The 110,764-nt window shown below is 37.1% G+C and overlaps 2 protein-coding genes across 2 annotated transcripts; both read right to left on the bottom strand.

The window, feature by feature from the left end:
- Nucleotides 1–50,168: 50,168 nt before the first annotated feature.
- Nucleotides 50,169–98,828, bottom strand: agmo (alkylglycerol monooxygenase). The gene is made up of 14 exons (XM_026934556.3): nucleotides 98,482–98,828; nucleotides 91,809–91,939; nucleotides 90,432–90,583; nucleotides 76,578–76,681; nucleotides 75,445–75,540; nucleotides 73,955–74,021; nucleotides 73,744–73,809; nucleotides 73,064–73,143; nucleotides 71,308–71,442; nucleotides 64,471–64,587; nucleotides 61,830–61,912; nucleotides 60,730–60,835; nucleotides 51,849–51,928; nucleotides 50,169–50,386 (listed from the first exon to the last, which is right to left on the bottom strand). The coding sequence occupies exons 1-13, from the start codon at nucleotides 98,611–98,613 to the stop codon at nucleotides 51,851–51,853; spliced, it is 1,347 nt and encodes a 448-aa protein (XP_026790357.3). The 5' UTR covers nucleotides 98,614–98,828; the 3' UTR covers nucleotides 50,169–50,386; nucleotides 51,849–51,850.
- Nucleotides 98,829–100,789: 1,961 nt separating this feature from the next.
- Nucleotides 100,790–109,619, bottom strand: meox2a (mesenchyme homeobox 2a). Its single transcript, XM_026934717.3, has 3 exons — nucleotides 108,726–109,619; nucleotides 103,786–103,958; nucleotides 100,790–101,751 (listed from the first exon to the last, which is right to left on the bottom strand). The coding sequence occupies exons 1-3, from the start codon at nucleotides 109,231–109,233 to the stop codon at nucleotides 101,533–101,535; spliced, it is 900 nt and encodes a 299-aa protein (XP_026790518.3). The 5' UTR covers nucleotides 109,234–109,619; the 3' UTR covers nucleotides 100,790–101,532.
- Nucleotides 109,620–110,764: the final 1,145 nt, after the last annotated feature.

The raw sequence follows: 110,764 nt of genomic DNA, 5'->3' as shown, positions 1-110,764 counted from the left end.
TGGAAGCTTGTAACCTGCTGTTTAGCATCATGCAAACAGCGTAACTAAAACATCACACATTCGACCCTTGACTGCTTCATAATCAGTTTCATAAAATACCAAACTAATCTTGTAATCCACATCTAATGAAAAAATACATTTTTAAACTCTTATATGAGACTGATGCTCAGGTAGAATCATAAATTATTTGCTGAGGAAGATGGGTTCTGCAACATCCTTTTGTCAATTTTAACCAATAACAGATAGTGTGATACCAAATAACTTAGCACAATTTAAGGCAAGTGTGTGATTATTCGGACACAGTTGATGTGTACAGTTGTACTTGGGTCTACACTATTTACACGGTTGATGGACAGCATGTGTATATTAACACTATCACTACATAGTATCCATAATGTTAAGCTATAAAATTTACAGACAATTTTGCAGCTGAAGCACTTTCAGTCTGTGGGACTCGAGAACCACCACCAAAGACTGTGAGGACTCCATTACAGTAACATGATGGAAATACAGAGTGACACATTAGGTTATTCAAGCTACCCCTAGAGTTTTAAAAAGCACAGGTCAGTTAGGGATGTACAATTTACATAAGGCTGAAAGGTAAAATCAAAGTTCTATTTAATATGAACTCAAAAAGTGAGTGTTGTTGTTCAGAAGGTCTAAGGTTCAAGAGCATTTGTCAAGGTTACACTGGTTTGGGTAAATGCATTAAGCACCAAGTGTCCATGTGATGGAATGTGAAAAGGTAAAATTAATGTTCCAAGAGTACCGAAGCATGCCTTTCACCACTTCATGACATTTTGTGAATCCTCAACCTCTAACTAACCAAAGTACCAACACTGACAACTGCCATCTGAGATACAGAATAAAAAAAGCTTTTGAGAGTGAAAGGACACATTGGTTTTGTAATACAGTGAATAATTCCATGGTTTGGACAAAAAAGGCAAAAAATAGGATATTTTGATACAATGTACCATTAAATAAATCTTTACTCTTTGTCTTTTGGTGTATCCAGGGATAATCCCGCTAACATTAGGCACAAAGCAGGAAAATACACCCTGGATTGGTTGCCAGTCATCGCAGGGCACCATGCACACGTACATTCACACACTTATTCACACCTAGGGGTAATTTATCATAGCCAATCCACCTACCTGCAGTTTATTTTGGACAGTGAAAGAAAACCAGAGAACCCGGAGGAAACCCATATGGGAAAACATGTAAAACTGTCCTAGTCGCCTAAGGACAGTCAAGAGATCATTTTGTAGTGTTCAATGGATTTTTTTTGTACTTTACGCTTTTGGATTTTTCCCATTTTCTCCCTAATTTAGTCTTGACCAAATCCCACCCACATGTCAGGTCTCCCCTATCATACAACAACTACCAACCAGGGAGGGTGAAGGCTAAGATGTTTGAAGCCAGGGTGGCTAAGATGCTGCATCACAGAGTGGCATAGTGCATTCTGTGGAAAGCGATATCTTCCCTCTTCCGCATACATGAACTTATAGGTGCCCATGCTTAGCTAGTGTCACTGTGCCTGACAGGGGAGAGAGATTATTCCACCCCTCCCATCCAGAGAGCATGGCTAGTTTTGCTTTCTTGAACTCCTGGCCATGGAAGGCTGTGGCATATTTGGAATTCGAACTCGCCATCAATGGATGATAAGGTGAATGCTATTGTGTTGCTCCACTGATCATGTTCATTTTTTAATGGACATCATTGAACAAAAACCATGGACCAATAAAATCATAGTACATGCATGCTTGAGCCTTTTATGAATTGGTACATAAAAGGCTCAAGCATGCAAAAATGTCAAATAAAAGATGCAGGTACGTTCAAGACATCTGGTAAAAGCCATCTATAATTCATTATGATATATGATTGCTTTTTGCATTTATCCTACTGTATTAGGTACAATCTAGAATTTGCATACGAATACAACTTGAATATGCACATAAATGTTCTTTGGTCATATGAAATTTAATCCACAGTAGACTATAGGTTGTGAATCTTTTTATGTGATACATGTGCTCTATTTCTTAATCTGCTCATAACGGAAAAGGTATGCATTAATAATAAGGGCTTTAGCCTACATAAAGTTTGAATACTGTCTGAACACCCTATGAAGTTCAGCCACACATAAGGAAGTGTTCCATTAAAAGTAATAAACTGCCAACTGAAGCTGTAAATTAGTTGTTTTACATTTCTTATTTTTTTTTCACTCCACAACACTTGTTAACATTATAGTGCAAATTTAATTGGGAGCTATGCTGAGCATCAATTATAATTCAACATCAACATCAAGAGAGCTGTAAATATCAGCCATACTTTCAACTAACCCTCAAGCTTTGCTGATAAAAGCTCACAGACATTTACAAAGATAATAAGAAGGTAAATGGTAGTAAATGCCTCAAACAGAAGCCTTCTTAGATCTTCACTTCAGAGGAAAAGCCAACATGACATTTGTAATCTTAGGTAAAAAAAAAAAAAGATACAATATGACAACCATCAAGATTAACAGTAAGTGTTAGGCCAAAAGGTTTCTGGGTGCCATGTAGAAACTAAACACTTAATCTCATTAGCCATTTTATCAAGTACACCAACATTTAGCTGATTATAGCCTGTAGAATGTAGACTGATGCTATGGATGATTTGTCAGCCCTCCTCCAGCCAATCTATTAATGAAACCATGTCAATGTTAATCTCCGAGAATGATCCACCAGCTAAATAATATTTTGTCAGTGTTGGACCTATAGTCTTTTCCTTTTAACGAAGTCAGGGTACATGTGTACATCAGACAGACTCCACTTAATTGTATACAGGTTCTAAAACATCTGCAATAATGTTTTACTTGACAATATGACAACACTTTACAACAACAGCACATGAAAAATCATGCACTACTACCTGAATTAATACTTACTTAAATATGAACTAATGATGAGTTAAGGCATGTACTAATCACAAGCTAATAACTAATAACCTGGGAACTGACAGGCACAAACCCAGGCACAAACAAGCTGTTAGAAACCTGCTGAATGTACTCCAGGTTCTTATGGTCGGTGAATGCTTGAAATAGATGCTGAGCTCCCTCGAGCCAATACCTCCACTCCTCAAGTGCCAGTTTGACAGCCAGCAATTCTCAGTCCCCCATATTATAATTTCTCTCTACTGGTGTAAGGCAATAGGAAAGGAAGGCACAAGGGTGTAGTTTGTTATCCTCCCCCCTCTGGGAGAGAACTGTGCCAGTTCCCACATCTGAGGTATCCGCCTCCACAACGAAAGGCCTATCGGGATCAGGGAGAATCAGGATGGGAGCTGAGGTGAAACGCCGTTTAAGTTCACTGAAAGCAGTCTTGGCTTCAGGGCTCCAACGAAAGCTGAAGTTCCCCTTAGTGAGAGCAGAGAGTGGGGCAGCCACAGAGCTGAAGTTGCAAATAAACAGGCTATAAAAATTTGCAAAGCCAAGGAACTGCTGCATCTCCTTGACTGAAGTGGGAGTGGGCCAATCAGTGACTGCTTGGACCTTTCTGGGGTCTATCTGGATGTTGCCAAGGTTAATAATGAATCCAAGGAACTGCACTTGGGACATGTGGAACTCACACTTCTTGGGTTTGACAAAGAGATGGTTATTGAGGAGGCATCTAAGGACCTTCCTGACATTCTCAATGTACTTGGGGAGGGAACTTGAGAAGATGGTACAGGTACACAAACATGAATTTGTTGAGCATGTCTCTGAGCACGTCATTGATCAATGCCTGGAACACAGCTGGGGCATTGTTGAGACCGAAGGGCATGACTTGGTAATCTTAGTGACCAGTGGGGGTGTTAAATGTAGTCTTTGCCACTTGTTCCCTTGCCTGATGCACACGAGGTGGTATGCATTGCGCAAGTGGAGTTTTACAAAGATGGATGCACCCAGTAACAACTTAAAGGTGGTGGCCATGAGTGGCAAGGGGTAGCTGTTCCAGACCGTGATTCTGTTAATCTATGCATGGGCGAAGGCTGCCATCTTTCTTGCCCACAAAGAAAAATAAAACCCTATCCCTGAGTCGATTGTCCAAACGAACCACCAGTTCTATGAGGGCCTCAAGATTGTTTGTGGGTTCTCGTGTGGCAGGTTTATCTTTGAGGGCCTCCGAGAGTCCATACCGGAAGCCTACTATGAGCCCACTACATTCCAGCTGCTCAGCGCCGCAGTGGTGCCAAACTGGATGTCATACTCCCACACACTGTGGCTGCCTTGCTGGAGGGTTAGAAGTTATTTAGACACCACATGACCACTGATGGGGTGATTGAAGATTTCTTTGCAAAGGCAGAGTAACTGGAACAGAAGTGGCTCTGAGCTTCCAAAGAGAGGGCTCTTCCTGTGAGAAGGGTGATGTATGCAATTTTAGCTCTGTGTGAGGGCAAGACAATGGCACACAAATGTAAGGGAACACTGGGCAAGGAATCCACAACAGGCATTGGGGTCTCCCAAGAAGCATTGTGGCAGAGGCAGAGCTGGTGTCTGAGAAACTGGAAGTGGAGGCGATGCTGAAACTGGAGCTGGCACTGAGGGCAACTGTCTGGAGGGGAAGTTTACAACTGTGAGTGTTTAGCCATCAAGGTCTCCTGTTGGGCAAGTAAAGCCTCATGGTGCCTAACCTAGAACTCGTGCTGAGCTACAGTGGTGAAGAGCCCTTGAGTGCTTGGCATCTCTACTGGGTCCATGTTTGGCTTGGTGTTTCTGTCAAGGCTGGGACCCAAACTTGCGTCAGCAGCAGGAGCATTGGATGCGCTATTCGTGAGCCACAGGGAAGGTGGTGGATGCAAGTGCAGAGATGAACTGAAACATGGTTAAAAGTTACAAGTAGTTTAATGAAAAGTACAATTCAAAAAGGGTAAACACAAAAAAGCAAAAACAAGATGCCTTTTATCTGCAGAATTTAGTCTGTGAATTCAAAAATAATCCAATATTTAAGTCCACAATGCAAAAAATTCTCTTCCAAAAAGAAAACCAGCAGAAATAGATCCTCAAGATAAAAGGGAAAAATATAACTAAATGGTTTTAAAAAATGAAAGGCATGAAAGGCTGGCCTTAGCAACACTAAACAGCGAGCAAAGAAACTGAGGAACAGGGCAACTTATATACACACAAGGAAATGAGAAACAAGTGGCAGCCATAACACTAATGACAGAGGGAATATAACACATATATATATATATATATATATATTTAAAAAAAAAAAAAAAAAAAGGGGGACCAGAGGGTGTGTTCCAATTATAAGAGAATCACACTTGTCAGCCTCCCATGAAAAGTCTTTACCAAGGTTCCTTAAAGGATATTCACCATGAAAGAGGGAACCAGCTTTTTATTCTTGCACAGCATTATAAGAGGTCATAGGAGTATGTTACTCCAGTCTTTGTGTATTGTAGATTTGGAGAAAGCCTAGAATTGTGTGCCTCTTCACACCATCTGAAGTTGACCTCTGTGTTTCACTGACGAGTGTGAGGCAGGTGGGATGAATATCAGCTTCTCCATGTCTGAAGTCATGTTTCTATCTCCCAGGAAAAAGTTGGATGCTCCCTTCAGGTGATGGGAGAGACATTGCCCTTGATGGAGGAGTTTAAGTACGTTAGGATCTTACTCACAAGTGATTTCAAAAGAGAGCATGAGATTGACAAAACAGATCAGGTCAGTGGCAACAGTATTACAGTATCTGTACTGGCTTGTGGTAGTGAACGGTGATCTCTAAGTAAGAGTTAGAAACTGTGGCTGGGGATAGAGAAGTCTGGGTTGACATTCTCAGCTTGTTGCCATCGCAACCCCCACCAGGACAAGCAAAGGAAAAATAAATTAATGAATAACTGAAATGTATGAACATTATATTTCTTAGCTTAGCAATGTTTCTAAGTTTAAAAAAAGGCTATCCTAGTACTTTTATCCACTGGAGTCAATAGTCACTCTAAGGTCTTTCACCGTTGCACTTGATTTTGGCCCATAGTTTGACAGCCAACAAGTGTCAAGATCAGGCTTTTTTTTTAATGAATGGTTTAATACATGCTAGTTTAAAAGATTTAGGCACATAGACAATGCTGAAGAGTTTATTATTTTTAGCAGAGATTACTTCTGGTAGTATTTTTAAGAAAATGCATCAGTATCATATCTAGTAAAAAAGCTGATCATTTTGAGGAGGAAATTGGTGAAATTAATTCATTCAGGATTGAAGTAAAGGATTCCATTCACTCCACTGATGTGGTTATATTGGTCTCAACATGCTAACTAGGTATTATGTTGTCTGACTTTAAATCAGTGCTCTGTATAGTCTGTCTAATGATTTTGTCCAATTTCTGTCTACCATTAATGTTAGTAAAAAGAAAAGTCAACATTTTTTGGACCTTACTTTCCTCCATTAAAAATATATTAACAGTTGATATTCCAAGGTTTCAATCTGTGTACACATTTCATGCAATTTTGAGGATAGATAAAAATATTTGTATTTTCAGCATCCTCAGAGGCTTACACAATGTTCCCTGTCAGACACATGCACATCTAACTCAGTTTCACTGAAATGTTTTTTTTTTATTTACTTCGTTTTTTTTTTGGTCTTGGATGTTTTTGCCTGCTGAATGCTTTCCTACTCATTGTTGCAATACCTTGCAACAATGCATTGTTAAATTGCATTGTTAAATTAGGGTGTGTTAAATGTAAATTTGTTGTATACAAAGCTGTTAAATATGAACAAATATGTCAATTTGATGTATATGACGCTTATATAAATTGGGGAGTGCTCTACTGTACATGACATGTAAATAAAGGACCAGTGGGCTGGAGCTTGTTCCCATGAAACTGAAGCAGATTCATCATGCACTTAATTTACTGCTTGGTGGAAGGACAGTTTCATGAATCAGACACAGATTCATTCGTACATCATTCCTGGAACTCTAAACCATGCTTGTTTCTATGCATCTTTGATGATGAAGAGCCAGTAATCCATGAACTAAATGCGATGCATCAATGCTGTAGGACCATTTAGAAATGTTATGTAAAAGATTCTCAGAAAACCTGACAGATTCTTAGAACCAAAAGAACTGTAAAATTCAGTAAAATGTTGCCTAACCTGAAAATCTAGATGTCTTTAATTAATGGTGTAAATGAGTGTAAACTGGAACATATTGAGTGGGTGCTAACGTATTTTGTTCATATACAATAGGACTGGTCTTATGCATTGCAAATAATGAAGCAATATTGATTTAGAAGTTCAGAAATTATGCACTCAAGTTTTAAATTGTGCTTCTTGATGGGGTGGTTTTGGCCACAGCCACTTAAACATAAAACTCCTTTCTGATTCCTGAATGGGTCATCAGCAGGCTTTATCCACCTAAAGATCAATGCCAACAGACACAGAAGGAAAGAGTTCTGGATGCTGTGATCTGATCTGTGGCTCAAGTGCAATGGGAAATCATCTCCTATTCATCAGTCAGTTAATAAAAGTCAAGCTGTGCAAGCTTCCTGATCCTCTACTGTACTGTGAACCTGCATTGTGGTGGAACTGCAATGCAAATTCTCACTTGAATTTAACTATAAAGCTATTTGTGCTCACAGAGACAAACTAAAAAAACTCCAAAATGGATTTCCTTGGATAGTTTCATAATTATGTCACCAAAAACTTGTTTTGGAGACTATATTTTGTGGGTCATTAAATAATCCACCAGACGAACCAATGTAAATAATCATATACATTTACCCTAATCAAGAAATCTTTCTATTGATATATACTGTAAATTGGAATTGCGCAATCCTTTTCCCTGGTAATCTAGTGTAGTCCAGTGTTTGCATACTGGAATATTTCGAACCCTTAAGGGCTATCTGAGTTATCCCCTTTGGGGAATTATTAAAGGTTTAATGTAGAGCGCCACAACATAGTGTTTGCCTATAAGAAAGGTTTCTAAGTAAACCCTTTTTTGGATAAGACCTCTTAGTTGTCAAATAAACCATTAAAAGAACCCATGAGAATCATTTTTATTTCTAAAAGTGAACCTGATTGGCACTTGTAACTTTTGTTGCCATAATAATTTTTCAATGAGATTTTCAGTTGCTCTTGTTTCCTAAAAATGCACCGCAGGAATGATTAAGGTGACTTAGATGATAAAAGTGAACATATTTTCAACAAATATGAGTAAATAGAAAGTTGTTGATGTTGTCTGGAAAGTCAGGCTGTAAGTGTTCACTTCTGTGCTCCTCTCCTCTGAACCCTGTGGTTTATGATTTAAATACAGTGCAAATTCCCATTTAGGTCAAACTTAGGTCAAACTTTTTAAAGCTTACACAAACAAAAATCTCAAAATTCTGACTGGGTTTTTAAATTCCAAACATATTGTTCAGTTATTCATTATTAAATCATATCATTATTATTTCAGATTTATTAAATATGGACACACTGACAGATCCTGCTAGTTAAATGTTGCCTGAAAGATGATTCACAACCTTGCAACAAATGTCAATAAAAATAATAAAGGCAATGCATTATCATAAGTACAACAAACACAGAAATAAGCGCAATGTCTGCAGACTAATCAGCATAATCAGTTCAGCAAAGCAAATGTTGGAAACATTTCTGATTTTGACAGCAGCGCCTCCTGAGCATTATATAGGTTTGACTGCTACAAATGAAGTGTTGACGGGGTTGTCATGGAGATCAGTAACACCAACGTCAGTGAGGTCGGTGCCAAACTTTAGCGAGAGTTTTCATCAACAGGTATGAGTGCTTCTCCAATTACTTGTGCTGTTATGCTTTTCAGCCCCCACCCCCAATCGCAGACGGAGTGAAGCACATGTAAATGAACACCGCACTTCAGCCAAGATGCTTTCAGAGAAACAAAACTTTAATTAAAATCAAACACAACTCCAATTCTTGCAAATTAGGTGATGTGATTTGAGAAAAAAAAAAGTTAGTAAACAAGCAGTATGCCACATCTAAGAAGTTGTTAAGTGAGTTCTATGGATTTGACACAAGCTGTAAGGAGTGACTAACTCATTCATGGAGAAAGTACAGACATTTTCTCAGAGAAATTGTGTGTGAACCGAATTACTCAGGTGTAAATGAAGATTATATATGAGGCTGAACATTGTATACAGCCAGTGTGCATTAAGATGCAGTGTTGTACTTCTCCCGTGATCAAACCAGGCATAGCACACCTGAATGATGAAGACAAAGAAAAAGTACTAATAAATAAAATCACTGCTCATCGTTTTTTTTAAATCTCCATCTTATACACACAAAGATAAAACACACATATAGACACAAAATTTGCAGTGGAGTTTGCATTATTTAAAATATCCCCATATTATTATTATTATTATTATTATTATTATTATTATTATTATTTGAAGACTATTTATATTATCATAAATCTTTGAACATTTAAATATTGGAATACTGTTTACATTTTCCTTGTTCTAATCTGTACTGATATTTTGTTATCAGAGTCAGGGTCATGCTCTTTGTGTCCAAAATAAAAACCAGCTGTATGAAGTAATTAAAATAAAGACTAAAATAACTGACGCACCACTGGAGAGTATGTTATAATTGACTAAAGTACATGTTTAACCTTACTCATAGAGTTTTAGGGGCTCTTTCACATCATACTTCAATTATACAGTGGATATAAAAAGTCTACACCCCCCTGTTAAAATGGCAGGTTTTTGTGATGTAAAAAAATGAAACCAAGATAAATCATGTCAGAAAATGTGGAATTATACTGTATAAAAATCAAATGTTAAAACAATCAGAAACAATTTAGGGGAAAATAGGAAAAATAAAAAAAAAGCTTACAACAACCTGGTTGCATAAGTGTGCACACCCTTTTATAATTGGGGATGTGGCTGTGTTCAGATTGAACCAATCACGTTCAGTCTCATTTTCAAAAGTAAGTATCACACAGCTGTGATCACGAAATTATACTGATTAACCCAAATAAAGACCAGCTGTTTCTGTAGGATTTTCTTCACATCTTCTTGGTTTCATCTGACTTCTGAAGCCATGGTCTGCAAAGAGCTGACAAAGCCTGTACAGGGTCCCACTGTTGAAAGGTATCGATCAGGAGAGAGCTACAAAAAATTTCCAAAACATTAGATGTACCATGGAATACCCAGAAAAGGCCATCATCATCAAGTGGAGAAAATGGAGCACCACAGTCACATCACCAAGAACAGGACATCCCTCCAAAATTTTAAAAGAACAAGACAAAAATGTAATAGAAAGACTGCCAAGAGACCTACGGCAACATTAAAGGAGCTGCAGGAATATCTGACAAGTACTGATTACACTCTGCATGTGACAACAATCTCTCATATTCTTCACATGTCTGGGCTATGGGGTAGGGTGACTAGACAGAAGCCCTTTCTCACAAAAAAAAAAAAACATCCAAGCTTAACTAAATCACCCCAAACAATGTGGCAAAATGTGTTATGGTCTGATAAGACCAATTCCAAAAGGTTTAATAATTCCATAATTCCAAAAGGTATGTATGGTGCAAAAAAAAAAGGGCACATCACCAAAAGAACGTCATACCCATGGTGAAGCATGGTGGTGGCAGCATCATGCTTTAGGGCTGCTTTTCTTCAGCCAGAACTGGGGCTCTTATCAAGGTGGAGGGAATCATTTTAGTGCAAAACCTTCAGGTGTCTAGTAGTAAGCTAGAGACGAAAAGGAAGTTCACCATTCAGTACAACAGTGACCCAAATCACAAAGGAATGGCTTATCCAAAAGAAGATCAATGTTTTTGCATGATCTAGACAGAGCCCAGACCTGAATCCAGCTAAAAATCTGTGGGGTGACCTGAAGTGGGCTGTGCACATTCCATACAATTTGATGGATCTAGAATGTTTTTGCAAGAAAGAGTGAGAAAATATGGCCAAGTCGAGATGTGCTGCGCTGAAAGAATTTTAGCTGAAAAGATTGAGTGGTGTAATATAATGAAAAGGTCCTTCAACAATGTGTTAGTTTAGGGCTGTGCACACTTATGCAACCAGGTTAAGTTTTTTTTTTTAAATATTTTCTATTTTTAAAATGTTTCTGATTGTTTTTCCACTTAATTTGTATATGTTGTTATTTTACATTGAGGGTGGAAAAAGAAAACATGATTTATCTTGGTTTCATTTTTTTACATCACAAAAACCTGCCATTTTAACACGGGTATGTAGACGTTTCATATCCACTGTAAATCTAAAGAGCTTTGTAACAATGATTTAAAGTGCAGTTACATCTCAACAGGTATAACCTATGTGCATGGTTGAACATAGGACCAATGCTGATATATGCATTTCAGTATGGATGTCATTTAGTATTATTTATAATACTAATATTATACTAATTTATAATCTACTCTTTAGCATTCTTATGTGCTGTCTATTACATTTTATTTTTTATTTTACTTGTGTTCATTCTGCATAAAACTAATTGCCATCAAGGTAATAATAAATTTCCCCAAAACATTGTATGAAAGATACAGCACATAATGTCCTTGTAGTTTTAACCCGTCTTGTTCTACTTGCATTGTTATATAAGCACTGTTCTCTATACAAATATTACACACACCTCTGAGGATGATTGAAGTGTACTGAATAATGCTGAGTCACCTTTACCTCCAGCAGCTGAATAAAAAAATTCTAAAACACAGAAAAAGAGAGAACTGCTGTCTAGAAAATTCAACAGTTGAAGTCTCAAAATAAGTATTATAGGTACTGTAATATTCTTATATTGTGACAACAGACTATTCCATATTTCATCCTGCTACCAGAATGCTGTTAAAATCCCAAATTTGATCAGAAGGTGATTAATTTTCTATAACATAGAATAGCTCAGCTCTGACAATAGTGTCAGCTGAAAGGTTTATATTAATACGCTCATAATACATTATAATGATCATTCACAAGGACCTGTATGACAGATGCTTCACAAAATCTAAGACTAATAATTAATGAATTAAAAACATGCTAGTATTAAACAAAGGATCTTATCCTTTTATGTTGAAGTATTCTGTGAGGAGACATTCATTTAGCATTGTTAGAAGGAGTCTGCAGTGTCAGCACTTTGTAACTGTTAGCAGTAAAGATGTAATTTTAAGTTTGTGACATTGGAAGGTCTTCAGGATGGAGGGCTTTGCATTTTGTGGTTTCTCGGTAATATGACAAGCTGCATTTTTGTCTTATTAACTTATTTATAGCTGCTATAATGTAAGTGATAACATGAATTTGTTTGGCAGCCATTCCATAACATACAATATAACTATAAACAGCTAAAAGTTCCACTTGTCATTTATTAATAAATTTCAGAATTTGTAATTGTTGTGATATAAGAGGAATAAAACATTTTGGGACATGCTGTTATAGAAAATTAATCAAGTTTGCTTTTGTAACACTAACTCTACTTCCTGCTGGGCCATATCACAATACCCCATCATTGATTATTTTCCTATAGGTCCCTTTTGCGTTTCATTCTTATTTAAGACAGAATGTCACACAGCCATATAAAGTTCAATAAAATCAAACTTTAGCATTGAAGCAGGCATGATGGTAAACTCCCATTAGAAGGACGAGAGAGAGTAGAGGTGTAGAGGCAGAGAAGTGTGGAAGAAGGAGGAAAAAATGCAGACAGCCCTGATTTGGAACATTCACAGTCTGCCTTCCGCTCTTAAAAACCATAAATTGTCACCGTTGGAGAAAAGGAGGGGAGGGGGAAAAAACACCAACAAGCCACAAACAAAACACCTATTAATTAGATTGCGACACTGCTGCAAAGCAATCTTGTGTTCCCATATAATTATTAATTTCTTTTTTGTTTTGAAGTTATGAGCATTGATTTTTCCCCTGTCGGAGGTCCAGTGTCGCACTGGGACCATCTGTTCCATACAGCTCCTCTGAGTCTTCCACTCCTCCTTACACACACACATACACACACACACACACAGACACAGACACACACACACACACACACACACACACACACAACACACCTCATCCACTATCCACAGCCAAGCAACAGTCACAAACAAGACAAACAAACACAAATAAACACCAGAAATAGTCATAGAGTTTTCACTATTGCTATACGTGTGATTATTTTACCTGTGCTGTTCTGTTATCTATAGGACTTGCTCAGAAATAATTAGCGCCAACTGATCCAATAACAAGGTATCTGTTATTAGTACTCAACATCTGTTATTGGTGTGAAATTGGTGTATATACCCATCAGCCATGACACTAAAACCACTGACAGGTAAAATGAATAACATTGCTTATCTCGTTACAATGGCACCTGTCAAGGGCTGGGATATATTAGGCAGCAAGTGAACAGTCAGTTCTTGAAGTTGATGTGTTGGCAGCAGGAAAAATGGCAAGCGTAAGAATCGTTCAGCAAGACAGTGTGCCTGCCACACTGCAAAAATTGTTCAGGAATGGTTTGAAGAACATGACGAAGAGTTCATGGTGTTGACTTGGCCTCCAAATTCCCCAGATCTCAATCCGATCAAGCATCTGTGGGATGTGCTATATAAACAAGTCTGATCCATGGAGGCTCGCCCTCGCAACTTACAGGACTTAAAGGATCTGCTGCTAACATCTTGGTGCCAGATACCACACCACATGTTCAGAGGTCTTGTGGAGTCCATGCCTCAACAGGTCAGAGCTGTTTTGGTGGCACAAGGGGGACCGACAATATTAGGCAGGTAGTTTTAAGTTATGGCTGATCGGTGTACGTAGACTGACTACATGATTTATTATCTACAGTATAGCCTTGCTGTTACCTTAATTCACATGTTCATATCTCTCAGATATTACCTGATTACTAATAATGCAGTTAGAACCATATCTAGTTTACATAACAAACAATTATCAACTTCAACTTCCCAATTATCTATATAATTGTCTTATACCACAGTGCCGTTGAATTCTCGAATCTGATTGGGCAGAAGGTTTATATTAATACACTTGTTCAAATACGTTATCGTTTCAGTCACTTTATGTATAAATTTATGTAGTCCCTTGTAGTTCTGTGTTGCTCTGTGTTTGTCTTGTGTAGCACCTTGGTCCTGGAGAAACGTTGTTTCGTTTCACTATGTACTAACTGGCTGTATATGGTTGAAATGACAATAAACTCCACTTGACTTGACTTGGCTTGACTTATAATCTTTGAAATGGTGAAGCTTTATGGTCAGCCAGTCTCCAGTGTCAGCACTTTGTAAGAGTCAGTCATCTTTCCAGCACGGTCTTTGAGACTTTGACTGAGACTTTGTGGTTTCTCAGTAACATGACAAGCTTTTTTTTTGTCTTTTGTTTTGATCACCAGAACTAACATGTGTCGTGGACATTCCACAACATTAAATGTAACTGTAATGACTAAAAGTATGAATAATATGAATAATTAGAAATTGTAATCATTGGCAAATTGCTGTGGTATAAGAGAAACAAAACATTTCAGGACATGCTGTTATAGGGGAAAAAAAAACCTTTGGGCTGGTACACACCACCCTGTTCCTATAACAGCACATGCTTCATTCCTTATTTATACAACTAAAAGATAATTTTGTGTTTATCAATAAATAAAGGCTTGCAAATAAATAAAAAATATTTGCCAATGCAGTAAGATCATTTTATTTCATGACATGATTTCATATTACTGTCAAAAGCATGCCAGACTCCAGGAACTGCATTTCCCAGAATCCCTTGCTTACCACCAAGACCAACTCTCTGATCTCAGCCAGTTACAACCGACCATCTGATTAGACTCAAGTTCACCAACTGTCTGATTAAACTCACCTGGTTCTCATTATCTCTGAACCTGAGGTGTATTTTCACAGTCATTCATGGCTCAGCCTTTTTTGTGCTCATAGCCTAGTTTGTTTATTTGATTTTATTTTTCTTTTTTGCCCTTTGGCTTGACCTGTTGTATCTTTTTAACCCTGCTTCTTGGATTTTTTGACATTGTCATTGCATGCCAATTTAGCATTGTATTCACTATTAAACAAGTGTGTTTATCTTTGGAACATTTTATTTGGCATTTTCCCCTTATTTACATGCCATTCAGTAGCATTTTGTTTCCCATGGTCTACAATAAATTTATTCATAGCTCTTAGATATCACCTGAATTCCCAGCTAGAACTTTATCTGGTTTACATAACGCAATTCAAATGGCCGTTTGTTACTGTTGCCTAGAAACTCCAGGCAACAACAACATAACACCTATGAAATTACTATGGCCTGTTGTCATAGAGACAGGTTGTGAATGGACGCCTTGCTCGCTTTTGAGAGAGTGTGTATGTGTGTATACAGATGTATCATTTCTGAACTCAAGTTCTTCCAAGGGTCAGGCTTGAAGACCTTGTCACACAAGTGCTAAGAGCTCCTGAATTTAGTGCTGACAGTGATGTGCAACGTCAAGAAAAAGCTAAGGGCATTCCAGACTTTTCTACACCACATACCAGGGATTTATCCTCATACACAGCCAGGCAAAATCTGCAGTTAAATTTTGGTTAAACATCAAGCAATGGGCTCATTGCAAATTCATAACTATTCATATGATTCAATTATACAATGGTAAAGGTTACAGTTTTTTTTTTTTATGACTTTGTTCATATTAAAAATTCAACATCATCCTTAAAATGTTGATGAGATTTAGAATCTGATTAAGATGTAAGAACTTGTCATTTAATAAAATCTTAAATACAAATATTATACTGCAAAACATTACATCAACCAGCAACATTTTAAACATAGCAATTTAAATGCAAATATTTCTCTGACTCCAAATTATGATGAGCTCATTTAACCTAATTTTAGACTGTTTTACTAATGTAAAGTAGCCTTATCAACTGTCTTATACAACTGGCAGATCTTTTTGCTTCTAATAAGAAATAAAGCCACGGGAAAAAGCAAAATAATCTGCCAATGCAGTGAGAGATTTCATTTGATAAGATTAGTTCAATTTAGTAAAATATGAAGTAATAGGAATAATTATTTCATGGTAATTATTTCATTTGTTTCATATTCTTCCTATTTACTTGCCATTCTGCACATTTTGTTTGGTAAGTTGCACTAACAATAATTAAACTGTATTAAAAACTGTAAAGGTGTTAAATAATTTCATTACTTTTTAAATTTTTAATTTTTTTTTTTTTTTTGCAAATCAGAGACACAGGCGCACACTCACACACACACACACACACACACACACACACACACACACACACACACACATACACATACACACACACACACCCCTCTCCATCTTGTAAATAGCCTCTATATATCATCATTCCTGTCTTTCAGTCTTTCAGTGGCCACAGCAGCATTTAGTGTAGCATCCCACACTGTTTTAGACACAACCGGAGCAATGGTCTGGAGGGTGTGTGATGTTGTGCCGAGGCAAAAAGAGAGGAGAGAGTGTCAGGGGACATCAGTCTCCCAGGCATGCTTGGCATCCATGTTGAATAATTCAAATGCGCCGCCATTCCCTTCCACCTGAGGAAGCCTGTCTCCTGGCGTCACCAGTGGGGCCACTCAGCAGCTCCTGAAAGGTCAGGCTCTCCCCTGGCTGAGAGTAGAGCCTCTGGGACTAATGCACTCCCGCTTTAGCACTCGCTAATACACACTCCTCTGATCTGACAAGGCCAAGCCACTCACCTTGAAGGCACCTTCAGCAAACCGATGCTTTCACTGCTTAAGTGCCTGATCGTGGAGTTGTATTTACGTTTTTACACCGAATCAATTGATCCGATTTTCATTTCTCCAGAACAAACGGAGGGAAAGGAGTTGGGATGAGGTGACTGGCCTGATTAGCAAGCTGCTCTTTGATTTATCCTGAACTTTTTCAGGGTTTGCAGTTTGGACATAGGTCATTCTGATTACGTTTTGCTGTAGCTTATTCACTTTAAGTGATATGGCAGAGAGACAGAGGGTGCAGCAGGGTATTATAGTGAACATGCATGATACAAATGGGTGCATTCATCAGCACCTGACTTATATTGACTGAAATTAAAGAGCAGTGGGGCGAAGGGCTGAGTGACCTGCAGTGATGCCCAGGAACTGTAATGCTCAGAAGAATAATGGATTTGATACTTTTAAACTGAGGAGGACAGTGGAGAGGGATTAATGAATGGGTTACTAAGAAGTAGGAACCTTTATCGTATTGATCCAGATGCACTCTACAAATGGTCAAGTTGATATGTGTACTGAGGTTAATAGACTGTGTGACTGTGAGCTCTGTAGATAATTCAATGGTGCAAGGTCAGTATTTTCAGTTATTTGAGAAAGGCCCCAATATATGATTTCCAACATGGTCTCACACTTGGGAAATTCTTAACAGCTTACATAACTTGCATAGTGGGTAAGAAAAGCAACAAAGATTAGAATTGAAGGTGAGGCTAGCATTTGCCTATTTTCCTTATGACTTCATTTGTATGAATTTGAATGAAATCTAACAACATTTGTATTCATATGTATTTCTCATGAGATTTTTATAAAATCATGAGTCTTAATAATAGAATAAGATCCTTAGAGCCTGGGAAAAACAACACAGTAAACTATACACTCTGAAATATCGTTTCACTTCTAAAGTGTTCTCTGGCAGTCCGTTTAAAGCGGGTGATTTCTCCTGAGGGAGCCTGCTGCTGATGTTCTGAAGAGCTGAACTTGGCTCAGTCTTATCTCCCATTCCAGTGTGATATTGTGAGTAAAAGTGTTCCCCTGATACAGTCCTGAAGAGTTCCTGTGAAGCAAAACAAACCCTCAAAGCTGCTCTGATGCCTCTCAAAAACAAATGGATATGTTTGCAGTCATCCTCCGGTAATGCTCAGAGACTTGGTCAAACAGGGAGAACAGAACAATAGAGGTAAGATGAGAAAGCTGATGTTTGACAGATTTAGGTTCATGACATATGGCAGCTAGCATTGTCCTCAGTCCCATTCTTGCTTGTTAACATCTGTCTACATTGTGGTGTGTGTTCATTTTAAACATGCTTCATGAGTTATAGGAGGCCATTGATGCTCTCATATTTTGTAATAACTGTACTTTCAAACTATGTAAATGATACAAGAAACAAGATTTGAAAGCATTGAGCTAATTATGACAGATAAAACAAACAGAACACACACCAATAAATTATAAATACGAAGTAATTTAAAATAATGGACCTCATTTATCAAGTTATAAGTTACTAATATTTTTGTAGAACAACCCAAGCAAAAAAATCCTACTAGATTAAAAAAAGTTTGGGTAAAACTGATTTTCTTTGTACTCGCATGTTTAGAAATGACAATCGCCTATAAATTATTAAGCACACACTGCACACATATTTAGTGACGCCCATAAAAGAGCTGAAAACTACAAGATGACAGCTAAATGGTAAAGGAGCTCTCATATGATATGAACATTTTTTCCAAAATGGATTTTTATTAATACCACATAACTTGCGTAAATGGTCGTGCAAACAATGAGCCTCATTTATCAATATTTTAATAAAGTTTTGTGTTTCCATAAGCCAAACCAAACTTTTCTTTTGTCATAATTAATGATTAGTTTTATTTGTCTTAATTTCTTGGTTTGTGTTGGCTCCCTTTCTTTATTTTTCATATTCTTTAAATAATGCAAATAATATAAAACAGCTGGCTTTCACAAAATGTTCTCAATGGTATTCTTATTCCCTGACCTAGTGAACTAGCATGAAGATTATATATATATATATATATATATATACTCCAAAGCACTTCTATAAGTTGTTCTGGATGACAGCATCTGCTAAAAGTGAACATAAGCAATTTAACCTTGACGGTACAATCCATATATAAAAAATCCAGAAATCTATGCAAATTATATGACTTGAAGTTGATCAAGTCGAGGTTCACAGTACTTAGCCTTCTTACACATACATTTACATACACTCAGGAGCACGAGTGGGATGCGAATGTTTTTCCAAAATTAGGAGATATTCATTATTACCAAATTTCTTGTGTAAATGCTCCTATGAACAGTTTACAAATAAATCCATATCATACCCAGCTTGATAAATGAGGCCCATTCTGTATGTTAAAGCCAAATTCAAATTTCAATCACAGATACTCAAAAACTCAAATAATCAGGTTGTTTCTGAGGAACTGTAATTTAAGCACACATGGAGCCTTACAGCTGAGGAAGTCACACTGTGTAGGTTGTTAGCAGCCTGTAAGACACAAGTGTCTGCACAGATCATTAAAAAGCGAGTGCCAATGCCAAACAGTGACATGAAGCCGGTCGCCTCATCCCAAACTAAGGCCCCACTCCTTGACTCAAAATGGAACTGGTAAAATATTAATCATGAATGACAAGTCACCTCAAAGTTGCCTTCAGTTAATTCAGCAGACAAATGAGAGACAAAAACAATCCCCTAAAATCACAACTCATTGAGCCATATGAATGTGGCTTAATAGGACATTATAAGTCATATCCATATAAGACCATATAAGTCACAAGTGTGTGAGCCGTATTGAAATAATATAGATTACAAAACTGATTCCACCCATATTAGGACCCTGATGAAGCCATATTCAAATGATTTTAAATGTTAGAGAAAAGCCTTTGTCCCTTAAGAAATGTTTTTGTTCTTAATGGTTAGAGTAACAGGTGGGATTAGCATTTGTACCTTTTCTTACAATTTCCAAAACCAACCACACCCTTGCTTGTTTGAATCTGTATTAATTCCTCATGATATCAGGTTGATTTTTCCCCCAGGAATACTGAGAAGTAACACTGCAATCAATTCCTTTACCTTGGACTCCAAACATAAGCTCTTTGGAGTCCATAATGGTGGTTGGCTTCTTTATTTTCTAGATTTTTTTTTTTTTTTGTTCTTTACCCAAAATATTTCATGCTGAGCCTCTTTAGTCCTCTAATGAAACATTTCTGAATTTAGCACAGATGTTATCACACTTTACAAGCATAAAGCAGAAAAATGTGCAATGAACCACTTACTACCCTCATTAGCATGGCTAACTATTATTTAATTATATTCTGAAGAAAACTCTAATATGCCTCAAACTGCTATATTATAAATTGCTTAGCCCTTATAATTGAGTTATTAGAGAAGTCATTAATAACCATGACTGTTCAGATATATTAATAGACAAACATGATTTGACTACATAGAAGAACACAGAGCCCAAGTCATGATAATGTACAACTTCTGGCCACATTTTTATATGTCACCAAAGTCTGATTTCCTCCGAGTGATTAATGATCTTCAGTGACTGACGTTGATCTTTGATCAGCAGCTAATGTAAACTGAGCTTCAGAGGTCAGAAAGGTCAGATGAGTTGTCTGCTCACAGCCAGAGTCCTGCAAGCTCCCAGCCTGTAAGTAATGGAGGTCTGGAGTGTGTAGAGCTATCAGACAAGAGGAAGAGGCAGAGATGGATGGATGAAGGCCCATCTTCATTATCACTCAATATCACACCCAGCAGGTCATTCACACATAATTACCTGAGGCTCTGCATCAAGACAAGGTAACAAAAGAGAGTTTGATCATGGTCCCTAAGATTGAAGCATGCAATTATTACAAATACAAAGTGCTGTATGGAAAAGACAAGATATACCGTAGGTAAGAGTTATTTCTGTTCTGTTCTAATGAATATATCTGCATTTTCATTGTAAAGCTTGTGACTTGTGTGAGGATGGTTTCTTCAAAGAACTTTTGATTATACAAGGCTCAGGAAGTATGATTCCAATTAATCCCTTTAACTCTCATCTTATTATTCAGTAACATTATTCATTTATCTTAACAGCATATTATGCGATACCTACAATGAATTGTTCAGTACATCTGATAGGAAAGATGTGTAGTTATGAGAGACACACTGATGGGTCGTGGCGTTTAAGAATGTTATGTTAAAATACTATATGATATTAGTTCATTTAAATTATATTTAGCTAACAGTCAGTGTGAATAGAAGTTGTAGCCTGTCACAATAAACGAGTTATTAATATACTCCTTACATCAGTTCTGTTTTCATTATAATAACCTGGTTTTAGGTAACTCATGGCCCCTGCATGGGCCCTACATGACCACGGACACAAACCTACATAAACATTTATAATGGTTTATTCCATTAGGTATCTGCTGTCATAGAAACTGCTTCTGTCAATTTTACATAATCCTTAAGTCAAGTGACATGAATATATAAGTTTGTGTTGTAAAAACCTCTAGGCTAAGTTACATTAGAACATTATAACATATAATTGACTCTGTAGCTCAGTGCACTTCTGATATTTTGTATGTCTGGGTTAAATTAAATAAGTCAGTGTAATGATATTGTTGACAAGCATTTGTAATGATCCCACTAGCAGAAATTAGAACCTCATTTTATTAAGGGACAGATTAAAAAAAATGAAAGATAGCTCTTGTTATACTGTAATGACAGTCACTGTTAAAATCTTTACTATGTAGCGGTGTTATACATGTTCACGTTTCCACCAAATGCTGAGTTCATGAGAGACTCCAGAGCATATTTTAGAAGCTCTGGAATTTATTTGCCTTTTTTATAATTTACTGTACCTAGTGATCTACATCACATCATCACCATTATGTTACTCTGTCATACCAGAATACATTGAGCTAGAAAGACAGTTGTCATGATATTCAAATATAATCCAACAACTTACAACTTAGGTGTTACTGTTTGAACGTGTGACTGCCTTTTTACTATGCTATGCCAAAATATGCATGTTACTACATCTACTGTATTATATAAGTGCAAACATTCTTTAAAGAAAATCCGAACATAGTCCACAATCCAAAAGAGAGATACTAGAGAGACCAAAAGAGCAAATGGGAGTAATCAGGAGTGAAGGCTGTAGTGATAGAAGCAGTGTAATAGAGAATAAAGAGTAAGACAAACAGTGCACTGCACATTTGCATAATCATAAGGTAATTACAGAATTACAGACAGTTCAGTAATATGATTATGATAGAAACTACACCTCAGATCATTGCTAATAAGAAGCACTTAACCTCAGAGCTAGGAAGATTCAGAGAGACTCCCATTAAAGCACATGGGCCAGACCCCTCTTGCTCCAAGTCCAGTGAAAGATAGGGAAAGAGGTTAATGTAAGTGGTCCTTCAATTAAAGACGGACCACAGAGCCAGGCGCTGTCTTCACTCAGCATGTAGCTACTATGGGACCTGGATCATGAACACTGATCATCACAGCAAAAATATTTGTCCAGTTGAATTTTCATAATAATCGCCACTTTAGGCTTGCAAAATGAATAAAATACTGAAAGTGCCTAACACTCCTTGGTGCACCTTTACATCCTCTTTATAGGTTTAGAAGTAATGCAAATGGATTTTCAGACTCCTGAAAAGAAGTATCTCAGAAACTCAAAGAAAGAAACCATGCTTTATAATCGATCTATATCTCTCTAATTAGAAAGGAAGTGACTGCCTTGTCATCTGGTTTAATTCAGAATAAGACTTTTTAGCATCTCTAAAGCCTTTTAAAGCATTTACAAAATTGGCAAAATGTCTTCCCATCAGTCACAAGACCACTGCAGAAAATTAATCTGCGAAAAAAAAAAAAACAAAAAAAAACATGCTGATGTGCAGAAACGGCACAGTAAAAAATAGCCTGCCTTTCACTGGATTCCAGCCCAACAAGCGGGATGTATTAGTATAAGCAAAGCAACAATCGCTAAATTATTGATTTCCTCATTAGACTCTTTGTCAGGACCATTTAGCGATGTTAAAAATGAGCCTTCATTAGCCACTTGCAGGAGCGCCACGGCCGCCTTTGATTTATAATGTGCAACATGGTCAATAAGGGGGGTGGGGGGAAGGGGGGTCACACAGAGACGATGAAAAACACGGCCCTCATACTGCGAGCAGCGTTCAGCACACTCTCAGACACAACGTACATAAACACCTCTCACAAAACATGAATTACAACAGCTGTTGGGGTTTGTTTCACAGACCCTCCTCTCAACCTGTCCTCTGTATGGCAGCAGTTGGAGCGAACAGTATGAGGGCACCAAAAGATAAATTCCAAATCTGACACCACTGATGCTTGTGCTTACAGGTATGAATATACTGATACAATACTGACTCAATATTTGGTCCATATTTGCTGTATTCCCTGCTACAATCCACAGCTGATCTGCGTGGCAGGCTGAGAAACCAAATCAGAATTCTGAAAAACAGAAAATTGACAGAAAATGGAGTTTTGACTACAATTTTTGAACAATAATCTACATAGGAAACTTTATAACCTCACCTTGGCAATCTGCCTAAAGACATCTAAAACCTTGCTATTGTGTGAATTCCTCATAAAATTTTTATGTTTTTGCTTAGGTATTTGTTATAGCAAAGGCTCTGAGTTACTGATCAGAAGGTCAGGGGTTCAAGCCCCAGCACTGCCAAGCTGACACTGTTGGGCCCTTGAGCAAGGCCCTTAACCCTCTCTGCTCCAGGGCTGCTGTATGATGGCTGACCCTGCGCTCTGACTCCTACTTCCTAACAAGCTGGGATATGCAAAGAAAAGAATTTCACTATGCTGTAATGTATATGTGAAAAATATAATGGACGTAAATGGGTCAGTTCAGTTTGTAATCATATACTGGCTCTAAAAATGTCTCAAGATGCTTCTGTACCATCACATCCATTTCAAAACAGAAATCTTTGCTTACACATTCTCTACAGATGACAGCAGGCAATGATAAAATGTTTAAAAGTAATTCATAACAAGAAATTTAGTCAACAGAACACAACTGACTGGATGAATCAGTGATTATTTCCTCACTGATGGTAGCGTGAACAGAAATCAGACTTTTACCTCAGGTGATGAGACAGAGACTGATGTGGATGATTCCGATAATTAAAGTAAGAACTCATTTCCCACTGTAAATGTATAATTTAAAAAATATCTGGCAGTAATGTTGTTTTTCCATGAGTAGATTAGGCAGAGGTGGTGGAGCTTCTTTTAGTGGAATTGGAATGAAATCTTTAAATGCAAGTTTCTGTCTTTTCACTTTTGGATGTAAGCAGACTTTAAAATGTTCGAACTTATTTGTGATTGAGATACACGCAGAAGAGAATCAGAAAACCTGTAGTATTCAGAATTAAATAAAGCAGTGTGTTACATGCCTAATAGAGGTGCTTATTTGGATTTCTTTATTGATCATAATGATCACAAAAAAAGACCTGAAATATAACATGTGATGTATTGACATAAATTATGCCTAATGCTAGAATGGAAAAGAAATTTCCCAAGGAAAGTCATTCTACCTTTGGCAAAACATTGGTAATGAAAACAATCTTGCTGGCTCACGTTTTCTCACCTGTGTTTTTACAAACTTTTTTCCACAATAATTGTGGCATCGAGTCCAAGTCCACAGTGATCTGAAGCTACACTTTCAAAAAAAAGCATGCATCATCTTCATGACTATTGACATTAGAGTTTATTTACCTTTCTTGGATTGGTTATCAAACACCAAATGAAAGTTGCTTCAAAGTAATGCTCTTCATAAATTGAGCTTGTCTTCCTCAAATGTGTTTTCTGTGAAATTGTAAATAAATGAGACCAAACCTATGCTGCAGTTATATCAAGATATCCAAATGTTAGCTTCACTACCTGTGTGTACAATTGGTGGTTACAGTTGCACAGATAAAAAGGAGAGGGAAAAGAGACTTGAGCCAAAATGGCAGACTGGCTTCAGTCGATTCTCTCCACTTAACCTAACAAGAGCGACAAATCAAGCTGATCCTTTTGCTCATTAGGTAATTAGAAGCGACCCATCTCTTCAATCGGATTCCCATCTGTTCTCTTCTCTTACTGCACTCCACACACACAGGGGGTGATGGACAGCTCCAATCCAAAGAACAGACCCCTGGAGCTACATACTGTACAATCAGATGTGCCGAACAAACTATCAGTAGAATTATTACACTCAGGAATAATACACCTGTGATATTAGAAAATACAAACACCATAACATACACCTCATAATTGTGTAGCGATTGTGGCATAAATGGTGCTCGTAAGTAGCTCTTCTTCACTGGATGAGTTTGAGAGTCTATTCAGAGATTGAAGTGGCATTTCATAATAGGTTTGAGGTGAAGTTTCACGGTAACATTGTCAACCTGAGGCAACTTTGCTTTTTTCTGTCTTGTCCCATGGTCGCGGATGGCAAGGTGCACTCCAGCTATTGATTTTTTTTCCCATGACACCTTATCTAACCGTCTGTGATCAACGACCTTATTTTCACACTAATTTCTTCTTTATCAAAGGTGATAAATACCACATTGACATGAGTGCTTCTTTCCACAAGGCTCAGATGAGCTGAGTTGTACAATGTGAAAGAAACACAATCAATGTAAGGAGTGGAAATCCAGAGTAAGAGTCAAATAAAGTTATCACACCTTTTTTTTTTTTTTATTATTACACATATGAAGAACATTTGAAGTCATTATTTACTCACAGTGCTCTACTAAAGCCCCAGTGCCCTGCAACTGTAACAGACACTTCAAACTAAATCATTTTGTGTCCAGCGTACTGGAGGTGTACATCAGGCTGCCCCAGCAGAGGGAGGATATTGATGGCTGGAGTGTATAAAGGAGAGGCTTGTTGACAGCTGGCAGCCCTGCAGGAGACTCTGTCTCCACGTGAAGCTACTGCTACCAAAGAGGCAGTGGGGAGGAGGGGAGAATGCAGCAGGGGCTCAGGATCAACACATAATGGAGGCCTCAGATGGAGTTGCTGGACTCCAAAAGTTCTAAGCATAGCAGCTTAGTCTAAAACAAGGGTCGTCAAGTGGTTGACCATAGCCTAGATTCAGACCCAGAAAATTATTTTAGTGGACCGAACTGAGTCCTTGAAAACATACTGTAGCAGAGACAGTAAATGTACAAACTGTAAATGTAATCTGGCTGTAATTTAGCAAATCTAGTTTTCTAAACATGAACTATTACTGCTTCTTATACAATCACATACAGTTGTAAATTATTTGTCAAAGACTAGCTACATGGCAAGAGACATTTTTCATTTTATTTACCCTCTCTAGTCTGATTAGCCAACTGACAACATAGATTATTAGAAAAATATTGATGAAAACAGAATGTTTAATGGGGACTGGACAGAGCAGTATGCTTTTATTCTCTTTGTGTCAAATTCAAAGCAGATGTATCTCATCTGTTCAGAGTCCAAGGCAGTGGTAATGTGAAGCACAACTATGACGCAAAACCTAACCACTTTGTATTGTCTTATTTATAGCCATAAAACTAATCATTAATGGTTAAGCATTAACGGTAGCTGCTGTTGCCATTCAGCCATGTTAGCTGCTTACTCAGACTTTTAGAAGCAAGGACGTTTATATAATATTATATAACCTTTACAATTTTTAATACCCCTGCTCTAAAACATTAACTGTGCACTTTGTAGTATACACAGTGTGCCAGTTTATTAGGTACACCTGAGACTCATCTGCAATTTTATCAGGTCCACCGACTATATACATTACTTTGTAGGTGTATAATTTCTGTAGCTAGTTACCATGCACCCCTCTACCCTACCACCATAGGACCTCCTCCTGTGCTCTCATATCATTTGGGTGGTGGATCATCCTCATCACAGCAATAACACTGATATTGTGTGGTGCTTTTGTGAGTGTTTCTGGTACAACATCACTGTTGGCACTTATTTGATATTTGATTAGATACACCTGCCTTGTTGGCCCACTTTTAGGTCTTCAGTTGTATCCTAAAAACTGTCTTCTACCAATACTTCTAGCAGTACCCATATGTATATATATATATATATATATAAAAGTGAGAGAGAGAGAGAGAGAGAGAGATACTGATCAGCAGTAACATTAAAACCACCGACAAGTGAATAACATTATCTCATTACAATGGTATCTCTCAAGGGGTGGGATATATTAGGCAGCAAGTGAACAGTCAGTGCTCGAAGTAGATGTGTTGGAAGCAGGAAAAATGGGCAAGCGTAAGGATCTGAGTGACTCTGAGACTCCAAAATGGAAGGTCTTATGGTGTGTTCCTGGTATGCAGTGGTTAGTACCTACCAAAATGGTCAGTGGAAAGAACTGGTGAACATGCGACAGGGTCGTGGGCACCTAAGGCTCATTGATTCGTGTGGGGAGCGAAGGCTAATCCGATCCCACAGAAGAGGTACTGTAGCACAAATTGCTGTTGTACGTAAGTTAGTACAGCTTGCTGCGTATGGGGTTGCGTAGCCGCAGACCGGTCAGAGTGCCCATGCTGACACCCGCCGAATGAGCATGTGACCATCAGAACTGAACCATGGAGCAGTGGAAGAAGATGACATGGTCTGACGAATCACATTTTCTTTTACAACATGTGGACAGCCAGTTGCATGTGCGTCGCTCACCTGGGGAAAAGATGGCACCAGCATGCACTATGGGAAGAAGGCAAGCCGGCAGAGGCAGTGTGATGCTCTGGGCAATGTTCTGCTGGGAAACCTTAGGTCCTGGAATTCACGTGGATGTAACATTGACACGTACTGCCTACTTAAACATTGTTGCAGACCAAGTACACCCGTTCATGGCAACGGTATTCAGTAATGGCAGTGGCCTCTTTGAGCAGGAGAGGTTGTGCTGTACAAACAAGTTGGATCCATGGAGGCCCCACCTCGCAACTTACAGGACTTAAAGGACCTGCTGCTAATGTCTTAGTGCCAGATACCACAGCATATTATCGGCTAGCTGGTCATATGGCTGGTCACATGGTTTATCACAGCTGAACAGGAAGCAACTCCAGTCTCACTGGACATTTTTCCATCTACCAGGCCATAAGGAGCCATCATTCCTTATCACCAGAGCACATTTCACATTTAACATTGGTTTTTAACAAATAATCCAAATTAACAGACATATAGATTATCTATATAAAAATAACCACACATTAGAAGTTCATTCTAACACTGTTAATTGTTTTAATCATAATTTAAACATGATTTTCTTAATTTTTAATTTATATTCTTATTTTCTGATTTATTGTCTTCTACCCTTTAATGTTTTGTTTTTTATCTTTATATTTCTCTTTTATTCTTTTTAATGCTCTTTGTCTTAATTTTGATTGCACTCATGTAAGGCACTATGAATTGCCTTTTTGTATGAAATGTGCTGTATAAATAGCCTTGCCTTGCCTTGGCTTGCCTAGTGTAGCACTTTAAGTCATCCATTTACAGTTCTGTATCACATGAATAGGTGTTGAGGGTTGTTTAAGCCATAAGTGGGGGGCAAATGTGAGGAGGTGGGGGATAGAGTCCAGCTGGGATGGGGAACAGGGCCACAGGTGAGATCTCAATAAATTACACTCAGAAGTGGCCATTAATTATAGATGACATGCTGCTTAGACCAATGATTTCATCTGAAATGAGAAGCAGTGTGCGTGCCGGTTGTGCTCAAGGCTCCTGTGGAATAGTGTGTGTGTGTGTGTGTGTGTGTGTGTGTGTGTATGTGTAAGTACGTGTATGAGTGTACAATGTGTACGCAGTGGGTCAAATGGACTCTGCTTGTGCAATGGCCTTTTGATGAGCACCCTCATTATGCTAAACGCTCTGCTCCCGCTCAGCCACCCTGCTACTCAGGGAAAGGTTAAATAGGGAATAATTTAAGGGGAACGCCTCGGGCTGCATGTGTCGCCATTAAGTGGTGACTATGTTGAACAGTTAACTGCTTCAAAAAATAGCCTGAGAGAGTTTAAGTGCCACTCTTTTGTCAGTATCATACCACTGATATAAGCAACATGTACTTGAATGTAACTATGACTGACATGGTGGTTATTATAAGGGAAGACACCAGTTTTATAGAGTATCTGCACTTCCCAGATAATTGTTTTGGAGGTGCTTTGCCCACTGATTTAAAATACCTAAGCTTCTATTACAAAGCATATACATATTGTACATATTGAACACGTGTCAATCCTTTACCAAAAGATAAAGGCTTACATAAAACACTGGCAGAGTTTAAACAAACAAAGACAACTGAAAGTCCTTTTCGCAGATTTTTTTTTTTTAACTTGACACATCTCCGAGGCAGAGATTAGCCTATAATTACATGGCAGATCAGTGACAAAAAGGAACAATGTACTTTAACAAGGCTTCACGTTGCCAACGGCGGACTGATCGCCCGCTTTTAATCCTCGACCTCATTATCACCCCCTGGTCTGGCTGCAGCAGTAAATTAATCTATCTGCAAAGTGTCAAATCTTCTCACCTTCCTCCTGGTAATCACCCGAGGTGCAAATAAAAACCAAGGAGCCAGTCTGACTCAGGGTCTGCGTCCATCATCAACAAAATCCTCCCACGTCATAATTAAAAACTTATTTGGGTGGTGTTCATTAAGCTGATCATATATATATATATATATATATATATAGTTTTGTGCATAAAATCAAATAAAGAGATAGACTGGATTAAGAAGTCTTGCTGTAGTGAAAAAGAAAATGGTGTGATAGAGCACAAACCTAATTAAGATTAATTCATTCTAGTGACCCTGTAAATGACAGCTTTAAATGTCACTGAGCTGGACAGGTTGAAGACATGTCATTATCAGCTAAATAAATACTCTATACTTATGTGTGACTGGGAAAATGAGGAAATTGGTTCAACACAAAGGTGTCACAGGCTGTTAATCAGGTTACAGGTGTAAATATCCAATCCTTTTTTCGGTACAATAAAGTAACAGTATGAAATAATTCAATGGTATACACCATCTACATCCAAATCCCAATGCATGTACTCCATATGTTTTGCTCTCTCAACAAAATGATATATCAGCATTATAGTTGATATGAATACCTAGATAAATCCTACAAAATTCCACAAAATCTTCAATACCTTCCAAACTACATTCATGCATTATTGAGAGAGAAAGGAAAGTATGTAATAGAGAGATCCTAAACCCATTCCCTCCTGTGAATTATTTATTAAATTCAAATAACAGATGGTATAATTTTCTTAAAATATCTCAATCATTTTTCAAAGACACAGTGATATAAAACAAAATCTTTATGCTCACTAAGGGTATCCATATGCATGTCTCATTGTTTCCAGCATGTTTTCAGCAACATCCACCTTTCCAAATAAAATCCCAAGAACATGTGTATGTTTGTCTGACTTTATCTTTCTATCAGCCATTCTGAGGCATTACCATTATGTTGTCTGCTGCACAATAGGCCTGGCTGAGACATATGAATATGTGACTGTAATTATAATCTGATTATAAGGAGACTCTCCTGAGCGCTCTTGTGTCATCACCATGATGGACAAATGATGTTCAACTACCCACGCAAATTCAATTACCTCAGCAATTACTCCTCGTATCTAGTGCTGACTTATTGGGACATGAAATATTAATGGCAGAATAGATACCAGATTTGTTCATCATTAGAAGGTGAGGACATCTTTAGCTAATCACAGATGTTACAGCTCAATCCAGTAGTTCTGCTTCACAATGAAATTATTAAAAGGAGCCAACTTCTGTTTCACTATTGCAATCAAATCCAGAAAGTCAAAACAGACGGAACAGATACATACTTCAGGATAGACAAGTGGATTTGTGTCCAGCCTATTAGATTTTTATCCATAGTTGCCTGGCAGACAAATAGGTTTAACAACCAGAAAAAAAATACTCCTTATTGACTATCGTAAAACAAGTTTTTTCATTTGGTGTGTGGCTACAGTATATTTAAACTTAATGCGCTTCACATTGGTGTGGCATATCTCAGTGCTGTAACTATAGTATGATCTAGTCATTCCAAATCCCACCACCCACCGCACTACACAAACCATTCTGGCTGTTGGTAAACAGGTTTTAATAAGCAGATTAATTAGCGTGCACAGTTGACAGACACATTTCAGAATCAGGAACACACAGGTATGTGGAAACACTGATGAAACCAAGCAAAATAAAGTGCAGCACAAAACTGTCATATAACTCTCCTGACAACACAACATGCAGTTACCTTGCAGTCAACCGAAAATGAAGATACTAGCCAGGCTCGAGTAATAATCTTTTACATGCAATACCAGAACATATCAGCATCTCCTAGCCCAAACATTGTCCAACCACTTGCTGACTTTTTGTCAAGTGCATAAACATGTGCTACATTAGTAAACTTGTTTATGATTTAAATGCTTTAACTCATTCATTTCTCTTAGTTTGTATTCATGCATGTACCTAATTAACTACCATATATTATTATATTAGCTAGTCATTTTTAGTTTACTCACTTTTTTCAGGTGACCAAAACCTGAGACTTGGCAGCACACAGGTTCTTTTACTTGTCTGGTGGGCTATTATATTTATGATTTGTCTGCCCCTGAGACTTAGGTAAAGAGCGTTCTTAGTATCCTCAAGGGGTTCTACTTCTTTGATAAGGACAACTTCTTTGATAAGGAAATCCTATGTTGTTGAGTTCCACATAGGTTCCCTGAGTGGGCCAAGATTTTTATTTTTTTTTTTGATATTTTATATCTGGTTGATTTGTTGCACAATGTCCATTCTCTTTTTGGATTGGTAATTGTTCTAGTTTTCTAAACTGGCTCTACTTGAAACATTTTATTAAAGGGAAAAACAATTTTTAAGTTGTTCACTTGAAGCATATTATTCTTTACCCACTATGAATCATATAGTAACTAATGCAAACCTAGTAGGAAAGGTGTAGTTATGAGAATGGGGATGCCTACATTCTCTAAGAGAATGTAATAAATGTTTAGAATGGTGTAGTTGTGGGTCAGTGGTTAAGGCTCTGGACTACTGACCAGAACGTTGAGTTTATGTCCCAGTTCCACTGTGGGGACCAAAACTGCTCTATATGTGCCCTATGACCTCTGACCTCAGCTTCCTAACAAGCTAGGATATGTAAAATAAAAACATGTCAAGTTACTATACTTATATAAGTGACAATCTGTAAATCTGGATCCACCTATGGGTCCTGAGTGTTACAAGGGTTAAAAGCTCTCCCTAAAAAACTACTCAAATAACCTTTAAGGGGTCCTGATGGAATCATGCTGTTTTAACATTTAACACACTTCTAAATGACAATCAGCTTTTTCCCAAGTGTGTTATTTTTTTATTTTTTTATTTTTTTTATGAAGGTTTAGGATCCTTAACAGCAACCTTCCTGTGTGTAAACTGAACAAATGAAGAGATGAAGGAGGCTGCTGAGGTCCCTGAGAGAGAGCTGGTGTGGTAGTAGCTGAGTGACAACCCTGCAAACATGCTGGTGCCTTCACAGATTTAGTTGGCAGCTGAAACAGTGGGATGAGTTAAGATGCAGTGTTGGTGAAGTGTAAAAAGTGAGCGAGAGAGAGATAAAAAGAAAAAAGAAAGTAGAGGCGTAGGTGTTTACCTGCTGTTCAACCTTACAGTGTGGTTCTTCTGTGTAATATTGAATTCAAAGTGTGATGTATCATAATAATATATATATATATATATATATATATATATATATATACTACTGTGCAAAAGTCTTAAAGTAGTCTAATGTAAAGTAGTCCTAAACTAGTCTAATCTAAATGTTTCTACTTAAAAAAAATACTATAAAGAGCAGTAAACAGTAATAAATGAAACAAAGTCAATATTTGGTGTGACAGTCCTTCACTTAAAAAAATAGTAGTCTCAGGTACAGTGTGTGCAGTTTTATAAGGAAATGAGCTGTAAGTGTTACTGAGCATCTTGCAGAAGCAGCCACAGTTCTTCTGTCACACCTGCTTCTTATTTTTGCAGCAAAACCCAGCAGCCTTCATTATGTTTTTTTTTTTTTGTCTGAAAAGTGTCTCTTATGTAATATGCTGCTTTCTTTACTGACATACAAACATTTTTCTGTGACTTTTAATTTTGTGCTGGAAAACTAATGTTTGGAATTCTAAAATGTTTTTGTACTGAATCAATAATGTAGAAGTCATAAAATAAAAATCTATAACAAAGTTTGTACTAAAAAAATAGGGTGCCTAAGACTTTTGCACAGTACTGTATGTATGTATATATATATATATATATATATATATATATATATATATATATATATATATATATATATATATATATATACACATACAGTACTGTGCAAAAGTCTTAGGCACCCTATTTGTTACATATTTGTTTGTTTATTATTGTAATTTCTATTTATTTGACTTAATGCATCATGATGATCCATAACAATGCAATACACTTACTGTAAGCTCAAATGTTAATTCCAAAAATCTAAACTTGCAAAATCTGTCCCAGATGCCAATAACAACTTAAGTTATACAAATGTACAAATTTTAGGCAAATTTTACATATGTAAATAATGTCAAAGTTCATGTTGAGAGTAAAATAAATAAATAAATGAATAAATGAATATAATGACAACAACTCACTCCGACAGTCAACAGCAGTTCTGCTATATGTTCCACCACGCTGAAAAACAACTCTAACCCCATGCATATGTATGCAAGGTAACAGATAGTGTGTTTGTGATTCTTCATTAGTGCTACAGTCAGCAATGATGAGTATTGACAACAGGCCTAAACACGGTGCAACGTCTCAGTACATGTTAATTAACCAAACCACAATCTGCACAATCACATCTCCAGTCATGCCCATTGTATTGGATGAAGCTCTCTTTCTTCCTCTGACCCTCTAGGCTAAGGGTTCAGACACTCTTATCACTACTGCGCTGGCAATGTGTTTCTGCATATATTATATATGCTGTAGAGTCTACTGAAAAAAATACAATTAAGATTATGTTCACACATAGTCATTTCTGCAATAAAAATAACTACTACTTTCATTTGTCACTACTTTCACTGTAATACATTTGCTGATTCCCAAACTAAGAATATATTTAATTGCAATATTCTTATACTCTAATATACTCTGAATCTTTCCAGTAGTAAGGAGTATTTTTGAAAATAATAATAATCTCAGGTCAGTACGTTAATATAAAAGTAAAAAGAAAGTGCATAAAAAGAAAATTTCTGATTTTGTTCAAGCAATCCTCCTCTTCCCAGAACCTAAAACACACTGCAGTGACCATTTTTTCATCTTCCCTCTCATCTGAAAGAGCCGCCATGAAGAAGACCCCCTGCTAGCTTGCAGCGCAATGTTTATGAGAAGGCCAGAAAAATCAATCGCTTCCTCCTGACGTCTTTGAAAGTTGCAGCGAGGTGAGGAGCAAAGGCATGTGTGTGATCCCACAAGACTCCCTTCTTTCCAACACAACAGGGTAAAATGACAGGTATATCTTCAGGATTGTATCCCGCTTTTCTTACAAACCTCACAATAAATAAAAACAAGAAAGCAAAAGTAGTGTCTGGTCTTTGATTTCAGTCCCAATTTAATGACAGCATCAAAAAAGGAAGAAAATACTTTCAGTGCCTTAGCCCAGGGGTGTGCTAACTTTTTTTTTTTTTTTTTTTTTTTAAATCCAGGGAACCCTTCCAGTTTAGAAGAAAAATTATGGAACCTTTTATGATCAGAGTTCAGATTTATTTTAGGAATATAATCCAACTAGTTAAATATGCACATTAGGCAAATATGCTCCATTATATTTATTTATTGGAGCCAGTAGGGCTTTTTATTCCTGAACTTTCTATCCACAGGTGCCAAATTAGCTTCACTGTTAGTGGATTTGAATCATTTCTGTCATAATACCATATATCATATTTCCAGCACATGATTTATATTTGTTTTTGAGCTTTATAACAAACACTTTGAAGTCATCAATCAATCTAGTTGAACAACTAGAACAACTAAATGAAAACTATAACAACTTTGAGAGTAGCTGATTGTGATCCCTACCAACATATCATCATTAACATAAAATATATATATATATATATATATACTAAAATGCCATGCCTGGAGAACATAGATGCCTGGAGGTCTGCAGACTCCATGAGAACCATGGCACTAGCTGAAAGTCAGTCAGTTAGTCATTCACTACCTCTGTACTGTAACGAATACCCCACCCCAATAATTACCACTGCAAAACTCTCATGTCCAAATTAATAAAAGGACATGTGTAATGTGCCCTCATAGCTCAACAGTTATTCCAATTACGGCTTGTCCGGGCAGAAGATGGGCCGTAGCTGGGAGAGTAATGACTTTGACATGAGCTCGGAGTCATTAGGAAACGGCCGACATTATGGCAGGAGCTCCTGTGTGATTGGGGCCTGTCCTCAGCTCCTGCTCCTCCTCACTGAAATGACAACAGGCTCTTTTCCACAGGAAGATCATTCAACTTTGATATTTAAATGGTACCTAATTATCCACAATATCACTGGACAGGATGATCAGTCAAATGAGACAGGCCTTATTATCTGGAACAGCTTTGATTTGACATAAAGAGCTCATACCAATAAATTCCATAGGCTGCTCAAACTCTAATTTTGCAGTATGACAACATTTGTTGTTTTATTCATGCCAAATGGGATGCCAGGATAATTTAGATTTAGGCTGGCCAATTCACAGAGGAAACTGGAGAAAATCCATGCAGACATGGAGAGAATATGCAAAACTCCACACAGACAGTAACCTAAGCTCCTGAGTGAAATGGGGATCCTGAAGCTGTGAAGTGGCAATGCTACAGACTGTGCCACCGCTTTATTTCTAATAAATCAAGCAAATATCACTCATATAATGACTGGCATTTACGTAATAAATGTATAACCTGATTTAAAATTACAAACTGTGAAAGTGTTTACAACGCTTTTCCAGTTGTTATCAAAATGTTTTGCATGTGTTGGTTATTGCATAGCTTACTTGCTATCAGAGTTCACATAGATCATTACTGAAGAGATCTCACACATTTGCATAATCTCCAAAGTAATTATGAGCTCGACTTGTTCTGTAATCTCTATCAGTTTCGCTGTTTTTTTTTCATTTTTTTTTGAAGGAATGCATATTTTGACATAAAATGTGCTAAGAAAATATAACACTCAAATCCACAGAGGTTTTCACATCCCTTTAATTCTCTGACAACCGCTAAATTTATCAACTCTCAAACTCAAATTCCACTAAGGTGATGTGTAACAGTGAATATGTTGAACCCATGCTGAGAAACTGGAGGAGCCGTGCTGATCCTGCCAAGTTTTAAGCCATTTTGTGCTTGGAAATTTTCAAAACATTGCTGTATTTCATTACTGTGCAGAAGGTGCCATGATAAAACCTGCAAATGAGAGAGAATTTAAATAAATCTGTATTATTTTATTAATGAATATGAATCTTGAGTATTTTAAGTGTAATTAAACTTGGGTACCAATTTGGGTACTTAGTCTCAGGAGTCATGTTCTGATTATTTCTGCTACCTTTTGGTATCATATGGATATCTGAAAGCAATAATGCCCTCTGACTAATTAGGTGACCATTCCTCTCAATCTGACATCAGGCATTAGCATTATTTGGCTAACATTTGTGCTGGCATGCATCGCTCGTTACCTTTTTCTCAACATGCACGAATTTCCCAAAGTGCGAGTCGTCAGAGCTGCAAATGTCAATTACCACATTTCCCCTGACATTTCTGGCTAATAGCTGACATGCGGCAGGTGTAATAAGCATCATTACATTTTCGATGGCTCAAGACACATCGACACGCAAATGCTTGCTCGCAGGTTCTGTAAGACGAGAGCCTTGTTATGTCTACAGCATATTTCATTGTCAATTTGAGAAGCTCTACACCATGCCACAATGATGAGAAATGGCTTTGTTAATGTAATAGACGCGCTTGGCATTTCAAAAAGCACTCAGCTCTCCTGATTACCTCATTTAGTCTTATTACTTAAAAGTCTTATTTACTTCTCCATTCATAAAGTGTAGCCTCACATTATTAATGGATTAGACTGGTGACCAGGCAGAGACTGGGTCTGTGAGGGTGTGTGTGCGGGTGTAGTGAGAGAAATAGGGACAATCGAGGGAGGTCGAGGGAACCAGGGGACAAGTGACATGAGTCTCTTATACGTACCTGTGCAATACATATCATTTTCATTCAACTGTTTTAAATGGCCACTAGACTCATCCGGTTACCCAATAGATCTAAAACATCCTAATCCTAATCCTAATATCCTAAAAGATAATATTGTTGTTAATGATGCTATTTCCTCTGTACTCTTGGTCACACCAATGCTCCAATGGTGTAACATCACCACCATGTTTTTAGTGTTTTAAAGTGATTTTCTCACTGACAATCTGAAATCCACAAAGAAATCCATGTCTTCAATCTACATTCAGATTTCTGTAAAGCTGTTTTGTGACAGTGTCTACAGTTGAGGCCAAAAGTGTTCATACACCTAGGCTAAAGACGTTCAAACTCAATTTTTTACAACTCCTTTTCTTTTGGCAATCAGTTAGGGTATCTCTTTGTTCATATCAGAAGTCATTTTAAAACAATTGACTAGAGACAGATTTATTTCAGGAGCAAACCTACTGAAGGTACTACAAACGTTAGTACTAAAAACTCTTTGCAAATATAAAGATGTTGGGACCACACAGCAGGTACAGATCAACTACCATGGATGAACAAACTTTAATCCGAAAGGTCAAGACAACAATAAAGGAACTGATAAAGGTTTTGGAGGTATCAGATACCAAAGTATGTATATTAAAAGAGTTATACAGTGTCATGGCCTGAAAAAGTTGTCGCACAAGGAAGAAACTAAAAACTGGCGTAAAAAAAAATCAGTGTATGCCCAAGTCTTATCTGGATACTGTAGATGTGTACCTAACAACATCTCCTGTTATCATAAAGACCATAATACTCATAATACTCACAGTGAGTATCCAAGGGTTTCCTTTCGAGTCTCTCAAGCATTCTTCCTTATGTAACTCTCTGGGAGTTTTTCCTTACCACTGTCACCTCTGGCTTGCTTGTTAGAGATCTAAATTTGAATCTACATCCAGATTTCTGTAAATAAAATCAAAATTGAATTTAATTGAAAGATAAACTACAATGTCAGAGTATGAAAAGCAGAATATACATATACATTTAATTAAAAATTAAAGCTGTAAAATTCAAATCCCTGATCTGCCAGTGAAGGAGATAATTTAGAATTACAGTCAAGCGTGGCTTTAATCTGAAATATTAAGACCATAGGAAAGAACTAAAACTACATTTTAAACTACTGCAAGCAAGAGCATAGGGAACATTCTGTAATTACAACTATTGAAAGAAAGAAAATTTTCAGAAGACAATTAATAATAGTAACCTAATCTTCTTCACATAAATCACTTTATCCATTAACATTATTGCATTTAAATGCCATGCCTTTGTTTAAACCTTACTGTTGAAGTCACACATCCATCAAACCAACATATGAACAGAGGCAACAGCTACCAAATAGCGGATTCTATTTTTCACCTCCTTCATAACCACATAAACCCTGATGCACATTATGTGTCCCTACTGCACCAGTGCATTTACACACCTTCCCTTTCCATCACTCTGCTTTGTTCTGATGGATAAAAATTGAAGCAATTTTTGACAGACTAAACATGGAGCAAGTCATCTAAAAAATAATCTGAACAGACAATTCTTTTCAGGTGATGTAACTATTAATATGGCTTTTCTGCAGCAGCATAATCATCCTATTTGCTGTAGGGAAAATGCAGGCACGTATTTAATAGCCATAGCTCAGTAAGTCATAAATATGTCACTGTTTCTCCAAACATAGCAAAATGACCCTTTTAGAGATGTGACATCAAAATAGAAGAGTATTTGATAGTCGTTAGTAAAGTAAAATGAAAAAAAAAGAAAATGATTAGGCCTAGCCTCTGAATAAAAACAGTATTTAATGGGGAAGTACCACTGAGCACTGACTCACTCGCTGTTCCTTAAAAAAAGAACAAATTTATTTTCATTTTCAGCTGTGAAATTTTCCAGGTGAAGATGAGAAACAAACTGAAGCTTAAACAAAAATTAAGTGTTATTTACATTTCAGGTTCCAAGTGAAAAATCCAACAATAGACAAGAAATCACAAATCTTATGGAATATGTGGACAGTGGATAGATTTTAACCAGCCGGACTTCTTGCAAAAACTGTGATGAATTTATTGGTTGCACAGTTGCACTATTTGTCCATATAGTACACAATAATAGAAGGGATTTATTTATAATCGCACTATCCGTTGCACCCAGATGAGGATGGGTTCCCTTTTGAGCCTGGTTCCTCTCAAGGTTTCTTCCTCATATCATCTCGGGGAGTTTTTCCTTGCCGCTGTCGCCACTGGCTTGCTCATTAGGGATAAATTCACAGTGATAAATTAAAATATTTACAATATATTTTTGTGAATCCATTTATTTCTGTAAAGTTGCTTTGTGACAATGTCCATTGTTAAAAGCGCTATACAAATAAAATTGAATTGAATTGAAATCTTAACTAGAAAATAAAAGTTCAACCTCTAATTGGAAATAAGATTATAGTAAATAATATTACAGTAAATATACATTTTTAGAAACTTGGACGTTGTTGTGGTTGCATGATTATTTAGCTCTTTGAAGTTTTCCACATTCTGTAGTGTTATAACCTCTAAAAAGTAATTTTCTGTTGATTTTTCATGGTTGTACTTGATTTTTTTTTGTTTGATTTAAACTTGATAAATTATAGAAAAAGAGGTAGAGGTTTTCCATCAACTGTATGTGGACAATTCGTCACTTTTTTCATGTTCATAAACTTTAAATAAATATCTCAAACATTTGGGGAAAAATGATCTAAAAGCCCTGAACATCTGGCAGGGTAACATGTCTGCCACTCCACCAGTCACTTGAAAAGCAAAGCCTGCTCAAATGCTAATCACATCAGCTGAGATGATGCTCCGTCCACCGTCTTCCGTTCCTTCACAATAATAACAGCACTAACTGAATGAAGAGGCCTTACATGGCAGAATTGTGCACGAAATAGGCCCTCAATTACTTTCCTACTAGGACATGCAGGCATGGAAAACCACATTAGACTACAAACAGACGACTGCTCACATGAAAGGCTACTATGGGGATGTTTGAATATGAAGAAACAAACACTTAATTTGCCATAATCATGTTATGAAGGCTCGTAATTGACAGGGGCAGTTCAGGGATCTGTGGCTCTGTGGTTGGAACTCATAACAGCCAGTCACCTTGTTATTGCATGGCGTATTACGTATACTTCACCAAATATTAACAAGGTTAGGCCAAGCCAAGGTCGTCTGGAATATCAGCACAGACACAGGGTTAATTTGAGTGCAACAAGTCCTCTGGCTCTTTGTGCAGCACATCAATACATGGCCACTTTTGGCTAGTGAAAGCTTCACAAACCGTAAAACAAACAAAAAAAATCAATAGTTCACAATGAAAATGGCTCACAAGGTCAAATACACAACACCTTTTGTGTACTCCTCTCTAACAGGCAGTACTTATTCATAACATAGAGGTGAATATTTCAGATTATTCTGTCACGTTCAAGCAGAGTTAGCATGAGCAAGCACCGTGGCTATTTGAGTTTAGACTAGAGGACAAGCTTATAGCATAAGGTTAAAGATAAGTCAGACTATCAGAGAAGGTCAGTTGAGAATGTCTCCTGACATTCATTGTTTCACTCTGTCTTCTCGATAACCCTTTGTTTTCCTTTTCTACTTGGTCATCTGAATTGCATACTCACAACAGATTAGCATGAAATATTCTCACACTTATGACAGCAGTACACTTAAATGCGACCATGTCCTGTGCATACTAATGACAAATTCAGCCTTCACTTGCAGAGGTGCCTGGCCGTGTGTGTGTGTGTGTGTGTGTGTGCATGACACCATTGTTGGTATGCAGAGAGCAGTCTTGTGCTTTCGCTAACATGCGACTAGTATTACAAGCCGCCTGCCAGCACCGAAAACATCCTTGCATCACTTTGTTTTCTCAGGCGACAGTGATGTCGGAACTTACCCTCTAATAAAGTCCATCTATAAAGCAGGACCACAGAGAACAGAAGCCTCCCTTGCATGAGTTATTCAGTATTAATACCCTGCAACACCAGAAAACACAATCTATTGTAAACACTGGGCTGAACTCAAACACACCCAACTTAACATTTATGTAAACTATTAACCGGTGGGAAATCAGAAAGAAAGAAGCAGAAGCACCAGCAAGCAGATGAGGGCTGAAAACCTTTGAATAGTGTTTGTCAAATAATAATGTTGAAAGACGTAAAGTAGGATGCAATAAGTCCACTATGTAGAAATATTGACTTGTGAAAGAAGAATTCAATATCCTATATTTCTTAAACATTTTGCACTGAGATAACTGTGTTCACAATACTTTAGACCACAGAAAAGTCTTGATGCTAAGGGTGATGATGATTAATTTTCAACTACACTCTATACACAGCAGCTCTGACAGTAGTGCTGGCTGCAGAGCAAATCATATCATTATATCTAACGTGTTATTGTTTCTATGGTAACAACACATTTACAGAGACTTGTATGATGGATGTTCTACATGATCATAAAGCTAATAAACTTTTTAAAAAACAAAAAAAGGTGTTATTTAACAACGAAACTGTGTAACAGTTGATATGTTGAGGTTTTTCTGTAAGGAGATGTTTATTTAACATTTATGGAAGGAGTCAGTGCTTTGTAACTCTCATTCTAAGTTTCTCAACACAGGAAAGTCTTCAGGACAGAGGAGTTTGAGGTTTACAGTTTCTCAGTCACATGACAAGCTGTTTTTTTTTTGTTGTTGTTTTATTAAATTCAAGAAAGAGAAAATAGTGTCTGGTGAGGCAAAAACTTTTCATAATGCTGTAATGTAATGCTATAATGTAAGTGATAACAGGAATTTACTTGTTTTGCAGATGTTCCACAACGTTAAATGTAACTATAAGCAGTTTAAAAGGACAATGTGTCATTCATTTAAAATTGTAATTGGTGGTAAATCACTGTGGTATAAGAGGATTAAGACACTTTTAGATATGTTGTTATTGGAACATAACCATCTTCGGGGGTGGTAAGAATAACTCCATCCATCACACCACTCCATCTTTGTTTATTTTGCTATAACAGCAGACCCCCAAATGGTTTATTCTACCTGTTAAAGGGGATCACATATTATACATTAGTTCATAGCTAAAATGTGCATATAAAGTAATTATTTGACAGCATTAACAGCTTATTAGGGCCATATTTAGTGTTCTTATAGGCCTACCGAATGTAGCTCTTTGTATAACTAACTGTATAACAATATAATAAGTGCATTAGTTCAGTACAAAAAACTATATTTTACAGTGCAAACATACTGATAACACTTCACATTAGGGGCTACATACATTTTCAGAAACAGTAGTGAGAACATTGGACCTTCATGACATATTCATAAGCATTGCATAAATCTTTTTTAGAGCAAGGCTGGGGTATTTATCAAAGGCTTATATTATATTGAAGTGATATGAGCACTAAATAAAGCTCCAGTAATTATTCTCTCTTAATTATTGTGTAATATTTGACCACTATCCTGAAGTGTTAGGATTAGTTCTTACTGTATCACTAAAGACAAAGGCAATAAAAACAGTGTAAAGAATGTATATGTATTACTAAGAATGTATTGTTATGTATAATGTATTCTTGAAAGCATCATAAACAAATTTGGTACAGAATTTTGATGAATTATGAAAATAAAACAATATATATATAATCATTAGTTATCAACTTTGTCTGTGTTTAGTCGATGTGTGGGTGCATGTGTATATGATGTTTAGGAGCTAGATTATACGTACACTTGTCAGGCTCTCAAAAGGTACAGGAACTTGTAACAGATATAAAATGTCAAGCAATGAACATATTAATCAACAATAATTCACTGAGTCAAGATACGGTATCTAGAACTCTCTTTAAGGTGTATGACTTTCTGTGAACATCTTATAGGTCAATTTTCTTTTATTTTTCCACTTCTATGTTCATTAGAACAATCATACAGTCAGGTCATATTTGAAGTTCATAATTTAAAGCAATGAGAAGTAGAGTAATCAGGACCTGGGTTAATATGATCAATAATAAATCCAATTAGCTCTTTGTGTGAGTCAGAAGGCGACCAGTTCAACAGAGCCACCGTGCTGACACTCCTGGTAATGAAGCTTCAGGAAAACAAAAGAAAGCCAATGCTCTAGCAAATGATCAATTTCATCTGACCTGACAATATATTCAGTGGAATCTGATCTGAGTTGGAATGAGTGAGTATGATGTGTTGGAATATGTTTGATTTGGTGTGAATGAAGTGATAAGAAAAGGTAAAAATGCTAACTCTAATCTTAACACGTAGGTTTAATTGAGTAGTTCCAACTGTTTGGGATTTGAAAGCATGTTTCCTCCTGTTTTAGAGTTGAAAAAAACCATGAAGCTCTCTGAACTCATTATACAGGGACTGATGAACAGCATCTTTTTCAAAATTATGTCTAAAATTCACCTATTGATTTTTAAATTAGCAAGTTCAACTGAGTGACAACTAATGTAAATCCAGATGAAACACTCTGCAATACTACACTTGTAGTAGATAGCATTTTCAGTCTATTCCCTCATACTTGACCTGGGAAGTAAAAGTCTGCAACCCATAATTTAGAACACAGGAAGTATTGTCCTTGTTCCTATTCCTACGATTTGGATGATACATTCTTCCCATTAGCCACCCCTTATGTAAAAATCACATACATTTCACACATGATCATATGTTTGTTAGGTTGTGTTTTAACAAGCATTTGTGAGTAATATGTGATTAGGTGTAAAAATGTAATATATAAAAAATAAAACCAGGTTTTAAATAAGAAATATTTGCATGAAAATAAATTAATCATGTGGGAAAAAAATCACATAAATTAATGCATTTTGGCGGGGAAATTTGAGCACATGTGAAGAAAATGAATAGTGTAAAAAAATCACATGTAAATATAATTATGAGTCATATGAAAATAAATTAATTATGACATTTATGTGAGAAAAAGATACATGCACTATATGTGAAGAACTAACATGTGAAGTAAAACTCTATCTAAATATGTAAAATTCACAGATGAATCATATGAAGTTCATATTCATATGAGCTTTAGAAGAAGCTTTTAGAGGAAGAAAGAGGAGGACGAGGCAGTCGGACATCTCTGTCTAAAGCTCATTCTGAGTGAGAGACACCTTCCAGTGGACTGTGACTCAGATGAAGCACTTAAAGTGAGAGCCGTCGAAACAATCCCAGCAGGCCCAGGTGAATTAATGAGCCCCTCCTCATCCAGCAAGGAGTGATCCATTACTTCCTCTAATTATAAATAATAATCCTGATTATTACACTGGTTAGCCGCCACCAGCTGAGATGGATGGCCCAAGACATGATTTATCTTTTTTTTTTTTTTCTGAACACTTCATACAGATATCCAGTCACTCCAGCATCAGCAGCAGGCCACTGTGATGTAAACTCCAAATCACACAAACTGTGATCTATGTGCTTCATTGTCACAGCAAGTCTTAACTATAACTCATTGTGTTTCAATCATTTATTAATTAGTAAGCATCAAACATACAGAACTGTACATTATGTACATCGACTGTATGCAGCTGATTTGATCCATACATTGATTTTCACCTTTAGGTCTAGAACTTGTTCATTTATAGATTTATTTAGATAAGTTTATTTAGATTTAGGTAAGTTCTCCTGATCCAGAAGCGTTTCTGACTCAGAGGGACCAACATCAGGAGATTTCCTTAACTGATGAAGCCATCCACAGATCCCTGTGCAAAAAAATGTGTCATTTTCAATTCACTCACTAGAGCTAATAGAGTGTGTAATCCTCCAGTGGTGCTCAGTCATACTCAGGTTTAAGCACTCTTATTGTGAAATACACATTGTGCAATTTAGGATTTAATATTTTATTTATAAAATGTGTACATTTTTAAAATGATAAAGTATTCTTGCTTCACATACAGATCAACTGCATTCAACTGATAGCATCATGAGAATAGCAAATTTAATATTAATACATGTTTTTGACCCAGTCACCACTCTGAGAATAAACAGTACTAAAGTGTACCTTTACCTGTCGCTGTTGCAGTACCCTCAGTTTTGCTTTAGTGTGTATTGATTACATTGTAATGTGAATGTAGCTTACATTTTAAGGACCACTCTTGTACCTTTAATTAGATTTTAGAGTAATACTTTAAAAGTACCCAACATGCACCTGTCCAGGTAAAATATACACACTGAAGGTGTGTCTATCTGTGAGGACACTGTAATAGTGACAGGGAAAGATACAGGTTAGTACCCTTGTTTCTGAGAGTGTACAGTCAGGCCACAACAGATGGAGGTGTGCTAAAAGAGAAGATGAAACATCATACAGACAAACAAATCCAAAGACAAATATATTACCTATATTTTACCTATATATATCCTATATATTAGGATCTGTGCTCTAATGACTGGGTAGAACTTCAGCTCTGACCAATCAATCAATCAACAAACAAACAAACAAACAAATATTAATACAAGCTAACATTGCCAGAACCAATTAAATTTTTTATGTAAAAAAGACAAATGTGCCTATCTTCCTGACTCACCTATAAACATAGACAAACCCCAAACCCGCAAAAACAAATTGGCACCCACACCTTATTTCCAGTGGTACTAAATAGAAAAAGGCTAACAATGTTCAAAATGGGCAAAGGCTCAGAATCAAATTCCATAGCACAAAGTCTACAATCAGTAATTCCAAAAGTCATTAATCACATAAGCAAAAATGGAGGCACAAAACCATGTGAGCAGAAAAAATGGCTATTCCATCCAGTTTGGAAACATCTTAAATCAGCTCCCCAAACGATGAAGTAGCACACTTGAATGAGGCCCAGAAACACAGTTTTATAAAGTTTAAAGAGACTAAAATCAAAATAATGTCATTAATTCAGTATGGAAAACACATTCAGTATGAGTATGATTAATAAGCTTCTCATGCTTCTCTGTGAAGTAACTACTACAATAGCTTGTGAATTGTGTTATAAAGAATGTGTATAAACTGAAACACTGATACCTCCAGTTATCTGAAAGCAGACACAGTAAAGTCCTGTTTAGCATTTATCACATTTACTTGTACAGTTTCTTCAACTTAAACATACTGCATGATCTAAATAAGACAGAACGAGCAAAACTGATGAGACAAACACAAGAAAAAAGAAAGAAAGAGAGCTGATTAAGTTGTATTGTTGTGTATTTATGCACCTCTTTAAACTAAGCTAATCTGGTAATTAACAACGCGTACACAGAGAATTTGTTTGTAATGTGATTCGGTGTAAAGGAGCTCTCAGTCACCATGCTTCACTGCTGATCCAAGCAAGTTGAGTTTGAAACACTGCGATCAGACGCACATCACTGCTTCTCTTGCACTAGTGTTGGCTTTATGTATAGTGATGGTGCGTGAGCTACATGGTGTTCGCGCACACTGTAGCCTGTAGCATGCAGAAATCTGTTTATCTACATTATGAAAATAATTTTAGGAGCATTTATTCTTAGAGCTCTATTGAAATGAGCAATGGTTGCTTTTTTTTCTTGTGTATATTTTAGTGTAATTAAAATCATCCTATGTGAAAAACATGTAAAGCTGCATTTCACCATGGTATGCCCTGAAATTTCACATATGAATTCACGTAAACAAGTGACATCATGTGAATAATAAGTGATTGCATGAAAAAATAAATAAATCATGCACTACATGTGAAAAGTCTACATGTAAAAAAATGTGTGAAACCAACAACATGTACATTTAGAGTTTAGAGTCCAGAGAAAATGGCCAATTATGGCATGAAATATAAATAATTTAAAAAAAATTATACCTTTTTAAAATATTAAATTTTAGATTTTTTTAAAAACTTATTTAAAAAATAATAAACATATAAATAATAATTTTTAAAAAATCAAATTCAATAACAAACAATTTTGTGTCAGGTGCACCAAAGTTTAAACATCTGTGAATCCAATGTGACTTTATATATGATTAATTGATTGATAAAGAATTGATGAATGCACTCAATTAATAAGCCAATTAATCACTGCTCATGTTAAAGCATTTATTGTGAGTTTCCTGCTGACGGAAAAACAGGAGCAGCAGAAGTGCTGCCTACGTCTACCATCTACTATTATTATATAAAAATTACACAGGGATTCCAACAAGACATCCTCCTGCTTTAGATTCAATACATACTGTACATCAGAGGGACAGGGAAGGAGGCTTGAACATTTAATTTATTTTATATTATTTATTATATAGTAAGGTTAACTCTATGACCTTTGCTGAGGTTAAATATCCACAGTGTGTTGTATATGAAAAGTCCACAAATAAGCAGTGTCATAAACTTCATTGAGACTACACATAGAAAATGCAAGATGTCTTACACTAGACACAGAAGAAGCCTGGGGTGGGAAAAAATGAATGGGATAAATTTAGTGTATATTGAAATTCATACTTGTGTTTAGTAGAAACCTGGTGTAAAGTTTTTGTAATTTATGCAAAATGATCTAATATTAAAACAACTTACAAAACTGATTTATTAGCTTTTTGACATACAGGTCTAAAGTGAACTATAGGTACTATATAAGAAAATCAAAAGTAAAGCTTGTATGCCATCTAGAGGACACACAGATATTGTAGGTTGCTAAATTAAAGAAGAGCACTACTGCCCCAGTGTGGCAAGACAATTAATCATCTGCAAAATACTGAAGTGGAGCTTGGTCAAGTCTTTAAGCACAGCACAAACATTGGAAAAAAAAAATGATGTGATGTAGTTAGATGTGGATTAGTCGTGTGTCTGAGGTCAAAGAGGAGAATCAGTGCTAGAGGCCTCCACAGAGCGGTCTCATATATACTACAGTCACATATGTCTACTTGTGCTGTGATGGTTTTTGATACATAAGGAGGTACAGTATAACATTTGATATGGTAGTATGTTGATTTAGATGTGCTCACAGGCAGTACGCAGATGAAAGGGTGCCTATGGAGTTTGCTGGGTTTGTGGGAGGGCAAACACAAACATTAAGAAAATTACAAACCTCATCCTGTTCATTTTTAAAGTCCAGAAACCTGTAATATGAGTTATATTGACTCTTTAAAGGTTTCTGAACCTAAGGTTCAGAAAATATAACTGCATTATTTTTTGTAACATGCAGTTAGAGCCAGGATGCAAGTGTGTACACTCAGTGTGTGAGGATCCATAAAACAAAAACAATCAATAAGACTTTACAAAAAGGAAGGGAGACAACAGGTTATACACTGGTTGGACACTGCAGCACTCGTCAAAGTTTATTCTCAGTGTTAAGATTAGAAGATTAGAGGCATATACAGGCAGATGGAGGAAAAAGCAGGGATAATTTTCACCTGTAAAAGCGACTGAGTGGAAGATAGGAACCACATTGGGAGGCTAATTAAACTAAAGAGAGCAGTCTGAGATACATACTGTATCTGCTACACTGATAACAATTACACAGCTTGAGCAACTGCTTTCTCTGTCTGCAGCCTGTATTTCAGTCACGAGGAAAACGGGAGCACGGAAATGAAAGTAACACCAGAAAAAACATCCTATGGTTGCACAGACACATGCTATTAGAGCTGTTAAAGCTCAATCCAGGAATTTCCTTCCGTTAAGTAATACGCAATAAAAATGGCATAAAATGTTGAAACATTACTTAGTGGTCTATAGGATGTCTGTAACAACTTTGGAGGGTTTCTCCTCCCCACCCCCTAAACCAATCATGAAGTCACCTTTTGAGTTACCTGACCCCAATATGACAATTAAGAACAGGAATGAAATAAAAAAAAAAAAACATGTAGGAAGTGGAAATGATATTACAGGCCTGATATTTTATCAACAAGAAAGATACACAGTCTACATACTGCCTAGTAAATGTCTGTGTGTTGCAGATTTATTTGCAGATTTATTTATTTTATGGTGATTAAATTAAATGTTTGCTGCAAACATTTCTCAAATATTATAAATAGCCTAAATGAATAAGGCTGTATTATATCTATGGCCATTTGTGGTGTTTTGTTAATGCTGGTCAGGGGTGTGGTGGATTCAGAGCCTATCTTGGAAACACCAGCCATGAGGTGGGAATACACTCTGAATGGGATGCCAGTCCATCACGGGGTACCAAACACACACACACACACACACACACACACACACACACACACACACACACCTAGAAGGAATTTATCATAGCCAATTTACCTCCAGTGAGTGGGGTGCAGGAACAGAAACGACTGCAGTGCAGTTTATTGCATATTGTCTGAAATTGCATTGTGAAATCTTGTGTAGCGCACTTGTCCAGGGATGATTTGTTGTACTGACAGGGATGTTTAAGGTCTTTGCTATGGCTTTGTAGTTTGTCCACTGGAGTGTTCTTTAATAATGTTGTCCCTGAGAACTTGAGCAATCTCCTTCACTTTCACCATGATTGCTACTTGCGTGAAATGTAATTTGCACAAGAATCTGGAACTATATGTATACTATTTGTGTGTGTGTGTGTGTCCTTTACATACATATATTTTTTATATCCCTGTTGTTTTTTTAAAAACATATCTTTGTTTATGCTCATGTATACATACTTTTTGTTCATATTTATAATTAGAAAGTCAAAAGACATTATGTGTATAAATTTGAAGTTTGGTAATTAACAAAAACTTCTCTCTCTGATTTTTGTACAGTCATCTTGCACATGGTTTTCAGTTTGCGGAAATGTCTTCTTGCAGTAGTTCACTGGAAACTCAACACTTGGATTGTGTCCTCTTATGTACACCACTCTGAATAAAAATGCCTGCCAAATGAGGACAATAGGTCTTACTTTGGCAGAATTTTATCCCTGGAGTTTTCAACATCCAATCTAATGATGAAGTTCTTCCCAAAACTATTATGACAGACATATCATATTACAATAGATGTAATCACAGTGAGTGACTTGGTAAAAAGAAAAATATGGTAGAAATATTTTGATAATCTATTAAACTGGACTGGATGATGATGTCAATGTTTGTCTGTATTCTAAATGTGCTTCCATTTAATGCTTTCAGTTAGTCTCATATAACAATTGACAATACATTCTGGAAGATTTATTTTAATAATGATTAGGTCAATCAGAAATGGACACACTGTCACACAAATAAGAGTCAGAGGAGGGTTTCATATTTATTTCAGCATATAGATATGTGGATGATGGACGCTGGTCTTATACATGATTGCACCCACGTTTCTAATTTTTTTGTCATGTGCTGTGCTGTCTGTAACTCGAGTGACGGTGTGTTTTGCTCTGTTATCCCCTCAATATAAATTAAAAGCGATCTTGTAGTGAAACTGTAGCAGTTTTGATGCCACCTTGTGGTCTCGTACACAGCTGCAAGATCAAGGCAAATTAAGAAAATGATGAAAGTAGGTTAAACAATTTATTTTCAAAGAGACAGTAAACAAATGTAATTGAAATTATGTTATATTTCATTGTAAACATCAGCCAGAATGGGTAATATTTAATGTTCAAGAAAAAAAACAAAACAAAACAAAAAAAACAAATTAAATATTATGTATCTTATAGTAAGCATCATACAGTGGGGATGAGGATTTTTTTTTTTTTTTTTTTTTTTTTTTATACACAAGACTGTACTTTATGATGTACATTCTCTGTGCTATACTTAAGCACTTTAATATTTAAGCTACAAATCTTTTATATAGCTAACAAAAATTCAGATATTCGGCAAAATGAACTAAAGATAGGATAGGACAGGTTATTAAATATGGACAGATTTAATGAGTCATAAATTACAAATAGGTTTTAGACATAAATTTGCTAAACTTAGTAAAGTAATAAGAGGTAGTAAAATATATGTTTGTAAAACATAATAGTAAATCGTCAATGGAATAGTTTATGTAAGTGCCTATAACATTATTTTATTCATCATATCATTATAATTTCATTTTCTTTTCCTTTTCATTTTATGTAGATTAAATCAGTCCACTTCAAGAAATTACTGCTGTCCTAGGTCCATCTTACATTTTTTTATTAATGTGAACTACAAAAGAACTGTATGTGGACACCTTACCAATCACATCCATATGTGTTTGAGTAGATGTAGAACCCCCTTTTCTGTTATAATAACCTCCACTCTTCTGGGAAGGCTTTCCACTAGATTTTGGAGTGTGGCTGTGGAGATCTGTGTCCAATCCATGAGCATTAGTGAGGCTGGACTGTGATGTCAGGCGAGATGGCCTGGGGCACAGTCGACGTTCCAGGTCATCTCAAAGGCTCTGTGCAGGGCACTTGAGTTTTTCCACATCAACCGTTATCAACCTCGCTTTGTGCACAAGGGCGTTGTCATGCTGGAACAGGTTTGAGCCCTTTAGTTCCAGTGAAGGGAAATTGTAATGCTACAGCATACATTCTATACAATTCTGTGCTTCCAACTTTGTGGCAACAGTTTAGAGAAGGAGCACATATGGGTGTGATAGTCAGGTGTCCACATACTTTTGGCTATATAGTGTATTTTGTTTATCCTTCTATATGTAAAAATTAAAAATGCTATATTATTATTATTATTATTATTATTATTATTAGTATTATTATTAGTAGTATTAGTATAAGTAGTAGTAGTAGTACATAATTTTGTGTACCTTACTGCATATGTAAGAAAAGCCTGTGTATTCAGTAATATACAGTAAAACCTCCATAAACAGATAAATGCTATTCCACAATGCATGGTATTTGTTAGTTAATTTGTTAGGTAGTTGATCTTCTACTTAAAGACTGCAGCCAAATCAGGATGCTGCACAACGAATTGCATTTTGTGTTTGTCCATTTAGCTTACTTTCAGTGACTCTTCTGCTTGTTGGCCAGCTTGGTGAAACACTGCAGAGCCCAGTAGATTGCAGAAAGCGAAGCAAAAACCTGCATGAAAAGATTTTCAGGTCAAAATGTTAATATGAAATATTCAACCATGCTGTCAGAATTCTGTCTGTATCCCTGCTGGTGTAAAAAGACCCAGTGTAAATGAAACAAAGAACACATTAAAGGTTATACTTTGGTCATGAACATGAAGAACACTGTAGGTATAAAGTTACATATCTATTACATTCAAAATGTGTACTCCTGTGTTTCTGTAACAACCAACATGTAAAAGTAGGCCATTAAGGAAAAAAAGAATAACAAAAGGTTAACATCAAGACCAAAGAATCTCCCATGATGCAACAGCTCTGTGTCAGGAGGTTAATGGTGGTGGTCACTGAGGAATGAAGCCAGGAGGTTCTGCCAAAAAGTGTCCCGAGTGGAACTGTGCTCCTCCCTTGTGTTCTAGACCATAAACTGCATCCGCGTTCTTAACTTGGGCCAAAAGCGAATCCTGTCCATCACAGCTCCTCTCCTCTGATGGGAAAGAATGAGAGTTTCCTCTGAGCTCCCCAGCTGTTTCCCTCCGAGAGAATGAGAGACAGAGACGCAGAGCTTGGAATGTCCCTGTGACTCCTGACCCCTCACTACCTGAATTCACCCAGCACAGCCTTACGAGTTAAAAAAGTCACCTCCGCTTGTGATTGGAAAAAAACATGGTGTGATCAAAGCAGTCCAAGCAGATATGATGTTCAGAAATATGTTATCTTAGAAATATCTTGCAGAATGTAATAAGATTAGATTAACATTAGTTAATCTTTTTTTAGTTAACAAAGATAGTTTTATTAACCAAATATGTCATACAAATTTTAAAGTCAGGACGTCAAACCAGATGTGCCGTTTAATATAAAATTATTAATTATTGGTAAATATAATATCAGGATTAAAAATAGGAAAATTCTAAAGTGCAAAATTGGCATTCAGTAAAACTGTCTGTATTAAAAAATAAAATGTATTATTGTAAAAAATATTTTAAAATGAATGAATGAATTTTTGCTGTTTTGAAAAATCTTTTTGCCTTTGACCCACATAAAATGGCAGAGAAATCTAGAAATTAAAGTAGAATATTACAAACCACCATATGCATATATTCATCATTAATAAGCAAAAAAAAAAAACCAAAAAACAGATGCTTCACGTGTTTTTCTCTTTATCTTTTTTAAAATTTCCCTCATTTTTTTCTTCCCAGCTTGTGCATCCTTTGAGACGTGAAGCCAACCAATCACATCTATTCAAACTAGTGCTCGTGCTGCATCACGGGGCAGCGAAAGGCATCTGCCCTCTTCCTCATACATGAGCTCACAGATTGGCTAGTGTCACTGTGATCGACAAGGGAGAGGGAGTATGCCATCCTTCCCCCTCTGAGAGCATAGTGAATTTTGCTTCTTTGTCTTCTCTTAGCATATTTTAACCATAACATATTAGCATATTTGATCTATTTGGGATGTATTTTGTTGCACTGCTTTGATGCCGTAAGCATGCTGATTCTTTACAGATCAGAGGTGTGTTACAAATACCAGCAATAATATGAAGATTTTTTTATTTGCTCTAATAATTCTATAGTTGTGGCCACTGTATGTGTGCATGTGCAGCTTGTCATAGCCACACACTCAACACTTGCACACATTCATGCAAAACACACACATATTAAAAAGAAGACAAGGGAAGATTTGTAGAGTAGATGGTGAACTCTGTGTTCAGTCCAGAGTCTCTAGAGAAGCTGCTGAGTGAAAGGAAAACAGGACTGAAGCACTGCTGTCAGCTCGGTGATATACAGCTCATAATAGGAAGTTTCCATCCTATACGGTCCACATGGACAGCCAACATACACACTGTTTTCAGACACACACACACACACACACACACACACACACACACACATTAATGTGGATTCCTCTGTTTTATTAAAGAAATCTAATCCAACCTAATCTATAATCACCACATCTGTAGTGCATGTGCGATTACAATGGACAAGAATTCCAACATGTTTCCTTAAATGAGAAAATAATGGAAAACCTGCTTACTTGAAACTCACTCTTTATAATGACAGTCTAGAAATTGAAAACTATAATTGTTAAACTCAACAATTGCTCCTTGCCATGAGACAGAGACTGTTCTAAGAAAAAAAAAAACTGGAGTAACACAAAACTAATTCTGGTTAATTACACTTTTCTAAAGGTTCTGCGGTATCCATGCACCACAGACAACCAGAAATTAGGCCCTCTAAAAATGTATTCCCATTTCTGAACAGACGAATTATACAGATTTAGAACTTAATTTTCACTGAAATATGGCTGAAAATTTAAAAAAAATCATTCTACAAAAATAGACAGGCGATAGATAAACTATGAAGGGAACAGAGATCAGGTTGTAAAAACACTGGTGTGCTGCTTTAGAGCACTTATATAAGTTTTATAGGACGTGAAAAAAAAACAGAATTTGAGCCTGTAAACTATAAACTATTTTGACCCCAATCAACACTAGTAGTAAAGATGTAAACAAGCTTAAAACTCATCATGCACTCTAAGAGTAGCACGGCATCATGCACGATACCCTGTTGCCTATCAGGCATTGTAGAAATGACGCTCTCTCTCACACAGTCAGCTGGCTAAGAACTGAAAGCCCAGGAGCTTTATAGCATACACTAGTTATAGCTTCTCAGACCATAGACTGTTGTTAAGAAGAAAGTGGTAACTATTTTGAATGCTAAGTTCAGTTTTATATTATATGGATCAAGGTCTCAAAGTCCCCCACATAAGCAGCAGCTCTCTGAAGCCATGTCTGCCGAGGATGAATCAGGCCGAAGGAGCTGCGCTGGGCCAAATTAGCCCCACAGCACTTTGATGCAGTAATGAAGGAGGCCGCGGCCACGACGTACACTTCTCTCTAGATGCTATGTAAACCACTTCAGTGGGATTCCTGAGAGAAGGACAAAGATGGATGGCTCCTGTGGGACTTGTAAGGGACCTACAGCGGTCAGCTTAGCAAGCTAAACCTGTGGCCTGAGCTCCCTGAGGCCTGCTCTTGCTCTCTCTCGCTCGTGCACACACACACACACACACACACACACACACACACACACACATGCATATTCTCCTTGTGGGGACCTTCCATTAACAAACAAGTTATTGCTTTTTTTTTTGTTTTTTTTTTTTTTTAATAAAAGTTGTCTTGTATTTTATAGGAACCAGCCAAATGTCCCCACAAGGACAAAATTGTCAAATGTTCCTGTCATTGCAGGAACATTTGGTCCCTAAGACGCACAGCCTTTAATGTGTTTCATTCTCTGCTACAAGGATGAAATATTTGCTGTATAATTCTTAGAAACTTTTAATGCATTCTAAAGGTAGTATACTGTATTGAATCCTAGTACACAAAGTGTGTCATCAAGAGTTCATTTTATTAGCAAGCTCAAAAGTTTGCATCCCCATTGTCATGCTCTTGTTAATGTATTTCACTGTAGCTCATTAAGGGGTCTGATGAGGACAGTCACACACATTTACTTTAATTCTTACTTAAGAGAGTAAAACTTAAATCAGGCTCAAGCCATTAAGCAGCAAATAATTTAATGTTCATTTGTTGACTAATTTTGCTGCAACTTTTTGATCTGTCACATTATTAAAGATTTGTAACTGTCATTTGCAAATTTATAACACACAATTAATATTATACTTTAAATAGCTACTGTTTAGAATCTTAACTTGTTTAATCTTCTTGAGCTTTAGAAGAATCACAGCTGATGAAATAACCTATTCTCTGGAAATTTTGTGTATTATACTGCAATTACACTTGCTTTACATTTACTATTACGAAACTTTACATTTGTTATTCGAGTGTATGACACTTCCTCCCTGCATTGTTATATCACTATGGAAAGAGAAAGCTCATAGTGTTCACCCATTCAGCCTCAAGCAAACTTCATATTCTGATAAATGGTGGAACATATTTAAACTTGTAGATTTCACTTTTGCACGAAGTGTGTCAGGTGCTGTAAAAAGATAAAGCCATGCTGTGCTGAGTGGTGCTTTTGCATGGAGTGACCTTGATAATATTGTCATAACCTTTTCCCTTTAAAATGTATAATTATGCTCCTCCCTTGAGAAATGCAGTGCATAAATATTATCTTTAATTTGTAAAAAAAAAAAAAAAAAGATGGAAAGAACTCAGGAAGGAACAGTACCAACCTGTAGTGAAAGATTTCCAGCTCTGTATGATGCTTTTGATGTACTGATATTTCCATCAGTGCACCTTAGTGTGGGATTTTTTTTGTATATATGTGAAGTAAGTCTAGATGCTTCACAGTCAATTAGAAAAGAACTACAGTATATCGGATAAACTATACACTGTTTTATTGATAAAAATGGCATACTGTGTGAGACAGCACCGAGGGTGGAAAGTGCTCTTGTTGAGAGCAATGCGAAGTTAAGACTCCTTTCAGAGACAGGTGTATTTTTATTAGCACTCCTCTTAAATTGCTATGAGCTCACCACTCACAGTCTGAAGAGAAGCTCCCTTAATTACTGCTAGGCATGCAACGTCTGGAACGTCTCATATCCTGAACCGTCAGCCATGTGTGACATCACTTATCCTCAATTCAGGCAAATCTATATGGCTCTTCAAAATACAAGTGTGTACGTGTAAACAAATGTGAAAGAGCGTGTGTGGGCGTAAATGTAAGAGGGTAAGAGACGGGTGTGCTTGTGTGCTGGGAGTGTGACCTCGCCACCTGAGTTTATGGGCAAATCCTGCTGCTTTAATGAGGAGCTCTTTCAATAATGAATACCAGCCTGTGGTTTAAAAGCCACTATATATCACAAGAAAGACTTCTACTGTACTGGTCCTGATATATGACAGCCAAATCAAAGAAGCGCTTTTATTTCACAATTACTAATATTCTTTAATCGTTCTCAAAAGCCTGAGCCATAAGAAGAAAAAGGATGGATTTACAGTTTATAGCAGGGTTTCTTAACTCCAGTCCTGCAGACCCACTGACCTGTACAGTTTTGTGCACTTGGCTAACTTCAAGCATAACTGGGGTATGTTCCAGAAAGCAGACTTTGCCAGATAATGTAAGAGATTCCCACAAATCCAGACTTTTCCATTCCAGATACAAAGATTAGATACAAACAAGATCAGTTACCATGACGACTTATGTTCAGAAACTAACCTGGAAAAGATTAAGATTAAGAGTTAAGTCTAACCTTACCTGCAGTATGTATGTGGAAAGAATCTGAGAATATATAAAATCAGTGCTGGAAATATTGTGTCCTTTTATTGAACATCTTACCTACAGTGATTTTTGTTGCAGTGATAAGAGTTGTTAGAACTCTTCACCATAACCCCACATGGATCTGATTGAACAGTTGAGGAAGCGTTTACAGAGCCCTGTTCTAACTGAGGCATAATGCCAATAGTGATAGATGAAGCCTGTGGGTTATGTACATACTGATGAATATTCACTGTCCTTCCTCTGACACTGTAGGTTGTAGCAGAGAGTAAAACAGCAGACAAGTTTGCGGCTCTCTCTAGAAAGAAAAAGATGAGTTATCAGTTGCTGCTTTGTGCTAGAAGGAACAGAAATGGGCAGAAGGCTTGGCTGCTCAGCCCCCTGGAAAGGGAGGAGAGAGCACCTTCACAACATTGGAACAAAGACTGAGGGAGCTGGCATTGGGCTTGAGAGAAATGCAAGAGCTGTTAGTGGCAATGCAACCGTGCAATGAAGTGCAAAATTCTGAGGAACTTAGTACAGCTGCCTTGCATACAGAAACAGACCCTGGTGTACTGTGAATGTTTGCTTCTTATTCCCTAAACTTTAATAATGAGCCCACTCTGGCTGGGAGAGCTGACAGCCCACTGCCGAAGCATCTGATGATCAGAGTGAATGCAGGAGTGCAGCTCAGCAGGGGCAGTGGATGAGCTGCAGCCTGATATTAAGGTTTGAAAGTAAAAGAAAAAAGGAAAAACAAGTCTTGATATCAGCATGTTAACATCTTCTAAATGAAAGCTGCATGGCTAGTGCTGCAACATTTTCAGGACCCCTTAAGGAGTTATACATACTAGTGCAGACAGACCACACCACGGTCATGATTTACATCATCCACCAAGGGGACACAAAATCTCAAGCAATGTTGAGGCTGGGTAAGCTAGCTCTGAAAGTAAACAGATGCACATATTCTGTCTTTAGAGCTGTGCACCCACTGGGCAGATATAGTCAGATATGGTCACACTATATCAGTCCTGTGCCTGGGGATTAGCAAATTTGCAAGAAGTTAGTTCAGGTAATGTGGAACACCAACAGCAGAGCAGAAGTTGACCTGTCTGTGAACAGACTTACAATTCACTGCCTGCTGTGGTTCACAGATTGATGTGATCCAGGATGCGTTGGCACACAACTGGTCAAATCTACAGTTGTTTGATTTTCTATACCACTGCTATGGGTGACAATACAGTGCATCTGAGAGACTATGTAACCAATGTGTTGACAAACCAATTCAGGTTGAACAAACCAGGTTTACATCTGTTGTTATTGTTACTGATAAGCCATCTGTGCTCGCTACCCATCAGACCAGACCTGTGGTACTAAATAAACAGGTCACTGTGGCACAGCAGACCACACATCTTGAAATTATAGATCCAGCCCCTGGAAGCGATCCCAGCATACTGGCATTTGCAAAGGCTCGAGCACACTCTTGTGAGTGCACCTGCTCCATTTACAAGCTGGATTGTATGCAGCTGTGGTGCAAAACACTGGGCACAAATGCCTTATCTTGCAACATGAAAGATTTTTTTTTTTTTTGGAGTTTACAGAGTTGGCTAGAAGTGTCTCTCCCATACCCTACCCTAAAAGTCTATGTAGCAGTACTGTCTGCACAATGGGAACAGTTTACAAACTAGTCAAAACTTTCCTTAAAGTTGTGGAACATCTCTGCCCACAAAACAATGGTTCCATATTGTTAACATGATACAGCTAGTCAGCCAGAATATTTCTTTTATTCAAATCAACTACTCAACCAGCACAATGCATTCAGGAATACAAGGTAAAAGCTATGATTTTTTTTCTCAAAATGGTGGCCCTTGTCAACCACAGCCCTCAATAACACTCTGGGGGCAGTCGTGGCCTAATGGTTAGTGAGTCGGACTTGTAACCCAAAGGTTGTGCGTTCGAGTCTCAGGTCCAGCAGGGATTGTAGGTGGGGGGAGTGAATGACCAGTGCTTTCTTCCACCCTCAATACCACAACTGAGGTGAGACCCTTGAGCAAGGCACCAAACCCCCAACTGCTCCCCGGGCACCGCAGCAAAAAAAGGCTGCCCAGGTGGGTGTGTGTGTGTGTGTGTGTGTGTGTGTACTTGGATGGGTTAAATGCAGAGCACAGATTCTGAGTATGGGTCACCATACTTGGCCACACATCACTTCACTTCACTTAAGTAATTTAGTTACTCACTCTATGCAATTATTCCCAATTGTATCAACTGTACAATGTAACCTCTTGTATGTAAATGTATGTCTCTTAAAATCTTGCACATATATGCATATTCAATATTCTGTCGTTTTATTATACTTCCACCTAGGCATATATTATGTATCTTATTTCTTTTAGGTTAGTTCAGTGTTTAGTAAGATCAACTCCCAACTTTTCTGAGCTGGTAAAAGAATGTTGCTTTTGTCTTCACACAGACAGGACCAAAATAAAAGCTAGCTTTCTCTATACTGCATGTGGGAACTTTTCTCAGAGTCAGACTCTTTTATTCCTTGCAGATCTTCAGGGGAAAAAATCGTGGGCGTTTTAGCACCTACGTCTACAGATGTACGGTCACACACACAAAAAAAGGAACAATTTTACTCTCATGTGTAAATCTCATCAGCTCTCTCCAGTTAGCCACAGACAGAGCTAATTGATTCCAGAAGTGTTGCCTCCACTTTAAGCAAGGGTGGAGAAAAATGGAGAGATTGGGAAAGAGAAATTAAGGGAGGGAGAGATGGAGGGTTAGAGGTGCTGGAGTAGTAATGAGGGGTCAGTCGCAATCCATAGCCCTGTCGCGAGAGTCAGGAACACATGGCAATTTTATGGTCAATTGGGCCATGCATCTGGGGTTATACATCATTGTGGTGCATAGTGAGCCCTAGTGTCAGCTCACAGCCACATTCTCACACACACACACACACACACACAGACACGCACACACACTGAGCACACACACTGAGCACACCACAGATGCGCATACTCAGACAAAATAGGCGGCTACATGCTGTGTGTTGATATGCTTCATCTATACTGCTTTACATTTGAACCACACACTCACAGAACCCACGCCCACACTTACCATTAAGTCACCTCCCGCCACTTGCAGTTACACTAATCAGTGCAATCTACAGTGTGTCCCAAAAGTCTCCATACATAGGATAAATTAACACTTTTTTTTAGCAAAATGTCTTCCAAAATTGTACATATTTAGTTATATTATATAGCCTTTAAGAATGCCTTTGACAAAAGAAGAATGTATCGAAATCATTCTCATGGCTGGATCGGGAAGCTGTTGCAAGGTTGCGATGGACACGCATAACAACAGTTTTATAAAGAAATGGCAATCATATAGAGGCTATTTTATAAATAAAGTAACATTTTGCTAAAAAGTGTTAATTTCCCCTATGTAGAGAGACTTTTGGGACACCCTGTATTGTGACACAACTTATGTTTAAGCACTGTTTATCTACTGTATATAATATGTGCACTGTTGTGCTGAATTCACAGAGAAAATGTCTATGTTGTCTCATCTATTTTGTATAAAGGTTTAAGACAGTTACCTCTGTTGCAAGAGCCAGTAGAGGAACCATGGCGCTGATATAACCATACCTGTGGAGTGCCAACATTAGTAGGCAGCGTGACATCTCCCATAGAGCAGCATTAGGACTGCAAAAAACAGAACAACACACAGTCTTAAGTCTAAGGTGGTTGTTCTTTTTTTCTGGAGCATTTGCATGGAAACCTCTATTGTCTACCTGAAAATACTGTTCTGGCGTTTGCATAATGTGAACATAGCTATGACCAGCATCAGGTTCATCTACATCATTTCTTTTTTCTACACAGAGTACAAATGCCAGCAATGTCAGTGTGAATTCTGTGTTTTTAATCCTGTTTAAGTTATTATTTTTGTTTGTACCTGCTGGCAATATTTTCTAAAGAATTTAGTTGGCTCAATTTCCTAAACTATAAACAAAATTAGTAACCTATTTTAAACCATCACAACCCAGATCAGGTAGTTACTAACCACAAGGACCACTGCCCATTCATGCTAACTGTCTCTGTAAATTAATATCTAATTGCACCTGCATGAAGGTAAAAACCTCCTGCTCATGTCAATAATGTGCCTTTTATTCATATCTGTATTTGTATCTGTTTAGAATGGATTTGTAGACAAAATGCTAGTTATATGGAGTAACTAAGACCCTCAAACACAAAACTTGACCAAAAGTAATGTTAAAATAAATTAAAAATACATGAACCTTAATAAGAACAATAAAGGGATGGACTTATTATATCCCATTTTGTTAAAAAAAAGGAATGTACCACAGATCCCTGGTTTGGAAGGAATCCAGATGTATAAAAATCCTAAATGGACCCAGAATCGATCTTTGAGTGGACACATGAGGTTTCAGTCCAAGTGTTAAAACATCCAAAGAAAAATAGCATGCTCACTTTTTAATGACCATATGGAAAGTGTAATGTCTTACTATGGCCATGTTGCTCTCATTGGCTACGTAGCTGACAGAGATGTATAACTTACATCAATAATAACAAGTATCATAATGCTGCATTATACACATATCATTTTTCAAAGTATTTGATTCGCAAGAAGTTCCATTATTGACCAAGCAACATACTCTACATAATAAAGTCTCAGTACCTTTGGTCCATTATATACCCAAGGGTGGTAAGTGTGAGTAATATGTATCCAGTGATAAGCAGCACAGTTGTTTGAGACAGCATCTAGAGAACAAAAGCAGAATGTAACAACATGTTCTCAATACAACACCAGTGGATGTCAACTCAGTTGCTCAGTTTCACTTCCAAATCCCACCCACAACCGCCGCATGTTTGTTCGTGACCCTTATAATGTAAACTAGCCACAAAAAATCTCATTAGGGTAGATATTAGGAAGACCAGTGAACATGAGTGCACAGACAACTGCAGCTCATTCTGTTTGACCTCTATACTTACAGTATATAGCCCTCCCTCTGCTATATGAGAAATGTTATAGATACATGGCTGACATTTGGTGGATGTTTGCTCTCTAAACCTTATATGCAGAGCCTTCAAAAATATTTCTCTCCTGGGTACAGTACAAGTTCTCAAAGCTTAGACTCTCATTTAGAAGTGACCACATGTAGTGCAGCTGTGCTGTCTGTGCTGTATGTAATATATTTTGCTGGTGTTACTATGCATGTTTTGCTGGACACTTACAAGACAGTATGTGTAATTTTAAAGCACTGAAAATAATAAGTTTAATAACAAATCAGTATTATTAATTTTTTTTAAATGACAAGATACTACAAAAATGGTCTCAGAATATCTCTGCATCAAAACTGAATTATTATATTAATTATTATTATATATAACGTTATAGTTATTAACCTTCTCGATGATGTACAACTATACTCTATAGTTAACATTAACACAAATAACCAGCTAGTTAACTGCAAGTGAGCTACTATATTAGCTTACACAGATAGACATAAGTGGGATTTCATCTGGGTTTTGATTTTCATTGTCATATTCTCAATGAACTAGTTAACATTAGCCAAACCTGTCAACACATACAATAACACTCTGGATTTTGCTAATTTCTAGTAATAATAATAATAATAATGACTGGCTAGCCATGTTCTGGTTACCACACACTCTCTATTAATTTGGATTGTGAAAAAACAAACTGACCTCATGCATAACTCCAGTATCAGTATTGTCAGAATAATTTTAACAAAGGAATTTCTCCCATGAAAAACTAAGTTTAAAATGTGAGTAATTTCATAATTTAATTTTAACTTTATATTTAACTATACAATTGGAATCAGCCACCAAGAGGAGTTAAACATTTAAAAATGTAATTTAACAAAATTAAGTAAGAAAAAATGAAGTAAGTATGTACAGCAAGAGCTTGATAATTCAGCAGTAATTTGAAAATAGCATGAGGGGGTTATGGCTTTTCATATATGAACCACATCAGATGGTTAGCTTCCATAAGATCATTAATAGGACTGTGATATTTCTTGAATTACCAATGTGTGACATTGCCCAGGTCTCAGAGGGGACTTTGTGAAAACACTGTGAGTCAGTTCTCTAAGGTCTGGCTTATGTTTTTAAAATCCTTTCAACATGCTAATTTCTAATTTGACTCACTATCCTATTTCAACAATAACACCAAGCCACATTGTCGAAAACATTAAACCATCTGGGTGTTTTCTTAGTCACTGCAGTAACAGTCGAACTGTGTTAGTGTTTCTACTCCTCCCAAGGCTGCTAAGATTAAATTACTAACATTATTGTCCTTACTCCTATTAATTTCTGCACAACAAAGTGCAAGCTAATCTACAATGTTGGTTCTGCCGAGTTAAGCAGTTAACCTTTCAGCAGTGGCCAGTTTCTGCAACCTCAATAATTAACAGCAAGTCAAACAACTAGCAAGACTGATAGTCTGACATGGATGATACAGTTGAGAGGTAACTCGCCAAGTCCTAAAAATAAATGTTTTTCTAGCTTTGAAGTAACACTAAGCTATGCTGTAGCATCACTTGTCAGTGCAAATAAATGTGCATGGTACATAAAGGTATAAATATACACTTTGACATTATTTATTGCTTGGCCCAAGGGCATTACTTAGTTATTTTCTCTGGAAAGGCTGATGAATGCAACAGGAAGGCTTTTCAAGTGATGGGAAATGGTTGACTTGGCTCTCAGAACGTTTGTATTGGTTGTTGGACCACCGGCAGCTGTTTTATTGGTTGGTGACGGGAGGGAAGGGAGGGGGAAAGAGGGATCTAGAGATTTCTCAGCGAGGCACCATCGAGAGAACACCACTGAGGTAGGAATCACAGGAAGACCGGCTGTTTCATTTCAGCAGGGAAGCAGGGTGGGTCCATAAAGTTTGGCTAACCAAAACTATGCCTGGGGAACACACACTTCCAATGATACCAACAGGGGAACATACTGTCTACGTTTTTGTTAGGGAGGTGGAGGAAGATAGAAAATAATAGGCAAAGGTTGCTTAAAAGATGTCTATGCATGTATTCTAGTGAAAGGCCATATAATTGAGATAATTAGAGGGAGAGCGTGAGTTTGACTGTGGTTTGATAACAGGCCCTGTGTTATAATATTAAGCACTGAGTAAATTAAAAGCTTTCAATGAACCGTTAAAGACAATGAAAGATTTGCATGGGTATAAAAGCCTTAGCAAAGGCAAGGACCAAATATTAGTCTTTCTACTATCAACATTTAAAGTAAACCAAAGTCATTTAAATCTCTGTGATATGTATACTTTTGTTACTTACATGTTCTGTTGCAAATAAGTTGTTGTAAATGACCAGCACAAGAAGGAATTGCACATGCACATAAGCTTGAAGTGTAGATGACCATTGTGGATTGTGCGGCACCTCCTCTCCTGTGACCTGAAAAGATGCAGCGTGTTTATGAAATATGAATAGTATTTCAATAACAGTTTAACAATAATCAGTTTAACCGTGTCCTTCATCACCATTCAATGAAAATTCAAAGCTGTCTTCCAACTAGCTTGTGAACTTGGTAGCATGCCTGACATACTATTTAGTACGGTAGTATGCAGTTTCGAGGCAGAGTCCAAGTATTCGCAAATCTGAGGATATAAATGATCAGCTGCAGTTATGATATTACAGAAGTATTATGAGAATAAAAATTGTATTTTGCACATGACGGTCACATTTAGTGAGTATTGGGTAATTAACTAACTAGTACTAGGTAAAAGAGAAAAAGCTGTTACTTTCAACAGGAAATAATAATAGGGGATAATGGTAGTAAGTTAGCCCACTAAACATTATGGAGAAAATTATATCATATCTGGTCACTACAAGGCACAGATCAGTATATGAAATACACATATAACCAAGAATAAAGTATTAAAATACACAGAAACATACCAAACACAACTAATTGTCCACTCACCAGCAATTTTTTTTCATCTCTTTAACCAAAACAACTTCACAACTGAATAACATTGTAAATTCCCCAACAAAAATGAATCAGATCATCATCATTCTCTAGCTTCCCACTAAATTATAGAACAAATAAATACCTTACCTGTTCAGTAAGAAAATAAAAACTAAACCTCCATCACTCCTAAATCCATTGTTCTCATTGACTAGATTGACTCTTTCACACTCTCACACACCTATTCTCTCTCTCCCCTGATTGGTTACTGACTCTTGTCTGTCACTAAAAAGTAAGACTTCTATCATTCCTAAAATAATGACATTTGGTCAATCTGAGATGTTTGTATGACTTTCGTATAAATGTTTTGCCAGTTCCCCTGACATCCCTGATACAGCGCTGACCGTGAATTACTGTTACAGGATTCTCAGGGTGACTCAGCGGCTGTAGAACATCGTAATATACAGTATTTTGGTGTGAAAATAATGGTCACAAAAATGATAGCTTTTTGGAGAAATGCTTTGATTACATGCTTTTCATTTAATGTTTGGCCACTAAATTATAATTAAGTCCTCAGGATGAATATTAAACAAATATTAAAACTTGTTTTTATCACATTTCCTTAAACATTCATTCATTCACGTTCAGTAACTGCATAACCCAGGTCTGGGCCGCGGTGCACGGTAACACTGGGCAAAGGTGTGAGAATTCACCCCAGATGGGATGCCATTCCCACCTTTCACACACATTTACACTTATTTACACCGCATGTACACAATCTGCATGTTTTTGAACGTGGAAGAAACTTGCAAAACTCCACACAGACAGTAACCCAAGCTCAGGAGCAAACCTGAGACCCTGGATCTGTGAGGTGGCAATACTACCTACTGAACCACCATGTCACCTTATCTCCATGAAAAGTGTCCATTAAATAACATACACTGAACTGGTGGTACCTATAAAACTGAAACTTTCTGGATGTCTGCACAACATTTTAAAAGATGTCCCGAAAAACTCAGTATAATAAAAGCAGCAGCAAAGAACACACACGCACGCACACACACACACACACATTATTTTAACTTGCCTTACTGCTGAACAAATGGTTTAAAGAATCAGGACTACTGATGTAAGTACGTGTAGAGTGAAGCTCTACTCTAAGGCCCCTATGAAAGGAGGCTAATTGGATCCAGATGTTCCAGTCAGTTCAGGTGTGGGTTTGACCTCTACAACCATATAAAAAACACGTCATTTTTGTTACTAGCTTGCACAGCAAGTGCATTTTGGACTGATCAAACAAATTCAGAGGGAATCAGAAAAAACTTTGGTTCAAGCTTATTAGACTAGAAAGGGTCACAAAATAATTTTTAGACATTTAGACCTCCAGCAGTAGTTTAGGATTGTGATTTCTCCTCTCATGAACAGGTGACCTTGACAATCATTGTAAGCACATGAACAAGAACCCTGTAAGCTCTGTAAGCAGTGCTTGCATTTAACCACACAGGAAAGTAGTGCTCTCTACGAAAACTCTGAAGACCACCTAGATGTTTTACCTCACTACCTGAAAAATGTTCTATGGACAGAAGAGATGAAGTTTTTGGAAAACGTACATAGTGTTGTGTTGGAGAAAATGAAACACTTGCATACAAGCCTATAAGCTTAAGAATCATGGATGAGGTAAAACAGTGTGAAGCTGCTTTGCATGAACTGCAGATACTATACGAGCAATGCTTTCAAATTGTATTTATAGAAGAATTTCAGCGTTTGTTTGTAAGGCTTGGTGGTAACAAGGCCCAAGTCTAAAATGCAGGAATAAATCAACAACACAGTAGCTTAAACAAGAAAGTCCATATTTATAAATGACTAACTCATAATTCTGATCTCAGTCCCATGAAACTGCTGTGCATGATCTAAAGCAGGCTCATTTAGTGAAACGCCTCAAACATATGCAAGTGAGCATATTTTTGACAAGTGAGCTAAAAACTATTGTGCATGACTCATCAACAGCTGCACAAAGACGTCTGGTAAAGTTATTCACAACAGCAGCAAAGCAAGCTTTTCGTCTTAAAGATACTGCTCAATGGCTTAAAAATAATCATATCACAAATCTTTTATAAAGTTTTATAATACTTCTAATTCATCCACTTCTACTACATCTTAAGGGACTATGATGCATAATGCCTGGAGGCAGGTCTGCATTTTTTAGCAGGACTCTTCCCACTCTACATGCATGTAGGTGGACTGGCTTTGATAAATTGCCCCGAAGTATAAATGAATGTGAAAATGTGTCTATCTGGTCATGGTCAAAAAAAAAAAAAAAGTTTTGTTTCATCAGTTACAAAAAATAATATTGTTTTTACTGTATTTCTAGTTTATATTTGTACCACAGCATTGTTGAATTCTCAACTCTGATTGGTCAGAAGGTGTTGCTTAATTTTATTTTTTTTTTAAAGCTGCTCTGACAATATTTTCTTGTGTAATTTAAATGATAGTTTATATTAATGTGCTCCTTCTAATACATTATTGATTCTATAGTAACAGCTCCTACACTGGGACTTGCATGGTAGACGTGCCATATAATCTAAGTCTAACACTCTGTAACTTTTTTTTTTTTGGTTCGTGAGTAGTAAGTGTTACTTCCTAATTGATTAAACTTCAAAAGTATAGAAAATGGCTATTGTTCCCCTCAGACTTTGTTTTTCTGTCCTGGACATTGGTATTTTGCAATTTACCTATTTTCTTTTAGAAAACAGGTGAACTTCCTTCTTTTCGTTCACATAAAGTCAGAAAAAACAGGTAAATTTAAAAAATTTTTTGTTTTTTTCTCACCTCAAAGACGATTACAACAGTGTCAAGATATTGCTGGATGCCTTGAAGTATGATGATTATGGCTGAGATGGTCATCGGAGACTCCTGATCGATCTCCCAGGAGGTTTTACCAAGTTGTGCTGCTATCTTTGTCTTTGGTACAGCAGGGAAACCAAAGTGTACTACTAAAGGCAGGACTGGCCACAGTGGACCGGGTTTGCTGTGGAGAGGAACAACATCAAGCGGGAGCCATTGGTGGACCCCCGGAAGGTGCTGATGCCACCACCGCGCATCAAATTGGGCCTTATGAAACAATTTGTCACAGCTCTAGATAAGGAGTCAGGGCCTTCAAGACTTATTTCTTAAGCTGTATGAGGCAAATGTCAAGCTGGTGTCTTCGTCGGACCACAGATAAAGAAGATCTTTGAATGCAAGGAATTCCCCAAGAAGCTCAGTAGGAAGGAGAAAGTGGCTTGGAACAGTTTTTCTGGGCAATCACAAAACCAAAAACTATGTGGAGCTGGTTGAGACTCTGGTGAAGAACTCTGCACAATGGGCTACAGGATGTCAAAATCCATATCCTTAATGCTCATCTTGATAAATTCAAGCAGAACATGGGAGCATACTCAGAGGACCAGAATATACTGGACTTGGATATACCAGGATATACTGGACTTTGTACGCTGCTACCAAGTACTATATAATGAAAACATGATGGGAGACTACACTTGAGGGCTGCTTCGTGAAAGCGATTTACACTGTAATCATAAATCTCAAAAACTACTCACTTCTAAATCTTTCGTGGTCATTTTTGTATAACTCCTCACTTCTAAATCTTTCGTGTGTCATTTTTGTATAACTCCTCATTTCTAAATCTTTCGTGTGTCATTTTTGTATAACTTTAGTATAAATACTTGTTAATTTTGATTCATATGCTGGTATTTTCTGACTTTATGTGAACGGAAAGATGCACATTCGCCCATTTTTCTCTATGAAAATAGGTAAATTTCAAAATACCAATGTCCTGGTGACAAAAGCTAAGTTTGAGCGGATTAATATCCATTTTCTATACTTTTGAGGCATAAGCAATTAGAAAATAACACTTAATACCCAGGAACAAAAACTTTCTTATATACTAGAATAAACAGATTAACAAAATGTGATGCTACTTAACAAAGAAAAAGTTGTCTGATAGGATATGGTTATCTAATGTTTATGGACGGAGTCGCCACTGTCAGCTCTTTATTGCAATCAGTAAGTTTTCCATCATGGGAAAGTCTTCAGGACAGAAGACATTGTGCTTTCTGGTTTCTCAGGAACATCACAAGCTCTGATTTTTTTTTTAATCTTATTAACTCTAAGCGAGAGAACAAAGAGAGTCTGGTGAGGGAACGATGGTTTATAGCTGCTATAAGTTATTATAACTAGTCTCGCAGATATTCTATAACATCAAATGTAGCTATAAATAGTTAAAAACTGAGACAGGTCATTTATTAATAAATTAAAAATTGTAATTATTGGCAAATAGCTGTGATATAAGAGGAATAAAACTTTGGGACATGCTGTTTATAGGAAAATAATCCACTCTGGGGAGGTAACAGTAACTCTGAGTCACATCACACTCCTGTCATGGAGAATTTTTCTATAACAGCACACTCCTGTCTTGATTTGTTAATTATCAAACAGGAGTACATCGATTGCCTCTAATATAGATTAAAAAGATTTTTATTTACTAACTGCAGATAGAGAAGCATATTAATCAAGTTCTTACTAGACAACACCATTTAACTCTGAGTTGAAGTAAATGAAGTGTGTTAAAATTACATTCAGATATTTGAGCATATTTTAATGGCATATTTTTTATAAAACAATAAAGCAATGTAAAACTTTTATACACTATCATATGTTTTTAATACATTATGCCATCAATGTATTTTGAATGTGTGGTGAATAATGATGACCTTCAATTCATTTTTATGAATCCTTAAGACTCTCTCATGTGCAGTCGCATGTGGGTTTGACCTACTGGCTCCAGCAGTCCACCGCTCTGTTTTCCCTCAAAACTCAACTCCTCCAGCACAACCCTCCCTCCTGCGCAGGAGTATGAACAGGCACAGCCCAGCTCTCCCAGTCCAGCACCTTTCAAGGTATTTCAGTCAGACTCCAGCACTCGCCACATGCTCTCCATCACCAGGCTCTCTTTAGGGCCGCTTTAATTGCAGTGTGGGGGAAAAAAGAGGCTTTGTTTCATGTGTGAAGTAAGAGTGGCTAAAAATGTGCCACACACACATCGCCGTTTCAAAGCAAACCGCTGCAGCTCCTGATGGAGAGACTTCAATCCCATGTCGTGGGCCTGGCTTTTAAAGACATGTGAAAATTGAGCTTATTGTGCTTCAAAAGCATGTGAGACTGTTTTTGGCACTGGGCTGTACTTGTAAAATGTGTCATTTTATATTAAGAGTCATTGTCAAGACTTCTGTCACTGAAATTGTATGCAGTGGATGGCAAACAAGATATAAACGTTCAAGAATAACAAGATTTCACATATAAATTTAAGATCAAATTCACCACCAATCTGTCCTTCAGCAGTAATGAAGCCAGGAATAAAAACAACGGGAAGTTAAATAATCAACAACAGGCTAGTGTACTACGGCCCGACATGCTGCATAGCTGTGCTACTATTACCATCCTATTTTCCAGTAACAGCACTTCCCGAAGTATTCCCCTTATACCAGAGCAATTTCCAATGAAACCATTTTTTTATTTTTAAAGAATTACATATTTTATCTGTTTATAGTTACACTTAATGTTGTGGACCATCCATGAAACAAGTTAGTTCCTGTTATAAATGATGTTATAGGATCTATAAATAGTCACTCTTGAAGTAAAAAAATTAAGCTTGTCTTGAACTGAGAAACCTTAAAGCACAAAATCCTCTGTCTTGAAGGCTGTCCCATGTCAAAAAATTCCCGTTTCAGCTTTACAAAGTGCTGACACTGAAGACTCCTTCTATAGAGAAGGCTTCACCATATCAGCAATTACACGTATGTTAATCACTGTATGTTTTAATGGAGCATTCACCATACAAGTACCTGTGGAAGTTGTTACTACAGAAACAATAGAAGAAGCACATTAATATAAACCTGCGTTTTGCCTTGTAGCCAGAACTTTTGTCGGAGCCGTTGTTACAGAAAATTAATCAACACCTTCTGACCATGATATAAGCTAAGTTACTTCACAACCCATACTACACTGGGAAGGGGATTACATTCAGAACTTTCTCCTATGGGTATTGTCCATCATTAAATAAATTATGGGCTTGTAGAGGTTGTTAGAATTAAAACCTTATTAAATAATTAGAGATATAGGAAGTGAGAGAAAACAGAGATGTCTCCAACCTCGGGTAGATCTTCGGGATCTCCTAGCCTCGGTTTGCCCGGTGTCCAGCCTGGTCCATTAAAGATTACAGACAGCTTGTGTGTAATACCATCAGCATTGATGAACTGCTGCCACAGGTATACATAGTACTCAAACTTCAGAAAGAAAACAGAGCAAAAACAAAACCTCGTAATTTGAAAAACCCATTACACAGGGGCATTTGTGCAACAAAAACTCATCGTGAGTTTGTTTACATGAGCAAAGTAATCTCATAACTGCAAGAAATCACATTTTGGCAGTATTCTGCTTATTGTTGCTACTAGTAAAGAACAGAAGTGGATTTACCAGAAAACTCTGTTCAAGTACTTTAATAAAATATTGACTCAAAGTAAAAGTAAAAAGGAGTCCAAATAACTGAGTAGAAGTAAAAAAAAAAAAAGTATGCAGTGAAAAAACTATTAAAGTAGAGTTATTGATAACACCAACATGATCACAAACTTTAATGTGTTTGGTTTTTTTTTTAAGTTACCAAATTCAAAAGTGAAGCTAAAAGTTTTAATATTTACACCTAAAGAAATTCAATACTTTTTCAACATTTAAGAACATGCTGTTATTTATTTATTTATTTATTTTTGCTCATGTATGTAGACTTACTGTATATTACTGCATATTAGATTGATTAAACATTAGTCAATGCAGGTATATCTTATTCATTTAAACAAATGTCCATTAATACATGTGTTGACTTACTGTCCTAACATTACTTATGGCTCACTAATACTGAAATTTATGTTTATTCTTTTTTGTTCTGGAAACTGTTCAGGTCTTAGAGCAGTGTTGAAATGCAGGTAGCTCTTATATTGTGCATTTTATTTTGTGATTATTTTTACCTGGTGCTAAAGATCCTAAAAATTCCTTTTTCTGTCCTGCAATTGCTTTTCTGAATATGATATAAAAATATTCTAATAATGTGTATAAAATTGTATATGGTTCTCCTACATTTTTTTTTCTCACTCAGAAGCAATGGATGCAAAGTTTTGCACTTGACAGTCTCCATGTCAAAGTCCTTTATCAAAGTCCATATTATCTGACTATACAAAGTTAAACAGCTTTGCTGATAGTCCTCCTCAAGTACGTCATCAGCAACAGTTAAAAACAAAGCATACAGAAAGTCTGCAGTTACCTTAGCACTGTGGAGTATAATACTAGAAAAACATATATGTTTCAAATCTGTTAACAGCATATATTTTTCTAGCAATGCTGAAATTGGGTGGAGGCTTGTATTAGTCAATTGTATTAGTTTAGGTGGAGTAGTAAAGCCCCCTGAGTGAAATGTGGTGTCAATGAGTGAGTTATAGCCAAGGGTTATTAGGTTCTTCAAACAAAAAATGTATGAGAAACACTACTGTTATTTCGTTTGACATCGAATCCAGTGTCTAAGTGTTTCATGCCACAGATAAGATTGCGTTTGTCATTCGCTTCCAAGGGAAAGTGCAGAGAAAATAATCAAAGGCAACTTGCACATGGTTTCTTGCCTACACTCTCGTCTCTCTTGTTTAAAGTGCACTACTAATGTTATGGTTATGGTGTGGCTTTTCCACTGGTGGGGAAACGTGAGGAGAAAAAGCAGCGGAGAACTCACAGCTCATATTTACATTCAACATAGCACTCTGAAACTCGGAGCTCGAACTCTGGGCGAGAACTCATGTGGCTCACAGAAAACAGGGCACGAATTCAAAAATGATGTCTATAAAGATATATTTGTGGCTAACATACCTCAACAGACAGAATGTCAAAGGTGTTGATGGGGTGCGTGAGTCCATAGATGACTTTATCATCTTCTGGAGCAAAGGTTCCTACAAGAGAACATTGATAACACACTGATAAATACTTCACTCGCATATACTGCTTTAAACATGTATGAAAGGCAAATGCTATAATATTTTATTTAATTTTTTTTGTACTGCACACACAGACACTTTGACTTGTGTATTACAGTAGCTTAAGAATTCTATGTCGAATTCTGTTTAATTCTTAGCTCTTTTTTAAGTTGCATTTTCTTCCTTACAATATCAACCTGGTCATGTCTGCAAATTTTGGTCTCTAAAAGCTAAATACATGCCCCATGACACACACACACACACACACACACACACACACTGTGTTGCTGTTTACTGTATGTACTGTTTGTTACACTGTTGTGTTGTATTTATTGCGTCATACTGTATCCATATCCTCTTTATTGTATTTATTGTCTCGTGTCTTGTCTATTTGCACTGTAACTTTTCTAATTTGCACTACATGTTGTCTGGTGATTATCTTGTACCACACTGTTGTCAGTTTCCTATAATATTCAGCACCACAAGGCCTTGCAGTACACTATTTCATTCTACTGTATACTCGTATATTCTAAAATAAGACTAAAGCCCTCTGCTCTACTGCACACACACTCTTACCAAACATCCGGTCCCAAATAATGAGAGTTCCTCCATAATTCTTATCAATACAGTAGCGGTTTCTCCCTGCACCATGATGCAAACAGAACAAATGAGGAGCAAAGCCTTAAAACCAACATTGTTTGGTATACATTTTGCTTGGAATTGCAAAATTTAAAACGTTCATGCAAAATTATATATTTAAAAGTGCTCTACTGTGGGTGTTACTCACCATGATGAACTCTGTGATGACTCGGAGTGTTTAGGATCCACTCCAGAGGACCAAGATCCCTGACGAACTAATGAAAAAAGCACTTTTAAAATAGTTTTGTGTGTCATATATTAATAAACAGTGCCTCTAGAATGTGATTGTTTAGTGTCATGTAATCAAGTGACTAAAAAAAAAAAAACCATCCAGCCTGGGGGTATCGTGCAGTGCCAGCTGTTGCTAAACAGAGATGTAAACTGAGTCTGAGTTTTAGCCTCACATATGTGATTAATCTCTCCTATTGATTGCCTTGTCTTTGTTTTGGCCAATAATACTGAGGAGGAATTGTGCAGGACCCAAATGCTTGCATGGTTCACATGTTTGCTAATGGATTCTGACATGAAACATCATTAATATTATGTGTTTTCTTGTCTGATGAGCTCGCTCGAAGCTCCGGTAACTAAGGAAAGAGAGAAGTAGCCAGATTTCCACAAGGAAAGAACAATATAGATTAGAAGTAAAGCAAACACAAAAGTTGGAGGGAATTACAATGGCCTTAAAAAGAGTCCAAAAAGCTGATAAGTTCCCCTTCACACACATATACGTATATACACACACATGCACACACACTCCTGCAAACACAAGCACACACACCACACATACAAACACACATGAACACACACACGTGCATGCACGTGTACGTACACACACACACACACACGCACATACACACACATACCTTAATTTCCCACCACACCAATCCATTTTAACTCGATCTCTAAAGTTACTAAAGTTATACATTACACAGGTGTTTAGTTTGCCCTCAGGTGTTTGAAGGAAATAATGATTTTGATGGATAAATGTAAACCTGCTGAGGTCTCGATTTAGCCGGGGATTGTGAGAGCGAACATGATTTTTCAGTGGGTCATTATTTCTCTATAATGACTGGTCTGGCTCCAGCTGAATTTCGTCTTGAATGAAAAAGGTTGCTTGCCGCTTAGCCGGGGCTTTAACGCTGGATTATGCCTGGGAATTTCATGCCAATAAATTACATAACATCAAAAAAGCTCATAAAACAGGCATAAATTATATCCTTCAGGAACTTGCGGATGTGAAGACTGTTTTCACTAATGGCGCTCTAAAAGATGGAAATGATTCCAAATCCATTCCTGTTAAACGACTCCCCAAATGACTCCCCCAAACTGTAAAACCTACGGGCCAATGTTCGCTCAAATGGCAAGGGTATGGTTATGCTTCTGTTTGGAATATTTCATAAAAGCTCATTATTTCTTATTGACCATAGGTCTGGAGTTTTAAACCTGGAAAGTGATACATAAAGTAGGTATTTTGTGGTGGATGAAGCGCTGAGATGGTTAAAGTAAATCGTCAGAATTAGCCTCAATCCTTGATCGTATGTCTTTTTCACTGGGACTATACTATATCATGGGGCTACTTGTTGAAAATACACCAAGCTGAAGTCTTAAATATGATTGATGAAGAGATTAACACTTTACCTCAGTGTGGATCCAAAACTGGTAGAGCAAGTTAAACTGAATGTGTACAGCAAAGATCGACGGTGGAACTATTAATGCCATGGGGAGGTAGAACACCTGAGAACACACAATCAGCACATTACATACATTATTACAAAACTAATAAAATAAAAATCTTCAACCTTCTGAACCTGAGGACCAGTATACACTCTGCCAATACATCCTCACAGATTTAACACAGATTTTACTTTTCTTTGTAAAACTTTGTAAAACTTTGTAAAACATAGTCAGTCCAAAATCGCTAAATTTAATTAAATTATATTTATATGTTTCCACATGATCATGTATGTGAGGCTCATGATTTGGACTAAGGACATCCCTGATAATGTTGCACCCTGTATATTTTTAGAGGTCAAAGTGCAGTTGACAGAGTCAGACATGCAGATAAACAACTTAAGAGGGGACATTTGGTTTGAAATAAATATATTTATTTTGAAAAAAATAAATATATAGAGGGCAGTGGAAATCAATGTCACGTAAAGAGAAAGAAAGAATATTTCAGAAACTGATGATCTTTTCGGGTGTTCGCGTGCAACAAGCAACACAGAGTGGTGCGAAAAACAAAAAAAAAAACATTTCAGCGGGTGGAAACAACTTGTTGATTGGAGAGGTGAGCAGAAAGACCAGACTGTTTTGAGCTACAAGAAGGCTACATTAACTCAAATAACCACTCTTTACAACCATGGTGAGCATAGAATGCACAATATGTTGAACCTTGAACCTTTAATACTTTAATCAGTATTAAACCTGTATTAAATACAGCATGATCAAGTACCTGTTAGCTTAATGGTCATTAAACAACATTTTTATTTACATTTATATACAAACTTAGTTGCACAGGTGTCCATTCTGATACATAAATTCTGAGCTGAAAGAAACTGCTATGCACTGAACTTAGTGCAGAAGTAGTGTGCATCAGTTATACACTGGATTTATGATGGACTAATAATATAGTGCACTATTGGGGGAATATGATGCAGACAAAACTACTAAATGACTGTACCCCATACAGTCCACTATATAGTAAATAGGGAACAAATTCGGACACTGCAATGGGCTCTAAAGGAGAGTCTCTAACAGAAGGTAATTATTACCCATGAAGCAAACTGCTGTGTTACAGACTGCCGGAGCGCTGTGGTCAGGTTGTAGTACTCAGAGCTGTGATGAACTTGATGAGCAGCCCACAGGATATTAAGCTCTACAAAACACACACACACACACACACACACACACACAAAATTATACATTTTCACCAAACACGTATCAGAACACCTAACTGTGAATGACAGAGGAGAGAAAAATCAAAGTCAAACTACATCCACTTCTACTTTTGTGTTTGCTTTGGATAGAAACTATGACCTCTGTCTTTGCTGCTGGTTGGGTGAAAGAGTAAAATGATCCAGTTCTTATTCTTGCCACTGCAATGTAATAAGGCTTGGTGAAGGGTACAAAAGCTAGTGCTCAGTTGCAACACACCAGTTTAGATTCGCCATTTTGTAGTGGTTTCCGCAACATTAATCTCTGTGATTTGGCCCTCATTCTTGGATCCACAGAATCATGCCTGCTAAGTTTCACAGGCTCTTATGAGCTGTCCCCAGACCACCCAGACAGCTCTGCGATGCTTAAACACTGCACAATGGGCTGTAAAAAGACATTTAACTGAAATTAAATTATTCTTGTGCTAAAACTAAAAAGATCAAAGACGTATCCTTGTGAAAGAACTTTGTGAATGCATACTGTAACTGCAACTCTTTCCAAATAATAGTAAGTCTTGCAGAATTATAATAATCAAAATGTTTTGGAGATTCCACTTTAAGCTGTTCATCTCGTCCCATTCAGAAATGAGTTATTTCTATGGCAATTCACACAATGCCCAAATAGATACACTGATCCCTGTGATGATGCGGCATGTATGGGTTCTGTTTCCAGAGTGGGTTAAAGCAAAGAATCCTTATGGATACTAGATGAAACTTGGCGTAAGGTTTAGTATACACCTGGACTTTATTTATGTTCATGTCACAATGTCTGGTTTACTTACTGTCAGGAAAACTTGCAAAAAAATCAAACAATCACTGACACAAGAAAGAGGCTGGCACAGTGAATAGCTTTTCCACCACACAGCTCCAGGGTCCCTGTTTCGATCCTGAGCTCAGGTTACTGTCTGTGTGGACTTTTGTGTGCTCTCTCCATGTCCACACTGGTTTCCTCTGGGTTCTTCAGGTTTCCTTACATGTTGCAAAAACATGCCAGTGTTGAATTAGCTATCCTAAAATTGCCCCTGTGTGAATGTGTGTGCATGGTGCCCTGTGATCGTCTGGTCTCCCATGTAGGCTGTATTTCTGCCTCATGCCTAGCGTTCCTGGGATAGGCTCCAGATCCACCAAACCTCTGACCAGGACAAAGCAGTTACTGAAGATGAATGAATGAAATAATGTGGACCACCAACATCCAGTCATTCAGGAGAAGGAGGTGTCTCTACTTGCCCATTAATTCAGAAAGTTCCACCTCGTGTGTTTTCAGGGTGTGGCTTCAGAGGCTTCAGAGGTTTTACTTTCAAAACATTAACTATCACTAAAATCACTGACTCTACCTTTAAATTAAGTTAAGTCCTGGGATAGTACTCTGTTTACTTAAATGAAGTTGCTACCATTTTTTTAGTTGTTTGTATATCATGTGAAGTCACCCATTGTTGTTTTAGACAGTTACAGAAACACGTAATGACTGTAATTCTGACATGATGTGGACCCAGTTAGTTTACAAGCGCTAGTGTTCATGGTAGCTGTTGTCAGTTCAGTCCTTTTACATTCTCCCTGTGTTTTCTATTTAAAATAAGACATTGTGCTACATTGGAGGATGAACACTTTTTACCAGCATGATTCAGTAACTATATTTGAATTACTTGGAACTTTTCTAGCACCAGCTCTACCAGGACAAAATATTAACACACGGCCTCGGAAAAAGTATATGTAATATTGTCGATGTCTAACACATTTTAAATATCATCTTCAGTATTAACACTGTCAGAATAAGACATGAGAAGCTCTGCTTCAACGTAAGCTCCATCGAAAAGGTGAGCCGGTAGAATTCCCTGCACGCCAGCTGAACAAACAGAGTTGTGAGGACGTAAGAATAACTCTCTCCTCTCCTTCTGCCCTCCAGCAGCCAGCGGCACTGAGCCAAGATGTCAAAATCACCTGGACGAAGCCAAGACGAGCAGCCGGAGTGCATGAGCTCTGGGGAGAGCAGCACAGTTTCCATTCAGAAAATTTCATCAGGCCATTGATGCCGAGCCACCAGGCCTCTAGTCAAGGCTACATGTGGAGCTTCAAGATCATGAGTTTGTGTCTGTGTGTTTCACTAAAATGATATGGAAGTGTAATGTGGATTTTAAAAAAACGCTGGTGAAAATTTTGGCACTGTCTACAGCGTTGAGTGTTTTGATTGATTGCACTGATTTCCTCCTAAAATGCTGAATGATCATTACACCTGGTCCTAGTCATGTTGACGAATATGTACTGCACTCATCTAGCACGCCAAGTCATTAACAAAGTGACAGACTAATCAAAAGCTATTACATTATACTTTCCACCTCCTGCTTCTGTCATGTGTCAGATGAATGTGCTATAACAAAAGTACACACTGGCAAATAATCCAGCCATTGTTTGATAGTGTACGAGTCCTCGGTTTCCCCTCACGGGGTGGAAGAGAAGAAGATTGATGCTGGGTGTCACTGGTAGGAAGTGTGTACAGCTAGGCCTCATTGCAATCTGTGTCCTTGTGAGCAGGGCTCGGCTGGACGCTGCATAGTTTGGCAGCCTGTATTCAGAGGGGAAGCGCTTTAATGATGAGAACCCATGCCACAGAAAAGCGTTTCCCACCGAATCTGAGCACCGAGGCCTGCGCATTTACACTGCCTCTTTCCTCTTTCTTTTCTCTGACAGTGAGGGCAAGCATGTAAACTGCATACCACTGCATGGATTTCTAAATGGCCCAATAAAAATAATAGTCATGAAAACTGCAAAGTGATATTTTGCAACAGAAAATGTTTAGTTTTGCAGCCACATAGTTTCCAAGAGTTTGAGTTTTTTATTGTGTTTTTCCTCTGTGTTTTTGTAAAGTGTCCTTGTGTAACTCGAAAAGTGCTTATGGGTATAATTTACGCTATTATTACATTATTATCTCACAAAACCTGTGTGCTGTATTACCATTATTAAATTAAGATTGAGGATATTTGCAGCTAGTTTACAATGGAAATGTATATTATTTGTAGCCAATGTAGTCAATACCAATAACAACCAATTATTGGCCAATTATCTTTAATTATGTATTACTTGGCCTACTGGTAGCTAACTTGCTTTCAAACTTGGCTACTGGTTTACACAACCAGCAAAGCAGACTACTGGTTTACACAATATTCTAATTCTAACTAGCATACTCTCGAACACAGTTACTGGTTTACACAATATAATATCCCACTGTTATCTCGGTTTCTTTTAAACTTACACAATATAATGTTCTAATGTTATCTAGCTTACTTGCCCACTGGATTACAAAATATAATATCCTAAAGTTAGCTAGGTTGATTTTGACAAACTTGACTACTGGTTTACTCAAAATAAGAATCCAATATTAGGTAGCATGCTTTCAGACTTGGCTCCTGCTTTATACAATATAATAGTGAGCCCAATGTAACTCTTAAGAAATTTCACTATGTTTCACAATGGGCATATTATGGGATTTCATGGTAACCAGAGCAGCAGGGTTTTTTTTTCTACAGTACACTATATTTTGTAATTAAAATCAAGCACGAGGTACCCAAAAATAATCAGTATTGCTCTAATCCTATCTTAAACTAAATCATGCTGCTCCTTACAAAAAGCTCCTTCCTTTCTCAGTAAGATGTGGTGGCTTTCCATGTTTTTTAAGAAGTACCATCACCGTCCCAGATTGATAACCTTCATATGATAGATAGGATGAGAACTAACTAAATTTCAGAATTGTTTTAGGGAGCTTAAAGTCATTAACTTTCAAGTACATGACAAACAAGAACTAGAACTAGTAGACAAATAGTATATCAAGTACTAAAGTTCAATGTACTGTGTAATTAATGCACCCATAGTACACTTTAGGATGCACTAAAGTATAAATAAAGCATGATTTTACCATGCTAACGAAACAGTGGTTACTACAGTTAACCCAGATTTGGTATAAAGAAAAGCTAAAGAAGTAACATTAGCTGAGCTAACTACTTAGCTGCCAACATTAGTGCAGTGCAGTATGTAAATAGCTTAGCTAATGTTGCTAAATATGTCAGTTGTGTTATGTTTGTGCAAAGTTTTTTTGGGCTGAACTGTTTAGCACACACTGCTATTTTACCCAGGTGCAAACAGCACCATTCCTGTGAGGCTGTAATGGGGTTGACTCAGCATTGCCGTTCCCTTAATTGCACTTAATTTAAGGCTTATGTAACATGTGCCCTTGAAGTTTTGATGTTAAAATCCAAAGGATCAAAGGTGAATACACTATGATGACAGCCACTGTATCTGTTAAATCTTGTTATTGTGACCCTTGAAAGAGTCAGATTACAGAACAGGAGAAAACTTCTGTCATTTCCTACACGCTATTACTAGAAACCTATAATAAACTCATCCAAACTGTTCCAGTATGATTCTCTTCTCTTCAGTCTGAGAATTACAGATCATCACCGTGAATCCTGTATTAAGAGTCAGACACTGTAGGCAAAAGACTAAGCTTATTATTATTACTTTCAGAAAATTATTATTTGCTCAGAAAATTATTTGTACACCAAAGTTTGTACACTTACTTTCTTTATCTACTCGGTGAGCTTTAAATAATAAGTTAAAAGCATGTTTTCTTGTGCTTTATCACATTTTATCTTTTTTTATCACTTTTATCTCATTTACAGTACTGTCAAACTCAACAGGTGCATTCAACATAACGCAGGCTTGCACACACTGCCGTCTAGCATTGTACAATCAATTTTTTTTCGTCTTGCATATGTTCTCTATTTATCATAATGCATACGTTTATCATAATGATAATCTCTCAGGAGCAAGGAAGTAGCAGTTTTTAGAGCCAGGCTTTTAATGAAAAATATTTGAGTGTAATAACTATTTAGGTCTAATTACTTTATATTCACATTAAATTATTTATTAGGGTTTTTATAAGTGCAAGTTTAACTATACCAAGTACAGCTTGTCTCTATTATTTTAAACTGAATTGAATAGAATATAATAGACTAATAGAATTGGTGGCTGTATGTGTCTTGGAAGAAGCTGCTATCATACCTCCCAGACTGTATGATAGGGCGAAAACTATCTAGATTTTAGACTTTTTTTTCCCAGTGAGCTTAAAGTGTACTTCCACGTGCACTTTCAAGCTAATATGTAGTTAACACTCAGGTAAAGTACAGTCATTAACAAGCACATGTGACAGGTTTACTTACAAATATACATTTTGTCCCATTTTATTCCAAACAAAGTCTAGAACTAGTACACAGATAGTATACGAAGTAGCAAATGTACTCATGTCACAGTGCTGCTGAATTCTCGACCGTGATTGGTCAAAAGGTATTGATTATTTTTCTATAACAGTAGCTCTGACAATAGTTCTGGCTGTAATTCAAACTGTAGGTTCATATTAATGTACTAGTTCTAATACATTATTGTTTCTATAGTAACAGCTCAATCAACGGGATGTTCATTCACACTCCACATAATCTAAGCCTAATAATAAACAGATTAAAAAGCATGTTATTTACAAATAAAAAAGCATAACTATTGAAATTTTGCAGTTTTCTGTAAAAAGACATTTATTTAACATTTATGGAAGGAGTCTCCAGTGTCATTAAGTCAGTAAGCTTTCCACCATCGTTAAGTCTTCAGGACAGAGGCTATCTCAGTAACATGCCAAGCTGTGGTGTTTTTTTTTATTTTTTTTTTCTATTAACTTCATGAGAGACAAAAAGAGAGGGTGGTGAAGGAACAATTGTTTATAGCATTCCATGCCATGAAATGTGTCTATAAATGGATAAAAACAACATGTTGAGGAATAAAGAAAAATTGCAATTTTTGGCAAATTGTTGTGGTATAAGAGGAAAAACAACACTTCAGTGTGATAACGGGTAAGTCCAACACAGCACTCATAGTACACTTTAAAAATGTACTAAAGTATAGTACTGTTTTGTAGAAATGATAATAATAAATTCAGATAGACCAGTGAACATTCCTTCAAGTTTATTACTAGGATTCATGTCTGTAGAAGACCAACATTTAGGGTTTACAAACAAAGCCAAAACCTGCTATTTCCCCTACACCATTTGTTCTGTTTCGCATAAAGAACACCCGCTGTGAGATTTCAGTGAGAAACCACCAGCATGTCTGCCACAGCGCCACCCTACACAGCAGCGGTGCACTAAATGAGGCGCTTTGCTCCAGAGTGGCAAGAGACTGCATGCCACGTCACTCACACTGCCAATGGGCTGTGAAAGGCAAGCTGAAGAGGACAGGCTGAGTGCTAATAAGAAATGCCAACACAAACAGGCAGCTGGCCCAGCCAATCCCTCGCCTGTCACCGCAATACTTCACACTGTCTCCACTTACAAGGCGAACCCGCTGGACGTTGAGGACGGTTTTAAAGGTGTGATAAATTTCAAACTGCCAGCATACACACAATAAGGTAAAGGGCCTACCTACAGAGATTTGTGTTGTGAGATTATTTTAAGTAGTTTCACTTGGTACCCGGCAGGCTTCACGTGCACTACAGTGATATCCTGTGTCCCGGGCAGGAGCTGTCAGTGAAATCGCTGAAAGCTTGCTTATGACTAAAAATATGATTCTGAGAAGGACAGGGAGTTAGTTATCATGTGTCCTACACATACTTTAACCATGGAGTAGGATCAAGTATCTTTCAAATTTAATATTTTCCAAGCAATAACCTGAAAGGTGTGTTTAGATTTTCAACGATTTTTTTTCCACGTAGCTAGGCCAAATGAATATGAAATGAATAGCCATTGTCGTTTATATATATATATATATATATATATATATATATATATATATATATATATATATATATATATATTTTTTTTTTACAAGATTTTACAGGAACTGCAAAAATTACTCCAAAGTATCCATTATTATAAAGAACATGTTACATTTGTATACTAATAATTTACTTTCCTTAAAAAATCTCAAGCCTCATGATCACAAAATGTTCTTACTATCCTGCTATAGTCCCTTTTGTTAATATGTGAAATGGTAATAATTTTCATTTCTGCAGATGTAGGCCTCAAAATAATACTGAAAATTATTTCCCAATATTCTCTTTTCCCATATTATTTAGGGATCCAAGCATCAAAGTGCTGGAACATTATTGTTTATACCAGGATTCTTTTTCTTCTTTCTTTCACAAAATTTGTGTCAAATCACTCATCAGAGTCTGAATCTCCATAACTATCAAAGCATGTTGAGATTTGTAAACAATACGGCCAATACATGCCAATCAATTCTGGTAGAGCAGAGCTTAATTTCCTCAAACAGCTGTTTACGTCTGCAAAGCATGGTCATCCATAGAGAGCAAGGTTAAGTTCAAATAACTGTTTCCCTGGAACCATAAGTCCAATCAAGCTGAAATTTTCTGCATCTTTGTGCTAATCTCTAAGTGGATTTTTGATGATGATGAGCAAAGGGTGCTTGGACTCCGCAGATTGCCACTTACAGTTACATCTTCTCTCTGAAATATAAGTTATCTGGTAACATTAAAGCTTCTAATCAGCTTTCTGCAGCAATAAAGAAATAAAGAATTCTATATCGTATTACTTGTCCAGGCTATGAAGGAGATACTGAGGTAGTGATCTGGACAACATCAACAAGATCTCTGCATTTAAAAGTAACTGTGGAATCACATGCATATGACCAGCAGACTTATCTACAATGTCTACAGAGACTTACATAGACTGTGCTGGCCTAGGTTTCAGACACACACATACACACACACATATATATATATATATATATATATATATATATATATATATATATATATATACATATATATATACATGCACATACACACACACACATTCATGCAGAAGAGTGGCTGATTGTTGATATTATTTCAGTGTCCCAGAGGTATACCTTACTTGTCCAAAGCCCAGACTCTACATCCTGACCGGCTCAGTTCTTTTGTACGCCCTCCAACCTGAGCGCATGGGGACTTCCAGTGGCGGCAGAAGATTTATGAAGCCCCTGTCACCCAGGGTTAACCCCCGCCACCTTCTACCACGAGGATTCCTTCTGAAAACAATAACATCCAGACCTGCTGGCCTCCGGGACGCCCCACTGTGCCACTGACGTGATCTGTTTGTCCTAGTGATTGCTGCTGTCTGCAGTCGCTAACGGATCGCTGTCACCGCCATATCAGCTAGGGAAAATCTCCACACACTCAAAAGTACAGGGTGTTATCTTACGAGCAAGATTTTAATCAAACATTTCCTGCATTTGTAACAGAAAAATGCCTAGAAATAAATGACTTTGTTGAATGACAAGAAATAAGCCAAGAGGTAGGATTTGCACTCTTAGAAAAAGGAAACAACTAATCTCAATGATTTTATTTAATTAGTTTAAGATTAAGGGAGTTATTTAAGGTTTCTAGCTCCTAAAGCGGTTCTATTAAAAATCATTAAGATTTTTCCAAGAGAGAGAAACTAAGGAATCCTTAAGGGTACAGGTACTATATGGAACTTTTTTCTAAGATTGTTCCTTAAGGAACCGTAAGGTTCTATACAAGCCAAAACGTTATATTCTTCCTGTCACAGAACTTATTCCCAGGTAAACTAGTGAATAAAATTTTAAAAAATTCATTGACATGTTCTGTGTCTTGATTTGGACCGTCCAGCAGCCTGGGCACCCTAAACACATCTCTGACTGTTCAGCGATGAGATGCTGGTTAAAATTTGGACCTTTAAGTTTGGCCCACCAAATAAGTTCTGATTTGAAGTTCCATGACACAGTGGAAAAGAAAAGGACTAAAATGAACAGAATGACAGTTAAAGAGCAACAGCAGAGATCTATATTCCTGTTGTCACACTACATTAGTGTTAATGACCATTGGACATTGTGATGTAATCACTGTGGTTCAACCACAGAATGATGCTCTCTGATAGAGAACTTGCTGGCCAACAGAACATAGCCAAGAAACATTAATAAATTAAAAAAAAGCTTAAGCTCATATGTATGACAGTATAACCTAAAAGAAACAAAAAATGGTGGAGGGAAATTAAAAATATTGGTAAAAAATGGAAAGGTGGCCATTTTGTGACAGGAACATGAGGCATGTAAATGAAACACTTCAGAAAAAGGATTCTGTGTGAATTGGCCATAACCTACAACAATATTTTACGTGACTCTTGTAAACACACTCTGCTATTAAATGATAAATTGCCTTGCACATACTCTGTATGGCCAAAAGTATGTGGACCCCTGAGTACTGAACATTCCATTCCAAAACCATGAGCATTAATATTGAGTTGTTCCCCCTTTGCTGTTATAAAAGCTTCCACTCTTCTGGGAATGCTTTGCACTAGATTTTGGAGTGTGGCTGTGAGGATTTGTGCCACTCCAACCTTGGTAAACCATGTCTTTATGGCCCTCAATTTGTGCACAGGGCCATTGTCATGCTGGAACAGGTTTGGGCCTCTTAGTTCCAGTGAAAAGAAATCTTAATGCTACAGCATACAAAGATGTTCTAGACAACGGCATGCTTCCAACTTTGTGGCAACAGCTTGGGCAAGGTCCACATATGTATGTTATGGTCAGGTGTCCACAAACTTTTGGCCGTATAGTGTAAGATGAAAGTTGTTGACAGAGGTGAAAGCCAGATTACAGTGACATCACAGCTGCGTCTTAAGTCTAACGTGCTCTCACCACTTTTATTGGGCAGTATGCTGGTAAAGGAACATTACTTTTGTTTGAACTTGTTTAAAGACATGTTCCAAATGAGCAAATAATAAAGTTTCACATCATGGTTTTGTGAAATTTATTGGCGGTTTAACCTAGTCATGCTGTGGTGACAAGGCACGTATCCTAACACCCTGAACCTCTAACTTTGGTCCAAAGATTGCAAACTCACAACGCTCAAAATGAATGTAAACCTCTAGAAGATTTCAGTTGGTTCTGCAAATCCTCTACTGATGTCTCCACTAAATGTTATCTTCCAAAGAACAATTTTAAGTAAGCTTTGAAGAAGACTTAAGAATGTTGTCTGTGTAGAAACTGAATGTTTTTCACCCTAGTTTTTCCACTTTTATCTTTCTCTGATTTACTACAACATTTCATTCTGAAATTAAAGAGTCTACAATGGCTTTCCTTTTACTGCTGCTTGTGGACAGGTCACTGTGCCGAGGTCTCCAGAGAACTTTCTGGAAATAGAAGCAGGCAGAAAGCAGATCTGGTCCGTGTCAGGCCGCATAAGAGAGAGAACAAACAGAACCAGCATGGCTCTGATCAAGTCATACTTAACTCCATTTGAATTCTTCCTGACCCAATCCAGAGTAAATGCCATACAGTTTGGGGCCCTGAGACCTTCTGACAACATTTTTACATTTGTCCAAATTCTGACATTAGAATAAGAAAAAAAAAAAAAAGGAAAAGCACCAAATCAACCCTGAAATGCAACAAAGCATTGACAAGATTCCAGGCAGAGCTATAAACCTTGTTTGTCTTGCGTGTTGCTCAAGGCTAGCATGCAACCAGAGGCAGTGTGTGGTCAGACCAGAGAGTGTGTATGGGCCAGACAGACATGCAGCTGCAGTGGTGTATGACTCAGAACTGCTCCAAAAGAAGACGACAAGGAAAGCACCAATAACCAGAACATTTGGAATATACACTGAGAGCAGTTGGAAAATCATGTAACAGATGGAAAATAATGCAGATGACTTATTGACTTGTCAGATATTCCAAAGCTACAAATAGAAAATGCAATAAACATACTGACATTTTGACTGATCATAAATTTTTACATTAAAATCGTTTATACCGAAGCACAGTTGAATTCTTGATTCCGATTAGTCAGATGGTGTTGATTAATTTTCTATAGCAGCAGAATTAATGCACTCATTCTAATATGTTATCTTTTCTATAGTAATAACTTACACAGGGACTTGTATAGTAGATGCAGTACATAAAAAATGTGTGTAATCATTGAAATTTTGAAGTTTTTTATGAGGAGATGTTTATTTAGCATTTTTTGGAAAGTGTGTCCTGTTTCAGTGCTTTGTAGTCTGAGGTGAACTTTTCAGACTCTGAAAAGTCTTCAGAAGTTTTTGCAGTTTCTCAGTAACATGACTTTGTTTTATTGACTTCACAATTAAGCAAAAGTGTGCCTAGTGAGGAAACGACTGTTTACAGCTTCTATAAATTAAGTGACAACAAGAGCTAACGTTTCACAAAATTAAATATACGTATAAATTGAAAAATGTATATGTCATGCCTTCATTAATAAAAGTTGTAATCTTTGGCAACTTGCTGTGGTACATAGGAAAACAGTTTGGTATGGGCTGTTATTGGAAAACAGTCAACTTTGTCTGACCATAATCACATCATTGATTATTTCTCTATTACATCACACCTTTTTTATTACTTACATCAAAAAAAAAAAAAAAATATATATATATATATATATATATATATATATATATATATATATATATATATATATATATATACATAGTAATGAATTTGCACCTGTTTTGGTGTTTATCATTAAGAACTGATTATCAGAAAGGTTATATGACAAACTGTAATTCTAAACTAATGCTCATATTACAGTAATGTCTTCTCAATACTGATGGCATCAGAAAAGAGAGGGTTTCACTTAAAAGCACTTCCTCCTTTCTTTTCCATTTCCAAACAAATAAGGGCCACTTTTAAGTATTTTACATGAAGGGGGGAAAAATGAAATTCCCATTAAAATAAATAAAAAAGTCTTCATATTTCACAATGGCACTAATTGGGGTCTGCGTGGTTTTATGATAGTCATATTTCTGCCTTTTGTCTGTTGCTTTGCTCAAAATAAAGATTTATTGCCTGCATGTGCAAAAAGAATAGGATTTTAGATAAATATTCCCATGCTCCAGTGGAGGCTAAATTGAGTATGAAAACCAGTTTGAAGCCATTTGTGTCAAAGTCAGAAAATGGCAGCGCTACACTCATAGGATTAGATTTTAGCAAACCTGGCATACCCTTGTGTCTATTGAATTGGCAGCTTAAAATAACACTCCAATAAAGACCATTCACAAAAAAAAATGCTCCCTTTTCCTGAATATAAATTAAATTAGTGTAATGTTTTTCTTAATAAGAAAGCATTCGGGTAATAAGTGGAGTTTATCATGCACTTCATCATATACAGTAACCTCCCATCTGCATCTGCATTATTGTGAACATGTGGCTTTAATGCACTTACACTATAGTCTATAGTCTATAAATAATCCCATGCACAGATATTAAACAGATAAAAGGCAGAGGCCACAACCTTTATGTCTTTAGTGGAAGTTATGTCCAACCCTGTGATATTCAGGAACGATGATGGAAAAGGAAAGCTAGACAAATAATTTCCTTCAACTTCAAAAAATGTACAAATTGGAGACAGGAGACCGCTGATATAAATGACATTTCCTACTTCACCAACAGGCACTCTGGACAATGGAAAACATAACATGACAACCACAAGCACCTCATCACTCCACTCCATCTCAGTGACGTCTGGAGAGACATGATTTTAATAATGTACTGGTGTGCTATTAAAATTAAATCTGAACTAGCCTAAATTGAGGTTACATAAACATGCACTTAACCTTCTCAAGAAAGACCAGTGACCCCTATTAGCTATACCAGTAAGAAATGAGGTCGGTAAACTCGCCTCTGACATAACGGTGATATTTCTCTTTAACAGAAATGTTGTAATGGGCAGCAGGATTGGCTCAGGAATGCAGCTGCCTGCCTGTTTTGAAGGCGACTCAAAGGAGTGTTTTCCGCTTAAACATACCGTTGAGCCTAGATCACATACACTTAAAGGAAATGTTCACCAACCATCTAAGTGGTAAAAATAGATCTATATATGAGTTTTGAAGTGACGGATTTATAGACAATGGTTTGAATGAATTTGTAACAGCTAACACCTAATATCCTTAGCATTCCTTAACATTCCTGAAGTCATTTCCTGGACTTCAAGTTCCTCAAATTGTTCTCTAGTAGGACATTGGAATTTTTTTTGTGTTAATTTCAACATTATTTAAATTATTTATTAGTTTGCTTGAGAATGAAATATTTCACATTACACATTCATTCCTGTGAATAATGTTCTTTTATGTCATTGTGTAAAGGGACGATCAGAAAAGGATCATATACTGTAAATATAAATGTGAATATTGGGTTGGACTCTCCTTTATCATCCTTTTATCCTATAAGTCTATACGACATAAATACTTCAAGTACATTTTGTAGTAATATTTGCAGATATATCTTTTACATATTTTTAGGACTAACTTTAAGCACATTTTCAGTATAACACCAGTTCAGCCTGTCTAAAATCACTGTTGGCTTGCTGCAAATTTGACATAAGTAGAGACTGGGAGAACTTTATATATGATATTTGGGCTCCCTATTATAATAATTACATATGCATTTAAGCAAAGTGGCCGATTTGAATTGTACTCATAAATTAGTCTAGGATTTGACTATGTGTTCTATTATGAGCTTGTATAGAGTTCAATAAAATATCAGACATTTTCAGCATGCTTAAAATTACAAGAAAGAAAAAAGATTGTTCAGAGTTTGCAGTACTGGAAGCCAAATATATTAATCTGTGGGAAAATTTATTTAAATCTTGCAATTATTAAAGTATGTATGGCCATTAGTTGCATGACATACCATGGCTGCATCGATGAACCCAGTAGTATCCAAAGTCCACACCTAGGAATGCTAGCCACCATGTCCAAGCTGAGTCCCAGGGTAACTCCAACATGTGGAAGTTGTTCCAAACATATATGTAACTGGAAACCTCCAGACTTCTCACAAAGAGGCTGAGATCAACAGAATATGAATTTAATACAAAGATTAGTTTGTGAAGAAGTTTCAACTTTTATACTGCTCACAATAAAATACAGCCATGACATACAGTGTTGTTACTGTGCTTCAGAACTGTGGAACTCAACACCACTGTGCATTAAGCAGTCAAGCTCAGTACATTCTTTTAAAAGAGAAAACATATTGTCATTTAATTGAAAATACTTCCTCTGATCTGATAGTTTCATTTTATTTTTATTTCAGTATTTTAAAATTCCTAAAATTACATTATTCTTATATTTTAAATAAAAAAATAATGCAATTAAATGTTTTCTGCATAAAATAAAATCTACTATAAAAAGCAGTAAATAGCAGTAAACTAAACAATGTCATTATTTGGTGTGACTTTGCCTTTAAAAATGCATCGGCAGGGACATTTTATGCAGGAAACTGGTTGCTAAGTTTTTCTGAGCATCTAAGAGAATCTGATGGAGTTTTTCTGGAGACTTGCTTCTGTTATTGTAGGTAAAACCTGACGGCCAGCATTCTTTTTTTTTTTTTTTTTTTTTGTGGTCTACTTCATAATATGTTATTTTCTTTATACTGTAACAGTTTTTTGTTGAAAAAGTGATGTTTCGGAATCTAAAAAAAGTTTTTACTGACCCAAAAATACATAAAATATACATCTTAGACAAAATCTGGGTGCCTAAGACTTATGCACAGTACTGTATTTGATTTTATTCTATATTTCTTTACTAACTGCCTTATACTTTATTTTTATACTTATATTTTTACATTACTTTCTATTGTATTTTTAATCATTACATTTAATCAATCATTTATCACATTTTAATCTCCTTTGTATGTCCTTACGCTTATTTTTGTTTATATATTTTCACCTCATTTTTAAAAAATTCTATCCTGGGTATTCTGTTACATTACTTTCATCATTTAATTTGACTAGTCGATTGTACAGCGCTTTGAGCTACCACATGAAGGAAACATGATCTATAAATAAAGTCTATTATAAAGTCTATTATTATTATTATTATTATTATTATTATTATCATCATCATCATCATTCAACAACCTCACTACCTTTTTTGATGATTTTTTACCATTAAATAGTAAAAACACACACTTTGGCACAAAGCTACATCAAGCGTAAAGTAATACAGAGAACAAAGTAAAGCTAAAGTGATGTGGCGTATAAGTAAAGGTAAAGCAATGTGAGTAACTCACTCAGGCAGTCGCGACATCATGCCTGCTGACAGAGATGTGGTCCCATCATTAATTTTGATGAGAAGGTCTCCAGTCTTCAGCCAACCCAGCAATACCTCCAAGAAGATCATTCCAACAAAGAATGGAGTGGCCTACGTGACACAAACACCAGGAATTGTCATTTTATGTTTTAACATCTTAATTGATGTTAGTCTACCAATATCTTCTTATGTCGAACTTACAGCAAGCCAACAGTAAATGTATACAGCCTGGAATAGTTTGAAAATGTGGGTAAAGGTACTCCTAAAATCAAAATATTAGTGCAAAATGTATTTAGAGCATTTCTATCTTACAGGTTTACAGGGTCATTATAAAGGATATAAAGGACAGGCTGACCCAATATTCATGTTTCATATTTATATAAAACCTTCCTGCCTTTGAATTTCATAATTGCAAGCAGTATACACAGGAAAGAATGACAATAATTCATACATCAGTGCACTTTTTATTTTTTATTTTTAGCTCATTATCTCCCAGTTTAGTCATTGCCAATTCCCGGCCACTGGCTAGTTTTCCTCTGTTGCACAACAGCTATTAATCTGGGAAGTACTAACACATGTTTCCTCTGAGCACTGCATCTTTTCATGCTACTGTTCATTCAATCTCACAATGCCTTGAAACATTAACTTACTTTTACTTTCTACATACTTATTTATGTGGTAAATTTTTCTTTCTAAATTATGTACAAGTTAGTCATACAACAATGAAAGTATCTACCTGTAAAGTGAGCTAAAATTAATAAAAGGCTACACATAGAAAATACACTAATTTTCCACCAAATGATAAATGGAACAATGAGAAACTCAGCTAAATAGGGAACGCTAAATGTTGCTACCTTATTTGGTACCTTAGGGAAGGATGATAGATGGTATAGCTGCTGGTCGGAGTTGCCAAAAAATTGTGTACAGTTAATAGAATTATTTATATTATTATACTATTACTATAAAACTATTACTGCTATTGTTTAATATTGACACTAAATGTCACTTCATAGTTTCCATTGTATTTAAATTGTTGAAAGCATTCATTTTCAACTGAAATATTATGTCTACAACAATTTAGATGATGGACTTAATATTCCACTTCCATGTGGACTTCATGCAAGAGCAACGTCCACAGTTTCATAGCAAAAAAACTGAGGCATCTCACTTTAACTTTAACTCCACACTGTGAAAGGAATTGTCCAAGGTGTGCTTAAGTCCCTCAATAATTCTAAAGTCTGAATACCAGTGTGCAAAATTTCAGTATAGACCCTACACCACACACACTTACCTGTAAATACAGTCCTTACTCACTAAACCCTAATATTGACTCAATTAATAGTGTGTTATGGTTACTTTCCTGTCTGTGAGTAATAAAGTAATGATAATGATAAGTAGTTTGTCAGAACTGTTTTTGTTCTTACGTAACTGTTGACATACAACCAGTAGAGAAGTGCCAATTTGAAAGTGAGTATTGGAATTGGGGCCAATACTGGCTTGGAATGATATTGGAGTGGATTTTATATATTTTCCAAGCCGTCATCATACCTCTGATGTTTTACATAACCAAGAGGATGTCAGTACTGGGTATTTGTCAATGTCCAGAGCTCTGATATCAGTATCATATCCAAAGAGGGATTTCTGGTCCCTAAAAAACTTTCCTAGGCAGTGGATTTAGACTTTTGAGGCCTAGTATCATTTAAAAAACAAAAGCAGTGAGTACTCATTTCTATGGAACAGTCCCTGTATCTGAAATGACACACTATTTCTTATTCTCTGCAGGAATGCAACAAAAAGATAGCACAAGTGGGACATTTTTTTTTTTACCACATTCATTAACATCAATATACAGCATTTATTCATTCATCCTTAGTAACAGCCTGGTCAGGATCGTGGTGGTTTAAATTAGGCTACTTGTTTATTAAACAAAAATAATAACTGCATAAACACGATTAAAAAACATTCCCGCACATTCCTCTGGTTAACAAATTATGAACTCGAATAGTGTAGAATTCACACACCATGTTGACAGTGATGGCATTTCTACATCCAATTTTGTGTTAGGGCATACAAAAAATTAAAAATACTAAAAAAAATAAATAAATAAACAAGCAAGGAAATTGGAAAAAAAAACGCTCTGGTTTAGGCCACACCCACTTCACATTAAAATCCAGATACAGATAGAGGCAGTGGCATTGTGTAATAATTCCCTACAATCTACAAGTGCATTGTGGGTATTTTACTTTCCCTAGGCTTCATTTAACCTGCTGTGCATTGTGGGATTTTAGTGCACTTGACATTCTACACTATACTTTAAAACATGATTATAAAATAGTAAAACTACCTAATGAGTTTAATGAATATAATAAACATAGTGCTGTGTTTCTGGACATAAAGTGTGTTTAATAAATTGTTTGCCATTTCTGGAACCAGCTGTCAGCATAGTTAACACGTTCCAAATCTTTCTTCATAATGCTGTTAGGTGAGCAAACTGGCTCAGCGTGTCAGGTCCCTCTTCATGTTGTGGAATGTGAGACATATGCACACACACACACACACACACACGCCATGAGGTACAGCAGATACAGCCTATACTGTTCTTACTGTTTTCTTATGGTGAGTGTGTGTGTCCATGTTTAAGTCTCTTCATGATGACCAATTTTCCCTATAATCATAGCAATATGTGAGAGTTTTGGAATATTTGTCTTATGAATTCTGCAACTTTCATTTAAAAAAAAGAAAGCGCCTTTTTTGGTTACTGAGTTTAAGATTAGGTTCATGTGTACATGAATGGAAATACCCCACAAAGATAGAATTACAAGCGTGTGGCTGTATGTGTGTATAGGAACACTCCAGGGCAGGATATACCACTCGGGACCCCCAACATTACATGCAGCCCCACATCTGGCTGTGGACTGTAAGTCAGCACTGCACAACCTGCAACAGAGATCTGTCTGTATCAATCTGAACTTCAGTATAAGCAGGATTTTCACTTATTAATGCTATATTATATTGCATTGTTACAGCCAAAGTTTTATATTGACCCAAAATGTCAGTATAAAAAAGTAAGCAGTTTTGACTTTAACTGTTTGAGATACATTTCTGCATTTCATAGTTTTTTGTACTCATAAAAAGTGGTGGTGTGATAGTTTCTTTTATTCAGCACTTTTCTTCAGGCAGTAACACATTCTGGGCTTGTGAAAATTGTTGAGGGAATCTTAATGGTTTTATAGAACGCTTTGTCTGTGGATGCCGATCTTGTCAGGAAAATTACATTTGCGACGCAGATGTCAGGGATTTTAACCTTCCTATCTGCTTTGGGGTCAGTTTTTTACTATGAAAGTACAAATATCAAAGGATTTCATTTGAGATCTGATCACATTGCCCATCAAAATGGGTTTTATAATAGCAGGACGTTTCATATTATTTCATATATTCTGACTGTCACATGTGGGTAAAATGATATACAACGATAACTGACGTATTTGTTTTTTCCCTTTCTGTCTTATAAAAGCCAATCCATGCACACACGTGAACATACAGACACATGCAGACAGGCATTAAAATAAAGTAGCTGAACAACAGTGAGAAAAGTTAATCACTGCGTTTTTGTGGCAACATTACAACAATTCAGATCCCTGCTGTGTGGTTAATTGTCCGTTTATATAGGTCTCTTGAAAGATTAACCTTTCTACCTCAAATTATAAACATGTGTTGACTTGGTTACAGCCAAACCCGAAACACACCCACAATTAAAATGTGAGGGGGCTTTAAATGTGAGAAAGTACACAAGTTTGCATTTGCTGTGCCATCAGGCGAACTTCTAATGTACAATAAACAGTTCCAGACAGGAGAAGTCTTAAATGTCTGAAAACAAAATGAATTTGTTTCAGATTACAATTTAAAAATGGCTAAAAATGGTTAGAGTATGCAAAGCAACTGCGGTAGACCTCAGATAAATTTTGGACTGCAGGGAGAATCCTTTGCTCGTGTTCTGAAGCTCAGAAATGGTTTCATTTCAAACCCCATACTCACTCTGCCCAGATGTGGTGTCATGATTTACAACTAGTCCATGCAGCCAGCAATTACGGCAGAGATACAGATTCATTTCAAGCATTTTCTACTGTCAAAGATACGGTTGACTCTGCTGTTGGATTTTTTATTTTAATTGTATGCTGCTCCAAAACTGAAAGGAAAAATAGAAGGTCAGTTTTCCTGCTGTTAGCATTTATTCATGCTGATGAAGTCCTCTGTAATTGCAGGTAGATTAAAAGTAGTGATGAAAATAGACAAGTCAGTTCTGCTATGTGAGCAGAATCCTAATCAGCACTCACACTTCACCCTGATCCCTATCTTTAGATAGTAAGGTTTCTTTTATCACTTGTAATCTGAAAGTGAAATACTTTCAGAATGTTTTCATATTTTCACACACCAGTCTCCTGCTATAGGTTCAGAAAAGAAATATAGACCTACTACAAAGACTAGAAGGAGGATAAAGTCCTTAATTTAACTCTTTCCTTCAGAAAATGGTGCAAATTGGTGCCAATTAATTCTTGGCCATTTTAGAAAATTCCACTCTTATATTGTTTTTTATGTAGCCTTTTTTTTTTACCACTAATGGTAAAGTAGTACATTAGTACTATACAATAGTACATATAGAAGACTGATATTTGTCTTTATTTTCTTGGCAACATGGCTATTTGAACCCTGCATACTTTATATCCGATGATTCAAGAGTGTCACGTTACCAGGTTATCATGTTATCATGTTATCATGTTATCATATCATGGTGCCGCCGTCTCATGCAACTCAACTATAAAAATCTACTGGAAAGCATTACGCAGCATTTAGATTCCAGGTTAGAGGGAACTGGCAGTATTTTAATTGATCTACCAATTAAATGGCCCCAAACAACTAAATAGCCAAAGAGCAAAAGGAGTAACACTCCTGTTTAAGATTTCTTGCAGATTCTATCATATCTGCTCTGCCATAATTTCCAGAAATTTAAAGCACTGGTCTTATAGAAGTAAGCAAAGTTCAGTGAGAGCTCACACTTTTATTAATGGTGTTAGGGTCAGTCAGATCTGCCGTGACTGCGACTACAATAAAATGCCTGAAACAGCCTGTAGGTGAAAGCTCACACATACACATTGCTATGTGAGTGAACACCTTGGAAATGGCCTGTGATCCACTTTCTCGGAAATTTCAACAGGTTCATTTCTCATAATACGTAGTGCAAACATTGTGCTATCCCAAGTGACTTTATTCAAATACCTGCAATTATGGAGAGCCCAGGTGTGGGGGAGTTACTGATTTTTCTCACCCAATTCACTATAAAGCTGCCCAAGCTGTAATTTGTCAAATGAATGCTAAAGCATAAGCCAGTATAGAAGTTACAAATTATAAACAATTGCAGCCTAACATAATTTCAGCAAGCAGAAATTGGAGGGAAAGTAAAAACCCAGTCTGGCAAAACTGCTCCCTGAGTCATTTATGTAGCTTCCAGGTCTCTCAAGTCTTTTAGGTCTTTCAGGCTTACTTCTGAAATGATGTCTAGGTTGATTTTTTTTGTTACTTATGCATAGTTTATACCTACATTTTTCTACCAAATTCAATTTCTCCAACAGACCTCCATTAGACCAGATATTATTTGGGTGGTGGACCATTCTCAGCACAGCAGAAACACTGATATAACAGTGACCTCTTTGCGTCTGTGAGTGGTGCTGGTACAAGTGAATCAAGCGCAGCAGCCTTGCAGGGCTTTTTAAGCAATGTGGACTGCATTTAGAGTTGGAGACTGAAGTTATGTCAATATTTGCTTGGGGAAAGTTACGTGTATTTAAAATCAGGTTACTCTGCTGCTTAAGTCGATTTTCTGGGTTCACCTTTCAGATTATGCAAATCACCTGCATGTAGTTAACACCTCTGAGGTTGCCAGATTTTCCGTGAGTAGACCAAGACAGGGTGTTTGAACTGCATCTAGGCCACCCCCTTTAAACACAAGCACTCTTTAAGCCTGAAGAAAAATCATTATTCTATAGCAGTGGTTCTAACATGGGGCCTTGGGACACCCAGGGGTCCATGAAGCACAGCCAGGGGGGTGTGTCTACTCATTTATTTATTCATTTATTCATTTATTCATTCATTCAGTAGTGGAAATCACAACCCATCTTTATCAAAGTTATATAATAATAAAAAGTTTTTATTGTGGCATCTCTAAATTGTCCGTAGTGTGTGAATGGGTGTGTGAGTGTGTGTGCGCAATTGTGCCCTGCGATAGGCTGGCACCCCGTCCAGGGTGTCCCCTGCCTTGGGCCCAAAGTTCCCTGGGATAGACTCCAGGCTCAGTAAATAGACAGATGGATGGAAGTTCTCAGTGTTACTAGCTGGTTTGCCTATAAATAATGTGGACCTAGTGTGTTCTGTGAGCGGAAGGTTCTCTAAAGAGAAGGCTCTGATAAAGAGATGGAATATTATTGCACACATTTAAATAATGAGTCTAATATTTGAATAGGTGGATTATGTTCATAATGGGAATTCATTTCCCAGTTAAAAGAGCTGCTGGCTATAGAAGGTTCGAGAAACAGGTGGAATAGTGCAGAAGGCGATGTGGTGCGTGTGCGCCAGTGTTGCAGCATGAAACCGGAACCTACCTGCTGAACATAACCCGGAACCTGCTCCACTTCCGCAAACGACGTCTCGTTGGGGGACATGAGGTAGAAGAGCATGCGGGTCCCCTGAGAGAAGGAGACAGCGGTGTCCTCCATGTCCTCCATCCGCGCCATGCTGTGTTTTCAGTGTGAGTGTCTGCGTGTGTGTGTGTGTGTGTGTGTGTGTATGAGACTCTTCACAAACACCGAGCTGACTTTTGTCCTCCGGGGTGAATGTTTGCAGTGGGACTCTGAGAGATAGGACAGGCTCAAATCCAGATATTTATCCAGATATTCAAGGACACACGGATCAGAAGTAACTCTGACACTGAACTCTGTATCTGAACTTCCGCTTCTTAAACGGTTTATATCGTGTTACACAAGAATTGCGCAACTCCAGACGACCTACACAAAGTGCATATGACAGGCTGGAAAACATAAATATAATAAATAAATAAATAAAAAGTATTATATCAATCACTGAATATTATTATTATTATTATTATTATTATTATTATTATTATTATTAATAATAATAATAATAATGTAGATTCAAAACCATTTGTATCAGATCCTCTTAACACCTTAGCACCTTTTCTAGTTGTGTTAAAATTGCTGTATATAAAATTAATTAACTTCTTAAACATCTCGAACTTATTATTGAGTGGAATAATTTTTTGGCTTAGAGCTATAACTAAATACTATATATCTATAACTATAATAACTTTAATAGTCATTGATATTCACTGATAATGATCTCCACTGTTATTGCATCAGTAGAAAAAAAAGAAAAAGAATAAATGCATGGACCTCTTGACTATCATCTGGTGGTCCTAAGAACCCACTTTGCCACGCTTCTAGAGCAAACAACCAACAACAGACCAAATATGAGCTCTACCATAAATATCGACAATCTCCAGGAGTCCGACTGAAATGACATGAGATTTTTCCTCATATCCAACCATTTTCTTTCTACCCTTTTAATTCTGGCTTTTTACACCTGATTTGTGTGATACATGCACACACACACACTTACACACACACACACACACACTTGATGCACAGAGTGTATGACATTGCTCAATTACATTCTAGAAAGACAGAAGAGACTTTAGAGAGTTATTAAATGAAAACAGATACATTTGACTCTGAAAATTGCAGTAATAAATCAGTCCATATTCTTATGTGCAGTATAGTCAGAATTCACAAATATCAGCACAGCATAACACCTATTATTTTACCCGCTCTAAGACACTGTGGTATAGTACAGAAATGTGATTAAATTAGGTTAAGTAAGTTAATTAATTACCTATTACGTCTAACGTAACATCTAAGAAAAAATAGAGAGCAGTATCAATTATTTTTCAACTGTGCTGTGAATTAAAATCAAGAACTTCTAGGCTATTCTGAGTCATTACCTCATCACTGGTCATGTCCTCAAGGTCACAAAAAGAATGCATATCCTGTTAAGGTGCCTTGTTCACGTCAGTAGGAACGCGTGGGAGGCAGAATCTCGGCACAGTTCGGAGAAGCATTAGGTGAGTAGGCCTGTTTTTTGGCTCAGACCATTTTTACAATATTACTTTTCCTGTTAAAGGAACGCTGCCTCAAAACAAAAAAGACTGGGTTCCAGGACTAAAATCATGTCATAAAGTACACAGTGTACCACAGCTCAAACCTCAATGATGCATTTAAATTTAACCAACATGCTGACACGTAGTTATACAGCCATGCAGTTTTAATCTTCACTGTTTGCATCACTGCAACCCTCCATGCAATACTTCCTTCACACTTTGCCTTTACTGTTTATTTTTCTCCTTCTTGTTAATTGAAACTAACCACCAAACATCCATGTGGTTCTTGTGGCTGACATGCTCAATCACATGTCCTGGTGGGCGAACCTGTGTTTAGATACTGTGATTTTCTTTACCAATTAAGATGCATGCTCACACTGTGGCGAGACAAGTTGGATCCCATAACAATATCTCAAATGTGCTTTTGTAATAGAATATGATCCATTTGCACACTTCCTTTTAGGCCTCTGGCAGAAGTCCTGACCCTGCCTAGAGGAGACATTGAATTTAGCATTCTCTCTGGTGCTAGTGCTCTGCTGCTTCCTCAATGATTTATTCATGTTAGCCATACTCTCTGTCCTGGCATACATTAGCCATGATGAGGCACAGACAGCATCACACAAAGCAGTCAAAATCCATTTGCAGCAAGTGTTAAAACTGCTTTTAACTTGCCAAAGATTCAGGAAAGCTCGCTCTTGATCATGTTTTATGCCCAGGTTGCAGACAAAACTACAGACTGAAAGAAAAGCCAGCAACATTTTTATTTATGATGAAAGTAGCAGACGTGAGATGGGTGGTAAGAAAATAGTCATACTGATATTTACACAAATTTAAAACTTAAAGTAAAGGGGGTTTTGCTTCTCCCACAAGTTGAGTTGAATCCTATTTTTGTATACATTGAGACTTTTAGAATATACAGTAGAAACAAATGAATGATGGTTTACAGTGCAAACCAAAGCATAGATCCACTTTGTAACACAAGGCACGTTTTATGGAATGTTCAACATTTTGACCAAATTAGAAATAACGTTGTAACACTGACAAGTCCCACATTCCTTTTTTAATTAAAACCTGTAGGCATGTAATGTATGTATACTTCCCAACTCCTACAATATTCCACTTGTAAACTGTGTTTAACTGTTAATTTACAGCAAGGCACTTTGTTGTTGTTGTTTTTATTGTAAAGCACATGCGCATATTTCACATAACCATAAGTCTGTTAAAACATGAGTCTTTTGTACATATGCGCATGTATTTTGAGCACTGTCATTCAGCTATCAGCTACCAAAAATCCTTATAGGGACATTCCCTCTAGTCCTCTAGGTCTTCCAGTTGTGATTTGTAATGCAGCCCTGGGGATTAAAGGTCCTGGACTGCTGACCCAATATGTGGCTCCTCTTCATAAATAGCAACTGTGATAGCACTAGGGTATGATAGGACCCCAGTTTCGCATCTCAGGGGCAAATCAGACATGCTCATATCATAATTGAGCATGCTCAGAGCTCTGATCGCTGTCATGGCTGTCCTCGTTAATCAATGAGTCTGCTCTGTGGTGGAGTCCGACGATGCCCGAAAACTCCGAAGGCAGCAAAGTCCCCTTTTTCACATGCACCAGTTCTTTCTCCCTCGCCACCGCCCCTTGCTGTCCACCCTTCACTCGCTTCCACTTCATCCGTCTGTTCTGAAACCACACTTTCACCTGGAGAGGGGAAAAAAACGGCTCTGAAAATATGCACCAGACTCAGTGAAATCTAGGAGCGAAGGTTGAACAGTGTGTTGTGTCATATGGTTTTCATTTTGGCATAGTACTGTACAAGCTATCTACACAACATCCATGACTCACCAACCACAAGTAAGCTAATAACACTTGGTCAGTGGACAGTTGCTTATTCAACATGGTCACATGAGTATGTGCTATTTATTTCTGCAGGTTGATATGCAAAATTTGCAAATGTAGTCTGTTAAAGCAATTTTAAATAAAGCAGTGAGACTAAAGATATTCCTAAAACCTGAAAATGATCTTTCTACCAGACGTCTAGATTTCGGCAGCGACTGGTGTAGTTCTAGAAATTTTGGCAAATATGGGCCAAATACAGAATATTTAGCAGACCAAGTTGGACATTATCTTTCTATGAGACAACGTAAGTCATGGCGATAGATGTTCATGGATGCCCCTGGTAGGTTGGGGCTCACTTGGTAAGATACTGCCATTACCCAAAATGGACTGTTTCCATATTAGCAATAATAAATTGTCAGAGTGCATCTGTTCAGTTGTATCAAATGCTTCCCTTATTTCCTTTCTTGACAAGTGGGGGCCATCATTTACATTTCCCAGAATGATGACTCAGCAGTTTCTTAAATGGCCACCAGTGTGTTAGGGAGGTTTCACTGGCCATGAGCGTTGGTGCCTGGGGGCCGGATCACACTGCGCTAAAATTTATTTTTGGTGGGTCATGATGTGGATGAAGTGAGTCATGTGATGTGGATGTCATCCTACTGCACAAATGTTGGTGTTCGCTCCTGGGCAGCAAATGCAGTGCTATTGATCATAATGGATTCCTCAGACAGTTTCCACAAACAAACCCAAATGAGTGCATTCAATATTGCTAATTACTGAGGGTTTTTTTTGTCTCTTTTAGGCAAATACTAAGGTAACAGACACAACAAACCTAACTGTTCTTCAGAATCAAACCTAGTCTTGGTAGTATCAGGGTTAATGGTGTGTGTATTCTGTGTGATAAATCTTGCCATATGATTTGCCACTTGTGGCCCTTGCTGTCAGCCGTGTACGACGACTGTTCTTAAAATACATCTGCGAGCTTTGCACTTTTGCTCACAGCATGGAGAGTTCTCCACGTCACTTCTGACAAGTTTGAGTACTTATTATGTCTTCTTAGTATCCTATCAGGCAGTCAGTTCTTCAAAAAATGTAATCTGAGTAAGCTAGGACACTAGCTGTTTACAAGTATATTTACAGACATTATGACATGTGCATGATATTATTACTACTTTTGCTGTTATTATTATGCAATTAGTAGCTTCAGCCTCGGTGGCTGCAGTAGAGTGATAATTGTCCAGAGATTTCGTGGCTTACTTCAGTAGTTGCCGGTTCACACAGGGATCACATAGCAAGAGGGGGTTTGCTTACTCCGTCGTGTGGCAAGGTTAATGTTATGCTGAGAGAATGTGACCCCAGAAAAGGTGCATAAATCTGAGTCTTCAGATGTCAAACCCTCACTATGCTATACAGCTATGCTATAGAGCCATTGAGGCTTGGAAAGATTTATTTTATTCACAAACGTTTGATAAGGAAGAATAATTGGGACTGGATTTAAATTGTAAATGTTTTGCAGAATGAAGCTATGACTGGTTAAATGATTCAGAACCATGATGTTTGATCCGATCTTTTTGGATATCTCAGTTTCTCTCACACCAATCAGAATGTCTCACGATATTTATTTGCCTACACAGATGGTCTTCCTACGCAGAACAATTTGGGAGCTTGTGCAGGAAGTGCCTAACTACACGAGCATATCCTTTGCCTGTCTCCATTTCTTCACTATAGCCTGATGAAGGGACTTTTCTGAAACATCTGGAATATGATAGTCCCCATGATAGTCTCTCTCCATAGCCACAGCAGCACAGAGGAGCACACGAACTGAATACTAAATTCAACACTTTACTTTTAGCTGTAATGCTGAATGTTCAGGCTGGAGGTTGCATGTTGTCATACCTGCCTTTCCGTCAGGTCCAAGTTTACCGCTATTTCATAACGCCTCAATCGGGTCAAATAGTTGTGATGGGCGAATTCTGCCTCAAGCTCCCGGATCTGTTCTTTAGTGAAGGCGGTCCGCTCCTTCCGGGGCTTGCTACTCGTGTCCGATTTGTAATTTCCATCTTGGGACTCTGGTGGGAAGCAAAAGAGAAGGAAAATATTTCCACTTGATATATAAAAAACAGAATTTCCAAATGATGCTAAATGACTATAGAGTTTCCACTTCCATATCACAAGACATTAATACCTTCTCAGAAACTGGTGTAAAAAGGGATTTCTGTGAGATTGTGGTTGACATAAAATGCCATCATTAATAAAAGTAGGGCAAACTCTGCTGTTTTTTATAGCACTGACGTTCTCAATGGTGATGTTTCATATTCTGGCTGGTGGACTTCTCACAATGTGTTCACTCCTAACAAAAGCCTTTTCCAACATGGAGTTCATTTGTCTTCCTCTTAATGAATTTGGGGGCCTTTAAAGTTTTAATATGGAATAAAAACAACTCTGGATAACGTGTAAAAATATGGGTCTTTAGTTTATTTACCTCAACATTTTACAGGCTTCTTTCCTATATGACTCACAAGCTATAATAAATTTCAGTTGTGTTAATGTCTCTGTCTTTCTCTCTTTCACTTTTTATTTTCTTGGCATGACATGACACTCTCCCATACGTATATGTGGAATTACCGTTTAAGCTGTAAGCTTCTTTATTATTTGGCTATTGGCTTAGTACTTATGACAAACATTGGACTGGAAAACTCAGAGCGAAAGACAAGAAGTCGTCCCAAGAAATTTTGACCTCTGATGTTTTTATACTGCAATGAAGAAATTCAGTTCTTGGTGTTTGTTTTATTGGTAGAAACAGAGAACTGTTTGCCCTTCTCATGACTAGATCTTGCGGTATGTTTTTAAGGCTATGCCTCAGTGGCAAATTGCACATCAAGGCAACAAAACCTCCGGTCTGTGCTAATCCAACTGGCAATCCTAAACCCAGCTGTAAATAGAGCCCACTTTAACGAGGCCCCATCCACAAGCCATGGGAACAACTCTGCTATTTCAACACACACATATTTCCAAAAGGAACTGATTTCAAATAGACACTATTTTGGGCTGAACAGCACTTCCTATTGTGTTTGGCTAGATGGTGAAAGTGTGCAATTTTTAAAAATATTAATAATAAATAAATAAGCTCATGAAGATTGGAGAAATATGCTTTTGTCCAATATACAATCTTTTGTTATTTAAATAATTTGCAGTATACAGTTTGTAGAAAAAGGTACAAATTAATTAGGTCAATTAGGATATTATATATATATATATATATAATACCCTAATTGACCTAATTAATTATATATATATATATATATATATATATATATATATATATATGTATATGAAATTGAACAAAATCCAACCACCTTTGTACATTTCTACTAATAAACAAACAAACAAACAAATAAATAAATAAGGTCACATGCTTCTTATAGTAGAAACTAATTAGACAGGCAAAGATCATGAAAAAAGAGTGCCAGAAGTGCACTTTACATTCTTACTACAATGATGATCATATCGGGTACGTTCTACTGTAGAACTACTGATTTCTTACACCATTTCCATTCTGCATGGCCCATTTCATCAGTCACATTTCTCTGTGACCTCTGTAAGTGTTCGGAGTGGTCTGTAATTTTAGCGGGCCTTCTCTGGCTGCTGGGCGTCTGGCTGCGTTTGGCTCTGATTGAGGCCTGGGGAAAGCCAGTTACTGTGGGCTAAACACAGCCATTGTGGAAGAAGAAAGACTAACATGTGAAGTTGTTTGCGAACACTGCCACAACTTAAAGCAACTTTTCCCCAGCTTTACGATACAGCGGCTACACCGCAGCAATTAGGCCTGCGCCTTAACTTTCATCTCACTTCAAAAACACAAGCAGTACTCGGGAAAAAAAAGCACAGTGTTTTTGCTGTGACAGTCTGCGTGTCTGCGGATGATTTCTGAAGTTCTCTGTACTACATTATTTAGAAATGAATTATCATTTACTTGTCATTAATTACATCACAAAGTGTCATTATTACTGAGACTGATTTCAGATACAAGACGCTAACTGAAAAAATGTGTCAAACAGTAATTTGTTTTCAGTTTTGTTTTGGTGTTGCATATGGTTTTAGTTGGCCAGCACTGAATTCCGTTTTGAAGAAGTAAAGATTTATTAAAGAAAATCTGACACTGTAGTGCGCATCCAGATGTCCCAGTGTGGAAATAGTTTATCTGGCCTAATAATATGCTGACATTGAGTACAAACTCGCTTGTACAAGCCTTAAATCATTTATTTTTTATTTATTCCCCAGCCATAGTGGATTATAATTACTTTTCAGCATGCAGGAAGCTATACATATTATATCCAAGACACGTTTTAGTTACTCCAGTTTATTCTTGTCTATAGTTAACAAATGAGAGTATGTAGACATAAGCACAAATAATATAAAGTAAAAAATATTCTTTTGTAAAACTTGTATAAAATATACAATACGTATATGAAAATCCCCAAAACTTGCAAAAATTTGTTGCTAAAATTGATGGGAATAAATAAAAGTCCATAATGGCAAAAAAAGTTTTAATCAATCACCTTATAATGAAAATCTGATTCTTTACTAAATCTCTAAAAATAAAAATACAGAGAGAGCGAAATAGTGTCCGTGCGTGTGTGTGTGTGTGTGTGTGTGAGAGAGAGAGAGAGAGAGAGAGAGAGAGAGAAGTTAAGGCCAAAATAAGAGGTTAGTAGTGTTACTGAGTGAAAGCGACAAGCCAACCATTACAGTTCCACAAGAAAAATATTGGATTTTGTTGTCTTTGGACTGCCTTAATGATCAAGTCACATATAGAAGATGAAACTCAGTCACAAATAATTAATGCAATATCTTAATTAATTTACAACACTTTTCTTCTGCTGTGGGTCAAATTATAACATTGTAACACCAATGACAATACTTCAGCATTTTCTAAGAGTTGAAAGTGAAGCATTACACAGTTCCGAGCACCTAAATTCAATGTGATCTTAATTAGGCTGCTGTCACATCCTTGAGTTGAACAGTATGTATTAGAAATGCAGTTCTGCTCCTAATCTACATTCTGTTCCCCAAAGTCCTATTAGAACCAGCAGAAAATCACAGTTGATAGTGTGAGCAGCTATTTGTCAAATATAATTCTATTGTACTTCATGCTGAAGTACAGGAGACCAACGAAGGTCATTTCGGAGGGGAAATCTCAATCAGTGCTCAAGTGGTGTCCTTCCACCTACAGCCAGTTTACGTCCAGCGTGACTAATTAAACCAACAGAGGTCCAGAAGAGCACTTGTTCCGTAAATGCAGAAGAGTTAGTCATTATATATAAATCCACAGGAAATTATTATGATTTAGATATGCAAATAAACATGTACAGTATACTGCATATATATATACACGCTCAGTTGATGGCGAGAAAATGACCTGCAATGTTTATTTTAGGAACATTAAGGAAATTGCCTGATATTGTCAACCGAAAAATCTATACACATCTATTTTATGCTTGAATTTCTATATGTATTTTAGATGGCATATTATAATTGACATTAAGCATAACGGGGTGGTAGATTCGTTTAAAAGAAAAGTCCCAGATTAAACACATACAGTGGTTTAAATCTTAAATTTTGTGTGTGTACAAATAGTGTTATTAATGTTATTTGACCCCAGAATGCATTTAATAGTGTTATTTAATAATGCATAAATGTTATTATGCTATTAATGTATATTAGCGCTGTATGTATAGATCAGACTCAGGTAAATAAGAATCACAATTTACTGTTTCTGAAAACACCTGCTGTTACATTTCATTCAATGTGGCTTTTGAGCTGGAAAGAAAAAATAAAAGCCCTAACTTCCTATTAATAAAATCGTAAATTAACTTCTCGATGCGAAATTGCTGATGAAATAAACAAATAAATAAATAAATAGTTGCTAAAATATTTTGGTTTATAATAATAATAATAATAATAATAATAATAATAATAATAACAAAATATGAGAAAACATGATGAACTTTATTTTTAAAGATGAACTTTTTGCTTAAGATAGTTTCTCTAAGCACTTTAAATATATTTTCTACTTCTCCCATTCTGACATCATAAAATTAAAACAAAGATCATGTAATTTAATCCAGATGAAGTCTACTCTCTCTCATCTCTCTATAGGTGCTGCTGTTCTCTCCTTTACAATCCTTGAAATGATTATTTTTTTTACAGTATGCCTAATTTTCTGCTCTCTAAAAAGTGCCGAGACGAAACAGATGGTGTGTAAAGTGAAACATACGAACAGTCGAATGCCCACACAGAGTTATAGTCTGGCCTTTGCTCCTGGCTCTAGTCAAAATAATTGCTTCTGTGCGTGTCAGCCAACACCTACAAAAGTCTCTCTCGCAAAAATACGGCTCCACATTTCCGAGCAGCAGGAGACTAATTTTCCAAAAACGCTACTACAAAACCCAGTCTGAATAATCCCACAGCCTGCTACAATGTGTTAATAGCCACTGAGTCATGAAGGGAAAGGCTGCCGATCCTGTGAGTTTCTTTTTATAATAAACATTTGAGTGTGTAAAAAGAAATTATATATATATATATATATATATATATATATATATGTGTGTCTGCATATATATATATATATATATATATATATATATATATATATATATATATGTATGTACAAAGTTCCCAAGAAGAATCTTTCAGTAAGATTTTTTTCATATAATAAAAAGCTTTAGCACTGCTGAGCATTTACAGTTATCTTGAGCGTTTCACATTCATTAAAATTAATATTTTAATATACACTAGGCTAAATGTTTTACAGTCTGACTTCTACAGTCTCTTACCTGAACTATCACTCCTTCGCTTTCCGTTCCTCTTCTCTGCCTCTGCTGGAGACAGCGTTTGACGCCCAAAGTCCCCACCAGGCAGACAAGAGACCCCCGAGGGCACGGCTCCACCAAGACTGGGTGTACTGGCACAGAGACTCGGGCCACCAGGTACCATATCTGAGGAGCCCGAGTCCGTCCCTGCCATTCCCAGGCCTAAGCGCACATTGCTATTTGACACACTGGACATTTGGGGTATGTGCCAGCTGCCTTGCTGTGGTTGGGGTGTTACAGGGTGATGTTGCTGGGTAATCGGGGGTCCACGCTGGTGCCCATGCCCTCCGAAGAGCCCATCCTCGCCTGGGTAACAGCTGACCACGCAGGAGGGAGAGGAGGACGAAGAAGAGGACGAGAGGTCAGGGTAGGCTGAAAGGTGCTCGGAGCGGCTGTGCAGGGCAAAGGCCGGGTGCAGGGCCTGCGGAGGAGCGTGGGGGCCGCGCAGGCAGCCGAACAGTGTGTGATCCATCGCAAGCAAAAAAATGAACCCTTCACTAAGTTTATCTCCGCACAACAAACACAACAAACGTCAAAAATTAATAAATCAATTCCCACTCCTTCATAAAAGATGTCCTGGAAAAAAAATCAAGAAGTATATGTACGTGTGTGCATGTGTGTGTGCATCTAAGCACGCCCATGTGTGTGTGATAATCCAGAGCGTGCGGCAAGCGCGAGCTGCCAGGCGGCGTTGAGTAAACAGCAGCAGCAGCTGAGCCGAGCAGGAGCAGGAGCTCAGATGACGGCCTGGAGGAGAGTGCAGAGGAGATGGGAGTGGTAGGAGCTTCCTGCCATTGCTCAGAGTTGGGGCTATGGGCTTTGGGCTATGGGCTGGGGCTTCCAGATGCACGCTGGGCGGGGAGCCCATGCAAGAGGGGGTGTTATAAATAGAGCTGTAATGTGAGAGGGAGGCTGGGTCAGAAAACCCACGCTGCCACTACTGACCACATCCACATGACAGACCCAGTATAATATACAGCGGGATAAATGTACAGCCACGGCTCAGGAAGCTCATCTCCAACCTTGTGATTTTGACCTGTAGTGCCCTCTCTTTGTCCTTGTTTTCTTTTGCTATTATTTAAGAACAGGGGATAAGCAGAGGAGGATGTGGAAGCCAGAAGAAAAGCATGAGTGTTACATTCAGTTTGGCGATATTCCCTACCCTCTTTCCTCACTGTAGGGATGATTTACACAGCAGGGGATCATTACTGGAGCCCTGCTGACTGTAAATATTCACCATAAAGAGACAGTTATTCAAGCAATCTACACCTCCGGTGATGACCGTGCCTGAATGCGTGGTTTCAGAAAAGAATAAAACAATTGGATTTTAACCAATTTTTTTACTTGTTCTGCTTTATTGCTGTATGCTTTGCTACTCTTTTCTACTATCTATATATTCATATATTCTACAGTATATGATTACTACTAGAGTCAATATCATATATCAGTCAAGAATCTTCCATTTTACACAAATGGGTTTTTTAGAAGTACAGATTGCTGATTAAAATATTCAACCATCAAAAGATTCATTTAGAGATACAGATCAGAAATCTGTGAATCAGTCTGTGAATCAGTTTGAAGTCATGGTAACAGAGCGTGAATTATACACTGGCATTTTTTCCCCATGTGTGATTGAACAGGCATTATACAACATTGTTTGATTCAAATTTCAGGAATAAGCTAGCTAGTCTAAAAAAAATGTTAGTTAGTTTTTGTCCATAGTACTTTTCCCTTAATGATGAATACATGTGTAATAAAGGAGTCAAGCTTAAGAAAGCATTAACAGTTAAGATATTCTGTGCGTGTTCAAAAGTTATGACTCAGCTGCAAAAACATATTTTAGTGCTGACTCTTATTCAGTATGTGTCATTTCAAGAGCCTTTATCCTCGTCATGATCACAGTGGATCCTGAGCCTGTCCCAGAAACACTGGGAATACACCCTGGATGGGACGGCAGGCCATCACAGGGCACTACACACACACACACACACACATACACACAC

This window comes from Pangasianodon hypophthalmus, chromosome 14 (genome assembly GCF_027358585.1).
Source record: "Pangasianodon hypophthalmus isolate fPanHyp1 chromosome 14, fPanHyp1.pri, whole genome shotgun sequence".
Taxonomy (NCBI): domain Eukaryota; kingdom Metazoa; phylum Chordata; class Actinopteri; order Siluriformes; family Pangasiidae; genus Pangasianodon; species Pangasianodon hypophthalmus.
This window is presented reverse-complemented; position numbering and strand designations above follow the sequence as displayed.

Excerpts from the sequence above, each read along its gene's own strand:
- agmo (XM_026934556.3), bottom strand. The coding sequence starts at position 98,613 with ATGGCGCGGATGGAGGACATGGAGGACACCGCTGTCTCCTTCTCTCAG. Across the intron at positions 73,810-73,954 it reads TCATCACAGAGTTCATCATG|GGAGAAACCGCTACTGTATT; the intron begins GTGAGTAACACC and ends ATCATGGTGCAG. Across the intron at positions 60,836-61,829 it reads GGGTATATAATGGACCAAAG|TCCTAATGCTGCTCTATGGG; the intron begins GTACTGAGACTT and ends TGTTTTTTGCAG.
- meox2a (XM_026934717.3), bottom strand. The coding sequence starts at position 109,233 with ATGGATCACACACTGTTCGGCTGCCTGCGCGGCCCCCACGCTCCTCCG. Across the intron at positions 103,959-108,725 it reads GCGAAGGAGTGATAGTTCAG|AGTCCCAAGATGGAAATTAC; the intron begins GTAAGAGACTGT and ends GCTTCCCACCAG. Across the intron at positions 101,752-103,785 it reads TGGACCTGACGGAAAGGCAG|GTGAAAGTGTGGTTTCAGAA; the intron begins GTATGACAACAT and ends TCCCCTCTCCAG.